Raw genomic sequence first — 144,179 nt, 5'->3', positions numbered from 1 at the left:
ATAGATTTCTCTGAAAGCTTGGATAATTTGACCATGGAATGTACAGTACCAGTTATCTCACTGTGATGTTAACCACTGTCCTTCCATTAGCAACGCCACCTTATTTGAATCAGTTCTGCATCAATTTTCTCATCAGAATGTATCATTATCATTTGGATTTCCTATTTGTAATGTGCTGCTTCAACTTTTTAATACATTTTTATGGTGGGTTGTCTCTTTATATCAGTGGTTTGAGAAGCTGTTTATATATTCTATTTTCAAGTATTTAAATAATTGTAAATTTCTGGTATTGGAGTTCACAGATTTTTCTATGAAAATGGCATAATGGCGTATTTCACCTTTACTTTGAAGGATATTTTCACTGGTTATAGTATTCTATGTGGCAATTTTCTTTCAGAGATTTGAAGAGGGCACTTTATTTTCCTCCTTTGTCTTTTTTGTACTTGAGAGGTCAACTCTTAGATTTTTTTGGAATGATCTCTTCTGCATAGGCTCTTGTTCAGATTTTTGTTCTATTTTTATGATTTTTTTCCCTCATTTTTCCTCCAGTTTGTAAGTTCTCCCTTTGTCTTTGTCCAATATGTTCTTTTTTTATTGAGGTATAATTGACACAAAATTATATTACTTTCAGGTATACAATGTAATGATGTGGTAGTTATACGAGCTGTGGAATGATCAATCACCTTGTCAAATGTATTTTTAATGCCATCCCTTGAGTTATTCCATTGTTGTTACATTTATTAGTCTCAGAATGTTTATTTGATTCTCTTGTAAAGATCCCAGTTATTTACAAAATCTATATAGTCTTTTTTGGTTCTTGAATATACTAAATACGGTGATTTTCAAGTCTGTAAATATCTCCATTATCTGATCTCCTCTTCGTTTGTTATTAGTATCTATTTCTTTTCTTGGATTTATTATACATTGTCTGTGTCTACGTATGCTTTGTTTATTTTTATGTTTGTTTTTCTATTTGCTCTATGACATATGTATGGGGAAAAAAATCTTGAGATGACTTGAAACTAGTAGGACTATGTTACATTTATTTGGAGATAGTATTAGAGTGTTCCCCTAAATGTCTTTAGTTCAATTAGAAACTTAGATATTTTGATTTTATGTCTCAGTCCATGTGAAAGCTGGTCCCTTCATTTGTTTAAAATGATGTTTTCCTACCATTTTCAGAATACCTGAATCTGACCAAACATTTAGAAATTAAACTTTTTATAAAGATGAAAACATTCTCTATATATGTAGTCCAGTGTAGCCCTATAATATAGTGGTATGTGTCTGTTAAACACTTAAAATATGGCTAGTGAAGCTAAGATAAATTTAATTTTATTTGATTACAATTAATTTAAATATACATTTAAATAGCCATATTGTATAGAGCAGCCCCCACTATTATTGGTATGTAAAAAGTGACACGTTGAATTTTATGAGCAGTTTACATATATTTTTGAAAACAAAATGAAGAAGTATATATTATTATTAACTCTAATATAGCATTACTTGGATATATTAAGTCGATATTTTTGGATGATGGGAATTACAATGATTTTCTTTTTGTGTGTGACATCAGAATATATTATTTGCATATATTATAGAAATGCTTAGGGAGGAATGATTAATAGTTTCTTTAAGTGGAATGAAAAGTATGGGAATATTAGGAAAGGTGAACCATCAAGACTTGCAAACTGAATAGAAATATGGTTCAAATGAGTATAATTCAAGTTATAATTCCAAAAGTTTAATTATGGATATGTATCAATGATAGAAATCTTAAGTCTACAGGATGAGCTGGCAGAATAATAACTTGTATATGGATGTTTTGAATTTAAAATACCTAGCCACAAAGAGAGGCACGGTGTTTGTTTATCATTGTTTATCCTTCCAGATTGATATACCACAGCCATGGGTGTACCACGAATTCTGAATAACAATTGCTAATATGTATTGACCACCCACCATTTGTTAGACACTGGTCAAATTCTTTACCTCCAAGGTAGGCATTTTACTGCCCTTCTTTTATAGGTAAAAAACCAAGGGGTTAATAAAGTTGCCTCATGAAAACAGTGAGGAAAGCATGATAATAATGGGATTTAAAAGCAGGGAGTCCAGCCAGCTTTAAGAGCCCACACTTCTTTTTTTTTTGTTTTGTTTTTTTATTATGTTAGTCACCATACAGTACATCCCTGGTTTCTGATGTAAAGTTCGATGATTCATTAGTTGTGTATAACACCCAGTGCACCATGCAATACGTGCCTTCCTTACTACCCATCACCAGTCTATCCCATTCCCCCACCCCCTCCCCTCTGAAGCCCTCAGTTGTTTCTCAGAGTCCATAGTCTCTCATGCTTCATTCCCCCTTCTGATTACCCCCCTTTCTTTATCCCTTTCTTCCCCTACGGATCTTCCTACTTCTTATGTTCCATAGATAAATCATATGATAATTGTCTTTCTCTGCTTGACTTATTTCACTTAGCATTATCTCCTCCGGTGACGTCCAAGTTGCAGCAAATGTAGAGAAATCGTTCTTTTTGATAGCTGAGTAATATTCCATTGTATATATGGACCACAGCTTCTTAATCCAGTCATCTGTTGAAGGGCATCTCGACTCCTTCCACGATTTAGCTATTGTGGACAATGCTGCTATGAACATTGGGGTGCATATGGCTCTTCTCTTTGCTACGTCTGTATCTTTGGGGTAAATACCCAGTAGTGCAATGGCTGGATCATAGGGTAGCTCAATTTTTAACTTTTTAAGGGACCTCCACACTGTTTTCCAGAGTGGCTGTACCAACTTGCATTCCCACCAACAATGTAGGAGGGATCCCCTTTCTCCACATCCTCTCCAGCAATTGTTGTTTCTTGCCTTGTCTATTTTTGTCATTCTAACTGGAGTAAGGTGGTATCTTAGCGTGGTTTTGATTTGAATTTCCCTGATGGCTAATGATTTTGAACACTTTTTCAAGTGTCTGTTAGCCATTTGTATGTCATCATTGGAAAAGTGTCTGTTCATATCTTCTGCCCATTTTATGATTTGTTTATTTGTTTCTTGCATATTGAGTTTGAGAAGTTCTTTGTAGATCTTGGATACCAGTCTTTTATCTGTAGCATCACTTGCAAATAATTCTCCCATTCCGTGGGCTGCCTCTTAGTTTTTTTGACTGTTCACATGGCTGTGCAGAAGCTTTTTATCTTGATGAAGTCCCACAAGTTCATTTTATCTTTTGTTTTCTTGTCTTTGGAGATGTGTCATGAAAAAGGTTGCTTTGGCCGATGTCGTAGAGGTTGCTGCCTATGTTCTCCTCTAGGATTTTGATGGACTCTTATCTCACATCAAGGTCTTTCATCCATTTGGAGTTTATCTTTGTGTATGGTGTGAGAGAGTGGTCAAGTTTCATTCTTTTGCATGTAGCTGTCCAATTTTCCCAGCACCATTTATTGAAGAGACTGTCTTTTTTCCACGGGATGTTTTTCTTGCTTTATCAAAGATTAGTTGCCCAAAGAGCTGAGGGTCCATTTCTGGGTTCTCTATTCTGTTCCATTGGTCTATGTGTCTGTTTTTGTGCCAGTACCATGCCGTCTTTGTGATCACAGCTTTGTAGTACAGCTCGAAATCCGGCATTGTGATGCCCCCAGCTTTGTTTTTCCTTTTCAACAGTTCCTTGGCGATTCAGGGCCTTTGCTGGTTCCATACAAATTTAAAGACTATTTGTTCCAGTTCTTTGAAAAATGTCCTCGGTATTTTGATCGGGATAGCATTGAAATTGTAGATTGCTCTGGGTAGCAAGGACATTTTAACTATTTTAATTCTTCTTATCCATGAGCATGGAATATTTTTCCATCTTTTTGTGTCTTCCTCAATGTCTTTCAAGAGTGATTTATAGTTTCTAGAATATAGGTCCTTTATGTCTCTGGTTAAGTTAATTCCAAGGTAACGTATAGTTTTTGGTGCTATTGTAAATGGGATGGATTCCCTAATTTCTCTTTCTTCAGTCTCATTATTCGTGTATAGAAATGCAACTGATTTCTGAGCATCGATTTTGTATCCCACCACATTACTGAATTGCTCTATAACTTCTAATAGTTTGGGCATGGATTCTTTTGGGTTTTTCATATAGAGTATCATGTCATCTGCGAAGAGAGACATTTTGACTTCTTCTTTGCCGATTTGGATACCTTTTATCCCTTTTTGTTGTCTGATTGCTGTTGCAAGGACTTCTAGTACTATGTTGAATAATAATGGTGAGAGTGGGCATCCCTGTTGTGTTCCTGATCTTAAGGGAAAGGCTTCCAGCTTTTCCCCATTGAGAATGATATTTTCTGTAGGCTTTTCATAGATGATTTTTACGAGATTGAGGAATGTACCCTCTATCCCTACACACTGAAGGGTTTTAATCAGGAAAGGATGCTGTATTTTGTCAAATGTTTTTTCTGCATCAGTTGAGAGGATCATATGGTTCCTGAGTCTTTTCTTGTTGATATGATGTATCATGCTGATCGATTTGCGAATGTTGAACCACGCTTGCATCACAGGTATGAATCCCACTTGGTCATGATGGATAATCCTTTTAATGTACTCTTGGATTCTATTAGCCAGGATCTTGTTGAGGATTTTGGCGTCCATGTTCATTAGGGAAATAGGTCTGTAATTCTCCTTTTTGATGGGGTCTTTGCCTGGTTTGGGGATCAAGGTAATATTGGCCTCATAGGATGAGTTTGGTAGCTTTTCTTCTGTTTCTATTCTTTGAAATAGCTTTAGGAGAATGGTATTATTTCTTCTTTGAATGTTTTGTAGAATTCCCCAGGAAAACCACCCGGGCCTGGAGTTTTGTTGTTTGGAAGGTTGTTTATCACTGACTCAATCTAAGAGCCCACACTTCTAACCACTTTGCCATACAACCTCACATGTGTAGGTTGAATATGATACACACAATATGTTATAAATGAGAATAAGGAAGTCTGAAAATAGGAGCTGTTAAAATTATAAGGCTACATATTGAACTGATACACCTCAGCATGTTAATAGATTTGTGGAAAAAAGACTTTTTTTTTTTAAGATTATTTATTTATTTATTTGACAGAGAGACAGCCAGTGATAAAGGGAACACAAGCAGGGGGAGTGGGAGAGAAAGAAGCAGGCTCCCAGCAGAGGAGTCTGATATGGGGCTCGATCCCAGAATGCCAGGATCACGCCCTGAGCCGAAGGCAGATGCTTAACAACTGATCTACCCAGGCGCCCCAAGACTGTTATATTTATAGGATTAACTAGGATTAGTGTAGCAGTTAAGAAAAATGAGATAGCATACCCAAACATTTGCCTAAGTAGATGAAATTAAATGCAAAAATAATCAGTAAAAATGGCATCTATGCATTGAACACGCACTAAAGGACATGTGTTAAGCTTCATGAAAAAGACAAAACAAAACAAAAGAAAAAACCCAACAAGTCATTTCCATAATGTAGGCATCACAGGAACATTCATTTAATCTATTATGTATTAGTAAATTTTTACACGAGAGGCATCAATAGTCATAAAATTTTCTTTTGTTTTCATTAAATTTATTTTTTATGTGAAAACGGAAAATAAAATACAACACTTAGATTTTTTGTTCAGTGCTAAATTTTAGACCAAAATATTCCAGAAATCATATGTTTAATTTTTTGTGTTTAGTTATTTAACAATAAAAAATGTGACTTTATAATATGTAGTGTTTTAGGCAAACAAATAAGTATTTCAACATATTTTAGTTAAGTAATTAAATAAATATATACAAGAAATTTGAAATGTCTCACTGATATTTTATACAGTATGTTAGTTTTCTAAAACTATTATAAAACCTGACTCTGCTTTAAGAATCCTTGTCAAAAAATGCCAACATCTGATTCATCATGATGTTGGTGTCAAATGATCAATTTTTCTTATTCAAGTTAGGGGTTTTTGTTTGTTTCTTTTTATGACAGATGAGGTGGTTTTTTGTTTGTTTGCCTTAAACATCTGATGTTATTATGTTAGGACACCTTGAGTTCTATTTAAACATTTTATATTAGCAGGCATTCACCTTGTTCAGCTTTAGTATGTTAGTCTTGGTGTACTTTTTGGGCTGTGGTTGCAATGGCAGTTTAATTTTCAGAACGTTGGTAGTTTATTTTGGTCTACTTAGCTTATCTGGTGCCACTGGAGTGCCCACTGGTCCTTGCTGATATTGTCTGAGAGGACAGAAGAGGTTTCCTCTAGTTGAGTGTCTCTAAGTGGGGGATGGTAGTGGTAGAACCTCCTTCCAGGTATTCACCTCACCCACCCCCAAGCAGTGCTAGTGGTTTGTCTTGAGCATCAGAGGAGTGAGTCAGAATGGCTGGAACAAAGAGGCTTCCTAGACCAGGCCATTCACTGTAGCTGGATCTTTCCTGACTTCTGTACACCTGCTTCTGCATCTTTCAATAGAAAAGAAGAGTCTCAGACACAGAAGGGAAGGCAAGTGCTTTCCTTGGCTGCTTATTGTTGGTGGGGTTCCCAACTGATTCCACCTGTTAAGGTATCAGGCAGGCTACACTCACCCAATGTTTTCAGGGTTGATTCTGAAAGGGTATGAATGGAAATGGAATAATTTCCATTATCTAAGTTGCCTTCTGTCAGGAGTCAGAAAACACTGGATCTGGGCAGTCTTCCTGTTTTGAGGATGGGGGTGAGAGCAACATGCTCTACTGTGGTGTAGTTCCTCTGGTCCCAGTGTCTCAAACCAGTGTGCATTCTCCTATCTAACTTTTCAGATTTCTCCTTTAGTTGCTATTGTACATTCAGGGTTTATAGATTTGCTTAATGGGAGGTATAGGGAAAAATAAATCTGTACCACCTTGTACAGACTTGGAGTCCTTGGTAATACATATCATAATTTTATACAACCTTGTAGTAAGTGAAGCTTTCTTTAACAAGATTCAACAAAGAACCAAACTTCAACAAAGAACCAAATTTCGCTTGGTTGATTAACTAAACTGAATTAAAATGAAGAATTTCTTGTTGTTCAAAAACACCATGTAAAGGATAAACAAGGAAAATCACAGAAAAGGGGAGAAACTGTTCATGATGTTTGGTATCGAGTATGTTTCTGACATATAATTCTCACTCAGAATATATAATAAACTTTATAAATAAATGAAGAAAGATCAAAGAAAAAACTAATTGGGGAAAAAATGGCAAAAATCATCAGGCATTTGGCAAAAGAAGTCTATTTTGTCTAACCAAATAGACAAAAAGGACAATAATACTTGCTCTTTATCATCAGATATCTTGGATATGCAGATTGAAATCACAATGAGTAATCTCTAGAAACCTAAAGGAATAAGAAATTAAAAAACTAAAAATTCTCAGCCTTGTTGACAATGGATGAACTTTAAACATTGCCGATGAGCATTAATAATGGTAAAATCACTTTGGAGTTTTGGCTGCATGAAAGAGTTTTTCAGTATTAACAAAACAACACACACTTCTATTCTACAACCCAGCAATTCTATTCCTAGGTGTGTGTGTGTGTGTGTGTGTGTGTGTGTGTGTGTGTACAGCAGAAAGTGTGTATATGCGAAAATAAAAAAAATAAATAAAGCAGGACCAAAGAAAGCAAACTAAATATTCACAATTGATAAAAGCTAGAACTAACCAAAATATTCATGAGCAGTAGAAAGGATAAATTAATTGTAGTATATTAAAACAATGAAATACTTTACAGAAATTTTAAAAATTTATTGATATATACATTCAGATAGATGGATTTCACAGACATAGAAAAGACCAAAGGAAGCCATGTACCAAAAAAAAATGTGATTCAATTTATGTGAAATACAAGAAAAAATAACTATAATCTATGCTGATAGAAGATGGAAGAATAGTTAATTCTAGGTGGCAGATATCTGCTATAAAGTTCAACAATGGAATCTTCTAGTGTCCTAGAAAAATTCAACATTATGTACCTTTATCTGGTAGTCTTTATTCAGATTATAATTATATTAAACTAATTAAATCTTTGGAATTAATTAAAACAGTTCATTTCTTTTTAAGCAATTTAAATTAACTAGATTAAAATTCATTATATGATCAAATACTTAATAGAAATAGCATTTCTGTTTATAGTCATAATTAATAACCAAACTTTTATTTTTGGTAAGCCAGAGGTAATCTCAGAATGGATGACTAACAGACATTGTTATAATTATTACTGCAAAGTAGTAGAAAAAAAACATTTTGAACTCTTAATCAGGTAAGATTAGGAGCATATTTTTTTTAAGGCTTTTTTAATTTATTGGCCAGAAAGAGAGTGAGAGAGAGCTTGTGAGAGCAGAAGCAGGGGGAGTGGAAGGCAGAGGGAGAATCAGGTTCCCTGCTCAGCAAGGAGCCTGATGGGGGCTCAATCCCAGGACTCCAGGATCATGACCTGAGCTGAAGGCAGATGCTCAATTGACTGAGCCACCCAGTGTCCCAGGAACAGAACTTTTAAAAATTATGCATCTTCCATAATAGTTGCTTTACATACATTTGTTATAATTATTAAAATTCAACGTGTCTATAGTTAATATTTTTTGAGATTTCAAACAAGGAAACCTTAGTAATTTGAATTTAATTAAATAAATACTATTGAGTGCTCAAATGTTGTTCAACTACAGAACACTTAATTCCCATTTACTTTTCTGTACTTTGCTGCTCATGCCTTTCTATCAATCATAAAATGTTTCCCAAAACCTCCTGCCCATTAATACATGAAAAGCCTTATGGTAATTAATTTTTTTCTTTGACAGCCTAGCTCAATGATGCATTTCCAATATATTAATTACTGTCATGATGAGGTTTGCAATGAAGGTTGAATACAGTTATTCTCCATTGGCTAAATCAAATCAACTGAGAAATAAATGATCAATCTAGTCTATTACTATTAATATAAAAAATATGATTACCAAACCTAAGAAACTTTGATATTATCTAGCCATATTCTAGGTATAAGAAATTTGTTATAAATGTTGGAAGTATATTCTAATACATTTTTTCTGGTTTAAAACTTATTTTTCTATTTATGTGGTATAAGAAGCTATATAATATAATCAAATTATTTCTCTTTGGGTCTTGGCTTTTTTTCATGTATAAAAATGAATTTCTCTATACATTTACTCCTGTTGTAATTTTGTAGCTTAATTACATTTAAATATTTGACATGGATGGAGCTAGAGAATATAATACTAAGAGAAATAAGTCAGAGAAGGACAAATACCATGTGATTTCACTCATATGTAGAATTTAAGAAACAAAACAAAGGAGCAACGGGAAAAAGAGAGAGAGAGAGAGAGAAAAACAAATCAAGAAACTAACCCTTAACTATAGAGAATAAACCAATGGTTGCCAGAAGGGAGGTGGGTGGATGGTTGGGTTAAACAGGTGATGGAGATTAAGGAAGGCACTTGTGATGAGCACCAGGTGATGGATGGAATTGCTGAATCTATATTGTAAATCTGAAACTAATATAACACAGTGTGTTAACTAACTGAAATTAAAATAAAAATCAAAAAAATATAAATATTTGATCCAGATGGAATGTATTTTAGGATAAGGAATAAGGCTGGATATCGCTTTTCTTTTACTCTCAGTAAAGACATTGGGTAACCTATACCTTGTAGGTTTGAAAATATACTTTATTATGTACTAAATTCCCATGTATTCCTGAGTCTGGTTTGAATTTCTTCTTATTTTGATTTGTCAGTCTATTTCCTCAAATGTACAGCATGCTGGATATTATGTGTAAATATCTGGAAAGAAAATGTCACTCTGTCACATTGAAGTATTTGTCCAATCTCTTATTTTTTCATTGACTAGATGAATTGTGGCCATATTTTCCTCAATTCTCAAAGATCCCATAATAGATTTAATTAAAGTCTTTTTGAATTTATTGGTTAATTTAGACAGATGAAATCTTTACAACACTGAGTTTTCTAATCCTACACAATATTGCTTTCCCTCTATTTAAGTATTTTTAAATCCTGAAGTAGGGTTTTATAATTATTCAAACATAGGTCCTGAACATTTAGTTATTTTATATTTATTCCTAGGTTATTCTCTTTTATTGCCTTCCAAATCTTATTTTCTGACATGTTAGATTTTTCTATTAAGACCTGTAATTAGAAAGCCTTGAAAATTGAGTTAAATTTAGTGTAGATTTGTGAGTGAAATCATTGAATTTTGAAAGCTGATTGTAACTTTTTTTCCTTACATTTCTCCACTGACACTGATATTAACAACTTCTTCAGACCACAGCACTTTCTCTAAGTCCCCAAAATGCTTTCCAAATGGAATTATGACTTTAAATGCTTAAATAATGGGTTTATGGATGCTACTTTTGTAATTACTATTTTAATGAAACTGAATAACACCAATTTTATAACCCATTTATAGGCAAATCCTTCATTCTCTTTGCTATCATCGTGTGTGTGTGTATTTTCTTTTTTAAATTATTTTTGTATTTTGTATTTTTTTAATTTTCTGTTTATTACTTGTGAGCTACTTCTAGCCAGTTTTGAGAAGGGAGCAGATAACCTATGAGCTAGTACCACTGAAGGGAAATTACATTAAAAAATAGTATTTGTCCTTACAAAATTATTCCTGTGTTTACACACAAGCTTTAATGGCATTTGCAGAAATTCCATTAATCTGTTGCAATCAAGATGCTGAAACTTACTGATACTAAGACTAATGTTGGACCAAAAACCAGCATACACACATAAAATAGTTCCTAGTTTTTCATTTGCAATTTCCAGGGTCACAATAGGCAGACTGATTACTTGTGTGGTAGGCTAAATAATGTTCCTTCTCCTATCCCAGTACCCACAAATATGCACATGTCCTAGTCCCCAGTCCTGTGAATGTTACCTTATATGGCAAAAAGGACTTTTTATGTGTGATTATAGTTCTTTAGATGGATTATCTAGAATTATTCTGGATTATCAGGCTGACCAATATAATCACTACAATCTTTATAAAGGGCACATAAGAGGAGTCAAAGCCAAAAGAGATGGTTATGTGATAATGAAAGCAGAGATTAGAGTTAGATACTGTGAAGATGAGGGGGCCACAAGTCAAAGGCTGCATGTGGCCTGTAGAAGGTGGAAAAGGCAAGGAAACATATTTTCCCTTTGGAATTCCAGTAGGAATAATCCTAACACCTTGACTTCAGCTCAGTGAAACTGATTTTAGGCATCTGACTTCTGAAATTGTAAAAAAAAATAAGTTTGTGTTAAGTCATGAATTTTGTAGCTATTTGGTAACAGCAGCAATAAGAAACTAATACAGTCTGATAAAATGAATGAAGTCACTGATCAAGTAAAGATGACATAAACATTGTTGAAGTCATACAGTGCTTTAGTTCCAGAAATTACAAAACCACAATCTGAATTATCAGTATTTATTGCGACCAACCATCCTATATATATTTTCTGCCTTGACCACTAAACTCTCCCTTTTTTAGATGCAAAGAACATTACTATTATATGATACACGTTCTTTTTCTATAAAATTTATTTTTAGGTTTGTTGAATTCCCTTGCAATTTCCTATTCTACCAAATCTTTCCACCAAACTCTACAAACTCTCATTTAATAACTCCCCCAAAAGAGTATATATTAGTAATAGACTATCAAGAAAACTACTCGTGTACATTAAAGCAAAACAAATTGCATTTATAATGATTAGTCAAATATTTAAGAAGTAGAATAATTATCAACTAAAATGTATTTTTTTAAAGATTTTATTTATTTATTTGACAGAGAGAGAGACAGCCAGCAAGAGAGGGAACACAAGCAGGGGGAGTGGGAGAGGAAGAAGCAGGGTCCTAGCAGAGAAACCTGATGTGGGGCTCGATCCCAGGACTCCGGGATCACGCCCTGAGCTGAAGGCAGATGTTTAACGACTGTGCCACCCAGGCGCCCCAACTAAAATGTATTTTAAAATGTACATACCCAAAGACCTTTGGGTCAAGAATTAGAGGTCAAGAATACCACTTTTTTTTGGTATCAAGTTTTTATTTAAATTTTAGTTAGTTTACATATAGTGTAATATTGGTTTCAGGAGTAGAATTTAGTGATTCATCACTTACATATAACACCCAGTGCTCATCACAACAAGTGCCCTCACTCATCACCCATTTAGCCCATCTCTCGCCCACCTCCCCTCCATCAATCTTCAGTTTGTTCATCAAGAATCTCACTTTTAAACATGGCTACCCATTTCACTTAGTAACATTTATTGAAAAAAAAAGATTAATAGCTTAGTATTGCTCAATACTGCATTGTTATATTTAATCACCATACAAACAATAGACTTCTAGGTATCCACTTCTCAGTTTAAGAGAAGGAATACCATCAATTTGGAATCTCTTCAGATCTATCCCTAATTACAACCTTTTATTCCCTCTTCCTTGTGTAAGTAACTCTTATGCTCAATTTTGTGTTTGTTATTTTCTTTATTTATACTAGACTTTATTGAACATGTTTATTTATTTATTATTAATTATTATTAATTATTTATTAATATTTATTATTTATTAATATTTTTATGCTTTGGAGTATATGTAATGTGATAAACTCTGGGAACGGAATCTTATAAATATTTTAAAATTAAAAGTTATATAGGGGTGCCTGGCTGGCTCAGTTGGTTAAATGTCTGCCTTGGGTTCAGGTCGTCATCCCAAGTTCCTGGGATTAAGCCCCACGTTGAGCTCCCTGCTCAGTGAGAGTCTGCTTCTCCCTCTGCGCCCCCCCCCAGCTCGTGCTGTCTTTCTCTTGCTCTCTCTCTGTCTGAAAGAAATAAATAAAATCTTAAAAAAATTAGAAGTTATATAAAAATATGTATCTCTAAGCATTTCCTTAATTAAAATAATACAATGACAATGTTATTCATTTATCTTTATAGAGTTTTAACTAGCTTCAGAAGCCTATATTAATTTTTCAAGATCATTATGTGACTAATACTGTTTTGATGATTAAAAGGAGTGAAATAAATGTCACATAAAGAGGAAAATTATACTTAATAATAAGGAAATTCTTTTTTTGTGGTATATTGCAAATATAGCTACAAATTCTCCCTCTCCCTGTTTTCTGGTACCTTTACAATGCTACACTGAAATTCCTCATAAAAGGGTGGAGTAGTTTTAATTAACCGTTGAATGTTCATTTGACCATATGACTTGCTTTGACAGATGGGGTAACAGTTAATATGAAGGAGGCAACAGCTTGAAAATTTCTTGTTCATTTGAGCTTGCTCTCTCTTGCTAATGTTAGGAGCAACTGATACATCAGAACAACTATTCAGAACTTCCCGGGTGAGCTCAGCTCAAACTACTGACACACAGAATCCTGAGGTATATTAATGGCTATTTTTTAAATTACTAAATTAAACATAGTTCTTTACTCTACAAAATGTAGCTGACAAATTTTCCCCCAAATTCACAGACCATTTACCCTGTAAACGTACTCCATATAAAACACATACTCTTGATAAAATATAGCAATGCATATACTTTAAAATAGGTGAATGAGCTTGCAAGAAAGAAAAAGAAATCATAAGACCAAAAGAGTAGAATGAAGACAAATAAGCAAGCGAGCCAAAGTGAACAGCTACCAGCAGGGGATCTGAAGATCCCCAAAATTCAGACACCTCTCCATTTTTCCAATTGCCCACAGAGGACAATATAAAAGCACTTGAGCACACAATATGGAGAATTGTTGCAATGTAGAGTGACCCCAGGAAAAAAACAAATTACCAAAGACCTAAATCTCCAGCAAAAGGATAAACTATTTAACAGACACCTGAGAATTCATAACTCCAACTGGCTTTCACATAAGATTTGAACTGGATTCCATCTCATGGGCATAAATTTTTACAAGAAATTCAAAACATATTAAAATTTATGATATATCAAAGTGAACAGAGAAAAATAAAATCTCAATAAAAACAGGTAAGAAAATAGCTAATTAATATTGTAGAAAATAATATAAAATAATAATTTGAGAGAAATAAATGCAAACATATCAGTTATCATCAAAAATATGTAAATGATATGATCCAGTAATTCTACTACTGGATATTTACCCAAAGAATATGAAAACACTAATTTGAAAAGATATATGCAGCCCTCTGTTTATTGCCCTATTACTTACAATAGACAAAATACAGAAGAAACTCAAGTGTCCATGGATAGATGGATGGATAAAGAAGATGTGGTATATATATACAATGGAGTATTATTCAGCCATAAAAAAGAATGAAATGTTGCCATTTGCAACAACATGGTTGGATCTAGATGGTATAATGCTAAGTGAAATAAGTCAGTCAGAGAAAGTCAAATACTATATGATTTCACTCATATGAGGAATTTAAGAAACAAAACAAATGAATAAAGAAAACAGAGACAAAAACCAGACTCTTAAATACAAAGAACAAACTGGTGGTTACCAGAAGGGAGGTTGGTGGGGGTATGACTGAAATACGTGAAGGGGATTAAGAGTATACTTATGATAAGCGCTGAATAATGTATAGACTTGTTGAATCAGTATATTGTACACCTGAAGTAATATAGCAATGTACGTTAATTATACTGGAATTTAAAAAATGAGTAAATGGTAAATTATGCCATTCATAGATAAAGAGTGAAGAAAAATAGTGAAATAAAATTGTATACTAACTAAAAGATACACATCTAAAACAGACTGGAAATATGCTTAAAAGTTTGTTAATAAATATAAGTAAAAGGGCTATTATAATCTAAATAAAGTTTCAATTAACCAGGAACATATAAAATTATTAAAATGTGTAAATAATAACTTTTTAAGAACATATAGAGAAAAAAGGAAAGAAAAGGAAAACTGATTAGAAGACATCATGTATTTTCTCAGAAAGTGATAGATAAGGCCATAAAAAATCAAAAAGGTGTAGTTTTAAAAATATTAGTCATGTTTTTAAACATTAGTATGCTTAAAGATTTTAACAATAGGGAGTATCTTAAAACCACAGTTCTAATGAACATATTTACACACAAAACATATCGATTAGAGATGTCACATCCCTCAAATGTCATTCAACGCACCATAAATCAAGTCTTAATACGTTTCTAATTATTTGTATCCCCAAAATTATGTTTTCTGACTATGATACAATTTGATTAGAAACCAACTACAGTTACAAAAACAAAGTTAAATTGAAGTTGTGGATATTTAAAAATATAACTTAAAATAATATGTGGGCCTAAAAAGGTAGATGCCATATGTTCGTTACAAGATATATATAGGTTAGTGTCCGTAAGTATCAAAACATATGATATATAATGAGAAACATACAGCTTTAAGTTATTAGCTAGTAAAGAAGAAATAATAAAATTCAATAAAGTTAACATCTCAGAAAGTGAGGAACTATTCTAAGAAAGTAAAAAAAATTGTGTTTATCAGTATAAACATAATTACTAATTTAATTCCCCCTTAAACTCATTATTTTCCTGGTTAGTGGGAATAGATACATATTTTACTAAATAAAGATGCATTAAAAGGAATTGTTCTCTTTCATAGACACAGTGTTATAAACCTATTTTGGCTTCCTGAATGATGTTTATGTTTGCAAATATTTGCATGAGCATCAAATTCAAATATCCAAGTAGCCATATATAGGAACAAGTAGAAAACTTTTAATGATTTCAGGAATATTCTTCAGGGGATCAATTTCCCAAATAACCCCATCAGAATGCATAATTTATAACTCCTCTGAATCAATGAAATGACAACCTGAATATAACTAAGGTCATTTATCAGAAAAGAAAATCATTCTTCAAAATGTCACCAGCCCCAAATAAAAAAAAATAGTATTAATTTGTTAAATATCTTTCATAAAAATAAAATTATGAAAATAGAAAGCCTAATTTTGATGGCAAACAAGAGATACAATGCCCATACACATGCATGCATGCACGTGTTCAGACACACACAGATGATGACATCTTTTTTTTTTTTTTAAAGATTTTATTTATTTATTTGACAGAGATAGAGACAGCAAGAGAGGGAACACAAGCGGGGGGAGTGGGAGAGGAAGAAGCAGGCTCTCAGCAGAGGAGCCCGATGTGGGGCTCAATCCCACAACGCCAGGATCACCCCCTGAGCCGAAGGCAGACGCTTAACCGCTGTGCCACCCAGGTGCCCCCAGATGATGACATCTTAAGAAAGTAAGCAAGTACGGATGCTACAGTGAATACTTCTTAGTGGCCAGAAAACATTTTAAGAGGATCTAAAGAGTGACTACTCATAGAAAAGGGAGAGAAAATAAAATGAGTATAACACTACATTTATTAAAAAACTGTTTTGAAGATTAGAATACTAAATTTTACTCAAGTCTCACTCTATACTTTAGTATTCATTCATTAGCATGTGTTTAGCATAGTTCAGTATGTTACCATAAATGACTAAGAAATAAACACATCTGGAAGGATAACTCTTTTCTTTTTCTTTCTTAAGGATTTATTTATTCTAGAGAGAGAGTGACAGAGAACAAGTGGGAGGGGCAGAGGAAGAGGGAGAAAGAACCTCAAGCAGACTCCTCACTGAGTGTGGAGCCTGAGGCAGAGCTCGATCTCATGACCCTGAGATCACAACCTGAGCCTAAACAAAGGGTAGGTTGCTTAATCGACTGTGCCACCCAGGAGCCCCAAAATAACCCATTTTTATATGAAGCTGTATTTGAGGATGGAATGAAGCATTATCTTGCAAAGGTGAAACAAATATTTATTTAAAAATCATTAAAATTAGTTCATAAATGATTAGTTTGGGAATAGTGTACTTCTTTTCAGTAGTTGATATGGACAGCATCAAGAGGGCAATGTACCATCCTGACATTACTCCTCTTCAACATTAACTCTCTCTTCGATCTCTGGGACTTTACAGTGACTCAAAACACCTGAGAGATCGAAGCTAAGAATCTTCAATAAAGACATGCTGAAAGACTAGAATCCGAATGTAAGAAATTAATCATTACAGTGAACATTTATCTATTAATTAGAAATTAACCATTAATTCCTTATCACTTAAGTTCCTAAAAGGTACATCTGATATTTGGATATTGTGGCAGCTATGTTCAATTTTGTATTTCAGACAGTATTTGTATTTTCCATTGGCATGGTGAAAGAAAGAGCTTCTGTTTTTGTTTTGTTTTGGTCAACGAAATCAACCTCTGTTATTATTTTAACATGATATTATAAAAATCTATTTATATTTTGAATTCCCCACAATTAAACAAAACCCTTAATACTTGAACTTATTACATTTATATTGGTGTCGGAAGATACCATTAAATATTAGATGCCAATAAATGTTTTTGAATGAACAGACTAATGAACAAATAATCAAATTTCATAATAGGCTTTAAGAGTTAAACTGTTGTGTAAATATTATTTCTTGGAATGCATAAAAGGAACTACCAGAAGAAACAAAACTAAAAATCATTAGAAAACATAACTATCTAAAAAACAAAACAAAACAAAAACCTATTATAAAATAGAGAAAACAAAGAAATCTCAAGAAATAAAAAAATATAAGGCAGTAAACAAAACAAATATTTTGGTTGTGGCAATTTAGGTTAGTTATTTACACTCTACTAAAAAATGGTAACAAAGTATGCACAAAGATTATTTGGGAAACTGAAACCATACCACCATCGAAAACATATCTCCAAATTTGGGGTGGGAAAATTGATGTCAGACGAATTACAGAGCAAAGCGAGTAAATGTAGGAGAAATGTTTTGAGAAACAAGGGGCGAAATGGTTGACACAGTGCAATTAAAGCTGATTACACTAAATTGTTTCATCTCCAGGGTTGACATGGATTTCCAAAAACAAAATAACAGATAGGTTGAAACTATCTTCCTGACTTTATTAATGCACAGTAGAAAATTTTAAACTGGATAATTAACTTAAGTCAGATCATCGCTTGTTAGCTGATCTTCAATTTCCTATTTAGCAACACGGGTATGGATTTAAGTTTAATAATTACAAGGTTAACGAAAGCCTTGCAATTTGCATTATAGACAAGAGAATAATATGGGTTTACAATAAAAGCATGTGTTTTCTTGAATACCAAAATAATGCTAAAATTTCTTTCTGTAAGGCCTGTAAATTTCTACTTTATGTTTGTATATGTTTATTTTTCACATTTTTTACAATTATTATTAAAGAAACAAAACTGGGTGCCTGGGTGGCTCAGTCAGTTAAGCATCTGCCTTTGGCTCAGGTTATGTTCACACGGTCCTGGGATCACGTCCCACATCAGGGTCCTTGCTCAGCGGGGAGCCTGCTTCTCCCTCTGTCTGCTACTCCCCCTGCTTGTGCTCTCTCTCTCTGACAAACAAATAAATAAAATCTTTAAAAAAATAAAGAGAAGCAAAACGATAACAATTTTATATGCATATATACATGTATATTTGCTCACCCATTTAGATATAATTATATACAGTATTATTAAAATAAGATAGACTTTAAAAGGTATTTTTGATAAGTATTTAATGTGTGTACCAAATTGTCACAAATTATTGAAAAAACTAGAGTGACACTTATTTCTATCTTTTAATACATTCCAACAGTCAACTTTGTTTTTCTTCTTCAATGTTTAATTTTCATTTTTGTACCTACTAAAAATTAAACAAACTCATAGATTGAAGGAAAAACTTAAGTGCTTTTGTACTTCATTGTTTTTCTGGACAAAAGATGGTTTAGCAGTATAGTAGTCTCATCAGGGTATTTATTCAAGTTGTCTCAATCCCATTTACTCCATATATTTGTGGGACTTACACACACACACCCTCATATTAATGCACATGTGAGGCTCCGGCATAGGCTAGTGGGATTTACACCAGAAAGTTCCTAGCTTTCATATGCTACTTACTCCACATCAGTGATTTTTTTCCTTTCCTATTCCCAGTGTTCCTCAGAGATACTGTTCATGAGCACCTCATGGCTTCAAAATTACTGGGGAAGGAATTTTAAACCAAATTTATTCTAGAAGATGCCTAGTTTTTCTTCACCCAAGTGCCTAAGTGCAAATCAAGAAAGTTTTTTTTTTTTAAATCCTGTACTTTTTGAAAGAGAAGAATTTATTTTCTTCTTACTCTTCAATATAAAAGATTTGATAAATTCTGTTACCAAAATCTCCAGAGAGCGAACTTTCCAAAGTGTAAAAAATTTAATACAAATCTCCTTTCCCGCCTTTCAAATTTTACATACTAAACACAGGAACCAGTTCCTCACTGTCCAAGAGTTATTTCTAAATTGAATAACAATAAACCCCTGTGGAAATATATATATATATATTATATATATATAATATATATATATATAATATATATATATATATAATTTTAAATTTCATGTCATAGTTCTTAAAACTTACAGACTTCTTTAAGGAATAGAAACGCTAATAAATTTTCCCTGGATTTACTTTAGTTTGGGAATTAACGATTAGGGAGCCTTCAACAATTAAAATAGCTACATGGTTTCTTGAAAAATTTAGCATTTTCCTTAGTTTGTGAAACAGTAATAGTATTTGTAAGAATTCTTTCTGAAGAGAAATATAATCTAATCTCAAAATCCCTTACTAATAACATAGTATATGTGCTCAATCCTTTACTGGTAATGTAGTCTCTATGAGCTCAAAAAAGAGCAAATGCTCTTTTATATCACAATGTATAATATTTATCAAGTGTAATTATTTATAAATTCAGTATTTATATTTAATTTATTATTTATAAATATATCATTGCTTTGTACAGCAATTATTTTTTGAGGACAATACAATTTTTGTATCTATCCCCCCACCCCCAAATGTATTATATTAATGGCATAACTCTTAGGTACAAGCTAGACATGAGCAGTGAAAGGAATGCCAGGAGATAGGGTCCCAAGTCCTGGAAGGAGAATGATAGAGACATGAGCAGGAGGCAAGGACAGTGTTAAATAAGCTACACATTAGAACCCCGGGGCTCAATATCCTGACCTTGAGGCTGACAGACCAAGGGCTGGAGGTGCAGAGCATGCATTCTCCTCTTCCACCTGCCCCAAGGTAACCCCTAGACTCATTATAATGCTTTTGCATTTGGGGTACAGCCCTACCCAATGGAGATAGCCTGCCTTGACCTTTAGGGTACAGACCTTCTAGGGTTAAAAACTGCCCCTGCCAAGGAACTATAGGGCTCTCCCACCTTGGTAGCGAACTTCTGCTTTAACAAACTGCTTTGTGCTTGCTCCTTTCCTTCTGGTTGTCTTTATTCCATTGCGAATCCCCAGTATATCTTCTTGTGGAATCCAAGGACCAAGACTTCCATGCACACAACACAGATCCTCCTACCTGTAACATAATTCTTTAAAGTATTTCTTCTTCTTCTTCTTTTTTTTTTTTTAAAGATTGATTGATTAATTGATTTGTGAGAGTGAAAGAGTGATTGAGACCAGGAACAGGGGAAAGGGCAGAGAGGGAAAGGGAAAAGCAGACCCCTGACTGAGCGGGGAGACCAACAGGGGGCTAATCCTTGGACCCTGAGGTCATGACCTGAGTTGAAATCAAGAGTCCTTAGTTGCTTAACTGACCGAGCCACCCAGACACCCCTAAAGTATTTCTTCTTAACATGGCATTCTAAGATGTCTATGTAACTCCTCCACTTTAGGCGTCCACGAAATTCCAGTATCTGCTTATAATATGATTAATAGTGAGTGGCAGGATTTATACTATGAGAGAAGTAGGAATTAGAGGTTACTAGGTTATTACAAACATTAACTATGGGGAAAAAAACTCTAAATGACATTCATTCTAAATAAAAGTGTTTGACACCAACATTTAGATCTATCTAGCTACCCAAACATGCACACTTGTTTACTTGTGTTCTTTTCTTCTTGCTCCAATACATAAGTAAAAGCAAAAAAAAAAAAAAAATTATGCTCTTAATGAACAAAAATTAATTAAAAATCTACACTTTGATAAATTGGTCATTTTTTTTCAGATGGACAGAATTATTATATTTTATTGGTAACTCTGCTTTGAGGATTAATTTCAACAGACCCACAATTAGCCTGACTTGTTCTAATGAAATAAGAAATGAACCCGTATGTCACAAACTCTTGGTCAAGGCGTAAAACATACTGAGTGACAGTGTTTCTTTGTAACCATAATTCTGAAGAGTTCAGAGGAGGTTTGTTGCAACTTGATAGCATTGTTTATTAATTACAATGAACATAACAATTTGCACCTGAGCTGGGTGGGACTTAACCTTCCCGCTTCTACACAGGGCTTTGCTATTGAGGTGGTTGCAGAGCAAAGATACACTTGCACAGCCAGCAAAATAAAGAAATACCTGGCATAAGCTCCATTTTGGTGTTCCTGGTTCCCAGATGTTCCCTGAGAATGAGTAGATTCTGATCCCAGAGATAAAGTGTGTCAGTCCAAGGGTCTAAAAGGCCGAAAGGAGACATACTTGTTCTGTGAAAGTATTTGTCTGTGATGCATATCCTTATTTTAATGTAATTACTATATTGCATCCTTTTCTTGTGAGAAGCTGAGGTTCATAACTGCCACCGTTAGTGCAGTGACATTTAAACCATAAACATTCCCTCAGAAAAATCATTAAATAAAATGAAATAACAATATTTTGAGATCCAAATACTATTTTTCTAAAAACTCAAGAGTCAATTCTTTTGAAAAAATTTGTCCTACAAATTTGGGCATAGTGGCAATAATGGCTCCAATAAAAATCATAATAAATCACATGTTATAAGTAAATATGACATGAATTGAATAAAAGAATCAATCGACCAAATTTAATTTTATTTTTAAATCGGAAAATTCATGCCAACAAAGTAAGAATTTAAAAACTGCCTTAATGGAGTTTCTTCTAGAAAGGAGTTCTTCAACAAAAACATAGCAATATCATTAAAATTTCACTGGCAATTTTCATATCTGTAACATGGATGTGCCATCTTTGGTGAAGACAGTGAAGTCAATTTGCATATAATTTTGAATATAAAAAATAACGTCACAGCTAGAATAGTTTTATATATTGCAGCAGAATAGATTTTGTTTTTTGTTCTCTTCAAATAATCTTGAACTTTTTTTTAATGCATAGAGTTGTTTTGGTCCATGCCTGTCTGTGGTAGAAAGTAGTATCCTTATAGCAAGATTCTCTTTCTCTCTCTCTTTTTGTTTTTACACAACATACTCATTTCTAAAATTACCCAATGTTTAATTAAGTACAAATCAGTATTATAAATGGTATTTGAATAAAAATATATTGACTTGTGCAAAATATTTGCTGTTATTTACTTATTACTAGGAGAACACTAGTTTTCTAATTACCTGATCTTTTTTTTTCCCCTTTCTATCTATCTCTGTTTTTATTACACTGAATCTGTATTATGGTTCCTTGTGTTCTATGTTCCTTAACATGACAGAGTCATGAGAACGGTGTTATCCTGTCAAGTGCTTGCATGAAACATACCTTCCTAATTGCTTTCTAGGCTAAAAATGGACTAAACCGAAGAAGAAAACATTGGGAAGATTTGATATGAATCTGTGGAACAATACTAATATGAATCAAATCATCTGGATTTTTTGTTATATTCATAAAATTATTTTAATTCATTATTCTTTGTTTTTATTGCTATTCCTACCTACATTTGTCATCCAATGCAGTACTTATTAGCTACTGAGAACTTGAAATATGGCTGGTTCAAATTAAAATGTTCTAGAAGTATAAAATGCACATCAGATCTTGAAGACTTTGTAAAAAAAAAAGTAAGATAAATTGATGGCTTATAAATTAATTGCTAAATGACAATATTTTGGATATAGAAGGCAAAATGAAATATATTATTAAATTACTTTTGCCCACTTCTTTCTGCTTTTTTTAAATAAAAATGACAATTAGAAAATTTAAGTAACATGTTGATTGCATCAAATTGTTACTAAATGGAGCTGCTATAAACATTTTGACTTTGCCTGAAAACAGGTTTATTTTTGAAAGAGAAAATGTTGCCATTATATTTGCATTCATTCTCCATACTTCCCACATATTTATTTGAATGAGAGAACAATTGAAGTGTTTTTGTCTCATAAAGAATAAAATATTTATTTGCACTATCATTTCGAACTTTTCTATTAAAAAAGCTTACTTTTTTGAAGAATGAATATAGAAGTGTTGGATCCTAATCTAGAAATACAAAACCGCTGTGCAATTAGGATTATAAAAGTATTGTCTGTATGAATATTGAGCTATATGCTTGAAAAAGATATGTTCTCATATTTTTAGTAAAGCAAGACATCAATCAACAGAATAGCTCATTCAGTTGTTGAATAAAGAGTAATTGCCAAGGGGGTTGTAGAAAGAATACTTGAGCATGTTGTAAGCATCCAGTGACCTCTTTTAGAGCTCTAAAGAAAAAAAACAAGGTATTTGCTTTAATAAAATCCTGTTAGGACTAAAATATCAATGACAAAAACATAGTAGAAAACAAATGAAAAATAAATTTAGCAAAAAAAAAAAAATCCTTTATAAAAGTGAGAAATCTGAAAACTCATGTGCTTGAATACTTTTATTATTTTTCCTGTTTGATATCAATAAGATGGGAAAATCAACTTTCTTAGTCTATCAAAATGATTTTTAATTTATTATATGTATTAGTTTCCTACTGGTGCTGTAATAAAGTACCACAAACTTAGTGACTTAAAGCTGAATGACATAAAAACACAAGGTATTGGAAGGCTATAGGGAGAGAATCTATTTCCTAGCTTTTCTAGATTCTGAAGGCTATTTCTATTTTATTTACACATTTCTAGGACTAACTCTGATTTTCCTGTCTCTTTTTTTATAAAGAGACTAGTGATTACACTAGGCTCAGGAATAATTCCAAATAATCTCCCCATCTCTAGGTCATTAATTCCTTTGCCATGTCAGTAAACATAGTCACAGGTCAATTCTGCATACCATATCATCTTATCACTGGAACATCATGGAATATTCTAGAAGCTTTGACTATAAAAAAAAAGATATGTCATCACTCTTTTTTTTTCTTTTTTTTTTATTTTAATGATTTTTTTATTATATTATGTTAGTCACCATACAGTACATCCCCGGTTTCCGATGTAAGGCTCGATGATTCATTAGTTGTGTATAACACCCAGTGCACCATGCAATACGTGCCCTCCTTACTACCCATCACCGGTCTATCCCATTCCCCCACCCCCCTCCCCTGTAAAGTCCTCAGTTTGTTTCTCATAGTCCATAGTCTCTCATGTTTCATTCCCCCTTCTGATTACCCCCCCCTTTCTTTATCCCTTTCTTCCCCTACTGATCATCCTAGTTCTTATGTTCCATAGATGAGAGAAATCATATGATAGTTGTCTTTCTCTGCTTGACTTATTTCACTTAGCATTATCTTCTCCAGTGCCGTCCATGTTGTAGCAAATGTTGAGAACTCGTTCTTTCTGATAGCTGAGTAATATTCCATTGTATATATGGACCACAACTTCTTAATCCAGTCATCTGTTGAAGGGCATCTCAGCTCCTTCCACGATTTAGCTATTGTGGACATTGCTGCTATGAACATTGGGGTGCATATGGCTCTTCTCTTCACTACGTCTGTATCTTTGGGGTAAATACCCAATAGTGCAATGGCTGGATCATAGGGTAGCTCAATTTTTAACTTTTTAAGGGACCTCCACACTGTTTTCCAGAGTGGCTGTACCAACTTGCATTCCCACCAACAATGTAGGAGGGATCCCCTTTCTCCACATCCTCTCCAACAATTGTTGTTTCTTGCCTTGTCTATTTTTGCCATTCTAACTGGCGTAAGGTGGTATTTCAGTGTGGTTTTGATTTGAATTTCCTTGATGGCTAATGATTTTGAACATTTTTTCATGTGTCTGTTAGCCATTTGTATGTTTTCATTGGAAAAGTGTCTGTTCATATCTTCTGCCCATTTTTTGATTTGTTTATTTGTTTCTCGTGTATTGAGTTTGAGAAGTTCTTTGTAGATCTTGGATACCAGTCCTTTATCTGTAGTGTCATTTGCAAATATCTTCTCCCATTCCGTGGGCTGCCTCTTAGTTTTTCTGACTGTTTCCTTGGCTGTGCAGAAACTTTTAATCTTGATGAAGTCCCATAAATTCATTTTATCTTTTGTTTCTCTTGCCTTTGGGGATGTGTCATGAAAAAGGTTGCTTTGGCCGATGTCGTAGAGGTTGTTGCCTATGTTCTCCTCTAGAATTTTGATGGATTCCTGTCTCACATCGAGGTCTTTCATCCATTTGGAGTTTATTTTTGTGTATGGTGTGAGATAGTGGTCAAGTTTCATTCTCTTGCATGTAGCTGTCCAATTTTCCCAGCACCATTTATTGAAGAGACTGTCTTTTTTCCACTGCATGTTTTTTCCTGCTTTATCAAATATTGGTTGCCCAAAGAGCCGAGGGTCCATTTCTGGGCTCTCTATTCTGTTCCATTGGTCTAGGTGTCTGTTTTTGTGCCAGTACCATGCTGTCTTTGTGATCACAGCTTTGTAGTACAGCTCGAAATCCGGCATTGTGATGCCCCCAGCTTTGTTTTTCCTTTTCAACAGTTCCTTGGCGATTCAGGGCCTTTTCTGTTTTCATACAAATTTAAGGACTGTTTGTTCCAGTTCTTTGAAAAATGTCCTCGGTATTTTGATCGGGATAGCATTGAAAGTGTAGATTGCTCTGGGTAGCATGGACATTTTAACTATGTTAATTCTTCCAATCCATGAGCATGGAATATCTTTCCATCTTTTTATATCTTCCTCAATGTCTTTCAAGAGTGATTTATAGTTTCTAGAATATAGGTCCTTTACATCTCTGGTTAAGTTAATTCCAAGGTAACGTATGGTTTTTGGTGCTATTGTAAATGGGATGGATTTCCTAATTTCTCTTTCTTTGGTCTCGTTATTCGTGTATAGAAATGCAACAGATTTCTGAGCATTGATTTTATATCCCGCCACGTTACTGAATTGCTCTATAACTTCTAATAGTTTGGGAGTGGCTTCTTTTGGGTTTTCCATATAGAGTATCATGTCATCTGCAAAGAGAGACATTTTGACTTCTTTGCCGATTTGAATACCTTTGATCCCTTTTGTCATCTGATTGCTGTTGCAAGGACTTCTAGTACTATGTTGAATGATAGTGGCGAGAGTGGGCATCCTTGTCGAGTTCCTGATCTTAAGGGAAAGGCTTCCAGCTTTTCCCCATTGAGAATAATATCTGCAGTAGGCTTTTCATAGATGGCTTTTATGAGATTGAGAAATGTACCTTTTATTCCTACACTCTGAATGGTTTTAATCAGGAAAGGATGCTGTATTTTGTCAAATGCTTTTTCGGCATCGATTGAGAGGATCATATGGTTCCTGAGTCTTTTCTTGTTGATATGATGTATCACGCTGATTGATTTGCAAATATTGAACCACGCTTGCATCCCAGGTATGAATCCCACTTGATCGTGATGTATAATCCTTTTAATGTACTGTTGGATTCTATTAGCAAGGATCTTGTTGAGGATTTTGGCGTCCATATTCATTAGGGAAATCAGTCTGTAATTCTCCTTTTTGAGGGGATCTTTGCCTGTTTTGGGGATCAAGGTAATATTGGCCTCATAGAATGAGTTTGGTAGCTTTCCTTCTGTTTCTATTTTTTGAAATAGCTTTAGGAGAATAGGTATTATTTCTTCTTTGAATGTTTGGTAGAATTCCCCAGGAAAACCGTCCGGGCCTGGAGTTTTGTTATTTGGAAGGTTGTTTATCACTGACTCAATTTCTTCATAATTAATTGGCCTGCTTAAGGAATCAATTTCTTCCGGTTTCAATCTTGGTAGTTTATAGGTTTCCAGGAAGGATTCCATCTCTTCCAGATTGCTTAGTTTATTGGCATATAGCTGTTGATAAAAATTTCTAATAATCCTTCCAATTTCAATGGTGCTCGTCGTGAGCTCTCCTTTTTCATTCATAATTTTAATAATCTGGGTCCTTTCTCTTTTCTTTTGGATAAGTCTTGCCAGTGGTCTGTCAATTTTATTGATTCTCTCCAAGAACCAGCTTCTTGTCCTGTTGATCTGCTCTACTGTACTTCTGGTTTCTGCTTGATTGATTTCAGCTCTAATTTTGGTCAACTGCTTCCTCGTGCGTGGGATATGTCATCACTCTTAACTCATAAAAGAACACTATAATATATAACTTAGTCAATTACGTGGCATTTTTGGTTAATGCTCAATTATTTTATATATATATAGAAAAGCTAAATGTCAATAAAAACTAATTGAAATAAAAATGTGTGATGCTTGCCTAATTTTGCTTTTGTTGCTTATTCTCTTGGTGTCATAGATGAGAAATCATTGCCAAGTCCAATGTCATGAAGATTTTTCTTCTGAAGGTTTTACAGTTTTAAGTCTCATGTTTACATATTTAATCCATCTTAATACCCATCACCGGCCTATCCCAATCTTAATTTGATATCAGTGTATGGTGTAAGATAATAGTCTAGTTTCATTCTTTTCCATGTGGATATCCAGTTTTCTCAATACAACTTGCTGAAAAGGCCATACTTTTCCCATTGTGTATTCTTGACAACCTTGTTGCAGATCAGTTAATCATATATGTGTGTGTTTATTTCCTGCACTCTCTATTCTGTTTATTGATCAAAAAATAAAAGCAAAATTAGATGTGCAGGACTTTATCAAACTAAAAAAATCTGAGCAGCAAAGAAAACAGTCAACAGAGTGAAAAGCATTCTACAGAAAGGAAGAAAATATTTGCAAACCATATATTTGATAAGGGATTGATATCTAAAATATGTAAGGAACTCCTATAACTCAGTAGCAAAAACAAACAACAAAAAATCCAATTAAATATGGGAAAAGAAATGAATAGAAATATCTCCAAAGAAGATTAAAAAAGTGACCAAAAGGTATATGAAAAGATGCTCAACAAGCCGAAACATCAGGGAAATAGAAATCAAAACCATAATGAGAGATACCTCATACCTGTTAGAATGGCCATTATAAGACAAATAACACGAAAAGGTACTTGTTGGCAACCTTGCAACTCTTGTGCACTGCTCATGGTATAAAAATGGTGCAGCTGCTATGAAAAGCAGTATGAAAGGCTCCTCAAAAATTTTAAATAGTTACCATATGATATAGCAACTCCATTTCTGGTTATTATATACAAAATAATTAGATATCAGTATCTCAAAGCTCTATATGCAGTTCATGTTCATTGCAGCATTATGCACAATACAAAGATATGAAAGCAACCTAAATATCCATTGATGATGAATGAATTAAAAAAATGTGGTGTTGATATACACACACCACACACACACATACACACACACACACACACACACTGAAGAAAGAGGGTAACTCTACCATATGTGACAACTGGATGAACTGAACTCTTCCCAAGTGATTATGTTAAGTGAAATGTGCCAGTCAGAGAAAAACAAATATTATATTATTCCACTTATATTAAGTATTCAAAGTAGTCAAACTCATAGAAACAGAGAGTAGAATGGTTTTTGGCAGGGTCTGGGGTAAGGAGGATATGAAGATATATTCTTTAGTGGGTATAAAGATTCAGTTATGCAGGACAAATGAGTTCTAGGATCTGCTGCTTACAATATTGTGTCTATTTTTCAATATACCATATAGTACACTAAAAAATTTAAGAGGGTAGATCTCATGTTAAGTATTTTTACTACAATAAAAATAACAAAAATGAAGTGTGCCAAACTTGATTGATTTTTGTAAATACATTTAAGTAGTTCTATTTTTTGCATTCTTTATTAGTATATAAAGTTTATAACTTTTACTGTGTACATGCAGACAGACACACACAATCTTATAACATCTTGAATCCTTCAGAGGGTGCAACTACTTTGTTCTTTATCCTAGTCAATGACACTGTTTATCAGTCTAAAAGAGAAATGAGTTAATATACCAAAAAAAATTTTATCTTATGATGGTCCCAAAGAGGGTGTGATCAACTAACCCCAGCCCAAATTGGTTGAGATTTCAAGACATATAACATTACAAACTCTTCAACCAGATATGGAAAGCCTAATTTCTGACATAATATAATTTCAAAAAGGCTGAGAGAGTATGAAGAGGGCCAGGAGCTTGGGTTTTATTGTGGTTGCACAAGGGTGAAGAGTCCTTTGGATGTATGGTTTGAACATTCTGCCTACATCAAGGAAGGGAGCTCATGAATCTTCTTATCATCTTACCTTGACATAGAGCAAGAGAAGAATAGGAAAAGTGGGACTTGGAAGAAGGTCTGCAATTGTGGTGGGTAGAACTGAGTCCTCCAAAATAATATGTTTCATAAACCCAGATACCTGTAGAGATGACCTTATTTGGAAATAGGGTCATTGCAGATGTAGTCAAGTTATGTGGCAATCATAAGGGTGGGCCATAATCCAATGACTGGTGCCCTTATAAGATGGAAATTTGGACACAGACTGCAGATGCACACATGGAGAGTGCTATGTTAAGAGAAACAGATATTTGAGTTATGCTGCCACAAACCAGGGAATGCCAAGGAGTGCCTGCAAATCCCCAGAAGCTAGGAGAGAGGCATGGACCTGATTCAGAAGGAATCAATCCTCCTGACACCTCAACCTAACTTGGTTTAAGTTGCTAATGGTCTTGGAAGAGATGTGGCTTCCCCCAGCATCATAGTCTAGTGCAAGGGACTGAGGACAAAGAGAAGCCATTTCTCTCTACAAAGGGAATATGCCAGATGGCCCAATTTTGTATTTATCCCAAAGATATAATTTACATGTTAGTAAAGAGGCTTCTGTGTTCATGCTGAGCCAGTATGATACTGCATTCACAACGAACATCATTATTGGGCATTGGGGTGCAGAAAGTCACAAGCTCAAGATGAGGACAGCAGTTTTTCTGATAGGACCAAGAAGGGCAGTTTTTGGAAACAGAAGTCCCTGGGCATTTTATGGCCTTTGTGAGTGGTATAGAGACTTTTAAGAAGAATGAAAGACGACTGCTAAACTTCTAAAGTAAGAGAGTCTCTGTTGGGTCCTAATGGATGTATCTGTTTGTATTACAATTTGGACAGATAGATTCTACAGCCTTTTGTTGGTTGCTGGAAGGACATTCAAAATGGACTGATGTGCAACAGCATAAATTAGCTTGGATAAATTTGTAAATGAGAAATATGTTACATCCAGCAACTAAAAGTCTGAAAACTATTGGACTTGTTTTAGCATCATGCATGCTGAAATGGTCAATTGTTGTTTCTTAACAATGTCAGAGAGAAAGCAGCCCTTGATTGAGTCTATAATGCCCAGAAGTTAATTGAGGTGGCAGGGCCTTGTACTATGTGTTGGGCAATGACCCATCTCTTTGTGGGTGTGCATGTGTGTGTGTGCATGTATGTGTGTGTAAGATCATTTATGAATGATTGGATGTCATGGATGAATGTGTCATATGACTCTTTTCTAAAGAGGATGACACCAATGTAATATTATACTTGTGTTCCTAGACAATGTTGAATGTAGTTAAGACCTTGCCTATAAAGCATGTGTGCAATGATGGAAGTGTTGAGAGTGGGTAGCCTGGTGACAGTATATTGTGCCTATTTGAAAGTGAAGGCTAACTGTTACTGAGAGGCTGTTGATAAGTAAACACTGAATAGGACATATTAGAAAGATCCATAAAACAAACTATTTTCTAGTCACTGATTAGATGGAGTCAATCATTTCAATAATATTGTATATAGGAACCTTAATAAAGGGTGCTGTGAATTTAAGGTTGTAGTAATTCCTTATTAGGAATCATTTTTTAAGTCAGGATTAAATAATGACCAAATTAGGTTCTCTAAGGGAAAGGCAGTAGGGACAACAGCCCCTTCCTTTAGTAGATGCCTATAATGGGTTCCTGTTGGCCTTGTTTTATTCTATATTGTATTGTATTGGTTATTTTTACTAGATGAGAAGGAGTTCCATGTGATCCCATTTTGCTAAGCCAATTCTAAGTGCAAAAGCTTAATTTTATTTAAATTTATTGTTCATCAGGCCAGAACTTCCATGCCTACTATGGGATATTTTAGGGCAACAGCTGTTACCATCATGTGGAATTTAAGCAAGGTGACATTTTCAACCATTAAAGCATACCTGGTGTCTTCTATTTCATGAATAGTAACTCCTCTAAGAGTATAGTGGTAACTTGTTTAAATTTAGTGGGATCTCCCGGTATACCTGCAACCTAAGACCCAGTATTTATTAAGGCCACAAGCTTTGTTAATTGTCACATCTTAATAGATGTTACTTTGTGTTGTTGTTGTTTATCATTCCCGTATGTTTCTTTATTTGTTTCAAGTTTTTACTTAAATTCTAGTTAGTTAACATATAGTGTAATATTAGTTTCAGAAGAATTTAGTAATTCATCACTTACACGTAATACCCAATGCTCATCACAAGTGCCTTCCTTAATCCCCACCACCCATTTAGCTCAAGTTAATTCAGAGCTCACTAGCCAACTGGTGGTCTGAAACTTTTTACTATGTAGTTTTTTTAATTAGCAAAATTTGGGTTTCTGCTTAGGTAAAATTGTAGGCCTCTGATGCATTTTTTGCTTCCTCGTCCCAAATAAAATTTATTTCCCTTTTCCCCCTTGTTTCTGTGTCTTTCTTCCTTTCTCTCTCTCTTTCTCTCTCTCTTTCTTTCTTTTTTTTTTCTTTTTTTGGTGGTTATGGGATATATGTTGGAGAGGAGGGATGTCCTCTCTACCTTCTTATAGTTATAATTTTCTCCTTCCAAAGATTCCCAAATCAGTATCGTCAGAGTTTGAGGTCTCTCTCATTGCAGTTATTGTTTTGTTGGATATAAGGACTCTAAGTTTAGGTCAGGTTTGAATTATGTCCTTGTTATGCTGATAATCCGAGACACTCAATAAAAACCAATTTTTTTGGGATGCCTGTGTGGCTCAGTTGGTTAAGCTTCTGCCTTTGGCTCAGGTCATATCTTAGCAGGGAGCCTGCTTCTCCCTCTGCCTGCCACTCCCCCTGCTTGTGCTCTCTCTGACAAACAAATATATAAAATCTTTTAAAAAAATAGAGTTTTTGTCTGTTTTATACTTATGCAATATGGTGATGGTGTACTCTGGTCATTTAACTGAAGTTGGGATAAGGCATTTTAGGGGACACTTTTTATAAGGGTCTCTGCTATGGGTCTATGATTCTCCTTATAGCCCTAAGGATCAGGATCCTTCTGACTACAGAGGTCTAGGAAGAAGCAGAAACAGAATTAGCTTTTAAGGCATGGGTCCCAGTGAATCATCTGCTTTTCAGAGTGTGAATCTCAGCCTGTTCATGGTGACTACTCTTTCTCATGAGGAAACACCTTGGATACTACCCCGGGCATCAGTCTTTTTCCTGAGCATTTTGTGGAATGGAAAGGGGAGAGGTGCAAAGCCTGGTTGAAACATATAAAAAATGGTCGCATTAAGCATTACATCAGTCAGGCCTATGCTTGAATCTAGACACACAATTCAACATACAAATAGGTCCATGTCAAAACACTTAGGACCAGTGTTAAGGAGGATAAGGAAGGCCTTATCCCATACTCTTCACTCTAAAAGCCAATTATAAAAACTTTCAACACATGTTGGTTAAATCTGCAGCAGGGGAGGCTCAGAGTGCGTGCTCATTGGCAGACAACACGGACAGTTAGCAAGCCTAAAGCAAAACCGAGTCTGGTCAAGATGGAGATTGTCTAAATACCCTGCCTCTCTGTACCAAGGGTCTTCTTGTTTCCCCATGGAAATGAGATTCACACCCCACTAAAAAATGGTTTGGATTTAAGACTGATAACCCGACTCTCTCACCAAGAAGCCATGGAAAAGTACATTCCTTACATAATGGGAAATAAAGCAGCCTCCTGGGTTTTTCTGAAAATGGGGTGGAGAACAAAGGTGAACAAATGGTTGGGAGGTTATTGTGGTTAGGTTCCTGGAATTTTCATGGTTTGAACCTCCTGCCAGCACCAAAACATGCTCCAGCTCCCTTTCCCCCATCCACTCCCCTCCCCTTTCTCTCCCTTCCTTCCTTTTAGAGAGGGCGAGAGAATCTTAAGCAGGCTCCACACTCAGGGTAGAGTCTGACATGGGGTTCAATCTCACAACCCTGAGATCATGACCTGAACTGAAATCAACAGTTGTACGCTTAACCAACTGAGCCACCCAGGTGCCCCAAAGTGCTCCAGCTTTCTTACTGGCTTTGCCAGACATGGGGTGAAAGGGAAAGGGGAAGTGATGGGATTTGAAAGCAGTTAGGAGTAAAATAGCAAAAATGGAGCCAAGCTCTTTATGATAATTTGCTACCAGTACTGATATATTTCTTAATGTAATTTGTCTAAAAGTAAAGGGATACACGGCTTCTACCATTTAAGGAGAAATGTCAAATATGAAACCAAAGTACCACTTAATCATTAGTTTAGTCTGTGTATTCAGGATTGCTTGGCACTCTGGTAAATCTGGGCTGCATCATGAAATGTGAACAAAGTACAACACATACACTCCTTCCTATCAATACTCAATTGGAACGCAATTTAAGAACCAAGAAATAAAACAAGAAAATAATCAAAATCATTGGTCCCTGGTACAGATCACCAAGCTTGCTGCTCCAGAAACAGAGACTGAACAGATTAACATGTAAAAACCTGCAGATTCACAACATAAAACCAAACCTACCAACCAACCAACCAACCAACACAAAACATAGAAAACTGAAAGAACCAGGCGTAGATGTGTAACATTTCCTGGACCTTATTTGTTTTGCACAAAATAAAACAAAATATTCCCAAGCCACATAAACCCAGACATCTTCACAAAAATCTCTCCTTCCTAAGGTTACCACTATCCACGATTGTGTGTGTAGCTTTTTAGCTCCTTTTCAAAATATTATAATATTACTTTTTAATGAAAACTGTAATGCTATATATAGATGAGGTTTTTTTTCTAGACAAATGATTTGTTGCTAGGTTTGACAACATGGTTTCTGTATCAATATGCCTGGACCTGTCTCACAAATTGCTTTTGTAATTAATTTTATTTTCTATAAAGGCAGACTATCATTAAAGTCCTTAACTGATTTTTTAATTAAGCATTTTATTTTGAAATAATTGTAGATTCACAAGCAGTTGTAAGAAATAATAGAGGGGCACCTGGGTGGCACAGTGGTTAAGCATCTGCCTTCGGTTCAGGGCGTGATCCTGGCGTTATGGGATCGAGCCTCGCATCAGGCTCCTCCGCTATGAGCCTGCTTCTTCCTCTCCCACTCCCCCTGCTTGTGTTCCTTCTCTCGCTGGCTGTCTCTATCTCTGTTGAATAAATAAATAAAATCTTTAAAAAAAAAAAAAGAAATAATAGCGATATCCCTACCATTTACATAGTTTCCCCCAAAGTTAACATCGTGCAAAAGTGTAATACGATATCACAAGCAGGACATGGATAGTACTGCAGACAATGCAGGGGACACTTCCATCAGGACGGGATTCTCGGGCTTCTCTTTTATAGTCATACACACACATCTCACTTCCCTCCTGCCCCTAATCCCTCCTTAAGCCCTGGCAACCTATAATTTCTTTCCCCATTCTATCCTTAAGCCCTGGCAACCTGTGATCTCTTCCCCATTCTATAATTTTATCATTTCAAGAACGTTATATATAAATGGAATAATACACCATGTAGCTATTTAGAATTACTATTTTTAAATTTATTTTTAAACTCAGGATAATTCTCTGGAGATTTATCAGAAGTTTTGTATGTATCAAATTGCTAAGCAGTATCCCAAGGTATGTATTTACCACAGTTTGTTTAGCCATTCATTTGTTGAAGGACATTTGAATTAATTCCAGATTTGGTGATTACAAATAAATGTGCTATAAATATTTATGGTATATTTTTGTGAGAATATAAGTTTTCATTTATCTGGGATAAATGTGCAATGGCCAGATCCCAAGGCAGTTACAGGTTCAGTTTTTAAGAAACTGTCAAACTGTTTTCCATTGTGGCTGCACCATTTTACATCGCCATGCGCAATGCAAAAATGATCCAATTTCTCTGCATCCTGGCCAGCATTTTGTGTCACTTCAATTTTTACTTATAGATATTCTGATAAGAAAGGTGCACGGTTATATTTTATTGTGCTTTTAATTTGCATTTCTCTAATGGCTAATACTGAACATCTTTCAAGTTCTTACTTGCCACATGTATACACTTGTGATTGTTAATTTTACGTATCAACTTGGTTAGGCTATATGGTACCCAGATATTTGATCAAACACCAGTCCAGGTGTAGCTGTGAAGGTATTTTTTTTTAGATGAGATTAACATTTAAATTAGTTAACTTTGAAAAAGCAAGTTATCCTTTATAATACGAGTAGACCTCTTCTGTTCAGTTGATGCCCTTAAAAAAATGAAGTCTACTGAAAGAGACAGAATTCTGCCTCCCAAATGCTTTAGAATTTGAGGTGCAACATGAGTTCTTTCCTGGGCCTCCTTTGCTAGCCTGCTGTGCAAATTGATTATGTATTCACATGAGACAACTCCTTAAAATAATGCTCTCTCCTTACATATGTATAGACAGCGTATTGCTTCTGTTTCTCTGGAGAACCCTAATATAATCCTCTTCAGTAAAATATCTGTTCATGTATTCTGTCCATTTCCTAATTGTTCAACTGTTGAGTTTTGGGTTTTTACGTATTCTTATAAAAAATTCCTTTGTGGAATTGCAGTCTGCAAATATTCGTCCTTGTATGTAGCTGGTCTTTTTGATCTTTTTAACAAGATATTTTGTTAGGCAGAAGTTTTAAATTTTGATGAAATCCTATTGAAAAATAAAACAAAAGTACAAAATCTTAACCCAAAATACCATATTTGGCAAAATTACCCTTCCTATGGAGATAAAATAAAGCCTTATGTAGATAAATAAAATATGAGTAAATTTGTAGCCACTAAGCTGAACTGCCAATAACAGTAAAAAGATCATTAAAAAAAAAAAAGACAGACAGAAACTTAGGTATAGAAAAAAAAAAAACGACGTGTAGGTTAATATACCCCTTCATTGTGTGGTTTGTAATATATAGGTGCAATATACAAGAAAACAGTAGCACAAAGGATGATGGTAATTAATATATCTGCAGTAAGGTGCTTACATTTTATTTAATAAGTAAAAGATGACTGTGGTAGGTTAAGGACACATTTTCTTTTTAATCCCTAGGGAAATCACTAAAGACGTAAAAAGTTATAGCTAAAACGTCAACAGAGGAAATAAACTGGAATTGCTGAGAATGGCCACCAATCCCTATACCGACGGATGAAAGTTTAATCCAAACTTTGCTGTGAAAGAGAGGAGAAGGCAAGGGGGTCAATACTCAGAGGCAAAAAGACCCTTTGTTCTTTGCTCCTGCTTTTATTGGTCCTTCAGGATAATCACAAATCCTTATCACTGTTTCTCAAGCACAAGACATGTGATAAGTGGTCTTACTGAAACTGGGAGGATCTGATTCTGGGAAAGATACCATACACTAATTCGAGTGTTCAACAAATTCTGCTAAACATAACCTAAGGGACAATGCCTACGTCTAGTAGAGCACAGGGCAACTGTTTGGCCTAGGTTAGTTTCGGGAAGGCAACTCCCTGTTGCATTCCAACGGCAGAGTGGTCACGTAGGCCTCGGCATTCCAAAGGCCTACGCCCTTCTCTGAAACCTTCCCTACCTTTAGCAGCCTCTGTGTTACATTTTAGCAAGTCAGCTAGTATGGCTGATTTCATGCTCTACATTAACCCCACATGGAATGTTTTTTTTTTTTTAATCCACTAGATTAATACCCCCCACACACAAAGGAGTAATATTCAGTGACACTGCAGTGGTACCAGTCTCCTTCCATCTGCTGATGGACAAAGTCCTGCCTCTCTTTTTGCTCTCCTCTGACTCTGCTCCAGTGGGGAGAGAGAAGGCTGCTTCAACACTGGCAGGCTGGGATGGGAGTCCAGGCTTCCTACGTGGTCTCCAGTGACATCGCGGGAGGAGAAGATGGGGAACTGGTTGTCACCTGGTAGAGATGAAGTCCCAGTTCCCTGTGGACCCCCCTTTAGAGCCTCCTAAGCAAGGGGATTGGGACACCTTGTTCTAGTCTGCCAAGGGTGGACATCTAGGCTATCCACTGCTGGTGGTGTTTGACTGTAATAGAAGTTATTTCCCTAAAGTTCTGTCTTCCTATTCCTTTGTCTCAAGAGATCAGGCTTACTGGGGATTATTTTGTTGTGCCTGATGGCATTTCTGGGTTACAGACTTCACCAGCATCCAGCATGTATGAGGCAAAGAGAAAACCCAGGAAACTTGATTTTTGAGTCCTGAAGACCCTAGCCAGTCTGACTTCTCTCTACCTTTCATTATCTTCTTACTTTTTATATACAATGGTCAGAGATTTTAGTTATACATATCAGGGGGAATAGGGTAAAGCATATCTACATCTACTTAGAAGCAGAATTTTAATTGATTTCACAATATATATTTCAAAAATTCAGACTTGCATGGAGAATAATATGAATGACATCCAAAAACCCACCAATCATCTTTATAACTGTTAATACTAAGCCATATTTACTTCGAATCTAATTCATTTTGTTTTAATAAATAAAATATTAAAGCTATAGTTGAATCTCATTAAGTATGCATTTGTAAAATAATATCTTTCCTCAACTCCCAGGGGTGATATAAATAATGTTTATCATTTCCATAAATAGATACTATGGGTTTCCATGTATTTATGCAGGTATATACATTATACATCATTATTTTGAAATATATTTTTTTAAAGATTTTATTTATTTGAGAGAGCAAGGGAGGGAACATGAGCAGAGGAGTGGCAGAAAGAGAAGCAGACTCCCTACTGAGCAGGGAGCCGGATAGGGGCTCCATCTCAGGACCCTGGGATCATGACCTGAGCCAAAGGCAGACGCTTAACTGACTAAGCCACCCAGGTGCCCCTAGTTTGAAGTATCTTAAACATTTACGAATGATATCATGTCACATATACTTCTATAAGATAAATAAATGCTGTTGATGAATTATATATTGGAGAAATGTATTCATGTTGATAAATGATTACATAGTTGTTTAAAATTATGATTTTTGATTTTCTAAATATCTGCTGTTTTACTTCTGATATTGTGTATGAGTGCCTTTTTTCCCTCTCTCTCTGTTTTTGATTATTCCCAACAGAAGTTTATTATATTATGTATTTCAAGAAAAAATAGTTTTGTAGGTACTTTCCATTATATAAAATTTTCTAGTTTATGCTTTCATCATTTTTATCTGCTTCCTTCTACTTTCTAAGTTTATTTCTTACAGTATTACAATGAACTTCTATTTTTTTCCCACTTTGCTATTGAAGTCTAATACATATTGCTAATGTATTTCTCTGTATTTCTTACCTACCATGTGTTGTTTCAAGATCTGCATAAATTAGTCTATATTTTAGATTTGACTACACTGCACTCTCAAATTCAACATCTCAGATCCATACCCCTTCAGTCACCCAAACATTTATATAGACCTTGGCCTTCTAATTGCTTCATACCACTCAATCCCTGAAATAATAAATTCAAATTTCTAAATTTATGGTAATTCATGGATTTAGGAATCTATGTACACTACACAAGACACTTTCTAGCCCTTTGGGATAGAACAATGAACCAAATGAACATGGTCACTGCCCTTGTAATGTATGGTCTACCATAGTAAGGAAATACTGTGAGAAATTTCAATTCCGAAAAGTGATATGAAAGGGAGAGTGCCAGATGCCAAGTAAACCCTATTAAAAAGAACCTACGAGATAAATGGAAATCATTTCTGAGGGAATTATGTTAATAAAAAAACCTAAACCATTGTCTAAGACAAAGAGAAATTGGGTAGGAGTCTTCTAGGTGCCACAATAGTTGAGAAAACTCCCATGTAAGACATAGGACATTTGTATACAAAAAGCCAGAAACAGTTTTAATGGCATAAAAAGCATCCTGTATTTTAGCGTTCACAAATTCTACAGTAAGAGACATGCAAGGGGAAAAATGCATACAGTATAGTTAGTTAGATTTTTGAGGCCTTGTTTCTTCTTGAAAGTAATGCCAAGGTATTGCAAACTTCTCAAGAGGCCATTTTATAGCAACCATCTCTTGTATTTACCTATAAAAATCCGGTGTCAGATATGTAATCTCTTGTACTGAACATCAGAGAAACTAGATGTGCTGTCAGACAGTATCTGTGGTGGTGAAGATGAATGGATAAATGTCTCTTGGGCCTCTTTTTGTGTCAGTTATTTTCAAGTTTTTCTTAGCTGTATCTGACAGTGTTGTAAGTCCATTCATCTTGTTAAAGCTTTTGTAGAGACTAACTTCTTAAAACTACCATTCAACTTTGATAAGTAAAAGAGTACTTTTATTAATAATGCTTTATAGTAGCCTTTTATTTCAAAACATGATGCGCTGTGTCAATTTTTAAATACTAATGACTTTGTGGTCTTGGATTTATGACTAATTCATCATATTCATTGACAGGCCATTGTATTTTGGAGGTACATAGATGCCTATGATATTCTGAGCTAGTGTAATTGAAGACACTTCTTAAAGGGAAAGAAAAAATTCTTTTGATGAAATACAGCATTAAAAAGTAATGGTGACTGGCCCCTTTTCATATCCCTCCTCCAGTCTCCCCCCTTATCCCTGGGTCACATCAGAAAACCAGACCACAGCATTTCAGAAGGGGTCCCACTGATGCTACTCCCAGCATAACTGTGTGAAAAATGTACAGCCAGTAGTTTGGCTCAAGCAGTAGGAGGTGAAAGGCATATTTTTAATGTGGTGATCACAGCTACAACAGGTTACAGAAGATGACTATATTATGAAATACAGTTAAAAATAAATATATAAGGCGGAAAGATAAAATGAGAGGGAAAACAATATTAAAAGAATGAAATAAAACACAGAGACAATGTGTGTGGCTGAAAAGCTTGACAAGCAATTCAGGAAGAGGAATCTCCATCTCTGGAGGCCTTGGTATAGCTGAGTTCTCTTCTCTTGCTAGTGTGTCAGCAATTATAGGAAACAAGGTTGATGAATATATTTGTGTTTCTTCAAGGCCCAGGCTTTTTGACCTAAGAATACTGGCAAGCTTGATGAAAGGATGATTGCCTCAGAAGATCTAGGTTGTGTATTGCTCTAGAGAGACTAGGAGACTCCGACTTCTCTGACCTGTGGCCATCTGCTCAGATTCCAGGAGCATAAAAATCTAAGCCCCTTCCTCATATCCTCCCCAGAGAAAGAAATTCTTATTCTATTTTTTTATACCCCAAAGTAAAGACTTTTCCTTCAACTAAGGGGAGGTTGGTCCTATGTACTACCTGCCCTCTAAAAGTTTAGAATCATGTAACATCAAGATTCTTGTGATGCAGGAACTCGCGAACATTTGGCTGTCCCTGTGTTACTCCATGGTGGTCAGGACTCCTGGAAATAGCACTGATTCCCTGTGAGGGATCAACTATCTTCTAAATCAGAGATGACATGTTTCCTCACAGCCACCCACGTGCATGCGTGCACGCACGTCATTATATATAAGCCATTATATATAAGCAACTTATCAACCACCTGCAGAGAGAAGTTCTGTACTTGGTTCCTCGCTCTGCATTGCCTGTTTCATTTTTGCCTGGATCTTGGTCCTCTGGGCTTCATCACCCGGACGTTGGATTCACTTTTTGACCCAGGTCCACTGTGACTCTCGGTTTAAATTCCTTATTCTTCACCATGACCAGGCCAACCTTGTCCTTACACATATCAGTACTTTTCATCCTGCTTCTATCACCCAGAGTACCCTCACTCTAACCCCTGACTCTAGTCGAATGCCCAGCTCTGCAACATTCTATTATTAATATCAGATATGTTATTGTTAGCTATATGGCCAAGAAATACACTGAGGTTCTTGAATCTCAGTTATATTAAATGTAAAATGGAAATGTTAAAATCTCCTTATTGAAAGGCACTTGTGAGGATCAAATAAGATTTTCTGTGTAAAAGTATCTTGTAAACTATGAAACACTAAACAAATAAGATTTTCTTATCATGATTACTACCATCAAACCAAGCCTATAAATAGTTGCTCCAAAATTGGCATTCTAATTCACTAATTCACTAATTTTTCTCATGTTTCATCATACAAATAACTCAACTGCGCGTTGAGCAAAATGAAAATCAATAGTGTGAATCAAAAACATGGAAAAGACAAGGTCTAAGATGGTACTAAAGATATTTGAGAAAAATACTAGACCTTCTTATATTTGGTATACATTAATCCCTTTATTTTTCCACATTTTTAAAATTTATACACTATATTTATACAGTAAAAAATATATGTAATTTGTTGAAGACTAATATGTCTAACCCTGCTTTCGTTCTTGAGATTTACATCTATGCACTCGATTTTCACTTAGACATTCACACTTTTACATATTTTCAACCCTCATAGGAAATACAACATACTCAAAATGAAACTTTTATCTCCATTTTATCTCTAAGATGTGTCTGTCCTCGTGAATCTGATAACTCTCCTGTTAAATAAGATGCTACTTTGATTTAAATATGTTCTGTCTTTATCTTGCCTTATGTTTGATGAGTCTCTTGCCTCTATTTGTGCAGGTCACTTAGGGGATATTGAAAAAGATGCTGTTGTTTGTTCTCCATTTCATGAAGAGTGGGCAGTTATAAGATGGGCCACAGGGAGGTAAATTCAGCAAAAAACACACAAAACTAAACTAAAACTAAAACAACAACACCACCACCACACTGGTTTTCAGTGGTCCCTGGACTTCCTTGACACCAGAGCATGCTTATACCTCACTGGCCCACATGAAGATCTATCTATCACTATCCTGAAGAAGATGCAGAGGTTGTGGCTGAGAGAAGAGGACTTCATCGGGATCAAGCTCCATAACTGGACATGAGGAAATACCTCCCCCAACTCATTAGTCTGATGTTTGCCCCATGTACGCATTCTTCTCCCAGCTTTGTATACACCTGTCCTTGGATCTCCTTGATATTTTTCCCATCCTATGGAATAAAAACCTCTTATATATGTAGCTGGTTTCTGTACTTTGTTGTCTACTTTTCAGAAAGTTCTTTCACTTGCCAATTAACAGATGGTTTGCTTAAATGCTTAGGTGTTGCTAGATGTTCTTTTTAATTCATTCTTTAAATTTCCACTATATTTCACATGAAGATATTAGAATATATACCTAATTATAATTAACCAACAATTTAAAACCATAAATCTGCCATATGCCTTATTTAATTTAATGTCCTAACTAGCCAGTCACACAAAGTAGAGGACTAACCAGGTATTCTAAACCAATCCCTCCCTTTATTTTACCATCTCTTAAATTCAAGCCATGTTTATATTTCACAAATATAAATTCTCCACCAGGTGTTGTAGGGAAGTGTTGAATCACTATACAGTATACCCGAAACTAATATTACACTGTATGCTAACTAACTGCAATTTACAGATACACACACACACACACACACACACACACACATATTCTCAGTATCTGTGGAATCAATTTATCCTCTCCATTACTGGTACACTACCATATTCTAATTCATCATGTTTTATCTAAATTTTTGCATTATTTTGTTAACTAGTTTCTCTCCTAAAATTTTGTTCTCACAACCATCCTTTACATTACAATTAGAGTGATCTATTAAATGCCATTTCCCTTTTTAAAATCCTTTCATCACTACTTTTTAACTGTATTCTCCAGACTTAGTCCCCAAACCATATAACTAAGAATCATGTTGCTTATCTGTTAAAAGTATAAATTTCTGGACCCCTCCTTGGACTAAATGTTAAAAGGCATTAAAATCCCTGTGAGTAGATAATGAAAATATATATTTTTAATATATATCTCAGGCAATGCTTATCCACACTAAGGTTTCAGAACCACAATAAATTTCTATACAGTATGTATGACATAAAACCTATCCATAAATTGTTCCTTATTAACAGATTCAGCCTTAGATTTGTTGGTTTGCAAAGGAGTTTCCTGGGTGAAAAATTAGAAGAAATTGTTATCCTGAAAAATATTTTTTGTATTATGTTTTTATAATAAAAATCTATAGTCATCAGATGTAACTTTTTTTGTCTTTTTGAAATTATTTCCAAAGGAGTAGTTAGTGGTGTCTATGATTTCTAGGATGTCACATATAATTTATTTCAATTTTTTTCTTTTTATATCTGTTCAAATTTTATCCTAAATTGTTATGACATTTTGAGAGTCATATTTCTTTATCTAAATGTTAATATGGTTTTTGTTGTTAATAAATTCTCATTACTACTCTCATAATGCTAATAATCTCATGATCGTAATGCAAAAATGTTAATTCAGTAATAATTTTAACAAACTTACTCTACATATTCATTGACATTTTACTTTCAGAATGAATCTTTTATTTCTAGTCACCCTATGTTTGCAAATATAATGCTTAAATTATATATCAAAACTATTGTTATTCATACATGTGCCTTTGAAGTATATCACATATACATGAATAAATCACATTAAAGATAGCAGTGCAATATACTAATGTATTGTCTTGATCAAGTAAGAGCTAACAGTTTAGTAGTACTGTTATAGTTATTTATAATACCCACATGTTTATAAAACATCAAAATAAGCTAGACTATTCTCTAAAAACCCAGTGGAAGAAAAAAAAGCATTTTTGGTTTTTTGCTAGATTCCAATTTTACCAGACTATAATCTATTTTAGAAAAAAAAAAAGGTGCTAATTAAAGGTCTTATATAAGATTGTTCAAGTATTCTTGAAAAACTTGTAATGTTAGTTTCTCAGGTATATTCTTATTTTTTTAGAGCCAAGAACATTTATAATTGAATTCTTACTTAGGAACAAAAGCAAAAACTAGAAAACAAAGCTGTGCAAGAAAATTCTCTTACTGTACGTAGCTATACGTAGTATAAGCAACCATGAAGGATGGAAATTATTCTTCCTATATTCTAGTTGAATTTTAATAAAACTGAATAGTACAATATTTACACTAGCTTCAGCCAGATTCATTACTTTTTTGTTTATGTCACATAAGCATTCTGTGTTTGCTTTGTATATTAAAAGCTGCATATATTGGTGCTTATGACAGAACTTAATTTATGTGTTTAGTTCCTCAGCTGTGTTTTTGCATCATGATTATAAATAAGGTTTAATATTTAGTTTTTAAATTTATTAGTTATTAAAGTTAATATGCTTAAAAAATGTAAGGACCAAAAATACCTAAAGCCACGTTACTGTATAGCAATTAAATTTCTGAATGTTAGCATTTGTTTTGAAAAGTTTGTTTTGAAAATATCTTAAAGGAAGCATTAAAAAAAATACAATTTATTGAACTGCTTGATATATATGTCCTTATTTTGCAGAAGTTTCATATTGGTAACAGAAACATGTGAGATAATTATATAATCATTTATGGAACAGTTTCATCTTGTCTGTTTATATATTTTGTATAGTCTCATGTGGGCAATGAGTGTGAAGGTAAGAGTTAAGTGACTTAATGGAAAGAAAATTTAAAGTTCTACTTATTTTTACTGCAAGGTTTGTCTATTTCAACTTCAAAAAATTCAATTTTTCTTCTATGATATAATTGTTCTTATATGTATGAATATAACACTGTCATTGTAATTCTTAGTCAATAAGTCTTAACACTGATCTAAGGCTTAGATTTCATTCCCTCTCTCTTTCAAATACTCCTCAGGTTTCTATTCAGTGCTCAATGAATTAATTGAGGTAACAGAAATGATTTGCTTATACTGAAGTTTTTTTGTTTTTCCACTTAGAACATCTTTGCACAAATCTCAAAGTGCTGTTAGGAGAAATAAATTAATGTTCTCAATGCCTACTAATTTCTGTATAAATTATCTAGTTTGTAAATTATAAATTTACATAATAGTCTATTTCCATATCTCCTGGTCAATATTCTCCAGTTTCAATGCACTTGATCCTCATCTTATCATCTCATACTGACAAGATCTCTTCTACAACTCCTTGTTACATTCTCATGTCCGTATTCTTCTCCAGTGCCAAATTTGCCAGTAAGATTTTTTTAAGAAAAAAAGTCTTTTATATCTTTTTTAAAATATTTTATTTATTTGAGAGAGAGAGAGAAAGAAAGAGAGCAGAAGAAGGGGGTGGGCCTGAGGGAGAAACAGACTCCCTCCCAATTCAGGGCTCGATTCCAGGACCCTGAGATCCTGACCTGAGCCGAAGTAGATGCTTAAACAACTGAGCCACCCAGGCACCCAATTTTTATCTCTATATTCTCAAAATGGGTTACAAATAATCACATTTTTTCCATTTAATGTGCACAAATTGAATCTTCATTTTATTTGGTGTCCACAAGATCAGCTTCTTTTGACTACTCCTTCCTTTCCCTAGGCTCTTCTCCTGGCATGTGGCACGAGATGCCTCTGGCGATCTTGCTAACTCTGAGACAGAGTATTCCCTACTCCTCAATCCAAACCAAAAACTATTTCTATTCTAATTGCTAGTATCTATTACAAGTCATTATTATCCCACTTTTGAGTTACTGCAAATCTTTCATGACTATTCTTCTCGTACCTAGCTTTTTCCCTTTCTGAAATCATAACCTCTGAACAACTTTTTCTTGTAACCATGTGTATACCTCAGCTTAACACTTATTACACAGTAATATAATTGTCAATTCACTTGTCTTTTATACATCCAGACAACAAAATCATCAAAGGTGAGACTGTCTTATTCATCATTATTTTACTAGCTCATTGTAAAATATATGAAATATAAGAAAGAAGATATGTTTTTCAATGAATACCTTCCTTGATCTATTTAAGTTGCCATTTTGTGTTCTTCAATGCTTTCATTATCATATTTCTCAAACTACCGTAATTACCAATTGTTTCTTCTTACCAACCACACACTTTTAACATCACGTGGCATGAACTGACATCTATCATCATACTTGTTCTCTCAGAAACTGTCAGTGCTGTAATGCTAACTAGCTAACAATTCGCTCTGTGTATTTTATTGTTGATATGCACAAGGCAGAATAAATGGTCATATGCCTAAAACCAAATTCAAAAAACACTAAGTTAGTGCACATATTAGATTGTATTTCCTTCTAGGCTCTTAGGAATAAGGAGATTAACAAGCCATTAATAATTTATTGTTCAGTTCATTCAGTGTATACTTACTGAAATCCGGCTACAAGTTAAAAACTTACATTAAGAGCTAAGGCTAGAGAAGTGGATACAGTGGATCCTGAATTCCCATTATAATTAGATTAAAGTTAGAATAATATATAGACATGGGTAACATAATTGAAGAAAAACACATCTTACAAAGAGGGAAGAACAGGATGTCTTGGGGGCATAAAATAAGGAGACAAACTAGTGCAAAGGTTAGGAAGAAAGTAGAAATTTGTGAAACTGAGGAAATTAGTGAAGAGTGAAGGCAATTATTTAAAGAATCAAAATTGGGAGCTTAGAATCGTGAACGAGGGGCGCCTGGGTGGCTCAGTTGTTAAGCGTCTGCCTTCAGCTCAGGGAGTGATCCCAGCATTCTGGGATCGAGCCCCACATCAGGCTCCTCCGCTGGGAGCCTGCTTCTTCCTCTCCCACTCCCCCTGTTTGTGTTCCCTCTCTTGCTGGCTGTCTCTCGCTCTGTCAAATAAATAAATTAAAAAAAAAATCTTAAAAAAAAAAAAAGAATCCTGAATGAAAGAATGGCTGGGTAAGATATGTCTATTGACTGATGAAAAAAGAGAGAAGCATAATTGAGAGGGGGAGCATTAGAGCAAAGTGTTGCATTTGGGACAGGTTTTGAGGGGTTTGAGGTGCTGGCAAAATACCCAAGTGGTTACTTCTAATAAACAGCTAACTATAAGGAAACATGAGGCTCAGGAATTAGCTCTGAACTATAGAAATGGATTTGTAAGATTTCACATATTGTCATAAGACGACAATAGGCTACATGGGAGTAAATGTCATTGTCTGTGGAAGGTTTAGAGTGTGAAAATTTGGTGGTCTTGATTGCAGCACTGATGTTCCCTCAACATTAACCAGAAAGCAAAGGGAAAGAAACCTGATATGTAGCCAGGGACAGATGGAAAGCCAAGTGGGTATAAAACATTTCATCACTCTAATGAGATTCTTCACACATATTTCTTGTAAAACCACTTGCCCCATCCACTAATCTACATTTTTGTTTTCATAGAGATTCATTTCCTAGACATTTCACAGAAGAAGAATAATACAATGTATGGTTATATTGCCTACTACCATTCCATTCTATAGATACACCATATTTTGTCTATTCATTCACAAACTGAATGTCATTTAGGTTTCTTCCAATTTTTTGTTATTATGAATCATGCTGCAAAGAACATCTATGTATAAGTCTTTGTGTGGATATATACAAGCATTCTCTTGGGTAGATATTGTAGGAGTTGAATTTCAAGGTCATATAAGAAAAATCTATGTTTAACATTTTAAGAAACTATCATAATGTTTTCCAGTGGCTGCATCATTTTACATTACTGTCAACAATGCCTGAGAGTTCCTCTTTCTTCACATCCTCATAAACATTTGTAATTATCTGTCTTTTCATTCTTTTTTATATATCACTAGAGAGAATTTTATAACAGTTTTGTAAAGGATTTTGATTGTATTTTCACAAGCTATACTGTAATTTTCTTTTTGGGGGGGTAAAATTCTTTAATGCTTTTGTATCCATGATTTTCTGGCTTCATAAAATTAGTACAACAGTGATTCTTTTCCCTTTATTTTCTAAAAAAGAGTTTTCTATGAGGATACTTATTATTATTATTATTAATTTCTCTTTACGGGACTATTCAGATTTAAATTATTCCTGAAGAATATTTGGTCATTTTTATCTTTAAGGAAATTTAAGATTTATTGGCATATGTTTGTGAAAGTCTCTGATAATTATCTTGTCACATAATATGTAGGATGTCCTATCTTTCATGCCTGATATTGGTAATTTATATTTCCTGGCTCTTTTCTTTGATTATTTGACCTAGAATTTTATCTTTTTATAACTATTTTTCAAATAATAAAATTCATTTCATTTTTTTTCTGTGACTTTTTTCTTTTCTATTCATTTAATTCCTTCTTTTAGTATGTTTTTTAAAATTTTTTAATTTTTCTTAATATTTTTTTAATTTTTAATTTTTATTTATTTATTTATTTATTTATTTATTTATTTATTTATTTATATTTTTTGATGTAAAGTTCGATGATTCATTAGTTGCATATAACAGCCAGTGCACCATGCAATACGTGCCCTCCTTACTACCCATCACCGGGCTATCCCATTCCCCCACCCCTCTCCCCTCTGAAGCCCTCAGTTTTTTCTCAGAGTCCATAATCTCTCATGCTTCATTCCCCCTTCTGATTACCCCCCCTTCTTTATCCCTTTCTTCTCCTACCGATCTTCCTAGTTCTTATGTTCCATAGATGAGAGAAACCATATGATAATTGTTTTTCTCCGCTTGACTTATTTCACTTAGCATTATCTCCTCCAATGCCGTCCATGTTCTTTTAGTATGTTTTATCTTCTAAATAATCTAGGTTTAATTTGCTCTTTGTTTTCTAGCTTCTTAAGGGGAAAACTTAGGTAATTTAAGAATTTGCCTCATTCTAATATAAGTATTTAAATTTATAAATCTGATTCTAGAATATCTTTAATCTATCTTGTAATCTGTGACACATTGTCTTTGTATTACCAGTCACTTCAAATTAGATATAGATGTAGATAAATTAACTCTTTATTAATAAGAAATATACATCTTTATCTCCATTAGGTTCTTTTTCTCGAAGGTTTATTTTAACTGATCATTACAGTGTCATAATTTGATCTCTGCATCCACTTATTTGTGTTATTGTTGGCAAAATTTTACTTCAACATAAGTTATAAATTCCACAGTACATTTTATTGTTTTCACTCCTTAAATAGTCACTTGTCTACCAAATTTAAAACCTAAATTTAAAAATAAACTCAAATATGAATATAACATTTGCCCACTTAGTTATAATTTATATTGCTCTTCATTTCTTTGTGTAGATCTATGTTTCTATGTGATATAATTTGTCTTTGGTCTACTGAAAAAAAAAAAAAAGAACTAACTTCCTTCCCTCCTTCCTTTCTCTCTTTTCCTTTCTTCTCTTCCTCTCTCCCTCTGTCCCTCCCTTCTTTCCTTTAAGTGCATGCTTGCTAGTAAAAAATTCTCTAATCTTTTATCTAGAAGTCTTTGTTTCATTTTCATTTATTAAGAATAATAGACAGTCTGCCATTTTTTTCTTTATCACTTTAAAGATGTCATCCCATTGACTGTTTACCTTCTGTATTGTTTTGACTTAGAAACCACTGAAATTTTTTTGCTGTTCTTTCTATGTCAATTGTTCTTTTTGCTTGTTTTTTATTCTGATTACCTTTTACATTTTCTGTTTACATTGGTTGTCACCAACTTAACTGTGGTCTGTCTAGGGTTGTTTTTCGTTTGTCTTGCTTTGGAGTTAAGTTTTCTTCACATATGAGGTAATATTACTTAATCAAATTTGGAAAATTTCCACATTATCTTTTCTTTTTCTTCCACTTCTTTTTTGTTTGGTTTTGTTTTTTTGTTTCAGCTTGGGTAGCTTCTCCTGACCTATCTTCAATTTTTAACTATTTTTTTCTTTTTCAGTATCCAGTCTGTTTTGTAATTTGTTAATTATTTCTTACTTAAGATAGATGTTCCAGTTCTAGATTTAGTCTTCATGTCATTTACATTAGCCAGGAGAAAATCTTCATCGGTTCTATTGTTACATTCATACCGTACGTTAAATACTTAAACATGTTTATAATAGCAATTTTCTAAAATTTTACTGCAAAAGTCCAACATAAAGTTGTTTCTGAGTCTGTCTTTATTACCTTTTATTTATTTTTCTACTCCTAGCTTTGGTCCACTTTTCTTTCTTCTTTGCAAGTCTAGTAACCATTTAATTGTATTCCAGATATTATGGATTCTATTTTGTACAGAGTCTGACTTTTCCATTCTTCTCTGAAAGTTAAATTATGGTGTAAATACAATGTAAATATAAATACCAAGAGGAAAAACAGTAAAAAAAAAATGACTAAAGCAGAAAAAAAAATGGAATGGCGAAAAATGTCAAATATACAATGTTTATTATACATGATTATTAGCAATTAAATTATTATGGAAAAAAGTAAAAAACAAAGATAAATTTAAAAATATTGATTTTGAAAGAGTATAAGTTTTAATCAAATATTTAAGCAACATATGAGTAGATATTGTTTATCTTTTTAAGTATTTTGTTTTAACTTGATTTCTAGCACTTTAAAAAGTGTGATATTTTCTTAGCCGCCCTTGTATACCCAAGAATATATTCCCAACAGTAACTCAGTATAAGTTGGTATATGTCATTAAATTATTAGAGGAATATAGTAAGTATGTAAATGAATTCTTGGAGGAAAGCAAATAACAATGGGATTTATTTGAGTTTAAAAACCTCATTGAACAAGAAACACATAATTTTACTATTCTAGAATAAGAGTCTCAGACCTTCATTAAGCTGTTTAGATTTCTTGTGTTTCTTTCCTCAACATTCCATAATCATTTGACAATCACTATGTATACATTGTTGACTAGCAGTATTACGAATGTTTATGAGTTCTTTTTAAGTCAAGGCATAGTGAGATAATTAGATAACTAATGAAGATAATATGAAGCTATATTTTTTACTACATTTTGAATAAGAACTTTGAACTAAAAAGCAGTAGAGCTGTAGTTTGCAGTAAACTGTAGGGTCCAATAAAGGGTTATATATCCAAGGGGTGTGTGTGTATGTGTGCATGTCCTAAATGTATTAGGTCATGTGTTATAAAGTAAAATTTAATTTCAATGATCAAAGAATACTCAATTTAAGAATTCATATTTGATTTAATTGAAAATATTATATAGAAATAATTAAAAAGTCCAAAGAATTACAACTGATACTATCTTTTACATAAATTTGGTAAAAATGAATTCTAATATGAATATTTTAAAATCCGAATATACCTAGCTAAATTTTCTAGTTGTTGTTTAATAGCCAGGATTTGTCCTCATCATGTTCTATTTAGCATTTCAACTTTGGTTACTTAGCTTTCATTAGTAAAGTAAGCCCCCACTTTTATTGCTTTGAAGTTTGTTGTTGGAAAAGTTACAAGTGGGTATTGATTTTTCTTCATGCAAGTTCTAATTGCTTATTTCCTGCACCAGTTGACTTAATTGTTCATTAATGATTTCTTGTTTCTGCTTTGTATTACTGGTGTGTGATTTGTTTCTCAGATAAGTTCAAAATAACATGACTTAAAGACTTGTAAGTCATTCTCAGTTTTGTTATGTCTGTGGTTTTTGCAAAAAAGATTTTGATATAAATAAATGGAAAAAGTGGCAAATTATGAGTACCTTTCTACATGGAAAAAATCTCTTTCTCTCCTCTCCTCTCCTCTCCTCTCCTCTCCTCTCCTCTCCTCTCCTCTCCTCTCCTCTCCTCTTCTCCCCTCCTCCCCTTTATCCTACTTTAGGCCTGACTGTCCTCCACACGGTACAAGCCTACTGTATCCATATAGTGGGCTTATTCTTATAGCACATTGTTACTTATGACACATCCTACTTACAATACATCCTTACTTCACTTCCTCTATGAGTTAGAAAAATTCTATGATCTAAGTTTTCCAAATATGTAGAGAAAGGCTAGAATATGTAAAATTACCTTCTGCATTCATTGCAAAATCTAACTTTCAAAATTGTTATCCCATAAACAAATAATAATTTGACTTTCAAAGTACGACAATGGCTAGTAATTCCAGTCACTAGTATTCCCTTCCTTGAAGATAATTTCTTTTTCTGAATGAAAATATTACATACTGCATGATTCCATTTATATTACATTCTCAAAATGACAAAACTATAGTGATGGAGGTTAGATCAGTTGTTGCCAGTGGATAGGACTGGAGAGAAGTTGTGACTATAAAGGGACAGTACAAGAGAGCGAGTTTTGTGTTGATGGAACTGTTCTGATGCTGATTACAACATTAGTTACACAAATCTGTACATGTGCTAAATTCTATAGAAGTGTATCTAAAAAATACAAATGTATAATGTACAATACTTTAAATAAATAGTATAGTATAAATTCTTTATTATATTTACTTTTATTGTTTTTATGACAATAAATAGAAACATGAACAGAATTTAAAGATCAGTGAAAAAGAATAAAAATTTGAAATAGATGAAATCATAATAGAAAGATTAGTGACACAAATATCATTATTGAAAACTTATGAAGTGTCAGAAAATTGCTAGATATTCAGTATTAAAAGGCTTGTGTGTGTGTGTGTGTTATGTGTTGGTGTACAAAGATAGACAAACCCAATAAATCTGTGGCTTTGGCATTTTTCAATTTAAAAATAATAATTAAGATTAAGATGAAGTAGAGTTATGAGTTTGACAAATTCTTATTTGCTTAAAAGATACATGCAAGATCTAACTATTGGCAACACCACAATGCACAATCTGAACCTGATTTTACTTCTAAACACTACAACTATTCTCTTTGTATTTAACACCAAGTTAGCTATGCTAACTTATTTCAAAACCTCAAAAGAACAACCTCATTATACTAGTACTCTCAAAAATCATATTATGTTTGATCCTCTTATTCTCTCGAATTTTGTTCTTCGTGTCTCAAACTAAATAAAGTGGACATTCCCTGGACGTTCAATCTAAAATATGGCTCCTTTATATATCCTTCATAATTTTTTTTGAAATATATACTTTATAAATTTTTACTTATTTTTTCTTGCTCACTGACATTTGTACTGGAATATAAGTTTCTGGTAGCAAAAACCATGCCTATTTTAATCAATATAATATATTAGCTGAAGTCTGTGGGCTAATATTAGTCCTAATTTTGATTATCATAGTACTATATACCAGGATGAAGAAGCAGATAATCTTTCAGTCTTCCTTATAGTTTCTTAACTCAAATATTTAGCAGCATTCCTGGTGCCCGAGGCTTAAGGATAGCTTTAGAAACATGCCACTCAACACGCAGACCATAGATGAGCAGTGTCTCCATCATTAGGAAGTTTGTTAGAAATGCAGAATCTGAGGGCTCAGTTCAGACCTATTAAATCAGTACCTGTATTTCAGTAAGATAGCCAAGTGGATTGTCTGCATAATAAAATTAGAGAGGATGAATTTAAGTTATCCTGTAGTTCTATAAATTCAACCACCATATAACTACTAAAGTCTGTGGTTCTACCTGCAAAATGGAATTTATAGTCACCCATTTCCCTTCATTACCAAGTCAAAGTTTTCTTTGAGAAATCATCATCGTGTCCTACTTGATTTAATACTGTTAAATGTATTGGGTGATATCATTTCCATTTATCCTCTCTTCAAACATTTCTCTGTGAAGCAGGCAGAATGATCTTTTCTAAAAAGAAGAGGTCACGCTATTCTCTTATTAAAATACTTCAAAAAGTTCCACACATTTCTGTTCTATTTGTCTATGTGTGCAAACAAATTATCCAAGAACATGGTATAAAAGAAACCATTTTATTATGGTCAGAGATACTTGGTTCAGGAACTCCAAAAACATAAATATTTCTTATAGACTTTGTGATATCTGGAGCATCATTTGGGTTGACTGAAATAGGTAAAGGTATTCTTCATGGCTAGAGACAGGAACCACTGGGGCTGTAACACCCATTTTTGCAATCATACACATATTTCATACCTGAGCTACATATGAAATTTAGCACCTGAGCTAGGATGGTGGGAGGATTAGCCAGTAGGATGGTGTCAAGATACTTTGATTTCTGACATGGTAACTCAAAACTCCAAGAGCAAATGTTCCCAGTAACCAAAGCAGACACTGCACGCCTGTTTATACCCTGGCCATGGAAATCTCAGAGTCATTTCCACTATATTGGTAAAAGGAGTCACAAATCTGGCCAGATGTAACAGGAGTGGCCATAAATCCTTCCTGTCCATTAGAGGAGTGTCAAAAGAAAGTCTTGTCAAGTTTTAAAACTATCACAGTACACCTTTTGGCCAAAAATTATTTATAGCCTTCCCAAATGAAAAGTGCACTTGCTATTCTCAAGACCTCAAATTGTCTCATAAAATTATAGTATCAAGTTCAGGCTGACAGTCCAGGATCTCATTATCTAAATCAGACTGAGGTACATTTAGGCTTCTCTGGTTCAGATTTTCAAGTACAGTTTATATCGATCTGCAGATCTAAAAACCAAAGACATGAGTTTTTCTCTCTACAAGTCCAATATACAGCCATGGGGTAGGCATTGATGACTATAATAGACACTCTCAGAAATGGAGAAAAGAGGAGGCACACACCAGCTACCTGTCCAAGAGGTCAAATGCCCAAAGAAATTCTTTTTTTTTTTTTTTTAAGATTTTATGTATTTATTTGAGATAGAGACAGCATGAGCCAGGATGGGGGGAGAGGGACAAGCAGACTCCCTGCTGAGCAGAGAAGGTAGTCTGACATGGTGCTTGATCCCAGGACCCTGAGATCACGACCTGTGCTGAAGGCAGATGCTTAAGTGACTGAACCACCCACGTGCCCCTCCCAAAGAAATTCTTAAATTCAGTCAGGTATACATTGCATATGTCTTAATTAAAGATCATTAATGTTCTTTGGGAATGACTTTTGTTTTCCAAAGTCTATGTCACTGTTTCCTTTCTACAAGAAATAGCCTGTGTTTGCAACATTTGTAGAGACAAAATCACTGAAGTTTTAGATGACTATAAAGCTACCATAAATTCCAACCTTTTAAGCCACAAATATTGTACTCATTTCACTTAAAGAAAAAGTTTTCAAGCCATCTGGGAGACCCTGAATATATGAGTACTGCATAAGTGCTATACTTCCCCTTACTAACGATCTTATCATTAAATGGAACCCAGCATTCCATTTAATGAAGTGTATACACTTGCTTACTGCCGAAAGAAGCATGAAACCTCCGTTAATTTACAAAATGTATTTTTTTTAGTCCGAGATGATAAAATGTTTATAAAAATGGTGTTGGTTTCTTACGTATCAGTTAGATTCCATTAGACAATAGTCGCTCATACAAATCTGTTGAGATAGCTCCTTCTCTATCTTGATCTCCCTTGAAGCTTCTCTGGGACACAACACTGAAGATTTGTAGAAGCTCTTGTTTAGCAGAACTGATTTACGAAGCATGACAAGATTTATAGGAAACCTTTTGTTTGTTTAAAAATATTTTTGACACAACACCTTAAATCTTTACAAGGTCTTACAGAGAGTTTTACACACATATTTTGTATTCATCTTTACCCTGAGAACACATATTCCTGACAATCGCCTGGATATACTATTTAGCTGTGGCCAAGAAATTGCTATGATCTGCTGGTAGTATTTCTTGAATAACCTAAAATGGAATTTCTGATACAAATATATCATGGACAAAATTGTCCACACAGAAAACATAATATGTAAATTTCTGCATGATATCAAAAGGTATTTGAATAAACCTAGGCCTTACAGAATACGATATAAAATGTATATATAAACAACATACAATACATGTGCATGTAGAATTTAAAAGGCAATAAATTTTAGAAACCACATGAGGGCTTATGGTAACTTGGGAAAGGGAGTCACTGCATGTATAATTTGGAGATTAAGGCTGATGGAAAAATATGAAATAATCTGAGCAAAATTTCCTATATTAATACTATGCCAAAAATTCCCTATTTACAGTTTCAATAATTTACTGATTTTTTTTTCTTATTTAGGACACAAATGGGTCCAAACTTTGCATATTCTGGCTTCTCCATTTCAGTGTTCTTAAATGAATGACTTTATCCCTCTTGGCTTCTGTTATCCAAATCAACCCCTCAAACCTCATCCTACTGTTACTGAAACAATCTGGCTCTGTATTCCCTTTATTTTAAGCCATATTATATTTAGAGTTTTTTTTTTTTAAGATTTTATTTATTTATTCAACAGAGATGGAGACAGCCAGCGAGAGAGGGAACACAAGCAGGGAGAGTGGGAGAGGAAGAAGCAGGCTCATAGCAGAGGAGCCTGATGTGGGGCTCAATCCCATAACGCCGGGATCACACCCTGAGCCGAAGGCAGACACTTAACCGCTGTGCCACCCAGGCGCCCCTATATTTAGAGTTTTGATAAAAATTTGAACATTATTTCTTTGCCATACTTTATGTGATATATTTCTATGTTTATTACGACTTGATATAATTATACAACGTGAAAAGCAGTAGGAAAAAGAACCATAATGACAACTATTTTAATGTTAATCTTGATATTGGGATCTGCAAAGAATTTATATGCACTTATTGTTTCAAGATTGAATAATAAATTAGTAAGCATGTTAGTAAATCTAATATGGCATTTGTAAACGAAACCAAACAAAACAATACTTAATACTGTTGCTATTGACAACAATGGGACTTCTTTCTGCATCTCATCATATTATAGACATTGAGAAACCTCCACTCAGTAAGGTAAGTATAGTATCAATCTAATTTTGACCAACTTGGTATTGTTAGGATTCTTATCTCCACTCTGCAAAAACTCTAGAGTCAGTTTTATTACACTTATACCGGATACACTAGAGATTTACATTTTGAGAAAGCAAATAAATAATGAATTGAAGAAGCCCTCTAGCTAAACCATATCAGAAGGGCTTGGCAATACTCCCTCATAAGATGCACCATCTTTCTCCACTAGGTTTCATATTTTCTATTTTTTCTAACTATACCTAAATTTCTACCAGGATGGAACCCATCCTTAAACCCTGGAATGTATGGGCAGGCATTTTTTTTCTCTTAGACCTCTAATTTGACTATTGACAATGTTCCAATCTGGAAGTCTCATAAAGTAATGTTATTATACATTCATTCATAAGAACTAGTTTTGCAAAAGATCTCACACTATGTCACTGTCCCTAGATATCGATGTTAGAACAGATGGCTGTAAGTTCACAGTATTTACTTGGCCTTTTTATTTAGACTATCATACATATTCTTCACAGCTATTCCTACCTTCACAGTTTATTCCTACCTTTCCCAGCTTTGCCTTTCTAGCATGTCTTTTAGACTATACTCTTCAGCAAACTACTATAAATTCAAGAATTATGATTAGTTATTATTGAATAACTCGTTATTCAAACTAAGATGCTTTTGGAAGTTAAAGGAAGCCTTCTTAAGTATTGTGCCAGTACAACTAATTCAAACTTGGACTTAACCTGGAAACAAGATTGTATAAATATTTAGTTAAAACATGCAACATTTTGTGCCTATATCATTACAACTCATCTTACTATAAACTTTTCAGACATTCAGATCTACTTTGCCCAGAGGTTTCAAATCTCCTCAGAGAATTAAAATTTGCAGAATTTTGCATTTCTCTCTTTTCCCAACATACATATATTGCCAAAGTCAATGTCCTGTTTCCAGTAAGTTATTGACATATTTGATGAACAACTTATTAAGAAATGCAATGTCAATGGGGGAAGTGGGAATGGTTAATAACATGCTTGCTTAGTGCTTTCTCCCTCTACTGTAAACATATTGATTACAAAATTAAAAACATGCACTGGATTTTACATTCCTTCTTATATATAATTCTAAGATATTAAAATTTGTTTTTTAATGAACTACAAAGGATTCAAAACTAGTTTACTTGGATAGAAAATGGGGTAGGAAAAAAGAATTTCTGTGGACCACCACACTTCGAATAATGCATTATTTTGCTTATGCTGTGGCTACCTGTAGATCCAAGACTTATGTATTTCATTATTTTGTTAGCAAAATTAACCTATTATGAAAATGTTGAGATATTTAAATTCAGGATGATGAAATAAGAGAGATGATGATCAAACTGTTAAATGTCTTCACTGGTTTTCATAAAAGGAAAGAGTAGGGTACTAAGATCTCCAGCACTGTGGTCAGAGACAGTGTTATTTCCATGAAATATTAACAAAATAATGTCCTCATCTGATTTTTACTCCATGTTTTTTTTTCAGGTATTTTCAAAGACAGATGTATTTTTTTAATTAAAAAAAGAAGTTAATTGAATCTAATTGACATTAGATGGTTAAGTGAATGGAGTGGAGATACAGGGGAGGATGAGCAAAAAGGAGAATGGAAAATGCCGTTATGGTTTATCTGTCTTTTATAAATATTTACAGCTCCAAAGGAACAAAGAAAAAGTAACTAACAATTGTGGGATGACTTTGGCATTTATATTTTCTCAAAAAAATATTTCTATTCAGAATAAAAAACTGAAATAATCTAAACATTTTCCAAGCTTTGCTAAAATTAAGGAAATGATCACATTATAATTTCAGGTAAAATTGAATAATAATTAAAGTTTTATTTGCCTTCAAGCAAATACAACAATCAGAAATCCTTAGAATTGGTGAACTTGGTGATTCTCAAGCAATGTGACTGATCCTAGTCAGGATATCATTCAAGAAATATGACATTCTGTTTTCTACATAACCCATATGCTTTCCAAAATGTTTAATGTCATACAAATATAACTAAAACATGTTTAATATTATACTTTTAACACTTTCTTTTACATAACTATGTAGTATTGAATTTATAATTATAGGAAATGCCATATGAACATACTGAATATTGCAAAACTCAAACATTGCAATGAATAAATTTTAAAACTGAAAGCAACAAAAGAGAGTATTGGCAAAGATAAACTAAATAAAGACATTGTATTTGTATAAGCTTATATGAAATGCCAGTTCTCTCTGCATATGAATTTTAGTAGGTTTGTGAACATTAACATATTTGTTTAAAGACACTACCTATTTAAATATAGCTAGTCTAGTTGCTAATGCAGTTATTATTACTCTGTAAACTTACAATTGTGTGCTTACAAATTTTCATATTAAAATATATAAATTTAAGAAAGAACATGCACATAAATATGTTGCTTTTGAAAAATAGTAAAAGAAACCAACAAAGTTAACATACAGTTAACTATGAGGATGGAAGGAAACAGGAGGAAGTGGACAAGATTAGAAACTAGACTTCTCTGCATGTCCCACATTTTGTAGATTTAATTTCACAAGCAGACACATTTTTATATAATAATTGTCAATATGAAAAATTAAAAAGTAATTCCTAAAAATAAAAAGCTAAATAAAAGGAAGGAACTCAATGTTTTTAAGCCATATTCTACAGCCCATTCTATGCAATTAAGAATTATAAAAATTGACTTAATTTTTTTCTTTAATAATTTCAAATTTCAATTTAAATTTCAGTTAGTTAAGACATAGTGTAATATTAGTTTCAGGGGTAGAATTTAGTGATTCATCACTTACATATAACACCCAGTGTTCATCAAAACAAGCGCCCTTCTTAATACCCATCTCCCACTTAGCCCATCCCCCTGCCCACCTCCCCTCCAGCAACTGTCAGTTTGTTCTATATGGTTAAGCTTCTCTTATGGTTCGCTTCCCTCTCTCTTTTTTATCCCTTTCCCCTATGTTCATCCACGTCATTTCTTAAATGCAACGACATGGATGGAGCTAGAATATATTACGCTAAGTGAAATAAGTCAGTCAGAGAAAGATAGATAATATATGATTTCACTCGTATATGAAATTTAAGAAATAAAATTTGACTTTAAATACAATAATTTGATTTTACTTTCCTAGTCATGTATTTCTATAAGGACCAAAAGAACCTGAGTAAAAACTTGAAATTATTATAAGTAATTATAATAGTGTTATTAACAATGTTTTCTTCTGAAAATACTAACACACATAAATGTATATATCAATAGGATGAAACAAATAATCCATCATGACAATATCATTAAGAACCAAGATTTTTACCTTGAGATAAAATAGATGCTGTTAGAAAGTAAATAATTTAAGTTAAAAACAAACAAAAATCCTGAATTCTTATTTGAATTTCAAATGTTATTTCTGCTCACCAGATAACAGTAACACACACACACACACACACACACTTTCTCATTCTATCCATTAAAAATATGGAGAAACAACAGAATAATAGAATGAACAGCTTATATTGTGCTCTCTAAATAAAATTTACACTAAAAGCATTTTTTTGATGTAATGACTAATTTCAGAACTGAGGCAGAAAAAGTGCAAAATGAGAGTAGAGCATTTGTCATACTAGAGGAAAAGAAATCTATCCAAGAGTGCTATTATTATGGGGGAAAACAGGTTCAGAGTTACAAATAGTTGTTAAAGTTAAGTAAGAGCTAATGTAGGCCAATTTGAAGAAGTTTCCACAGGTCATAACTAGACAATTTGAGCACCGATAAGAAACATATCTGACACCCCAATGTTCATAGCAGCATTGTCCACAATAGCTAAATTGTGGAAGGAGCCAAGATGCACTTCAACAGATGACTGGATTAAGAAGATGTGGTCCATATATACAATGGAATATTACTCAGCCATCAGAAAGAATGATTACACAACATTTGCTGCAACATGGACAGGACTGGAGGAAATTATGCTAAGTGAAATAAGTCAAGCAGAGAAAGACAATTATCATATAGTTTCACTCATTTATGGAACATAAGAAATAGGAAGATCGGTAGGAGAAGGAAGGGAAGAATGAAGGGGGAGTTAACAGAAGGGGGAATGAACCATGAGAGACTGTGGACTCTGGGAAACAAACTGAGGGCTTCTGGGGGGTCGGGTGGGGGATTGGGATAGGCCGGTGATGGTATTAAGGAGGGCACATACTGCATGGTGCACTGGGTGTTATATGCAAATAATGAATCATGGAACATTGCATCAAAAACTGGGGATGTACTGTATGGTGACTAATAGAACAAAATAAAAATTATTAAAAAAAAGAAAAAAGGGGGCACCTGGGTGGCACAACGGTTAAGCGTCTGCCTTCGGCTCAGGGCGTGATCCCGGCGTTATGGGATCGAGCCCCACATCAGGCTCCTCCGCTAGGAGCCTGCTTCTTCCTCTCCCACTCCCCCTGCTTGTGTTCCCTCTCTCGCTGGCTGTCTCTATCTCTGTTGAATAAAAAAAAATAAAAATAAAAAAATATTAAAAAAAAGAGAAATATATCTGACATAGATTTGAAAAATATCAAATATGTTCTTAAGAATATCAAACATAAAAACTGAAAATTAGAACTTAAAATTAAAACAAACAAATCCTTATTGATTTCCACTGGAAAATTCTAAAAAATAAAGTTATTATTTTATAAACTGTTCAGTATATTTTTAAAAAATCAAGTATTTAACATGCACTTCTTATATAAACTGCATTCTAATAAGTTAAATGGTTGATGACATGAAATTTCTCATTCTGAAAGTATTCCAACTAATAAATGAGGAAGAAATCATGGGATAAGAAACATACCATTTGCAACACCAAACGGAATGATGGATCTAGGCAATGGTTATCACTAACTGCTAACATCAAAAAAAGTGACTTTCACCCAAACAACAAGAAACATACATCATCACGTAGAAAGTGGTCTCACTGAAAAACTGAAATAGAATCTGGTTCATTTTCTAAATCTATCTACTTGTTTATAGGAAAAACAAGGAAGAGTAGAACATGTTGGATAACATCTTGGGTATGCATTCAGTGATATCAAGAATATGGATAAATCTACTTGTCATTAATTATGTTCCATCCACAGTTCTTTGGAAAAGGAAAGTCACATGGCCAAATGCAATGACATCACGCAGGCAACTACATTTGACCCATAAGAAGGACACTTATGTTCTGGGAATAATAAATGATTAAAAACAGGCCTTTTCATTTCTGGTCATTGTACCATCTTGACTAGAATTCATTTAGATTTATTTCTAAAAGGTAAATCAAATCTACACATCCATAAAATATCAAATTTGATGGTAGCTATGGAACCAAGGAAAATTATCTTTCAAAATATTCCAATGTTTCTCAAAATGAGTGATAATAAAAATCACCTAGAAGCTGAGATATAATTCTCCGGTGATAGAATATTTCACAAGTTAAGACTATTGTGCAGATAACATTGAGAATCCTAACTTTTTTTAGAAAAGAAAATGAAAATTTATAAATGAGCAAATTTCTCTGAGCTGCGGACTAGCTTAAATGAATTTATAAGAGCATAATGATCTTGGTAAAATTAAAAAAAAAAGAAAGACCTTTAGCCTAAAGTTCCATGAACTTTCTGAGTGTAAGAGTCTGAGTATAAAGATATCTTAAGTATTTAGAAAAAATAAAGCTGTTAAAAAGTATAGAAATCAGAGGAATATGGATTTAACTGCATCATTGAAACATGAAAGACAATGGAATAATATGCACTATTTATTGAAAGAAAAGAGCTGTAATTCAAGGAACCTATATCTAAGGAAAATAGTGTTTAAATGCCAGTACGATGTGAAGATATTTTGGAAATGCAAGAACTCTGAAAGGATATCATACTAAGCAAATGCTCAAGAGATCACTGTTATTTAAATAAGTGAAAATGAAAACAGAAAAAAAAAACCAAAACAACTTTACAGAGCTGTGATACAAGGAATTGGTCTGGATCTAAGTGAGGAAGTAGATACAAGCAGAAATTAATTTCTTGAATTGCAAAGATTCTTTTGTCTTTTCCCAAATTTTCTGTAGTTTCAGTAATGGAATACAAACCCATTTATAGATACACGAGTAAATAGTTTGTTTTCATAGGAGATGCTTTAATATTGAAACCTTACTCAAAGCAATTTGAAATGCTAGCTAATATGAAATTTCTATCATATCTCAGATATATGTTCAGATTAACTCTTTCTACCATAGTAATTAAATTATAAATTGTCATTGGCAGGTGAATATATTTTTTTTAGTGGGTAGTGTTTCTGCAGGTTTCTATTTTATGCTAACGGAGAAAGCTATTGTAGGCAAATCCATCTTTTAGTGTGTATCATAACTCAAATAACTATTACTAGTTTGGCCATTAGTTTAATATGTAATTACTTATGGAACAGATAAAAATTATGCACCTATCTCAGATGAAGACAGAAAGTACTGAATAAATTGTAAAAAGAACCGCTATATACAAGTTGAAGTTCTTCAACATATTTGTTAAGAAATTTTTAAAAAAAGGAAAATAGTCTCTTAAATTTCTCTTGGGGAAAAAAAAAGCATAATGAAGGAGTATATTTGAACTACATATCCTTTAACATGCTATTTTGAAAGAAAACCAAAAGCAAGTATAGACTTTTCTATAATTATGGTCTTTTATTTCATAATGTGAAAATGCTAATTTTAAATTAAGATATAAAAATAATTAGAATCTGTGAGATATTATGTAATATTTTATATCTTTTATGTTTGCTTTTTATTCAATTTGGTATATGTCAAATACTATTTAGGTTCAATATGAAGGAGAAATAAGAAACATGAGGCAAAAAAAATCAGTGATTAAATCCAAATCTTAAAGGCATTAATCTTATATTAAATTATAAATTTAAATAAAATATGATGAAAATAGTATTGCCAATATATATCATAAGATGCAGAAATATATGATGAATACTTACCCATTCCTATCTTTGAGAACTACCAGCAGATTTCTGTGAGGAATTATTACCCTACACTGATGGGTGCAAAAGACCAATGAGTGTCAGAAAGAGAATTCAGATCAGCAAAACTGAAACTCTGCAATGTACCATAGATTCAAGGAAGACATTTCTTTCCATTTATATATCCAAACTGACTTTCTCAATCAAGCTCTTCCATTCTGCCACTCTCATAAGCCCCATTTCTAAGGTTTACTTCTGTTATATATCTCAGGCTAAAATGACAAAAGTATTCACAGAGTAATTTTTCATAACACTACCACTAGAAAATAGTATTATACGCTAAACTCAAATGTGTGTAAAATTTCATGAAGAGATATGTAAAATTTGTAGAACCACATGTCTGTTGCCTTTTTAACATGAAGACATGCTTTTTCCCCCTAAAATGTCACATTACAGCTGATACTATTTTATAATGTATCTATATCATAGCACAATCATGAGTTCTAAGACACCAAGGGCAAGTGTTCTCAGTAAACTTTTCTATATGCCCTAGAAGTTGTCATTTTGAAAATACTATGGAATAAAACATTTCTGTTGAAAAAAAAATGGATGAAAAGAATACTTGTTCAGTTGTCTTAGCACTATTTATTTTAACTCATCCTGATTATTGATAATTTATTATATTTTATTTTTATACCTTCTGATATAGCTACAATTTATTTTTTTAGATTTTTTTTTTATTTACTTGACACAGAGAGAGACAAGCAGAGGGAGAGGCAGGCAGAGGGAGAGGGAGAAGCAGACTCCCAGCTGAGCAAGGAGCCTGATGTGGGGCTTGATCCCAGGACCATGGGATCATGACCTGAGCAAAAGGCAGACACTTAACCGACTGAACCACCCAGGCACCTTGTGACCTAGCTACAATCTTTTTTTTTTTTTTTAAAGATTTTATTTATTTATTTGACAGAGATAGAGACAGCCAGCGAGAGAGGGAACACAAGCAGGGGAGTGGGAGAGGAAGAAGCAGGCTCATAGCGGAGGAGCCTGATGTGGGGCTCGATCCCGGAACGCCGGGATCACGCCCTGAGCCAAAGGCAGACACTTAACCGCTGTGCCACCCAGGCGCCCCAACCTAGCTGCAATCTTAAATAGAGAAGTAGTCAAAGAACCTAACTTGAATTCAATCAAATAATTAAAGTTAAGCACATGAGAAATATAAAAATGTAAGACTTTATAAAAAATGTTTAATGTGTAATAAGTGTATATTTTTCAAAGAGACCTTAAATAAATTCTAATATGGTAGTTCAATTTTACTGTGAAAATTTATTTTTAAAGACTTTTTAAAAAAAAAGTTTAGTTTTTCAGAGTGTTTTTAGGTTCACAGCAAAACTGAGAAGGTATAGAGATGTCTCATAGATCCCCCAACCCCCCCACTCCTGCATAGACTCTCCCATTAACAGCTTCCACCCCCAGAGTGGTACATTTGTTACAAATGATGAACCTATATTGACACATCATAATCACCCACAATCCACAGTTCGCTTTAGGGTTCGTTCTTGGTGTTGTACATTCTATGGGTTTGGCCAAATGTATAATGATATGTATATACCATTAGAGTATCAAACAGAGTATTTTCACTGCCCTAAAAATTCTCTGTGTTCTGTCTATTGATTACCCACCCCACTTCAACTCCTGGCAAACAATGGCTTTTTTGCTATCCAGAGTTTTGTCTTTTTCAGAATATCATATAGTTGGAATCATATGACATGTATGAAGCGTTTTCAAGTTGACTTCTTTCAGTTGGTAGTATGAGTTTAAGGCTCATCCATGCCTTTTTGTGGCATTATAGTTTATTTCTCTTTAGTGCTGAATAATATTCCATTCTCTGGATGAACCACAGTTTATTTCTTTATCCATTTACTTCCGGAGGAGAGCCTCGCAGTCCTGTGGCCGGCACCTTTCTGTCCCAGAAAAGCAATCACAGGGCATTTATACAGTGGCTGGAGTCTCTTGTGGGGCCCAGCAAAAAAGCTGTAGCCAAGTTGTTTGCCCTCTGCAGGGACCTCTGTCTCCGCTGTTGAACGGCAGCTCAGTGGCTCCTGGTGGGCTTTTTATCCTTGGAGAGGCAAAATACCCTCTTCCAACGTTCGCCAGGAAAGAGAATGATCTCTCCCCGTGCAACCCGGGGGATCCCCTCAGCGTGTTATGCGAACCCTACATTCTGCTCTCTCTCCCGCTCTCGCCCTCTCTACCTGACTTTGCTCCCGGAAAGGGTTCTCTCCCCTTTTATTTTTTATTTTTTTTTTTAAAGATTTTATTTATTTATTTGACAGAGAGAGAGACAGCCAGCGAGAGAGGGAACACAAGCAGGGGGAGTGGGAGAGGAAGAAGCAGGCTCATAGCAGAAGAGCCTGACGTGGGGCTCGATCCCATAACGCCGGGATCACGCCCTGAGCCAAAGGCAGACGCTTAACCGCTGTGCCACCCAGGCGCCCCTCTCTCCCCTTTTAGGCACTAGGGCTTTTCTCTCCCCTAGTTCATGGCCTCGAATCTTGCCTCTATCACATTCTCTCCCTCCAATTTGCAAACTGTTTTCTTAATCCTCAGATCATTTCCTAGTTGCTGAAAAGGATCTGATGTTTATCTAGCTGTGTTCAAGGCAGGAGCAAGCTCAGGGTCCCCCTGGTAGTAACTCCGCTCTCTTAACTCCTCCCCCTCTTCGAGAAAGCATTTTAAAAGTGTGTAGATTCAGTTTACTTAGTGAATTAGAAGAGGAAGGATTTATGAAACGAAAGGCAAAAAAGGACATTATATCACTTTAATCATGAATCTTAATACTTTATAGGAAATAGTACATATTCATCAGTGATACCTGTCATGAGAGTTATTTTTTTACTCAGCAATATTTTATCTTAAACTATTTGTTAAAACCTCATAAACTGTTCCTAACAATATTTCCCTTAGTTTCATTCAGAAATATATCAAACCTTTCCAGGAGCAAATTCTTGGCCAGCCAGCCTCTCAGGATATTAGAAAATAAGTTCCTATTTCTTATTTTTAAAAAATGGCATATAAAAGTTTGTGAAAAATGAACATCACTTTATTGAAATTATTACTGTAGTTTGATTAACAGTATTACTTTGCAGCTATAGAAATTCTATGGAATATTAGTAATCCTGTTGATTATTTAAAATCTTATTAGTAATCCATATTTTATTTAATCACTGTGAAATAGAAATCATCTTACTCATTTTTTTTGTTCAAAGGGAGCATATAGCTCAGATCATACTTTTTTAGTCAGCACATGAACTTAAATTTAAATTTCCTGTTCTTTTTGCTACTTATCTCTTATTCCTACATCCTCAGTTCCCTAAAGAGGAAGTTTTGGTTTTTTTCTCTGTTGAAATTACAAAGAAGATGGATTTTACCTCTTAATGGAGTTCATAATTTATAACATTTATTATATTTTGTTTAGGTTCTCATGAGAAGCATATGACAATGTAACAATGAGTCACTGAAATCTACTATAGTTTAAATGGCTTGTGTGTGAAAGAATAAGCACAGAACACATGTAATAGTTGATTTCTCTAAAATTTTATTAACACATTAAACTGTTAATGAAACCGTATACAAGGGAAAATTATTCTGGGTTTATTATTTCCACTTCAGGGGTATTTATGAAATTCCCTGCAGGCTAGGAGGAAAAAAAAAACCCATAATTGTAATGAAAGGTAAAATTGGAAACATAAACTGGTCATGTGATAAAAAACTGTTTTATTTGTTGACTTTCCAGATAAATCAGAGGTCTGTGGCAACAAACCCCAAGAGCAAGATGAGTGCAATATAGTGCTATTTCTTTTGTTAAAGCAGTGGTCTTGGCTTGTTAATAATGGAGAGAATGGTATCTTGCAAGCTGACCAGTCAAGCATTGAAGAAAAATGACTCAATACATTTAAAAAATCTGTGCAGTTTCTCTCCAATTATTTTTTAATGTGTCTTTTGACAAATTGTCAGGAGAGAAAGTTAGCAGACTTTACTTTTATGACCATTACATTTTGCATCCTGTCAAGTGATGAGTAGTATGGCTCTGAATAGGATGAGTGCAGTGAAGAAAAAGTTCTTCCAGGGAGAATTTATGATGACAGGGCATGTATTTTTCTGACAGAAAGCAAATGTGAAAGGCGGTATGAATCAGAATTAAAATGTCTTCACAGTGCATATGAGCAATACGAACTACTGTTGGAAATAGGATTTGAATAGAAAGAAAACACAGTAATTATAAAATTTAGAAGCATAAATGTCTAAAAGCCTATTGACTTTCAGGACAATTTAGTTTACCTTGTGTAGAGAAATCTTTATACTTAATCATAAAAGATTTTACACAAAAACATATAAATATATACACACACAGAAACACACACATATATTTAGATACTGATTTCAGAATATAATTCACTATGATAGCAATTATAGTATCTTGGCTGACAGAAGACAGACATTACATTTCTAGAAAACATATGTACAAAAGTTTACATGAGTTTTGCCCACATGTGTCAGATTGCATTGACTATTATTTGAAAAGATAAATAAAATAGTCATTTAAAAGTGACAGGAATACAATCATAAATACAAGAAACAGAATGTGGCCACTTTTCAAATCAAATCTATTAGATACTGATGGCATGGTTTTTGTTTGCTTCTTTTCAGTTAAGCTTTTCAATTTGCCTCTTCCTTTCTTATTTCTTAATTATCAAATACTCCAGGCCTAACTGCAGTGATAACTTCTATTCATTATTCAAAATGCCAACCTATCATAATAAAATAAATAAATAAATAAGACACCAACCTATCTTACAAAAAGTATTAAAGTACTTTCTCATCAAAATATAACCTTTCTGAAGATGTCATAGTGATTTTTAATGCCTATAATATTACCTAAATTCTTGCAGGACTTAGGAATTTCTTTCTTTTTTTTTAATAATAATTTTTTATTATGTTATGTTAGTCACCATACAGTACATCCTTAGTTTTTGGTGCAATGTTCCATGATTCATTATTTGCTTATAACACCCAGTGCACCATGCAATATGTGCCCTCCTTAATACCCATCACCAGCCTATCCCAATCCCCCACCCCCCTCCCCTCTGAAGCCCTCAGTTTGTTTCCCAGAGTCCATAGTCTCTCATGGTTCATTCCCCCTTCTGTTAGGACTTAGGAATTTCTACAACATGTTTCAATTTTGACCATATTTTATCCATCTCATTCTTTTATTCCTTCATCCTAAATAACTATTATAATCATAACAATTTGATTATATTGCCATATAAAATATAACAATATGTAATATACTATAGATTGTAAACTATCGAAAATGTAGAAAAATTTATATGCTCGGATATTTTTATTATATTATTTTTTATAAGAGAAAAATAAATTAAAGGGCTTATGTTAAATAATTGTTGCATAGTTACACATGTGACATAGGCAGAAACCAAAAAATTAAATAAATAAAAAGAAACTCTGAGAAATATATAAGCAAAAAACAATATTTTTAAAGATTTTATTTATTTATCAGAGAAAGAGAGAGAGACAGAGCACAAGCAGGCTGAACAGCAGCCAGAAGGAGAAGCAGGCTCCTCGCTGAGCAAGGAGCCCCATGCAGGACTCAATTCCAGGACCCTGGGATCATGACCTGAGCCAAAGGCAGCCGCTTAACCGACTGAGCCACCCAGGTATCCCGAAACAAATTTATTTTAAAATATTGATTATATCATGGAATAAAAGATATGTGCATAAAATATTGATTATATCATGGAATAAAAGATATGTGCATAAAATATTGTTTATATCATGGAATAAAAGATAAATGCATCTAATATAATATATATATATTAGAAACACCAAGAACCAGTGAAAATAAGATATCAAAGTACTGATGACTAATGGAAGTCTGCTCCTCAATCAACTACCTTTGTGAAGAAAGTGGCCAGCTAAATTCTAGGAATTTCTTTTTCTTTTTTACTTAAATGTGTTTCATATTCCAAAGAGAGAACATCTAAACGTCTCAGTTAATTCACATGCCTGAGGACAGTGGGAGAAGAGGGAGTGGATTGTCACTTTGATGGACACTTTCATCCAGACTGTAACAAACAGGTTAATACACAAAAGCAAATTTGGGATACTCCTAAAGAAGAAAAGGTTTCTGGGTAGGAGAAAAGAAAGTATGAGGCACATATTAAAATAGAAATAATACAATAATAAATTATACAATGGTAATTTAAGATAGCCTGCTATGTGGAATGAGCTAAAGCTGCAAGCTGGTAACACTAGGATTTCTGGAAACCACTGGAGCTACACAGATTTCCACATCAAATAACTATGTGCATAGTACATTACCATTGTTCACAATTTGGAGAATTCTCTTTAACTGGAAAAGTTCAAACTGGTAGATGGTCATGGAGAACCATTTATAATAGCTAATATTTTAAAAATTCTAAATACATATTCAGCACAACACTAAATCATTTTATAAGCATTTTCTCATGTAGTCTTCACAGACATTCTATGAGATAGGGTTATTACTCTGTCCATTTTGCAAATGATGATCTTAAATTCAAAGCAGTTAATTTTCTTTTGATTATGTAGCTAGGAATTAATGGGATTCATGTTGAAATCCTGTTCATTCTGAATCAAATGACTTGACCTAATTCCTATTTTGCACAAAATGAGAAAATGAAGTCCCTTTTTCAGAGAAGTTCAACATAAAGATACAACTCTCTGGCTCCCTGTCCAGGAATGCAGTTTCACAATTTCACTAATCATTTTCTATTATCATAACCCACAGTGACCTCCGGGCCCCTAAAAAGGAAAATTCAAATATTTTAGAAGTACAAATATAGTTTCTAAAAATAAATGTTATCCTTGAACTTAAATTGAAAAAAATATAGTAGCTAAGCAGAAGAGGATCATCCCAGGCAACCTGTTTTGTTTTTATGACTTTGAGCCCATAATCTTACGAACTTGTACAGTTACAGACAGTACTAGTGACCCAAGATCATTAACTTATTACACCCTCAGCATTTGAACTTTAGAGAACTAAAGCTGCTTGCTTAAAAGACAGAACAAATAGGGGTTCAAAATAATGTTTTATTTCAAAAATCAAAACTAATGTTTTTCCTACTGCATCCATAAAATCCAAATAATTTTATCCAGTTTCAGTATTATTACATCCTATTACAGCTTTTAATATCGCCAATATTTGAAGAATAAGGCCCCTTTGTACATAGGACATTGAAAAAGAGAACTGAAATAGGTCATAAGTCAATGTGGTATATTGAGCAAAGCAAGGACTTTGAAAATGGGCTGAGCTTTTTGTCCTGACAGGAGTTCTTATAAATCCTGTGCTTTGAGAAAGTTAATTTGACTTTCTGGTTCTGGGTGTCCTCATCCCTAATATTGAAATGAAGATTTAGTGAAGACTGAATGATATAATTATGACAAAGCATAGTGGATAGTACATAAACATGTTCAATATATATTAGTCATTACTTTTATCATTGTAATTATTATCATACAAACAGAATAGATTAGAGTTGTCAGAATAAATTCTGGGTATTTCTCTCGTACTTGGCCATGTCCTATATTTTAACAAACTGTGAGGCCTACCCATTTCTTTTAAGAAAGTGGAATTCCATCATATTTTATTATTTTAATTTTCCATTTTGTTGATTTAGTGTATATAATAGAATAGTCATGCTCATTAAGCTGAGATTATCTCAAAACTTTATATTAAGGTTACTTTTATTCCTTTTTATCCATCAGTTTTATTTTAAATAATGTTGAGAAAAAGAGTAAATTATAGATTTAAAAGTTTGAGGGTTTTCCTTGGATATCACAAAGAAGAAAAATTATAGAGACAATTTTGAAGATTTTTTATGTTTTATATATCACATATGTATAAAATCATATGCATATACAATATGTGCTGTACTAGGCTTTGAAACTATGTGTCTAAAATCTCAAAAGCTCAGAAAATATGTTTCAGAATTTCTTAAAACAGTAAAAAAATATATATATTTATGTATATATACATGTATATATAGTCAAAACTTCATGTAGTTTGAAAGTAAACATGGGGTTTATTCTTCATTTTAAAAAATTAATTCAGTCGTATTGAAATTAAAGTGCATTGCAAGTTACAAAAAAACCCTAGAGATTTCTGAGAGTATATGTACATTAAATACATTAATATATCACACAAATATTTCAGTTAAGAATTAATACTTGTTTAGAAACAAAAGAATATTGGATAAATTAATTTTCAAATAATCTAAATATAATAAATAAGAGAGACATACATCTCAATCTTATAAAGAAACATATTTATTCAGTTATTGAATTCACCAAAGACAATAAAAAACATTTTTCTCACTATAATCTCTGGTATTCATAAAAAACACACTTTTTTTTTTTTTTTGGTCATGTCATCACAGTTGTATTGTTAAGAACCCGTCATCTGTGTAAAACATACATCCAATAGCAGATCACCTCAGGATGGAAATCCGGGACCTCACTATCAAAGAGAAAAAAATTATTTTCTGCAGTTCGTATTACCTTAAAAATAGAGCCAATTTCATGGCCATGTGACCTGGGCGGTTCCATAGACCATTTTATCAGAAGGCCCCATGTTTGGCCTAATGCTTTGTTGTTAAAGTCTTGAAATGACAAATGATGTGTCTCATTTCGGTTTTGTGAAAAGCAGAGCAAATCAATATTAAAACAGAGCAAATTATTACACATATCCTTTGGGATAGAGCCATTGGTAAAATTATATACATAAATAAATCATATATATATATATACATATATATACACATAAATCATATATATATATATATATATATATATATATATATATATATATATATATATTTGGCAAACTGCCCAAAACCATATGATTATAAACCTTATAGAAAATATTTTTATAGAAATCTAACATCAAAATATGTATCTGATTTTGTCTGCTTAGAAGGGAAAACAGAAGTACTTTTATGACCTAAGGGAACATATGCGTAACAGGAAAAATTATCTATTGATATTTCAGATTAAGAACTAAATTATTTATTTATGATACAGTTCTACTCTCATAAGAATTAGGATATGGAAATATCTATTTCTTTGTTTAAAAATTATTTATACACGCTTTTAAAAGAGTGATACTGACGATATTTTGTAGCTGTAAAGTCATAGGCTCAAGAGTTATAAACTACCTGAGGACATGTCAAAAGGAAAAAGGATTAGAGCAAGCAAAACATAAATCTTCATTTGCATGTTTTTAAGCTATAAGTATTACTTTATTAAGATTTCTCATTTATCTCCTTTATAAAAACGTAAATACAAGTTTTCTGTAATAGTCCCAAGCTAGCATTTCCAGATAGGTCTATTTCCTATATTCAAACAGACTTAAATCTTTTGAAAGTACTGGCTCTGCCAGAGGGGTTTTTACCTGTTCACCCACTCTGAACATGGTTGTCTTGATAGACTCAGTCAGATATAAGTTAGCCAATGTAGGTAAGTACATAAAAATAATTAGAATACTTCATAAACTCATGATGTTGCCATGATGAAAGGACTTATTGAGAAACACTGAACCCACATTTTAGTATAAAAAGCCTATATTTTACCATAAAACTCTCTTAACCATGCATATACTGATAATAAAAGTATTTTAAATATATTATTATGTGCCCGATAATTTTTGAGTGCTTTATACTGGTTAACTCATGTTTTTAAATAGTTTTAAAATTTTTTTAAAGTAATCTCTACACCCAACTTTAGATAGAAGTACAAGCAAAACCCTGTAATACGTCTTCTTTGGATTGTATTCTGGCCTTCTATTGGTTTCACTACGGCAGAGATGCCACCTGACTGGGCTATGCCTACAGGTTCAAGTTACTTCATTAAACTTATAGAACAGAATAAAAGAAGCAAAAAGAAAAAAAAGAAAGAAAGAAAGAAAGAAAGAAAGAAAGAAAGAAAGAAAGAAAGAAGAAAGAGAGAAAGAGAGAAAGAAAGAAAGAAAGAAAGAAAGAAAGAAAGAAAGAAAGAAAGAAAGAAAGAAAGACTGTCATCTCCAGTTAACTGCTTTATTGTATGGTGACACCACTTTCTCCTTAACGACACCATTTCTTTTTTTCTTGCCTCATATTCTATTTTCTTCTAAGTGAGGTAGTAGAGGCTTAAGGTTTCCAAAGAGGCCAAAGCTTGGGTATATGTTTCTACCCCTCAATTAGAGTGCAGAGAGATAACACACACACGTACATACATACAGGCACATGATTAATTTTTTCTCTAGGATAACACAGAGAAATCTTCATTTTGAAGGGAATTATATTTTGCATAACATTTTCAAATTTCAAAACAAAAAAAGTCTATAATTTTCATTTCTAACTTCAATTGGCTAACATGAGATAAATTAATGAGAATATGCTTTTTTCAAAAATAAAAGTACTATGTTCTATTCAGTATTATTGATTTAATATAATAGGCATATGTGTTCATACATATATATTCACTGAAGTAAACTGGTTAGAAAATAAATATAAGTCTATGTAAATTGTACACCTGTAGTTCTTTAAGATGTATATATTAATATTGACTTCAAAGTACTCATTTTATTATCATATGCTGCGTTTTTTTATGGTGAAATATTAACCATTGCCAGAGTCCGTATATTTCTTTGCGAATATTGCCTTTCCTCTAAACCCACTGGAACTTCACTTTATTTATATGGTTGATACTGAGTAATAAACCTAAAAGTAATATATTTTTCCTTTTAGAATAGGATATAATCTATGGTTTACCTGTGCGAAAAGGAAAGGCCCAGCTTGTACTATTACGCTCATTACCATGCACTCCATGTTACTTCAGTCCTAGGCGGAGTGGGAACTGGAGAATTTCTGAGTCCAGAAAATGAGGGTAGAGGTGGGGCTGGAGCAGACTGTCAACAACGTGACTGAAATACTTTCTCTTCAGAACAATCTGATGAAAATGAGCTGGTACCAGAACCACTAAAATCCGTCTTCAACAAATATGGTTATCTGCCCCCAAATTGAACTATATGACCTGAGCTTGCTTTCAGGCACATACATTATTTACTAAGTACACATATAGGTTGAGTTTTCTACCTGCGACTTTAATGGTGGACCTCTCAATCAGGAAAAGCAGGCTGCTATTTGAATTTAATGAATCAAGGTTTATTTCAATCAATATTAACTTTGCAAGTTTTGCTTAAAATCTTTAAAGGTCCACTATATATTCTCTGCGCATATTTAAAAAACCCTATCTTTTAACTTTCAGTTAGATAAGTACATATTTTAATAGAATTTGAACAGGTACAGGTTTCTATGGAATTTATTTTCCTAGCAGAGCAGAAACAAGGAAAAGTGATTCTATTTCACAAATTTACAATGAAATGAAAAATGGAGCTGGAGACTGTTATGCTCTACCCCAACAGCAGCAGAAGCGGGGTGAATAATTTCCTGTGCATTATGCAGCCTCGGTTCCACAGGGCACAGCAGTCATCAATTCAAAACAGGAAATAACAGAAGATTGCAAAAAGGGCTGAAAACTGTAAGAAGTCAGATATGCAGGTGGAATTTAATTAGCCAAATTAGAACTTAACCAGAACACCATAGTAAGGCTCTGCAGGTTGGAGAAGGTGCTGCTGTGGAAATGAGCTCCTGTGATGTTATCAAGAAATCTTCCAACCGTGGCTCATTTTGTAAAGTGTGGTTAAGACTGAAACCCACCAACAGAAATCAAACTTTATACCGTCCTCATGGTGGTCTCCTTCCTTAAAATATCCCTTGAATGCTAAGTATCGTTTTTCATGAATGAATGCTTTGGATCAAAAAAATGTAGAAATTACATACATATAAATACCTTAATAAACATGAAGATGTTGTTTTAATGGTATTTTTGTGCTTTTAATATATTTTATTCTTTAATAATATGTAAATTGTTTTTATTCCTTCATAGACAAGGAAGGGAAAAATTGCATTGCCCTCGCTATCCTGCAGTCTTCATGGCAATAATCCTCTAATATCATGCTATATTAGTGTTGGAGATGAGGCAAAAACACACTTTAGTTTTTGTACCCTTTAGCCTTCAGAATATAAAACTATGCTATTTTCAATAGGAACTGCACTGGATGCTAATCAATGTGCTGAAACATAAAGAGAATACAAAAGGTAGCTGAGTGACCTTTTCTGCCTGGATATTCGACTGAGATCTATATTTTTCAAAGGGATTTGATTGTAACCCATTTAGGTACTACAACCACTCCACCCATTGTCACTTCTTTTATAGTGCACGCACGCGTGCGCATGCACACAACAATATGCCAATGAACATGCTTTGTACAAAAATAAATCCCTTTTACAATAGAGGCATATGTCATATTTGAACTGCCATATGTGACTTAGTAGCTTATTATTCTAAAGTGTATAGGTCAAGTTATTGTTCATGAAAATAGCAATTACCACACACTTAGACAATTTAAAACAAATGAAATTGAAAACAGATTAGACTCACGTGATAAACTCAGGCAGTAGTGCTGGCTTATGCACTAAAAATAAGATGTCATTCCTGAAAATTTTAGATATTTCAGGTACATACATGGACATATTAAGTGAGAGAGAGGTGCAAAATGGTAAGCAATACATGGCAACACATTATTTTGGTGGTGTCTAAATAAGAACTCTAGTAGACTCTAGTATTGAGGAAATTAAGAATGTACTAGTCTACACATGAATATAAAGTTTAAAAATCTTTTGATAACTTACCTATTAGATTACTAGAATATAAATGAAAGCACTTTATTGCTGATGATGTTACTAAAAAATATATGGTTCAACAAGTGGACCAAATTCTCTTGCTAATGTTTTCTACCTCTGACCACTCATCCCATTTACATACCCACTAAGATTTGGGTTGCATATCCTATGAGGAGATTTGTATCAGGAAAGCCAAAACACCTATTCAAGAAAACTATTCCACACTGGAATAAGTGAAAAGAGAAGAAAGAAAAAAAAATGTTCATGTCTTCACTTTATCTAGTATCACTGAGCATGAGGCTATCCCAGGGATAACTGGGATTGAAACTGTATTGAGTTCTATCCAAACAGCATTAGGTTATATCGAAACACTGCAAGATTAGCTCTATTGGTCCAGCATGTGCTAATAAACTGTTAATATATTAGGTCTATCCAGTTGAGTTCATACGTCCTTTTTATAGCAGATGAAAGTGAGAACAAAAGATGACACCAAGAATTTATCTTTAGTAAAGATTCTTTCATATCAAAAAAGAAAAGTGGGGAAAACATTACTCCTCATGTTCTCTATTTTTTCTTCTTTGCTGCTATTAGAATTAACTGTTAAGTCAAACTGTGATCAGGATGTGGTTACCACTGCCTAACTTCTTAAATCCATAACCCTAACAGCAGTTACTTCTCCTTTATCTATTTTCTTGTTACTGCTGGTGAGCAGAATATTATTTGACACAAAAAAAAGGCCCTTTAGGAAGGGTCAAATTCATATACTAATAAAAATAATTTCAAAGCTAAACAATGCTTAAGGCTAAATTTTTGCTCATTTTGCCCCATATAAATTATGACCAGTGATGATGTCCACTGTATCTCATATGTTCCTCAGTTAAATTAAATGACAATGTTAAGGGGTGCATGGGTGGCTCAGTTGGTTAAGTATCTGCCTTCAGCTCAGGTTATGATCCCAGGGTCCTGTGATCGAGTCCCGCATTGGGCTCCCTGCTCAGTGGGGAGCCTGCTTCTCCCTCTCCCTCTGCCCCTCCCCACCGCTTGTGCTCTCTCTCTCTCTCTCAAATAAACAAATAAATAAATAAATAAATAAATAAAATCTTTAAAAAAATAAAAGACAATGTTAAGAGTCTCCAATGGTATAATACATACAACACAGAGATGCTCTGTGAAATGTTACTCTAATATATGAGGTAAATTTAGAACAATATATTATAAAGAAGAAGATATGAGTCCCAAAATCTAGAGAAAGTAAAATGCCCAAATATCTGGGAAATAAAGAGATTTATACATTTGAGGGTCATAAACAGAAAATGAAGGTAAAGAGCCAGAAGGTAGAAGGAAAAGTTGTTGATAACAGTTTAGAAGCAAGGGAAACTGAAACAAATTAGGCATGGCTCAATGAGGTCACATGTGATTTTTACAAAATGAAAGGTCATACATTTTACCACAAAGCCATGAATTTTGATTAAAAAATGACTCCCCCCCCCCAAGAATTAAATGCTATCAAAGTGAGCTATTCCATTCTCAGGAAAAAGCAGAGGTTATCCAACTAGTTAAGATATACTATAATAGCAGACAGACTCGAATAGCTGGAGAAATTGTATCCCAATTTCTACTTGATGACCGAACAGAGGAAGCAAAATTAGGGACACTCTCTTAGCCAGTGCTAGGACAGCCACTGTATAGTCCAAGGGATGGCTGGCCATCAGACTTTTTGGCATTTTATTATTAATACCAGACAATTAATTAGCATGAATAAGTATATAGTAGACACGAAAACAAATATTGAAGTAATAAAAATTTAGTAGATCACAGCAAATAGACAAACATATCCAGTTTTGAGGCTTTTATGTGAATAGGTGAAGAAGACGGTTGATTGAATCTGTGGGATCCTTTGACCATAAGAGCCATTGAAATTCTAACAGATATAAATGTGGAGCCAATTTAACCAGAAATTGTTAGAGCTAAATACTCAAAACCTGTATGGTCGTTTTATTAAATGTTTGAGAATCTAAGAGAGATTACTGATAAATAGAAAAATATAGTTGTCTGAGCCCAAAAGATCTTATACTGTAAGTTGGTTCCAATGTAGATGGAGCAGCTAGGAGGTCCTCTACCAAATTGTATACTATGCAGTGACAGAAGTAAACAATTTTGCTATAAGAGAAATTTATATGCCCTATACATAAAACTCCAATATGATCTGTTTGAAACATAAATGGGATTTAAGGGGCTTAAAATAATTTTTGAGAGTTAAATGTCTCCATGCCAGTTATTCCTGTGGTGACCCTGAGGTGTTATTAAGGGTGGGGACTTGGGCAAAATTCTTTATACTCTCTGATATTACTCATTCATATGTCATCATTTCAACTCAGAGATAAGTCATTACAGAACTGCATTCAAGTAAGCAGGGAGCCATAAAGACTGCACATAGAGAGAATACTTCATTTTTGTTAATGAGATTCTGTTAATGTCCGTATCAGAGAATGCAAATCAGAAATTAACCTAGACATATTTTCAGGATGTTAAATGAGAGGAAAAAGAGCCCAATAGTATAACATCATGCTGAGAGTTCAACTCTCTCATCCAGGCCAAATTAGTTTGGTCATGGTTTAGACCAAGAAACTTCAAGATTCTATCATTCTTGCTGTTTGAATGTCCTAAGATTATCAATTTTGGTATTTGAACCAGCTCAGTACTTATCGTGTTCACAGCAATTACTGGAATTAGTTTGATAATAATTAGTTCATGAGGAAGATATTATACAATTCAAACAAAGCTTTGGTTTTCCAGAATGGAGAACCTTGTGATCTCTAGTGGAAACTCCTAACAATTGGCTTGAGGCATATGCCTTGTAAGAATTAAAAAATGTAGATATGAGGAATAGGTGGCATGGGTGGAGTTGCTTTTGACCACAGGTACCTAGAATTCGTATAAAGAAGATAGAACATGTAGAACCAGCTACACCACAAAATGCTCTTATTGTAGGACAAAAAGATCTCATAAGCACCAGTCATTTTCAATGGTATTACATAGTAGTTTTTGTACTTGGCACTCCAGAGATGTCTCTAAGACAACCTCAGAGTTCTGAAACTTGAGAAGGAAGACTAATTACCTGAGACAGGCCACATGAATGTGTCATATCCTTCATGTTCTACCTCACAGAGACACCTCATGCTCCACATCAAGTGGGAGAGCCACACTAGCTTTCAAAGCAGATATTATATAGTATACTGAATGCACCTATTTAATAGAAGTATAAAGCTTTCCAAAATTCAGTTAAAAATAGGAATAAATCCAATTGGTGTCAATTCAGATTTATGAGACTGCAGAGAACTCTAGGTTTATGCTTTCCTCTAGCAACCCAGAGCCACCAATTCACTAATGCCTCAAAGAGGTGAATCCAACTGAGGAAGCTGGCTCATGTCACCAGGCTCTCCTCCTTCCAGGATCTTGTACCCTGGAGCCCACATGCCTTGACTGCTCTTTCATACCTTCAAGTAGCTGACTTCTGTTTTTATTTTGTTTTGTTTTCATTTTGTCCAGACTTTAAGATTTTTCTCTGTGGGAGAGCTAATCTCAAGCTGCTGCATTATAGATACGATACCAAATTAGAATTCTTAGTGAATCTCATTTGAAATTATTTTATAAGTGAAGCTAAGCATCTCTTCAGATACTTAAGGAATTTTTTTTTTTAAGATTTATTTACTTATTTTAGAGAGGGAGAGAGAGAGCATGGGCACGCACATGAACACAGGGAGACAGGTGCAGAAGGAGAGGGCTGAAGAATCTTTAAGCAGACTCTGCAATGAATGCAGAGCTCTATGAGGGGCTCCATCCTAGGACCCTGAGATCATGACCTGAGCCAAAACCAAGAGTCAGATCCTTAACTGACTGCACCACCCAGGTGCCCCTTAAGTAGCTTTTAATTGACTTTTCTGTCAACAATGTTTTCATATAAATTGGCTATTTTCTATTAATTGTTTATTTTTTCTTTATTAACTTTCAGAAACTTTACATACTGGGGGATCAAGGCGTTTTCCTGAAACATGAACTGTAAATTTATTTGCCTAAGTGGTCATTTATTATTTTGTCTTTTGAACTGTACTTCTCCCTGCTCCCCTGTGACACCCCTATTGGAAGTGCTTGTTTCCTATCTACACCTTTTTATTTTTAATTTTAATGGCTCCTGGTTCTCAGTGACAGAGATGTGTTCCCCACTCCAGATTTATAATAGAAAACATCACTCTTATATCCTATTTTTTAAAGTTTTTTTTTAAATTTTGTTTTTATTTAAGTGATCTCTATATCCACGTGGGGCTCAGCTCACGACCCAGAGATCCAGAAGTGCATGCTCTTCAGACTGAGTGAACCAGGAGCCCTTCACTCTCACATTCTAAAGTTTTTATGGTTTATTACTGTTTTATATTGTAATTTTGATTAATTGGAAGTTTTCTTGATTATAATAAGAAGTATGGATCCAAATAAATATTTTTTTCTTAATTTCTGCTTTTATCTGGACCATGTTTAAAAACTAAAATTTCTAAAATTTCTAACTGGTTTGCACTGGTACATTTGTGTTATACTACCTCCTCTGATTATTTGTGTCTGCTTAGGGACTTTTCATTCTACAACACTGCTTTTTCTTTTTTTTCTTTTTCTTTTTTTTAAGATTTAATTATTTTTTGAGAGAGAGAGAGATCATGATCAGGAAGGGCAAAGGGAGAGGGAGCAAGAATCTCAAGCAGACTCCACACTGAGTGCAGCGCCTGATGTGGGTTTTGATCTCATGACCCTGAGATCATTACCTGAGCCAAAACCAAGAGTTGGACACTCAACCGACTGTGCCACCCAAGGGTCCCACTGGGTTTCTTTTTTAAATGTATGCTGAAAAAGAACTTTTAGTAACTAAACTTTGTTTATTTATTTTTAAAATCTGGTGGTTTCAATCTCTCTCATTGCACTTATTTTTAATACTATTTAAATTTTTACAGATACAAAATCTAGAGTTTAGTAGTCTTGAAAAGAGCCTGAAAAAACAGTATTAGAGTTGTATTAAATTCATACATTATAGAGAGCCATGTTTATACTATTGAGTCTTCCTCCACATATATAGATTTGTCTTTGCATTTTTTCTTAATTTTTGTGCATCTTTTTTAAAATCTTATAGAATAAAATCAATAGTCATTTCTAAAAAGAAAAGCATGGCTGGAGGCATCACAATTCTGGACTTCAAGTTATATTACAAAATTGAAGTGATCAAAACAATATGGTATTGGCACAAAAATAGACACATAGATCAATAGAACAGAATAAAAAACTCAGAAGTAAATCCATAACTACACAGTCAATTCATCTTTGACAAAGCAGGAAAGAATATCCAATGGGAAAAAGACAGTCTCTTCAACAAACTGTGTTGGAAAATCTGGACAGCAACATATGAAAGAAAGAAACTGGACCACTTTATTACACCATACACAAAAATAAATTCAAAATGGATTAAAGACCTAAATGTGAGACCTGAAACCATAAAAATCCTAGAAGTAATCTCTTTGATATAAGCCATGACAACTTTTTTTCTAGATATTTGTCCAGAGGCAAGGGAAACCAAAGCAAAAATAAGCTGCTAGGACCACATCAAAATTAAAAGCTTCTGAAGAGTGAAGGAAACAATCAATGAAAACTAAAAGGCAACCTACAGAATGGGAGAAGATATTTGCAAATTACATATCTGATAAAGGGTTAATATCCAAAACCTATAAAGAACTTATAAAACTCAACACCCAAAAAACAAATAATCCAATTTAAAAATGGGCAGAAGACATGAACAGATACTTTTCTAAAGAAGACATCGAAGACATCCAGATAGCCAAAAGACACATGAAAAAATGTTTAGCATCACTCATCAGGGAGATGCAAGTCAAAACCACGATGAGGTACCACCTCACACCTATCAGAATGATTAAAATAAAAAACACAAGAAACAGGTGTTGTCAAGGATGTGGAGAAAAAGGAACCCTCATATATATATATATATATATATATATATATATATATATATATATATATATATATATAATGGAATATTATTCAGCCATTAAGAATAATGAAATAGTGCTATTTGAAACGACATGGATAGAACTAGACTGTATTATGTTAAGTGAAATAAGTCAAAGAAAGACAAATACCATATGATTTCACTCAGATGTGAAGTTTAAGAAACAAAACAGATGAACATAGGGGGAGGAAGAAAAAAAAGAGGGAGCAAATCATAAGAGACTCTTAACTATAGAGAACAAACTGAGGGTTGCTGGAGGGGAGGTGGACAGGGGATGGGGTACGTGGGTGATGGGGATTAAGGAGGGCGCATGTGATGGGCACTGGGTGTTATATGTAAGTGATGAATCACTAAATTCTAGTCCCGAAACCAATATTATACTATATGTTAACTAATTAAGATTTAAATAAAAACTTGAAACCCAAACAAAAAAAAAATACTGTTACTATATGATCCAGCAAACACAGTATTTAGTATGAGTTGAAAACTATGTCCATACAAAGACCTACATGCAGATGTTTATAGAAGCTTTATTTGTAACTGCCAAAAGTTAGAAGCAACAAAGATAAGAAGTCTTTCAGTAAGTGAATGAATAAATAAGCTGTAGTAATTCAGACAAGAGAATATTATTCAGTGCTAAAAGACATGAAGAGTCATGAGAATAAATGAGGAAATCTTAGCTGCATCTTACTGAGCAAAAAGCCAACTTGAAAGGTTACATACTACATGATTCCAATGACAAGACATCGTGGAAAAGACAAAATTATGGAGACAATAAAAAGATTTAGTTGCTAGACATTATGAGACAAGGAGGGATGAATAGGTCAAGCACAGATTTTTAGGGCAGTGAAAATATTATGTATGATACTAAAATGGTGGATACATGCCATTATAAATTTGTCCAAGCCCACAGAACATACGACTCTGAGAATCAACCCTAATGTAAATTATGGACTCCAAGTATAAGAATGATGTATCAACGGAGGGTTCATACATTGTAATAGATGTATTACTGTGGTATGAGATGTTGATAGGGAGGGAGGCTGTGTATACATGTGCTGGCAGGGAGTATATGGGAACTCTACTTTCTGCTCAATTTTACTGTGAAACTAAAACTAAGCTCTAAAATTTGAAGTGTATTTTAAAACACATACACACAGATATACACATACTGAAAATGTGCACAAAGTCAACGTACAAAACCCCACAGTGCTTCTGTATACTAGCAATGAACAATTAAATGAAAAATTTTTTAGATTTTTATTTATTTGACAGATCGCATGCACACACACACAAGCAGGAGGAACAGCAGAGGGAGAGGGAGAAGCAGACTCCCCACTGAGCAGGGAGCTCAATGCCAGGCTCAATCCCAGAACCCTGGCATCATGACCTGAGCCAAAGGCAGATACTTAACCTACTGAGCCACCCAGGCGCCCCTAAATGAAAATTTTAAAAAGTGGTGCCATTTGTAATATAACCAAATACATGGAATATTTAGAATGAAATAATTACTAACAGAATACATAAATATGTTAAGATGGTAGAAGCCAGGCTTCTCACAATTGAAGAATAGAATTAGAGATATGGAATGAGCAATGTGGTATTGGATATTGGGTATATTGATATGTTTATGTTTATATGTGTATTTATGAGTTGTGTGTACGCACATCTATCTATATACATAAAACATATAAATATACATAGATATGTCCCCAAACTCTGTCCTTTGAAATGCCCTGATGCTATTAATGAGCAAAGCAGGGGGAAGAGGTGCAGAGATGTGAATTAGTTACATAAAGTAGGTTGATAAAATAAGTTAATATGTCAATATAATGGAAGTCAAGTTTAGAAAGGAGATTTTGTTTATTTGGCTTTAGTTTTTTCTCTCAGCAGTTTCGGAAGGAGTCACTGACACACCAGGATTTGACTGTATCATCTTCCTATCACAGAGATTCCATGTGCCAATCCACTGCACTTACAATCGGTCAGACCCAAGGATGCTTTATTAGGCCACAGACCTAGGGGTTGGTATTTCCTCTGTTCAAAGAAATGCTGTTAGTAGTCAAAATCCACATGAAATAGTTACCTCTTCTTTTGATCATAAAGTCCTGATGCATGATTTAATTTGATCCCTTTCCTCTTTTCTACTACTGAGTTATATAACTGATAAGGAGTCTAAGGACTTTCACATCTTGAAAAAAAGAAAAAAGAAAAAAGGACTTTCACATCTTGAAAATTTAATCCTACACCAAAGATGGGTCCAATGATCAAGGCTCTGCTATCTTTTGACAAAGTAACCATTCCTTTGTCTTGATCTCTTCATTTTGCTTATTATTAGAGTCTGGTTTCTTCCTTCCTAGGAGATCACCTTCCTTGAACTCCTTTTTCAAACTACTTCAACATTCCTCAATACAAGCAACCTGTTAAAAGATTTGTAGCATTTCTAACAAAAAAATGGGTTTAAATGTCAACTCTAGAGTTTATCTGTTAAAGCAAGATGATAATAAGAGTGTTCAGTCTACTTAAGTCACTTTTTTACCAGCTGCAAATGAACTTTATGAATATAGTAAAAGTGCACTGTGAAATTGAAAACTTTTAGTATTATTTAGGACATTAAGACAATATAATTCATAAATGTGTGCACTAGTTGAATGCATCATAACATGCTTTGCTAAAATTCAGAATCAGTTTTTCCATCAGTTAAGGTATCCAAGAATTTAAAGTTCAATCAGGCTTTTAATATGTAAAGTATTTATTGTGTGACTATAAGAAAGTTCTGTGAATGATAATCCTTCTTATGCCAAGTTAGGAAAAGATTCATTATCTCCCTGATCTCTTTGCTCATTATTCTGGGGAAAAATGCATGGACATCTAATGAGCTGGGTTAATTTGTTCCTGAATACAAATTTAGGTATTTTATAACTCTCTGGTTCAAATATTTCTTAAAAGGAAAAGTTACTGAAATATTATCATATTATATACAAACAGTAAATATCACAGGCTAAAATACAATTAGCTTGTAGATGTGCAAGGTTCTTGGCTATATCCTGCACAACATAGATGCAGTCCTTATGCTCTGAGTTTTGTTTTATCACCCGTCTTCCCTAGAGGGAACTTATTAGATTCAAACGAAATTTTCAATTTTAAAATGGCTGTGCTGTGACTAGTTCAAGTTGTTACATAAACATGTAATAAAATATAAAGAAATGTTAGTAGAAGTTAGAGCAGCCATCTTGAAGCAAAATATGAAGCTATATTAACAATGACAGAGAAAAGAGTAGAAACAGTGCTATTCACAGATGATGGAGAACTAATGGATCTAACTTGGTTTGTCCACGCAGATATTTTCATAATAGAAAAAGAGTTTCTATTGTGAAGTCATTGTCATTTCGTTGGATAAAGCATAAGCACAATTGCTTTCTAAATGACTCACTATAATGAAATTTGCAAAAGCTGTTGGCCACACACTTTTGATATAGACCCAAACATATATTCATGTGCCTAAGGAAAATGCCCTGAATAAATGTGGAATATTAACGAAATTGTTTTGATATTATGTAAATAGTACTAGGAGTTTGTCATTTATTATATACTATACTTAGACTTTGTGTCAGAGGATATGATAGGAGCTTAGAGGGGCTAATTCCTGCCAAAAGCGTCAGTTCGAGACTACACCACTGAAAAAGCAGATCTTTCTTGCTAACAGCAAGAAGCTGGAAGAAGCTATCTCTTTTCCTACAAGACTATAGACATTTCCCCTCCACTCAGAGACCCAGGTGAGGTAGGAGGACTGTGTGCCACAACAAATGGCTATGCTCCATATGTTTGTCTCCCATAAGCAGGAGATGTGAATCTTAAAAAAAAAAAAAAATCCTGAGAAAACAACAAAAAACAAACAAACAAAACACCAATTACCAGATGACATTTGTCTTTCTCTGACTTATTTCACTTAGCATAATACTTTTGAGGTCTATCCATAGATAAAGCACAAGAACCATAGCTTTATATATAATGAAATTTGAAAAAAAGCTATTGGTCAGACATTTTTAAATAGACCTAAACATATATACATATGCCTAAAGAAAATGCCCTGAAAAAGGCATATAGATAGATAGATAAATAGAAAGATAGATAGAATATCACTCAGCCATAAAAAAAGAATAAAATCTTGCCCAGCAGACAAGTAGTTTGAGCTAGGGGTGGGATAGTCAGTGTTGAATTCTCAGGAAAGGGCCATGGAGAGAGATGGTAAAGACCAGGAGAAATTCAGCCCACTTATTTTCTGCTGAACATTAATTCTGCCATCACTGGACTTTCCAAGATCTCATGACATGGATTTCTGAAGTCAGCATCCCTTATTGCAATTTTAACTTATTTCTTCCTGGTTATTTTTCAGTGGTTTCTCCAGAGGTTGGAGCATGCTATGGAAGCCAACAACAACAGAAGAAAGAGAGAGAGAGAAGAGAAAGAAAAGAAGAGAAAAAAATCATCATGGGTGAAATTGTGATATAATAGGAAATACATATTTAGGTCTTCTTCCCTGGCTCTTGGCCAGAACTCCCAATTCCCTAATTTTTGTAATTTCTCCAGGCTGTAAGTTGGTAGGTGCATCTTTTCCTCCAATAGTTGATTTCTGATCCCAGTTCCTGACGCAGAGCTCCTAAATCCCTTGGAATTTTCTGGGTAATAGGAACATTTCCTGGGTAATAGGAACATTTTTTGTTCTAAAGAGACAACTCTTGATGGGCTCCACATAGCTTAAAGATGGGGGCTGGTCAACAGAAAAATCAAGTCATGATTAGATGCTGGGAATGGCCAGCAATCTCTGTATGGACAGATGAAAGATTACTTCAAACTTTGCTGTGAAAGAGAGGAGAAGGCAAGGGGGTCAATGCTCTGAGGCAAAGACCCTTTGCTCTCCTCTGCTCCCGCTTTTGTTGGTCCTTCAGGATAACCACAAATCCTTATCACTGTTTCTCAAGCACTTGAAGTTGACAAGCAGTCTTACTGAAAACTGGGAAGATCTGTTTATGGGAAAGATATGATATGCTAATTTGGGTGTGTTCTACGAGGTCTGCTAAACATAGCCTAATGGACAATGCCTACATCTTAGATCACAGGCGACTGCTTGGGCTAGGAAAGTTTGGGGAAGGCAACTGCCCGCGGCATTCCAATGACAGAGTGGTCACATAGGCCTCAGCATTCCAAAGGCCTACGCCTTTCTCTGAAACGTTCCCTGCCTTTAGCAGCCTCTGTGTTGCATTTTAGCAAGTCAGGTATTATGGCTGATTTCATGCTCTACATTAACCCCAACAATTAGAAGCTTAGAACTTTTAGTTCTAGCTCCCATTCTCCAATGAGGAAAGAGGGCCTAGAGATTGAGTTAATAACTGATCTTGCCTGCATGATGAAGCCTCCATTAAAATGCCTAATGTACAGAGTTCAGAGAGCTTTACATCAGTTTAGAGCACCCAGAGGGGCATGGATGTTCCTGCCACATTCTCAATACCTTGTCCTGTGCACATTTTCTATCTGGCTGTTCCTACGTTTTATCTTTTTATAATAAACTGACAATCTAGTAAGTAAATTCTTTTCATGCATCTGTGAGCTATTCTAACAAAGTATTAAGCCCAAGAAGAGGGTTGTGGGAACCTCTGATTTATATCCAGTCTGCCAGAAATACAAGTAACCACCTGGGGCTTGTGTTTGTGTCTGAAATGGGTGAGGGAGAAGGCAGTCTTGAGGTACTGAGCCCTTAACTTGTGGGATCTGATGCTAACTGCAGATAGATAGCTTCAGACCTGAATTAAATTGTAGGACATTCAGTTGATATGAACAAGAACTGGAGAATTGCTTGGTGTGAGAAAATCACCCACACATTCTATGGTCAGAATGGCCAGAAGTATGGAGAATAATGTCAAGGAAACAGAAGTTTTCCTTTCACTAGACCACGAGAGTCTCTTTGTCTCCCAGAGACAAGACAGAGACAAACCCTCTGTCAAGTGGCACCAGAAGGAAACAAGTAGGACCCCAGTGGCATCAGATAATCAAAGCAAAGCAAAATAACACTACAAAAGTTCTTAAAATTAACCTTGAAAACCAAAGTCCAAAAAAGTTGGGCCAGTACTTATTGCTAACATAAACAGTGTGACTTCCTGTTAAAATATTTAAATAGGACAGAGAATTGCCCAATAAGTTACATGAAATATCTAAAATAGAACTGAAATCACCTGTAATACAAGAAACAGACACCTCCCCCAAAATAAAACACAGTTCCAGTAAGAAAAAGGCAATCAACAGATGCTTACTCTGAGATGAATCAGATATTGTAATAAACTGACAAGAATTTTACAGTGGCTATCATAAATTTGTTTCTAAAATACACTATAAACTCTACTGAAATGAAATGAAAGGAAAATAAAAAGAAGCTATAAAAATGAAAAAAATTCAAATTAGAGAACTTGAAAATATAATAAATAATTTTTTAATGGATAAACCAAATAGTGGAGTGGAGATGACAAGAAAATAAACTAAGTAAAATTGGGGACAGATCACTGGAATTTATACCACAGAAACAACACAGACTGATAAAATATAAAAAACCTCAGGGACCAGTGAATAAAAACAAAATTTCCCAAAGTTGTATTATCTGACTTCCAGAAAGAAAAAAAGAGAGTGGAACTGAAAGGTTATTCAAAGAAGTAATGGATAAAATCTCTCCAATTTGGCAAAAGACCCAAACCTACAGATTCATATCACTGATCAAAACTGAAAAAGGATAAACACAAGGATATCCACACCAAGGCACAGCAAAATTACACTTCTGGAAATTAAAGAAACAGTGAAAATTTTAAAGTAATTGGAGAGGAACAAAGCATTCTTTATAAAAAACAAACAAACAAAACACAACACATTTGAATAGCAGCTGATTTCTCATTTGAAATCATGAAAGCCAGACAAAATCAGCCTAATTTTCAAGTTCTGAGAGAACAGGAGTGTCGGCTGTGAGAACTATAACTAGTGAAACTATCTTTAAGGAATTAAGGAGAAATAAAGACGTTCTTGGACAAAAGAAAAGTAAAAGGACTTGGGACTAGGCTAAAGGAAGATCTTCAAACAAATAAAATGGTAAAAGTAATAACTGTTGAAGTGTTAAGAAGGAAGAATGAACAACATAACACCCAATATATGGTACATAAAATATAGTATCTTTCTCCTCACTGTTCTATAAATCATATTTATAAATAGATAATAGTCCTACAGCCACTAAAAAATTGAATTGCAAATTAAGAAGTTGCCCAAAAAAGATATCTCCAAGCACAGGTTATTTTGCTGGAGAACTCTAATACACTTTTAAGGAGATTTAACATTAGTTTTACATAATTCTTCCAAAAACCAAACAAAAGCAGTAAAATAAAAAGGAAGCAAGCAGACAAATAAATAAATAAAAGAAGAAAGGAAGCCACACACTAATATGTCTTATAAACTTAGATGCAAAAATCCCCAAAATAATATTAATAAACTGAATGTAACACTGTTTAAGAAAGAACGACATCATTGATTTTATTTTCAGGATGCAATATGGGTTCGATGTTAGCAAAACAATTAATGTAATCTACCATATTAACTGACTAAGGAAGAAGAAATATATAATTATATCAATTAACACAGAAAAAGTATCTGGGTTAATAAGTCAAATGTTGAGGCAATCTTCTATTTACTGCCCAGATTATTAGTGAGTGTTCACTGAAAATTTCCATCACCAAATTAGTATGTCTCAAACATTAAGTGATATCCTTTAAGAGGTATATAAAATTTTGTGAAGTACTAATTTTGACATAAATTATTTTTATTGTTTATTATAAACAGAGGCATTCACTTTTTATGGTCATATATAACTTTATGACCCCAAAACATGTCTAACTTAAAAAAGATGGTAAAAACATTAAATAAATATTTACAACATGATTTATAATAACAGATTTGTTTTGCATACTGGAATAGAATCACTACTACATAGATAGATTGAGCAGCAGCATTTGTCTTTTGAGTTAATCATTATTACTACCCTCCATGTTCTATGATAATTTCATACTTTCAATACTGTTAAGTTTGAACTAATGTAGAATTTTTTTTAAAGATTTAATTTATTTATTTGACAGACAGAGAGACAGCCAGCGAGACAGGGAACACAAGCAGAGGGAGTGGGAGAGGAAGAAGCAGGCTCCAAGCGGAGGAGCCCGATGTGGGGCTCGATCCCAGAACGCTGGGATCACGCCCTGAGCTGAAGGCAGACGCTTAATGACTGAGCCACCCAGGCGCCCCTAATGTAGAATTTTTTATTATGTAAAAAAACCAAAACATAATTTTGCCTTCACCTGTTACGAATCAGATTTATCATTAGCTCAAGACAAAGTAGTGCATTATTATGCATATGATGTTATCTCTTGATGCTAAAAAAATCTGAAAATGAACTCTTATTTTTTAATTACAATTGAAATTGAAAAATATTTTCTTTATGAATGATTAAAAAGCCAAAGGAAGTTTTTAGTAATTCATGAGTCATTGTAGTATCTGGCACATTAATGTTAGCCAAACATTAACAGACGAAGGTGACTTCTGGTTTCAATTCCAACATGCTAAAAGCTGGAAGTGATCACTCCCACCCTAACAGTAAGTATAAGTCTGAACAAACTGAGAATCATATTACTTGGTTGGGCCCTTCAAAGAATTAGGCATGTATGACAAGCAGTCACCCCCAAATCTCAAAGATAGGTGAATCCAGAGTATCACAGCCAGAATCTGCATGCACGGAACAGAAGCTGCTAGAGTCATACACTTGGAAAAACATTTCAATAGTCATTTTGGTGAGTATAGGAGCTAAGGATAAACTAGGGAGAGGAGTAGAAACAACTGGGAGCTAGAGTTTTAGGTGGGCCCTCACACATTTATGGGTTTTATGTTCAGGAACTCCACTGGGATCCCACAGTGAAGATCCAGGAAAGATACCCTAGTACCTTTCTGGTGTAAGGAAGGTGAAGTGATATTTTAGGTGGTCTTCTATTTAAAAACAAAAACAGCAAAAAACGTATATTGTAAACTCTATTTATATACATATACATATATATACACACATATACATACATATATATATAATGATCTCTTATATATATATATATATATATATATATATATATATATATATAATTGATAGACTAAGAGAGGAAGAGAAAGTTATAAAATGCTCAGTTAAAACCAGAAAACAAATTTAAAAAAGAGGAAGGGGGGAGAAATAAAGAGCAAGTGCAACAAATAGAAAACCATTGTGAACATGGCAGATATTAATTCAAGTATATAAAAAAATCACTTTATGATTTATGAATGCTCCAAATACACAAATTAAAAGACTGAGATTGTTAGAGTAGATTCTTTTTTTAAAAAAGTGATTCCCAAATACATGTTATGTGAAAGATATCCAATTTAAATATGAAGACACAGGGTGAAAGTAAAGGTATGGAGAAAGATACAACATGATGGCATTAATTAAAGAAACCTGGAGTGGCTAAATTAATTTCAGACAAAGCAGATTTCAGGACAGGGAAAATTTGGAATAAAGAAAAGCAGTACTTAATGTTAAAGGGTTCTGTTCTCCAAGAAGACTGAATCCTTAACAAATCAAATTAATTGATATTGAACTAGACTTGTATTCCTGAAATTACACCATTTGGTCATAATATATTACTCTTTTACACGTTGGTGGATTTTATTTGCTAATAATTGCACCTTCTTATGATAAAAAACAATATTTCTTGTCATAAGCATTGTATTTGATATTCTTTTAAAATTCTGCTCAGACATACAGTAAAGAAAAATAACGGGCTTTCACTATGAAAAGAATGTGTGGTGAAAAAAACAGTTTACCAAAATTCTACTCAAGGATTAAGACATGGAATAGCATATTTATTTTTTGTTTTTAAGAACTTTTATTCATACAGCTTACATTATTTGTTTCATTTTTAATATCAACATCATCATCTCTGTTCTGCTAGGACAGGTTATAGAAACAGCATCCCTTAATTCTGAATCAATGAGAAGTAATAATTGCAGCATAGCATAACGTATAGAAATGTTGAATCACTATATTGTACACCTAAAACTAGTGTAACATTGTGTGTTACTTATAATCAAATTACAGAAAATAAAAAGACACAGTACTAATTAAATTATCTTTTTCACTTGATGTGATGTTAATAAAAATGTTTGTAAAGTTTGTAAGGCATTCCAATAAAAGTCTTAGAAGTGATATCATTAATTATTTTTGATAAATACTTTATTATTTTTAAAGGTAAAACTTTCAAACAGCGTTAGTAGTAGTATACCAATAACGCTTTTTTTTTTTTTGTAATTGGCTTTAATGATAAGGTCAGTGAGAATAAGACCCATAAAAAGCTGTCAACCAAAGACCATGAAAAGTAACTGTGAAACTTTGAAACATATAACGAAAGTCCTTCTAAGGATACATTTTCCACATACTTTACCTCTTCTACTGACTTGTGCACATGCACATGCTGAAAAAAAATATTTATTGAATTATTTTAGGAATGCAAGAAATAGAAGAATTCTTGGCTAACATAATCAGATTGGAGTTCACATGATAGCACAAACACAAAGCGCTTTGCGAATTTTCTGATATTTTAAGATCTCTTAATGAAAGTGCCATTCTATTTGGCTTAAAAACTTAAATTCCTCTAAATAAGGAAAAGTTTTTCTTCTCCTTTCCTCACCTCACCTTTTATCTATTCTTACTTATTGTGCCAAAGATGTATTCAAGGTTAATGCTATTTTCTGTGAATTTATAATACCCATTTCTGATAGAGAAGAAACAGGAGAACAAAAATGGAACTTCAGGCAGAAAAGGTGAGTGCCCATAAAAGAAGAGAAGGTCCTTAAAATGATGACTGAGTACTTTGAAACAAATCATAGACTGCTGTAGAGTTTTACTCAGAGCTGACTCTGCATGTGAACTATCTACTCTAAATGGTTGCCACAATCACTTCATTCAGGGTTTTAGAGAAAGAAGGGTATGTGTAGTTGTAATATAATATGGTGATACAATCAAATATACTGCTTAGATTAGAAATCTCAGTAAATTTACCAACCATTACATATGCTTGGTCATAGAGATTTCGAACTGCTAATAAAAGATTCCTGTAAACCTAATTGGAAACTGCTAGTAAAATTAACACTAATTTTTTTAGTTCATTAGTTTTCTATTAATTCCTACAATATTTTTAAGTCTTTCAAAATGGAAAGCACAGCAAATGGCATTTAAATGATTATGCAGACTACAGAGAAAGAAGAATCTCCGATTATTTTTATTATTCTATTAAGGGGAATAGAAACATATCAACTGTTAAATAGCAGTCACATATACTTCAAGTTTTAAAATTTAGCATTCCATACAGATTTTACTGAGAGACATAAATGTTAATAATATATCATGACTAATTCTATAAATAATATAACTAAATCTCTGTGCAATTATTTTATTTTTTTTAATTTTATTTATTTGACAGAGAGAGAGAGAATTAGAGACCACAGCAGGGGGAGCAGGAGAGGGAGAAGCAGGTTCCCCACTGATCAGGGAGCCTGATGTGGGGCTAGGTCCCAGGACCCTGAGAGCATGACCTGAGCCAAAGGCAAACGCTTAACAAACTGAGCCACCCAGGTGCTCCATCTATGCAATTATTTTAATCAACATATTGGCTCCTATAGGTATATATAATACCTACTTAAATAAAGTATTATAAAATGCAATGGACATCTGAATTTCAATGTATCTTTTTGTAAAAATAAATTAATAGTAAAATAACCTTGTAGTTGAACATAGTATTTAGTAATCTTTTAAAGCACTTGTTTTTTTATGTTAAATTTTATTTTGATATTTTTCTAATTTTGTAATGGGTTTGAATTAAATCATATATGAAACAAAGCTGAGGGGCTCCTGGGTGGCTCAGTAGGTTAAGCGTCTGCCTTCAGCTCAGGTCATGATCACAGGGTCCTGGGATAGAGCCCTATATTGGGCTCCCTGCTCAGTGGGGAGTCTGCTTCTCTCTTCCTCTTCCCCTCCCCCAATGCTTGTGCTCTCTCTCATGCTCTCTCTCTGTCAAATAAATAAATAAAATCTTTAAAACATAAAATTGCATAGAAATGTTAATTATATAGAACTATATAAAAAAGAAAGAAAGAAACAAAGCTGATAAACTGAGAAGTGGTCTGCACAGTGAAGGGACACTGGGTTCTTCTGCAAAGGAAAAGACACAAGTGTCTTCACACTTTTTTTCTTAGTTCTCTGAATGTAGAGTGGATTTAAGTCTCTTGGTGTTTGTGTATTCTGCAGGGAAAACATATAGCTCTACACATTGTTCTGATGGCTTATCATTGTGGTGTTGCTCTCTATAGGCTTATATATTTCATTGCAACTTTTAAAACTAAAATATACACAAGAAAATCTCCTATAAAGGGGTTTCAGTATTTGCAGTGTCAGATAAGCTTGCTTCCTAATACTACTTCCTTCCCATACTACTATCTACGTAGGTTTTTTACACTGTAAAGAATTATAATATAATAAAGGGAGATTGTAAGAAAACAAAATAACTCTTCAGTAGTTTTTTTACCCATTATTCCTTTGTGGTATGAGAATTAAGTTTTTAAAAAAGGAAAGATAAATGTAAAGAGAGTTGAGAGTTGACTTAATAGTTTTCATTCACTCTGTTTAAGAAACTCAAGAATAAGACTCCTCCCCAAAAGTAGAAAAGATCATGCGTTAGTTTTCTTTTTCTTTTTTCTTTTTTTAAAGATTTTACGTATTTATTTGACAGAAACAGACAGCCAGCGCCGAGAGAGAACACAAGCAGGGGGAATGGGAGAGAAAGAAGCAGGCTTCCAGGGGAGGAGCCTGATGTGGGGCTCGATTTCACAACGCCGGGATCACGCCCTGAGCTGAAGGCAGACGCTTAATGACTGCGCCACCCAGGCGCCCCTAGTTTTCTTTTTCAAAATGCAGCTTTCCATTTTAAAAACGTTTCTGAATTTTCTTCATAAATACACATGAATTTTCTCAGAAACATACTGAAAACAGATGTTTTTACAACTTAAGAAGATATTAGAGAATATATGAGATACAAAACATGATAACATCTTTTTCTAAAAAATACATTTCTCATTGAATAAATGCATAATATTAAAATGTAATTTAGGAATGAATCAGAGACATCCTGTAGCAAGTTGAACTGGGTTTAGTCCCACTTAAAACAACATAAAATCTCCCAAAAATATATATGAAAGAATAGTTTTCAGACTTTTGACATCAGGAAGCACAAGACAGTGATCTCTCGGTCAGAGGCCACAAATGTGAGCCCTAAAATTGCCCCAATTTACTCACTTGAGTTTCCAGAGAAGGGAAACCCGGATGGAGCCCTGTGTTCATCCTAAATTAAAAAGATGGAGCTGGGAGTCTGAGGAAGCCAAGGAAGATGCTCTGCGCAAGGTCCCCTTCAAATCTCCAGCTGAGTGCTGACGATTGCAGGCAAGAGAGAAAATTACCCAAAGCTAGGAAAAGAACCACACAAAAAAGCAGAGAAGACAATCTCCAGAGCACACTTAGGGGATAGAATAGATCGTATTCCCAGGATCCAAAGTGGAAACCCTCGTAATTTACTGGATATCTAATACAGTAATCAAAAGGTTATTAGCTCAGAAGTGGAGTCAAATTAGCTCTAAAGGCTGCTACAGTGCCACACATGGAGTTTAAAGCAAGCCTTGAAAGGATCAATCTGTTTCCAATTAGCTGAATTGCTGCACAAAAAAAGTTTTATAATATTTATAGGGTGGTAAGGATATCCAGCACTAAACAAAGTAAACTTCACAATCTCTGTCATCTGATAAAATTACGAGACATGAAAAGAAGCAGGAAAATAATGAAGAGAAAATCAATCAATTGAAACTGATCCAAAGTGGAAGAAATAATAGGATTGGTAGACAGGGGCTTTACCATAGCTGCTGAATCTGTGTTCCATATATTAAAGAAGATACAGAAAGGAACATAAAAAGTAGAGTCCTTGAAAATGCAAATTTCTAGAGGCAAAACTATGTGAAATGAAAATTTACTGGATAGGAGTCAGATTATTTTAGAAATTTCAGAGAATGATATCAGCAAGCTTGAAAATATATCTATAAAAAGTATTTAAAATAACAAAGGGAGAAAAAAGACTAGACAAAAACAACAGAGAATCACCACTGCAAAAAATATAAAAGAGATTCCTTCATGTAGAGGAACAATGATGCCAAATTTAACCTAGAGCTAAGCAAAGAAATAAAGAGCACAAGAAGTGTAAATATGTGAGCAAACACAATATTGTTCCTACTTTAAAAATCTCATTTAACTGTAAATGTTTACAGGAAAAAAAATCAACTATGCATTGTGTAGTATAACATATATGAGAGTAACATAAATGAGAGCAACTTCCTAAACACTGAGAGGTGGGAAATGGAAGTACATCATTGTTAAGTTCTTATCTAAACATAAATGTTACAACTAGGGCCCCTGGGTGGCTTAGTTGGTTAAGCATCTGCCTTCTGCTCAGGTCATGATCCCGGGGTTTTGGGATCTAGCCCCACATTGGGCTCCCTGCTTAGTGGGGAGCCTGCTTCTCCCTCTCCTTCTGCTTGTGGTTTCTCTTGCTGTTTCTCCCGTGCACTTTCAAGTAAATAAGTAAAATCTTAAAAAAGAAAAAAAAAGAAATGGTACAATACTAAGTTAATAACTTATTATTAACTTTGTATGTATGACATACAAAGTAACACCAAACCATACAGAGGGTAGCATTTGATGAGCCAGTAAGAATACTAAGTGAAATCATAAAAGTACTCAATTCCAAAGAAGCCTGAAAAAGAAGAAAAGGAAAACGACATATAAACATTGCCAATCTGGATTTAAAAAACTACAAGTAACTGATATTTTGCACAAAACAAAGCAAGAAATTGTAAACTGTCTATATGAAACCACATTAAATATAAACACTTAAGTAGATTAAATGAAAACTGGTAGAAAAATATATACCAAGAGGGTGCCTGGGTGGCTCAGTTGGTTAGGCATCTGACTCTTGATTTCAGCTCAGGTCATTATCTCAGGGTCATGGGATTGAGCCCCACGTTGGGCTCCACAATCAGTGGGGATTCTGTTTGAGATTCTCTCCTTCTCCCTCTGTCCCTCCCCCTGTTCACTCTCTCTCCCTCTCTAAAATGAATAAATAAATCTAAAAAGAAATATATATATATATATATATATATATATATATATATACACACACACACACACACACACACCAACACAGCAGTAATTAAAAGAGTTGTAGTGGCTACTTTAATATAACACAAAGTAGATATTGCAGAAAGGAATATCACCAGGGATAATAAAGTTCATTCATAATAATAATAAAGCTGTCACTTCAAGAAAACAGGACAATTCTAAACATGTATATCCCTAATTTTAAAGATTCAAAATAAGTGAAGAAAAAGCTAATAGAACTGTAAGGAGAAATAGTCAAATCCAAAATTATAGTTGACAAATTGAACACTCTAAATAATTGATAGATCAAGTGGACAGAAATTCAATAAGCATATAAAAGACTGTACAACACTATGAACCAATTTGACCTAACTGACATTTAGAGAACACTACATGCTATGATGGAAGATTTCACATTCTTTTCAGTTACATATGAGACACGTACAAAATATATTCTGTGCCAAATTCTATGCTGTAAAATAAATATCAATCAATTTGTAACGAATCACATCATACAAAGTGGTTCTCTAACTACAATTCTATTTAATTAGATTTTAATGACAGAAAAAAATCTGGAATATCCCCAAATGTTTTGAAAATAAACACCTAAGTAACTTAAATGTCAAACAAGAAAGCAAAAGAAAAATGTGAAAGTATTTTGAACTGAATGAAAAGAAAATGCAATATATCAAAATTTGTGGGATGCACCTTCTTTGGAGGTAGATTTATGATACTACATACCCAAATCACAAAAGATGAAAAGTCTTAAACTATAGGCTTGTCTTCATAAGTGACTAGGAAAGAAAAACATGTTAAAATGAAAGGAAGCAGAAGAAAGGAAATAGTATTGATAAGAACAGAAATCTATTATAGAGAAATGTGGCCAATAGAGGAAAATCAAAGTCCAAACCTTTGAGCAGATCAATAAAATTGATAAACCTGTAGCCAGACTGATCAGGAATGAAGAAAAGGCAACAATTATGAATATTAGCAATCAGAAGAGTGCCATCAGTGACTTCCACAGATATGAAATAGACATTAAGGGATTATTATGAAAACATTTATGTTAATATTTGACATTTTATGTGAAATGACCAAAATCCCTGATAGACACAAATGACCCAAAGCCATTCAAGAAAATATAGGTAATCTGAATAAACTTTTAACTATTAAATAAATTGAACATAAGTTTAATACCTTCTTACAATGAAAACTACAGACTCTGATGCCTTCTCAGGTGAATTTTACCAATAATTTAAGGAAGCAATTAGATACTTCCCCATTCATTACCTGCATCCATCATTACCCTTAAAGAAACTTATACAATGGTATTAGAAAAAAAGAAAATTCAGATCATATCCCTCATGAACATTATTTTATAATTCTTAAGATACAGCAGCAAGTTTAATTAAAAAATAAAGAATTATCACTATTTACAGTTGAAATGATATTACGAAATCTCTAAAGACCCATCAAAAAACTGTTAGAAGTAAAGAAAGAAATGCATTGTAATATATACTGTGTTAATAGAAAACTAAGCCTGTTGAGATATAAATGCTATGCAAATTTTCTAGAGAATTAAATAAGTTTTAGTTAAATTCCAGCAAATTTCTTTGTGGAATATGACAAGTTAATTCCATACTCCATATAAACATGTAAAGGACTTATATAAGCAAACAGAATGAATGGGAGAAAAAACAAAATTAGAATATGTAAATACTTGATATCAAGAGTTTTTAGAGATCTGCAGTAATTAGAACAACATGGTAAGGACCTAAGTTAAATAGACACATCAATGATATAGAATAAAAAGAGTCCAGATACAAAGCCATATACTGATTTTCAACATTAGCACCAGGGCAATTCAATCAGCAATAGATAACATCTTATTCAAATAAGAAATTTGATAATAATATCCAAAAAACCTGATCTCCATCTTTACCTCACATTATTCATCATAAAATTAAAAGTAAGAGCTAAAAGATTTTAGGAGTGCCTTGGTGGCTCAGTTGGTTAAGCATTCAACTCTTAATTTCAGCTCAGGTCATAATCTCAGGGTCCCAGGACTGAGCTCTGCATCAGGCTCTGTGCTGGTTATGGAGCCGGCCTGCTTAAGATGCTCTCTCTCTCTTTCCCTGTGCCGCTCCCCAAACCCATTTGTGCACATGCACTCTCTCAAAAAAAAAGAGCTAAAACATGCTAAGAAAACATAAGATAATCACAGTGAACCGACTTTCAACAATTTTTTCTGACATAAGACACAAAAACAAAATAAGAATAAATTGGACTTCATAAATATTAAAAATGTTGCTCTTCAAAAAATACTGGTAGGAAAATTAAGCACAAGTCACAGACTGGGACAGAATATATGCAAAATGCACAAATTATGTTGAAACAAAGGACTTTTATCTAGATTACAGAATTTTTATGATTTAATGATAATAAGAAGAAAAACAACCACCCCCACAAAAAAAGGGGAAAAAAAAGATTTGAACATACACTTCAGTAAAAAGATATAAAGGTAACCAAAAAAGCACAGAAAAGATGCTCAATATCATTTGTCATTAGTGAAATGCACATTAAAACAACAATGAAATACCAATATACACTTAATAGAATGTCAAAAATTTAAAAAGTTTGACCACTTGAAGTGCTTGTCAACTATGTGGAACATATGGAAGCTATACACACTGCTGTGGGATTGTATGATGGCATATAATTTTTTAAAACAGCCCATTTATGTTAATATTTTAAACACACTCTTCAAGTAGACCCAGCATTCTACTCCTGGTTATTTACCAAAGAGAAATGCAGGTATATGTCTGTTTAAAGACTTGTACATGAACATTCTTAATGAGTTTATTTGTAAAAGCCCCAAAATGAAAAACACGATTGGGAAGTTAATGGATAATCAAATTGCTAGTAAGCAATAAAGAGAAACTACTGATCAACACTATGTATGGATGAATATCACTTATGCTGAGTGAAAGAAATCAAACAAAATGAATAATTTGATTTCATTTATATAAAATTCTTGCAAATGCAGAAGAAATTAAAATGATTGTACATAAACTGCTGCCTGGAGAGATGGGTAACAAGCAGGATGAAAGAATGACAAAGGAGCATGAAGGCCACAATTGGTAGATAGGATCATTGACTTCATTTTTGCAATAGTTCCATAGGTTTGTACATATGTTATAAGGTTTATCAATTTTTACACTTTAAATATGTGAAATACCTTATTATGTCCATTATGCTCCCAGTTAAGCTGGAAAAAAAAGCATGAAAAAAATAGAAAATACAGGAGCTCAGTCGGTGAAGCATCTGACTTGGGCTCATGTCATGATCTCAGTCCTGGGATCAAGCCCCACATAGGGATCCTTGCTCAGCAGGAAGTCTGCTTCTCCTTCTTCCTCTGCCCCTCCCCCACCACTTGTGCGTGCTCTCTCTCTCTCAAATAAATTAAAAAAAATAGAATATAGAAAAAGTGGTCTTGAAGACAGTCTATATAGACATTTTGCTTTAAAATAATATATACCATTTTATACAATTTGAATAACACTAAATTAAACATTAAAAATTTCATACGGTATAATTATCTTTAAATGATTTAGGTAAGAGTACATTTCTCATTTGCTTAGCCATAATAAAATAATAATTGCATTGAAAATAACAGTTATGAGGTGCCTCAGTTGGTAGAGCATGTGACCCTTGATCCTGGGGTCCTGAGTTAAGGCCCATGTTGGGCATAGACCTTACTTGATTAAAAAGAAAGAAAGAAAATAATAGTTATGGTACTAAGGAAATGTAAGAGTCAAGGAATTTTTTTATATATCCAAAGCTTTTCTACTAACACCTTAAAAAGAAAAACAACACCTTTCTGCAAGAGATTTAATTTTCTGGAAACAATACTATTATGTTTCAAACCCCAAGTCTACTCTAAGTGGTTAAAAGATGTCATTGTTAAATGTCTGGTGTTTGGGAAAGAGTCAAATATATTTAGCCGAAAATGAAACGCACATCTAATTTAGTTTAATTTAAGTGCCTTTTTTTTTTTAAGCATCTGGAGTCAGAAAAATGAACCAAGAGCCGTTTCAGTCTGTTAGACAGCTTATTGATGTATTGATGGAATGATTAAGTGGTTCAAATAGTAGATAATCTAAAGTGGCCATTTTTGAAATAATATAAAATTTGATGAAATTAAAGTAAGTTCTCAATTTTCTGATTACAAAATTCTGGTTAATTTTTTTCAGTTTAGGTCATAGATTATTATTTTTCATTGTTGGGTAATGTATCACTGTGTTAGACTACTGGCAAGTGCATTAAGAATCTTCAGTTATGTGGAAGGATTAATTAGATTGGGTAAACTGATACACTTCCAGCAGTCATAAATGGGGGCTAATTCAAGGTAAATTAATAAGGCTAAAGCAGTAACTTCTGGGTTGTTTTCACATGCTCTGAAGACTTTACAATAAGGACGCTTCAGAAATATGATTTATGACCTTATTATGCCAAGATGGGTACAATGCTCAAGATTTCCATATAGGAAATTAAATTCAAGGTTGAAATATATTTCCCCATATGTTTTATGTGAACAACTAGATGTGGTATTTACCAGAAAACAGAAAGCAACAAAAATAAGTTTAACTTACACTACACTTAATGGCCCTCCCAGGATTGGAGTGCTTAAGCAATAATATCCTGCCTTTGCCAAGAGACTATTTTCTTTCCTCATGTGTGTCATAAAAAAATGGACTTTTTAACACATGTAATCCTTCTTAATGTGTTCAGTGAAAAAAAGCACCCTGGGGAAAATGTGTAAGACTGTAAGAACCACCTTTCCTTTAATCAAGAAAATATTTCTTGAGTGTATAAAGATCACAAAATATGAAAAGAAATGAAATCTTAGCAAAATAATTAGTAGACTAGTGTAATTTTCAATCATTATGCTTTTAATAATCTCTATGTAATATTTTATTTGTCCTACAACTATTTTAATTTTTAAATAAAATTTTAAAAGAAATAAATAAATCAGATAAAATAGCTATTTTGAAGTATCTAAGTTGTATGGCTCATGTGAATATTTAATAAATGTATCTTTATTTAATAAATTTTAAATATATACAACATTTACAGGTACTAGATTTAGACGACAGAGTGGAAAGGCAAGCAACAGACTGGGAGAAGATATTTGCAAGACATAAATCTCACAAGGACTCATATTTAGCATTTACATAAATAGCGCTTTCAACTCTGTAAGAAAAAGACAAGCAATTCAATGGAACAATGAGCAAAAGACTTGAATAGCCACTAAACAAAAGAATATAATCAATTGGCCATCACCATAGGAAAAGTGTTCAACCTCATCAGTCCTCAGGAAAATGCAAAGTAAAACCATAATTAAATCATACTACACACCCAGCAGAACATGGGAAGAAAAAAGCTGAACAAATCCAAATTTTGGTGATGATGTAGAACTAGAACACTCATATATTTCTGGTGAGAAATGAAATTGGTACAACCACTTTAGGCAAACTTTTGGCAATATCTATTAGACCTTTTCACACATGCTGTATATGCTATGATTCAGCAGTTTCTCTCCTCGGAATGTACCTGAAAATGATGCACATATCCCTTTACCAAAAAGTTTGTGCAAGAACGTTCATAGCAATATTACTCATAAGAGCTATACCTGATAACAACCCAAATACCAGCAAACATCAAATGAATGAGTAAATTGGAAGGTAATCAGTGAAATTCTACAACAAAAAAGCATACACTAGAGATACAAGTAATAACATGAATGGATCTCACAAACATAATATAAATGCAGGAAAGAAGGTGCTGAAGAGTGCCTGCTGTCTAATTCTATTTATGTAAAAGTGATAAGCTCCTTCGTGGTGATAATAGAAATTATGGCGGTTACCATCACAAGGTAGTAACTGCAAGGCAGTATGAAAAGGACTTCCAAAATGTTCTTAATATTTTTTCTTGACCTGAGGGGAGGTGTCATGAGTGTGTTCACTGTACAAAGATTTGTTGAGCAATATATTCATTTGGATATTTTATTTTGCTAAGTCCCCATTCAAATCTTTTGTACACTTCTTTGCTGAAATGTCTTTTTCTCACAGATTTGAATAAATTATAAAAACACTATATAAGTCCTTGGTCAAATATATATTTTGGGAATAAGATATATATGTGTATTCGCAAAATATATTTGTAATGAATATTTTCTCAATTTGTTGCACTTCTTTCCATGTTCTTTATAGTGCTTTAAATCTAGCCCTTGCAAATATGTACACATTATCATAAATGTTAACATAAGCCAAAAACCTAGAAACACTTCCAAATAGCCTAAAATTTCTAAATTCTTGTGTAGGCGTGTTATATTAAAATTAAACATATATTTATTTATTTAAAAAACATTTCTATAAAAATGTACACTACTGCTAAATGCAAATTTCAAAATAAGCTAACAGGTGTGTGGTATGCTGGCAGGAAAGCTTTATTTTTATTTTTTTAAATTTTTACTTACTTACTTATTTATTTATTTATTTATTTTTGCTCTTATGTTTTAAAACCAGTTTTATTAGATCCATAATTCTAAGTTGACAGTATCAACTTTCAGCATTTTATTTTATTTTTTCAAAGATTTTATTTATTTTTTATTTGACAGAGAGACAGCGAGAGAGGGAACACAAGCAGGGGGAGTGGGAGAGGAAGAAGCAGGCTCCCAACGGAGGAGCCTGATGTGGGGCTCGATCCCAGAATGCCGGGATCACGCCCCAAGCCAAAGGCAGACGCTTAAGGACTGAGCCACACAGGCGCCCCCAACTTTCAGCATTTTAAAGATATTATTTCACAGTCTCCTAGATGCTATAGTGGCTGCAAAGTCAACTGTCATTTTAAATGTTATTCCTTTCTAAGTAACTTTTTTCACTGCCTGCTTTTATTTATTTTTATCATTCGCAAATATTTATTCATTGTCAGCTGCGTATTAAACACCATGCAAGGTTCTGGGAGTACTAAATTGACAGCCATAGTTCTGGTCTCAAGGTGCAGTCTAGTGGCAAAATAATAACAACAAGAGTAACAACACTGCTTGGTTAAAAGTTACCAAAGGCATAAGTTCAAAGTGTGCCTTTGCATCTTGTCTAGTGTCACCTGGGGGGAAAGCTTTAAATTGTTTCAGCATAAATCAATACTCTGATTTTAGGGCAATTAATTGTTTGAGGTTAATTAGTAAACTACATGTAACTGATATGTCAGTCATAACTATTGCTTGCAGTTAATAGTTTATAATTTGAATTGATTTAGAAAAATATTGGATTTAATGGATATGGGTGAGAGTGACTTAATTTAGAAAGAGTTATCTAGCCTAACTATAGAAATGACTTGGCTTTATAAGCATCTTCTAAGGGTTATTTAAATCTGATGTTGCCTCTCTTCACTTCTCTTTTCTGCACCTTTATGATTGTTACTGTTACAAAATTTTTTGCATCATAGAAGATGAGGATGGAGGGAGGCAGCTGCCAACACATGTCCAATATTTAATCAGTAAAAATATCTCTTTTTCCGGCTTCTTTGGGGTAAAAAATAGTAAGAATTCATTTGTCTTTATTTAGGTAGTTATTGCTGGACAAAACGACTAACGCTACAAAGTCAGTATTGTGTTAATAGTAACTCCCACTAAAGGGAGAGCTTTGAAAAGAGGAAGTGTTTACAGTATAGTGTGTGGTATACTGTTTCAGGAATAAAGAAGACATTGTGAAAAATAGTAGATGCTCACTAAAGATGCCAAATAAAAAATATATATATACATAAATATAATTTGGAAATTCTGCATGTTGTCCTCCTATACAGTATCTTTTGTATCATTTAACTTCCTTTTTAGAATCTACACTTACTTAAAATAAATATACAGTGAAATGCGTAATTATGCATTACACTTGCATCAAATTCACATCATAAAAAATTATTTTCCTCATAATTATTAGACCCACAAAAATGAGCCACTAACTGCTTCTTGTCACTAATTGCTGCTAAAAGATGTGAGTGATATCACTATATTGAACTCAAATGAGAGTCAATGTATAAGACACCATCTTTGGGAGATGATAATATAATTAACATATGCTCTAACAGGAACTGAGTTCTTATAGATTAATATATTGGCACTAAATCAAAACTTCAAGGCATGATACTCTATGTCTATATCATCTATATCTATTTTTATCCTAACTCCAAATTATAAATTTCCTTCTACAGGAGAAAATTATATATTATTTTTCTCAATATCAACCCACTAAAATATGTAAACCAGATTTGTTGAGGTATAATTTACATACATTATACATTACCCTTTTTAGTGTAAAATTTTTGACTTTCGAATAAACCTATACTGTAACATAACTACCACCAAAGTCATGATATTGATCAGTTCCATTGCCCCACAAAATGTAATTAGTACTTCGATCATGTTTCCATAAAAGAGAGACATAATGAAGGCAGACCCCGACCCATGAACTGAAGTAAAAATATACTGAATCAAGGGGTGTCTGGGAGATGCAGTCAATTAAGCATCTGACTCTTGGTTTCAGCTCAGGTCATGATCTCAGGGTCGTGAGATCAAGCCCCATGTAAGGCTCCATGCTCATTGTGGAGTCGGCTTGAGATTCTCTCTCCCTTAGCCCCTCCTGCTCATTCTTTCTTTCTCTCTCTACTATAAATATATAAAACTTTAAACAAATATATACTGAGTCAAATCTTACATACAGAACCATGCATGTCCACTGTTTCTTTATATTTTATTGAAGTAAAATACAGAAAAAGCCATCCTTTTAGTGTACAGCTCCAGGAGGTTTGACAATAATAGAATCATGTAATCACCACAGGATATAAGACAGTTCCATCACCTCCCCAAAATCATTTCCCTTTGTAGTCAATGACTGTGGCCAGCCCAAACTTTGGTGATCACTGATATCTTCTCTGCCTCTGTCAGAAAGTCATATAGAGTCAGAGAGGTATATAAGATCTTGTCCATGTTGTTTTCATATATAAGCAGTTTGTTTCTTTTTACTAATGACTAATATTTTATCGTAAAACATATAATGGCATGTGTCTACCATGATAATGTCATACATTCGATATTGTAAGGTTCTGGATTTTGTCTATTTCAAGAAATAGATGTGTAATGATATCTTTTTTAATTTGCATTTTCCTGATGATATATGATATGGAGCATCTTTTCATCAATATTTGCCATCTGTATATGTTTTTTAGTGAGGTATCTGTTAAGTTTTTTGTTTGATTTTTTTAATGAGATTGTTTTCTTATATAGTTGAGTTTTAAGAGTTCCTTGTATATTTTACATAATAATCCTTTATCAGGTATGTCTTTTATAAATATTTTCTCCCAACCTGTGGTTTATCTTTCATTTTCTTGATAGTGACTTTTGCAGAGCAAAAGTTTTTAATTTTAATGAAGTCCAGTTTATCAATTCTTTCATTCTTGGATTGGTGTCTTTGGTGTTGTGTCTAAATAATCACCAAACTCAAGGTCATCTATATTGTCTATATTATCTTCCAGGAATTTTATAGTTTTCATTTTACATTTATATTTGCATTTTTTAAAATTTATATTTGCATTTACATAGGTCTGTATTATTTAAAAATTCGTTCTCTACATTTGTGTGTAAGTCTAATTTATCTGGTATTTATATAACTCATCCTCCCTTCCTATTCTTTCTTATTGGCACAGTGTATTTCTTTCTGTCAATTACATTAAAACAAATTCATATTTAAGGTGTATATTTTAGATCTTTGCAAATAGTTGTGCTGCTTTTTTGTATCTACTCTGACGATCTTTGCTCTTTAATTGAAGTTTAAGGCCATTAATGTTTAGTGTAATTTTGTCCAGTTGTATTTGTCTACAATGTTACTTTTCTATTTTTGTCTTCACTATTTTCTCTTTTGTTCCTCTCTCACTGTCTTTTTTAAAGAATATACACCATACACAAGCATACACATGCATACACACACACATGCACACACACATATATAATACATAGGATTCCATTTTAATCTACTGATATTTTACATTTTTTTCTATTTAAAGTATGAATTATAATAAAAATCTTATCATTTAACATTTTTATTTTGTATAAGTAAAATGAAAATAAAATGAAAGAGCTTTCAACTATATTCTATTAATATCCTCCCCAATCCCTTTGGTAGCTGCTATATACATGGCATATATAAATATATATATATACATATATATATATATATGTATATATATATATATATCACCATACAATGTAACAGATTCACTTTTAAATGGTCTTATGCATATTAAGGAAGTTAAAATGAAATGTAATTCTATACTTAGTCATGTATTTACCATATTTCTTCCTCTTCATTCATCCTTAAAGACTTGAGTTTCCATCCAGAATCATATGCCTACATTCTGAAGAATTTATAACAATGCTTGGAAAGCCACTAGAATATCGCTTATACAAGTTCTCACAGCTTGGTAAAGATTGCAGCTGTGTCCAACTGCTTCAATCACAAGTTTCTGAATTTTAAACTGTACTTAATTTATAAATAATTTCTCACTGATTTAGATCAGTGGGGTTAATATACTTTAAATACAGTGTTTAAATCTCTTAAGAACCAACGTGTGTGAGGAGAACATAGACACAAAATTAGGTATGCATGCTCAAGGATGGACATTTCAGGATATTTCTTTAAGTATTTATGGCTACTAAATATTTTAATCATTTTTTTCAGAACTTATTTCCTTCCCAGTAAAGGTAATAAGGTAGCACAATATGTATTGTTTTTATCTTCTTCTTCATAATTTAGACATCAATCAATTCCTTGCCATTTGTATGAACTGGCAGGAAAAGATGATGACTTCCTTTTTGTCCCTCCACTCTTTTTTTAGCCTTTGCTTCTACTTATGACATTACACTTTAAATCAATATGTGTAAAAGGAAACTTAGATCTGGAAACCAGACATAATATGTGTCTTCTTTAACATTTCAAAAACAAGACAATAAATTACCATAGCTGAGAACTGTAACAAAGGACTTCAACTCAAGAAGGATAATGAAAAGATTATTCAAAGGAGCCACACAAAGAGCCATTTTACAAATATATTAAAATGAAACCAACCTCAAAATTGATGAAATGCAATTCAAAGGCTAAAATCAACTATCACTAGATTTACCGTAGAGAAAAAAAAAATACATTACAAACATGTATTATCTAAATGCAGAGATAGTTATTTAAATAATTTTGTGTATCTTTTAAACTTCTGAATATTAATGATGTTTATGGTCTCAAAATAGCCTATTACTGGAAGTAATACAATATTGTGTCTTTAACTTACTTAGAAAAAATAATCTGTAAGATGAATTCTATGAGACCCAGGGCTGATTTACTAACCAAATATTGTAAGTATCATGCATGACCAAACAGATTTAACACACTTTTAAAAAAAAAGAAAAGACAGAGAGAGAGAATTATTCATGACATGTATGTATGTAAAGATAGATTTTTTTTCTCTAAGCAAATACGAAATTCAGTTACTAAAACCTGCTACTATCATAATAAGTAAGTGAAATTCACTTTGGTAATGCAGGAGAGGAAAAAAGAACTGTAAACAACGTCCATGCTACTAAATTAAAACTTCTTTGGAAAGACCCCAAACAATACTCCATGTTGTCATGTTTACTCTTGCATAATGTTCAGAAGCTTAAACAATCCTTATGACATACACTTTTATTTTTTGAATATGAGCATATTTTGTGTTTTATTGTGTTGTCAAATTGTACGTAATGAAGGAAGAAAAAAAATTTAAATCTTCTTTATGTTGGTGTTGAAAATGTTAATTTGTCATTGCATAAGGCCAGAGGGGGTGGGACATGAGGGGATTAGGCAAAATGGGTGAAGGGGAGTGGGAGATACAGGCTTCCAGTTATGGAATGCATAAGTCACAGAGGTAAAAGGTCAGCATAGGGAATGCAGTCAATGATACAGTGACAGATGGTAGCCACAGTTGTGAGCATAGCAATGCACAGAGTTGTCAAATTATTGCACACCTGAAACTAATGTAACATTGTGTGTCAACTATACTTCAATGAAAAAAAAATGCAATTCATGTTCTATCAGTTTTAGCTTAAAATTCTTCCATGATTTCCCATTGTTTTTAATATACATTTCAAAAATCCTTAATATACTTTACAAAGTCCTATCTCATCTGAACTCTGCCTTTTCCATTCCATTTCTATCCTCCCTCTCTGGACTCTAGCTATAAGAGCATCTTTTCCTTCTTTCTACCTCAACACTCCCCTTCCTGTCCCAGTTCTCTCTGCATGCTTTCTCTATTTATCTGTTTAGCGTCCTCCTTACCTGCTTAAATATCACCTCTTAGGCAAGGCTATTCCCAACATTCCTAAAGCCTACCTTCTGCTCACTCTTTACTAGTCCTGATTGATTGTATCCTGTGTGCCAGGAACAGAGTGAAGAGCCCTGGCATCTTTGTGCTTTCAGATACTCATACCAAATTATTTTTCAGGAGAAAATTAAAAACTGTCATGAAGTAACTTTTTCTGGTGAATATTATTTATGTTTTAGAAAAAAATATATATATACACATATACAAATAAATTTTTTAAAGAGGTATTTTGGGGGAGTTGAAAGAGAGGTAATATAATGTCTTCTGAGATTGAGATAATAATTTTCTTACTCATTAGAGGCAAAAGCCCTCAGAATACCTCAGAATAAGTGTTATTACCATCAGACTATAGGAACCAATTCCCCTAGAGTGGAGAAAGTCATTGCTAGAGTAAGCTTCTTTGAGAAAGTGGGACTATTGTTGATTAATGTGTGGAAGTTAGATTAATTGAGAACAGGAAAGACTCTGCTAGGTTGAAAGACAAAAATAAGCAAAACACAGAGTGAGGCATGAGCAATAATTCCAGGGCCTTTGAGAAAACCCCTGAGGAGGTCCAAGTTTATTGTTTAATATAAAATTTAGATTGAGGGTTGGATAAGTGGTATGGGCTCCTATTGTGATTGTTTAGACAACAAAAAACATTTATAGGGTCCTGGTCAATGGCATGACAGGAAGATAGTGGTCTTCCAGCAGTAACTGTCCATTAATTCTGTAAGCAGAAAAAAGTTAGGGGTCCCAGAAAGAAGTCATTTTAGGCCCCCAGCTCTTTTCCTTGATCTATGCCTTCCTGGCTCTATTTTCCCTAGCACATGTCTTTCAGAACTTCCTAGGGGGTGTCAGAATTACAAAGAAATGTGAAAAACCTCAGTAGTTAAGAATTTTAAGGAAACAAAGGGAATTCAAAAACTGACAGTCTCCACCAGGCCAAGGTATAGTCTCACCACATCAGAGACAATTAATCAGTGGTAAAACTCCCAGTGCTGTTTCAAAAGTAAGCAAGACCCTACTCCTAACCTGAAATAAGGAGCCCAAGACCTCATCCAGTTTATACCAGCTCTTGGAGCATGCCCCTTGCCCTTTACCCTAGTCTGACCCTTACCTCTGCTTCATTATAATGTTAAAGTCTCCACCCTGGGAGGAGCACAAGTTTCATTACCATAATACAGGATGCACACATAAACATGGCTTCTAACTATGTCTGCAAAATCTTAGGTCCACTTTTACATGATGACGACAAAGCTCCCCTTTCTGAATATTCATCCTAACTCTAAATAAAAGAAACCAGGGCACCTTGGCTGCTCAGTTGGTTAAGCATCTGACTCTTAATTTCATTTCAGGTCATGATCTCGGGGTCCCTGGATGAGCCCTGTGTGGGCTCCGAGCTCAGCAGAGTCTGCTTGGGGTTCTCTCTCTCTCTCTCTCTCTCTCTCTCGCCCTTCCCCCTTGCCCCCACTTGTGCTCTCTCTCTTCTCTCAAATAAATAAATAAATAAATCTTAAAAAAAAGAGAGAGAGAGAGAGAAACCCACTCGCTCCCACTTAGGGAGTCACAACTTTGGAATTTATTCCCCATGATTTCCCTATTTAATGCAAATAGTTTCCTTGTGTGACAGCACACGGTATAGTCTCTATCTGTAACTCACCAAGGAGTGAACTCACATTGGTTCAGTTACAACACCACCTCCTTTGAACCAAAGGAGACCAAAGAAAATGGGAGCAGAAATTAAACAACTTGAATAACTCAGTAATTAGCTGATGAACTGCCTCAACCAGGATAGCGATACTAACAATAAAAAGGAACATACAATCTGTGAGGCAATTTAAAGCAAAATTTGATATAATTTAGATGTAGAAAGTAGAAATGTAGATAAAGATAATGATTGTTGTATTTTTCTATATAAGGGTCCAGAACAATAACTAAGAGAGATGAAGAGTATATGATAATAATGATAATAAGGGTTTTCTAGAATGCCAGTTATATTGGAATATAAGAATGGCAGTAGGCATTTTGGTACTTGACAGAATGTTTTGGTGGGGGAAAAATACAAGCTGGTTCAAGACATCTAATTTAGCTTCATAAATTTGCTTCTTCCTATCTCTATGACCTTAAAAAAAACACACACAATTTCTCAATTTTTCAAGACTTCAAGCTAAAATAGTAGCTTCCATAAGTATTATTTTAATTTTTGGTCTTATTTTGTTCTGTGTTTTACAGAACAAATAATTTGGTATCTTAAGAATTGGTATTGTAAACCTTTCACTTGTTCAGTTTGAAGTTGCTATTATTACAATTGTTATGTTTTGATACTCCCTAAAATTTATTCTAGTTTGAAATAAACTAAAATACACAGGGAGGATAAAATTGTGGTTTATTTGTGAAACCCCTTCCACATAATAAAGAACTGATTAATATTTAAGAAGCTGGAAATGGAGACTAACAAAAGGACACTTTTATTTGTAAACAAATGCAACATTTTTGGTTGACAATACATTTTTTTTTATACAGGAGATGTATCAATTCTAAAATGTACCTGGTTTAAAAAATAAACAAATAAAATGTACATGGCTGGAAATAATTTTAAAAAATATAAGCCACATGTTAAAATAAATAAAGTATCATTTGTTGAAATAATTTAAATTCTTGTAATTAACCAGGAGTAAAGTTGGAAAATTAAAGGGTATCCATTGTAGAATGAAATGCAAAGAACACTGAAAAGACTATACCTTTCAGTACTGTCTCCTCCTAATGTCCTTGTAGAATATAAAAAATAATTTAACATAACATTAGGTTTTATGGTATTATAAAAATTATATGAGAGGCTTGTTCCAGCTTTATAAAAATTAGCTCATGTTGTGCATTTCTACAAGGGGCACTGATTATGCACACCTAAGACTCCAAAAGACAAAATGTGGGTCCCTTCAGCCTGCTTGCTGCTTTCAGCATTTGAACCTGGCTGAGTCTCTAATTAGAAAAATAAATAAAACATGAAGCATAAATAAGGATGGTAAATGAAAGCTACATACTGGGATTAATCTAAAAGGCTATTTTCGGGAATAGTTTTCACAGGTTAAAAAGCAAAATATGGAGGGAAAAAGGAGGATCTATTCTTTGAGGACAAGAGTAAAATTTCTGTTATGTAAAGGAATAGGTAAATTATAATACAGAAAAAATCTGAGAATAACATATTTTACATCATATTTTATTTAAAACTATTATTTAAAAAGCATAGATATGAAAAAGAGGCAGTGGATGCTTAGCTAGATTTCTAGTTAAGAGTTAAGAGTAATAGTTAAGATTAACTATGTGCTATGAGATAATATGCCACACAACAATTTCAAGTAATCACCTATGAATCATGAGGTACTTTTTTTATACATATGACACTAGGTTGAGATCCAGGATTCAAAAGAATGAAAAGTAGTATATTTAGAATATGTGGTTATGAGCAACAAAAACAAATACAACAATTTTTTTTGTAAGTTCAGAAATCTCTAAGTTAATGGGTAAACCATTAACTGAAGTAAGTTCCTAGTGTACTCTGAAAGATCTCTAGTTTCTTATAGGAATATCTCTGTTTCAGCATAGTACTCTTGTTTCTTTTTGGTAATTACACACAACACCACCTTAGAGTGGGTTTAATTCGTAGGATGGTATTTTTGCAGAAAGATAGAGGGCTTGTTTAAAAATCTATGTTAACATTAAAACTGGAAGCATTATAGCTTGAAAAGGAGAAAGAAAGGAAAGAAAGAGGCAAAAAGAAAAAGGAAAAGGGAGAAGTAATAAACAGCAAGCAAAATTACATGCTTACTTAAAATTACATGCCCACACTGTTTTTGATCATTTGAATACCACTTTTACTTTGAAAAATGTGTCAAATAAGATATTTGCATTAACTAAGCTATTTAAAAATATATCAAAATAATTATCTAGTTCAGGTTATCTTTATTATGTGAGGAATACATTTTTTTAAAGCTCACATAATTATATTTCCAAGTAATTAAAAACTAATTTGTTGTATATGCTCTTACCAGTCATGATGATTTTAAAAACATAAAGTTACATGTTTAAATTTATGTCAGTTTAGCATGGTTCTTTTTTCCCAACTTTCTATGTAATATCTCTCATATTTTATTCCTAAATTAATCTCATAGAGTAGCATCTCAGTTGTCTGACCTTCTCCTGGGCATTTCACTTCTAAATTCTGGAGCAAACATACTGAGTTTTAGCACATTTCCAGCATGAGAACCAATACCTCTTCTTAATGCCTCAAATGTAACAAGTTAATCAACTGATTATGGAAGCAGTGAAGATTAAAATGATAATAAACTTGTTACCACAATTCTGAGAGATGTTCTTATACACATAAACATAGGTTTAAAAAATATTCTGATAAATAATGGCAGCTATTTCTCTTTACCAGTTGAATTTTCACTGCCATGGGATAAATGTGTAAACATGATTTACATCTCATTTGGCCTCCCATCTTTGAAATGTACAATAATTCATAATTCTCAAGATCATCACATTATTTCTAAACTGCAAATAAAGTGAGTGTTTATTAGTGCTTGTTCAACATGATTTAAATTTTTCATAATTCAAATTTGCATAAAATGCAACTCATTTTACGTAGATTTTATACCACTGGTATGGAGGCCTTTAGAAAACCTTTGTAAGACATCAAAAAATCACATAAAAGGTAAGAACTTTAAAAACACAGCCTTACTGTAAAATATTTTAACTAGAGAGTGTAAACAGAAATAAAAGAGCCCCAAACACTAACTTTGAACCACAGTGTTCTGTTGCATACATAAAACCCCTCCTCCCTTAGCTAACATAATCCTTAATACAAGTATAGTCTATAAATCAGTACTAAGATAAAGACAAGAACAGAAAAAATAACACACATGGGAAAGCTGCAAAGGTTACAGTAGTTTGCAAAGTTCTCTTAACTTTTATCCCCGGACGATAATTTCTAATTTTCTTTTAGTTCTGTGCTGGGAAATCCTGCTATCCTTTTACCTTTTGCATTTATTGCTCACAGTGGGGCTTACCAAAATTCACCCCTCTAACGCCTTTCATTTAGGACAGAAATCTTGCTCTTCAGTGCTGTCTCAATCATTTATCATGTAGACCTAAAAATATAGTCTTCTCAAATCTGTGCTTTTTTCTAAAGTAAGTAATCAACCAAGTTTTGGAGCTTTATAATTGGTGCCATCAATGTCTTCATTTCAACTGCTTCAGTCTACAACCATAATTCCATTATATATAGTTCTTTGTTTTTATTTTTTTGAGAGAAAGAAAGAGAACAATGCATGGGAGGGGGGTGAGGGTTAGAGGGAGAGGGAAAGTATCTTAAGCAGGCTCCATGCTCAGTGCAGAGCCCAACACAGGGTTGGATCACAGGACCCTGAGATCATGACCTGAGCCGAAATCAAGACTCAGACATTTAACCAACTAAGGCACCCAGGTGTCCCAGAAAATAGATATGCAAAGTTTGGAAGTTTTCTGGCCAGTCCCCTTGAACAGCTCACGTGATAGAGTTCATACTTAACCACAGCACTTTTTTCATCCTCTCCATGTACTTGAGGATGGAAAGACACAAATACCAACTTCTAGAGCTGTTTGGTAAATCTCTGGACCTGAAACTTCAGTGATTAGCAAGATTCCCCCCCACCCCCCCATCCCCCCACCAAAGTGTAATCCAAAATGCAATGTTCAGTCACCAAATTTTTGACAAAATTCTCAGAAAAAATGAAAAGGCAGAGGCTTCATAGAATTTTCCAGTTATCTATGCAGAAGTTTGAATTCTAGTCCAGGGTACATGTTGTAAGAACTACAAAGGTTTGCAAAGTACCATAACCACTGAGTGTTAACAGAACTTTAGAGTTTGCTTCCTTCTCCCCCAAACACACTGAGAAATGTTAAAGATTTCCTGAAAAGGATAAATCTTTCAGGAAGATGATAATTGGAATATCTGCATACATAGGTAAATTAGTAGACCATTATGAAAAGCCAAAGTCAGATGAGGAACAAAAAAGTTGTGCTGGGGGCGCCTGGGTAGCGCAGTCTTTAAGCTTCTGCCTTCGGCTCAGGGCGTGATCCCAGCGTTCTGGGATCTAGTCCCACATCGGGCTCCTCCGTTGGGAGCCTTCTTCTTCTTCTCCCACTCCCCTGCTGTGTTCCCTCTCATGCTGGCTGTCTCTCTCTCTGTCAAATAAATAAATAAAATCTTTAAAAAAAAAGTTGTGCTGTTTTATTGATAAATATTTATAATTATGAAAATAATTGCCTGGAGAAACAAGAAATCATAAAGTTTTGTAATCTGAGAAACTGGACTTGACTCTAAATCACAGGTGAGGCAGTAAATGGGGGACACTTATTTTCCACTTTGTATCTTCCTATTCTACTTAAAATTCATTTCTAATATGTTTAGAATGTATATAATATATATAATTGCCTTTAAGTCATGTTATTTAAGAGAAAAGAAAGTTATTTCTAGTGCAAACATACATAAAATAAAAGTCTGTATCTGCCAAATAATTGAAAATTATCAATTACATTTCAGATACTTTGAACAAACAGGAATAACATCTCAGCCTATTTGAACACCAGATGCCATCCCACCTCTCCTTTCCTGGAGATACCTACAAGTAATTCTGTAGTAGATGTGTATTCTTGATGTCCACATTTCTATAATATCAACATCTATATGTAGTTTCATAAACAGTACACGCCATTTTCATAAATGTAAAACCTTTACTTGAATCCTTTCATTGGCATTTTTCCATTAAAAATCACAAATATTTGGGGCGCCTGGATGGCACAGAGGTTGAGCGTCTGCCTTCGGCTCAGGGTGTGATCCCAGCGTTATGGGATCGAGCCCCACATCAGGCTCCTCCGCTATGAGCCTGCTTCTTCCTCTCCCACTCCCCCTGCTTGTGTTCCCTCTCTAGCTGGCTGTCTCTATCCTGTCGAATAAATAAATAAAATCTTTAAAAAAAAATAAATAAAAATCACAAATATTCCCTTAAAGTTATTGACAGTTCAGATTTCCTCTATTGTGAATAGCCTTTTATGTCCTTTGACAACTTTTTTTTTCCTTTTACTTATGGATCTGTAGGAGGTCCTAATACAGTCTTGATAATGGCTAAAAGTTTGCTAACTGCTTAGAAAAAAATCCCACTCCAGTCTGAAGTTTGCTTTTATGTCTATTAGTCCTTTGCCCTACACAAGATGTCAAATTTTCTTCTGTTTGTGTTATTCATGCTTTTCTTGACTTCCTTAACATCATATAAAATTATTCTCCAACATTTCGAAAAATATGTTAAAGCTTTGCTTCTCATGGAAAGATCTCTAGGCCATTTAGAGTTTCTTTTTCCTGTACAGTATAAGTAATGACCTGTTTGCTCGTGCCATATGAAATTCTTGTATAGTATAAGTAATGACCTGCTTCCTCGTGCCGTATGAAAGACATTTGTCTTGAGGTCTATTTTGTGCAGCATCCACAGTTTCCGCACTACTTTAGTGCTTTTTCAGTCATTTACTGAAAACATGTTTTCCCATACATGTTTTTTTCTACGAGTCTATAGATATAATGACTTAATATCATTGTATTCGGAATATTGCACCTTCTATGTTCAAAATAGATTCAGCTATTTATGACTCTATGTATTAATATATTAATATTTTTTCTCGTTCTATGATAATACATGTACAATTGGGTTTAAAAATATATTGATTGTTAGGTACTAGTATTACAAATAATGGCATTTTGATTTTGAGACTTCAAAATCCAGCATATTTTGTCATGTGTTTTTAAAATATTTATTTATTATTTATTTTTATTTATTTTGAGAGGAAGAGAGAGCACGTGAGTTGGGGGGGGCAGAGAGAGAAAGAGATAATCTCAAGCTGACTCCCCACAGAGGGCAAAGCTTGATGGGGGGGCTCTATTTTATGATCCTGAGATCATGACCTAAGTCAAACCTAGAGTTGGACACTTAACTGACTGAGCCACCTGGGTGCCCCATGCCATGTGTTTTGTATTGATTTTATGTCCTTTAAAAAGTTATCTAAAATTATTCCAATGAGCAGGTACATCTTTCATCAGTTATGGATTTTTTTTTATTATTATTTTACTTATTTATTCGACAGAGATAGAGACAGCCAGCGAGAGAGGGCAGGTGGAGTGGGAGAGGAAGAAGCAGGCTCATAGCGGAGGAGCCTGATGTGGGGCTCGATCCCAGAACGCCGGGATCACTCCCTGAGCCGAAGGCAGACGCTTAACCGCTGTGCCACCCAGGCACCCCCAGTTATGGATTTTTTAATATAAATGTTCTTTCTCTATATATATATGCATGTAAACATACATATACACACACATACATATGTTCTTTTTCCTTATTGACTATGCAATAGTATATAAGTTATTTAACTTTTTATATATTTATTTTGATCATAGCAGCATTTCTATATGATTTTCTAATAGTTTATAGTTGCGAGGTTCAAGTAAGCTTTTCTGGCCACCCTTTTTTTAAATGGCCACAACAAGATTCCCTAGATCTCTTCTTTGCATTTTTTTCTCCATAGCACTAAACATATTATAAAAAAAATTATTAACTTCGCTTATTTATTTGCTTTTTTATATTTTCTTTCACACAATAGTACAATCTCCATTAAGAGGAGAACATTTTGGCAATTTTGCTATTATATTCTCAGAAAAATACCACGTTCACTTTTGGAGCTCAAAATATATTCGTTAAATTTATAATCCAAAATCTGAAAATATAAGTTTAATTTTTGTCATCTTGTATCAAGTTTATTTTGTTGGACTAATATTACTATAAACATATTTTATCACTCAAAATATATGTAAAGCAGAGCTCCCTGAAATAGTAGAAAATTCCAGGGGAAGCAATGATCTTGGAATAAAGATTTTTTTTTTAAGATTTTATTTATTTATTTGACAGAGAGAGAGACAGCCAGCGAGAGAGGGAGCACAAGCAGGGGGAGTGGGAGAGGAAGAAACAGGCTCATAGCAGAGGAGCCTGGTGTGGGGCTCGATCCCAGAACGCCAGGATCATGCCCTGAGCCGAAGGCAGACGCTTAACTGCTGTGCCACCTAGGCGCCCCTGGAATAAAGAATTTTAACTCAAAATAAAACTTGAAGGATAATGGGAAGGAAAGTCCAGTTTAAAAAAAAAAATATATATATATATATGTGTGTGTGTGTGTGTGTGTGTGTGCACGTGCACGTGTGTATGTATGTGTATGTGTGTACACATATATATTTTTTCTATTTATATAAATACTTTTTTTCTTAAGACTTTTCTTCTGTCTGTTTTGTTAGATATTGACAATGTGAACATGGTCAATTTGGACATTAGTCCAGCAAAGTCTGATCTACCTTTAAATTTTGTAACCAATATTACTGGTAAAGTAATTAATCAAGTATGTAACATAAATAGATATATATTCTAAAGTTTTATATCTTAACATAAGGATCAGTTTTGTTTTTATGTGAATTGCAGAAATCTCTGAATCCTGAAAGAACACAGCTCTAACTGTACCGTACCTTATTTTCATGAAATATCTTCAGAAAACATGAGGCTTCTTCTAAAAAGCACGCAATTCTAACAATGTAGAGGAGTTGCATATCTTCAGTTCTATTGTTGTAACCTAATACTTTTCAGAGAGGATTTTATGCCATTCATTGCCTTAGTATGTGGGAACTTCTTTGGAACAATTCTACTCCCTGTCCCCTGCTCCAAACACACACAACACACACTCTCCAGTTGCATGATACTCTTTGGAAACAATAATTTGGTGATGATCACAATCTTCGTGTGCATAGTTCCTTCACCAGTAGAACTCATTATGAAAATAGATAATTAATATTACACAGAATCATTGAATTAATTCTTTTTTGTCTTTTTTTTCTTTTAATATAGCAAGCTTGCCCTGTTTACTCATTGCATACCAGGCCTTATACAAGGCAATGGGCAGAGAGAAATATCTTTCTTCAAGAGACTTCATAGCAGGTATGGAAGAAATGGTTAATAAAATAATTGTAAAAAAAGATTGTAAACATAACAATACCTCCATGGGTGGCTATCCACTTTTTGAAATTTGATTCATTAGTGATGTTTTAGAAACTAAGCCGGAGCTAGAAACTCAAATGTGTAAGATAACATATTGGCATAGATATAACCACTCAGAACGTCAGGAAAAAGAAGAAAAAGACAGCACCAAGAGGGAGGTTAGCTGAATAGGTAAATGGAGAGCACATACTAAGCAAAACTGAAAAAGGTGATTCTAAAGATTCTTTCACTCATTGTATAAGAAATTCATCAGGCCGAGGTACCTTGACCCAATCCTGTATTATTTTTCACTAGAAGGTGAATAATTAAATAGTTTAATGCCACATGACAGAATATGTTATGACTAAAACTCTTTCTCTCTGATACTTGTTAATGTCCTACATTTATAACATAATCCCTTTATTTGTGGATGTCAGAGACAAACGTCCTGGGGCTCTGGTTCCAAATACACAATTTACTAGATCTGCAGTCCTTGAGAAAAATCACTTAATCTCTCTAAGCCTCTGTTATTCTTCTATAAACTAGGGATAATAATCCCTACAGTAAAGGATTATTGAACAGATTAAAGATAATGCATGCAAAGAGCACTTGGCATGCTGCCTGATCCACAGGAGGTAGCCAGTGATTAAATGCTGTTTTATTCTTGCCCTTATTATTATTTGACTCCCCACACAGTATGCTGGTGTGAATCTCCATCTTTTCAGCAATGAGTGGCATATCTGAACTGACAGATGAAGGCTCTGGAGTGTGTCATTCCTGTTTTTCTTATTCTGGGGAACAACTGATCTCTAGTGTCTACCCTGATTTGAAGCTAGTCATTTCAGGAACATATAATGATACATCCTAAATGAAATGACCTCCATGAATACTAATTTGCATAATCAGGAAGAAACCATTGGGAGTCTTAAAAATGTCCACTGAGTGCAAAACAATCACTGATACTCTCCTAAATTACAGCACTGAAATCAAAGACGGTTCTACAAAATAAGCAGCATGGCTTTCATTCAGTGAATCATTCTTTCTATAAAGTTACAACTTTAAAAACTTTTTATTTATTTATTTGAGAGAGAGAGAGTGCGCACACGCACCAACTAGGGGGGAGGGGCAGAGGGACTTCCTGCTGGGGGCGGCTCCATCCCAGGACCTGAGATCATGACCTGAGCCAAAGGCAGGCAATTAACGGACTAAGCCATGCAGATGTCCCTATAAAGTTGTAATTTTAATGTATGCCTGATAAATTTATATCTCAGTAATTTCATATATTTATAAATTTCTCACTGCTGGGTAAATGAAGGCCGTCAGAGGTACTGGGGCATCACAAACAACAGTTCACTTAAGAGACCACCACTGGCATTAAAGATAGAATCCAAGACAGACGAAAGCCTTTCAGCAGAAAATTACAATTGCTAACATCAAATATTTATCTTGGTTCAACATAGTGGCTTTTGAAAAGTCAGTTTAGTAAAGTGATTAAGAATCATCTCTGAAGATTCAGCCAGAGTTTGAATGTCAAGTATGTTACTCATAAGGCATGTTAAATAAAAATCTCCGAGTCTCAATTTCCTTATCTATGAAATAGAAACAATAAAACTTAGCTTAATGATTCATGGGAAAACCTAAAACTAGTCCAGCCATTGGCATATAGAAGTTACTTCATAAGGAGATCCTGTTTTTAACCATTTTTCAAGATATTTCTTTGCTGAGGCAAACTGGCATCCCTTTGTGGGTTGCTTATAAGGAATTCTGCTTGAAAACATTAAATAAAGTGGAGGAATGGAGGATTTAATGGGAAAAAATATCAAAATAAGGGAACAAAAGGAAGTATTATTAATACCAATGCTATATTGAAGAGTTAAGTGTTAATAATTTCTACGTTTTTCTACTACTTATGAGAAAATATGCTAAGTCTACACAGCAGCAATTTGTTTTTCTACACAGATTACTCATTTAAATATATTTCATGCAATCATTTAAAGATATCACTATTAAAATGTCTAAAGAAGTTTCAATTGGCAAGTAGTTTAGGATTGGTTCTTTGGAAAAATGTGTATGTATAACATCAATCTTTCAAAATATCCAAAACATAACTTTTTTACTTATAATATTTAGGCAAAATTAAAAAAAACATATAAAATATATTTTTTTAAAGAAAAATACATCGATTTCACAGTTTTAATATTGAGCAGTTTCTCCTGTGGTCAAACTATTGTGTTAAAATTGTATTTGTTTTCAAATGACAAGGAGTACTATTAATACTGATTTTTAAAAGAAGAAAGGAAAAGAAAATTCTTAAACTAATACAATTGTACTTTTGAACAGATAATTATATAGTTTAGCTATTCCATACTCATTACAAGGTTTACCCCTGATACCATGGTGAAATACATTTTTTTTTTGCTGGAATTTATAGTAATAATGAGAAGGGTTCAAGAGAGAGAAAGTATAAGAATTAAAATTCTTTTTTTGAACTTTCCTGTGGATATTTTTCAGAGCTTTTATTAAAACTGGCACTTTTCACAGTAGGTTAACAATCACTTTCAGACATCTAAATTAATTTCTACATGTAATTAAAAGGAAGATTATGCACTGGACATAGATACTTATCTATTGCAGTCCAGTTCTGGTCCGTTCAACAGGGAAGTGAGATATTGCACATGAAATTCTAGGATTTGTGTCTAATAGAAAATATACCTAAAGAACTACATTTTTTCCTAGCATACACTTAGTTATATGAATTCTATATAAATAAAATGTTCCTAAACAATTATAATAAGTATTTACTATTAATGGCCCCATTATTGTATTTCTGTCACCACTGCTATACAGGATATCTATTTTGTTAGTAATAACATTTTTCTACTATTTTAAGAAACATTGCTGATGTACTCTAGTCAATTAAATTATATTCGAATAGATGCCTCATTAAAATATGTAACATGGTAGTTTAAAATATAACACATTGGGAATAATGGTTTCTACTACATGGAAAATGTATTCAAAACCTCATGTAAGAAAACATCATTACAAAGAAAATAAATTCCAAAAGGGCAAACTGTACCTTTTCAGAAACATCATTTAAAAAAAAAAAATTTTGTGTAGGGGCACCTCAGTGGCGCAGTCATTAAGTGGCTGCCTTCGGCTCAGGGCCTGATCCCAGCGTTCTAGGATCGAGTCCCACATCAGGCTCCTCCTCTAGGAGCCTGCTTCTTCCTCTCCCACTCCCCTTGCTTGTGTTCCCTCTCTCACTGGCAGTCTCTCTCTGTCAAATAAATAAATAAATAAAATCTTTAAAAAAAATATTTTGTGTAGAGTATGCAAATAACAGGAGATTGCTAACTGTGTTCACACTACTGGATAACGATTGACCTGTCCTGAATTTCTTTGGTGTGTTTTGCTATATTTTAAGAGAGAGCTAGTTGAATGCTGCTCAGTAAGTATGACTTAATAATAGCCTATTTTTGTAAGTTCAAAATATTGTTTTTTTTTCACTCTATTTTACTTTGTACCTTTAAGGTTTTTGTTTTTTTTTGTTGTTGTTGTTTTTTTTTTTTTGGTTATTTCACTTTATTTGTCCTTTCTTCCTAGTATACATGTGGCTATATTTTTATTCCTTTGGGCTTGTTGCAATTTTGTGAGTTGTTAACATTATTTTATATTTTCCTTCTAAGAGTTTTCTGAGTTTGATTCTAAGTTTGAGATTGTTGAGTTCGAGTTTGTTTTACACATCCCCATTGTTGGTATTATGCTTTTATACTGGTTTTTGAATTTCTGATTCATACTACCTTTTTTTCATACCTGTAATTTTTTGAAAGAATAGTTAATGAAGAGTTGTGCTGACAATTTCCTCTGATTTAGGGTTCTTTTTGGGGGGGGAGAGTTAATTTAGTGAATTTTTTAAGATTTGCAATCTGTATTAAATTTATATAATGTTTTACCTTTTTTTGCTTTATGAATATTTTGAACTGGAGTTTTTAAAAAATAATAGCAGATGATCATAGAAGTTGAATGTGACAGCATCCACGTAGCTTAATATGTATCTTCACTGAAAGAAACACTTTAAGTTCCTCATTCTAGTGCAGTTTCTTTACAAGTTTTAATTTGTTTTGTTTCACAGTAGTTGTTCCTCAAAAATAGAGAAAAAGAAAACATAGTAAAGTTATACACAAAAACCAGGAGCCAACTCATTTTTATCTGAGCACAACCATTAACCAAACCATTTTTTTTTTTTACTCAATCATGATATAAGTTCCTAAGTATATTAAATAATTTTCTGGTATGAAAAGCATGTTCTTTATTGTATCAAAAGAATTATACACCATCACCAAGCGGGATTTATCCCAGGTATGCAAGCCTGGTTCAACACTTATATATCAGTTAATGTAATTCATCATATCAACAGGTAAAAAAAGAAGAAAAAAATTACAGATTATTTCAATAAATGCAGAAAAAACATTAAGCAAAGTCCAATACTTCATTCATAATGAAACTCCTAGTAAACTAGGAATAACGAACTTCCACAGATGAATAAAGAATATCTACAAAAAAGCCACAACTAACATCATACTTAATGGTGAGAAACTCAAAGTTTTTCTACTAAGATCAAGAACAGGGCAAGGATGTCTCTTTTCACCACTCCTTTCCAAAATCATGCTGGAAATTCCAACTAATGCAATAAGACAAGACAAAGAAATAAAAAAAAAAAAAGTGTATAAACAGATTGAAGGAAAGACACAAAAATATCTTTATTCATAGATGACATGATTATCGGCAAAAAATCCAAAAGAATAGACAAAAAATGGAGAAATAAATTATTATAACAAGGTTGCAAGATACAAGGTTAATATATGAGTTAATGCTTCTGAATATACCAGTTTTGAACAAATGGAATTTGGAAATAAAAACACAATACTATTTACATTAGCTCCCACAAAAATTGAATATTTAGGTATAAATCTACAAAAATGTATAAGACCTATATGAGGAAAATGCTAACTAACAAAATCAAAGAAGACCTAAACAAATAGAGAGATATTCCATGTTCATGGATAGAAAGACTCACTATTGTCCAGATGTTATTTCTTCCAGCTTGATCTATAGGACTCATATAGCATTTTTATAATTTATTCAAATCTGTAAGAAAAGACATTTCAGCAAAAAAAAGTGTACAAAAGTTTTGTTAAACAAGGATACAGAAAAAGCTCTCAGGAGTGAGAGGGTCCCAACTGGGTTTCCAATGATGGCTTTTCATCTCTGGCCTTTTATTAGGACTTTATCAGAAACTTGCCAATGGTTAGTCAGTGGCCTGGAGCTAGACCTGATGCATGATGCTTACACACCATGTGAGAGTTTCTGTGACATTTATGATCTATAGATATGTATTGCTAGGTCTGGTTAATCTTTACACTGAACTTTTCCTTTGAGGCCTGATTCGTTTTTGTGGTTATTTTTATTTTCTGTGGTTACAATGTAATTATTAGAAAAACATTTTAACCATAGTAACTGGAATAGAGTGGTCTAAATTTTCCTGATCTCTGTCTTTGTTCTGTCTCAGCATCTGCATACCTGAAATACCCTCAGAGACTAGTTGGTGTCCCTGTTCTTTCCCTACCTAAAGTCCCATCCTTTCCCTGTTCACTATGACCTGGGTTAGGTGATGATTCTGCAGATACAAAACTAAAGGCACAAGCCATTGAAAAATAATTGATAAGCTGAACTTCATCACAACCATTTCTTCTCTGCAAAAGACACAGTCAAGAGAACAAGAAGACAAGCCACAGATGAAGAGAAAATATTTGCAAAAGACAGACCTGATAAAATATATATAGCAGCTTTATTCACAACTGCCAAAATATAGAAGCAAACAAGATCTCCTTCAGTAAGTGAATGGATAAATAAATGTGGTGCTTCTACACTGTGGAATATTATTCAGTGCAGTGCTAAAAGGAAATAAGCTTTTAAGCCATAAAAAAAAAATCAAAACAAAACAAAAAACATGGAAGAAAACCGAAATGCTTATTATTAAGTGAAAGAAGCCAGTATGAGAAGGCTACATTCCTTATGATTCCAATTCTATCACATTTTAGAAAAGGCAAAACTATGGATACAAAAAAAAGATCAGTGGCTGCCAGAGGTTGTGAGAGCAGAGGTAAGGGATGAATAGGCAGAATACAGAAGATTTTTAGAGCAGTGAAACAATTCTGTGTGATATTATAATGATGGACACATTTCATGTACAAATCCATAGAATATGCACACCAAGGGTGATCCCTAATGTAAACTATCAACTCTGGATGATAATACCTTGTCAATATAGGTTCATTAATTGTAACAAATGTACCACTCTGGTGGGGACTGTTGATTATGTGGGAGACTATGCATGTGTGGGAGCAGGGGGTATATGGAAAATCTTTGTGTATTCTCTCAATTTTGCAGAACCTAAAAAAAAAAAAAAAAGAGAGAGAGAGAGAGAAACAAATACCTACAAATACCAGGGTGGAGTGGAGGGGGAAGCTTGTGAAACATGTAAACACCAATGTTTGTAAAAAAGTCCTAACTTCAAAAAAAATATAAACTTTGGCTTTGGTTATCTTATTTTTTTTCTTTTTCTGAAAAACCAGATGAATTGTCTTACATTTGCTTAATCTTTCAGAGAATAACAACAATGATGGCAAAGAACAACAAGAGCAGTAGTGTAATAAAAAGAAATAGTAACAATTAGTGAACACCCTTTTATATAAAGGGCCATCTCTTAGGTACCATACACATTTTTTTTTAAAGATTTTATTTATTTGAGAGAGAGAGAGAGAGTGAGAGAGAGAAAGAGAGCATGAGCAGGGGGAGGGGCAGAGGAAGAGGGAGAGGGAGAGAGAATCCCGAGCAGAATCCCCACAGAGTGGGGACTGCAATGTGGGGCTCTATCCCAGGACCCTGAGATCATGACCTGAGCGGAGGGCAGATGCTTAACCTACTGAGCCACCCAGGCACCCCAGCACCATACACACTTTTTAAAACAATTAAAACCTCCCAGAAAATTTTATGGGTTTAATTATATTACCATCGCCAACTACAGATGAGAAAACAGAAACCCACAGATTTAACCCTTTCCAAGTTATGACAGCTAACATGTGGTAGAGGCTAAATCAATCCACTAGTGTCTCCATTTCCTCTTCTCTAAAATGGAAGTATTATAAATGCATATGTGAGGAAGATGACTGCAAGGATTGCCTGAGGTGATATCTGTGAAAACATTTATCACATAAACTGTGCTTTAGGTTAATTTATATATTCTGTCTCTGCATCTTTTAATGTCAAATATTCAGGGACATCATGATAAACTTGGGTTATTGAACTTGGTTTTAACATAGTTTTATCATCAGAACCTAATGAGCTGGGTGGCTGGTTCCAGCTAGAGTAGATGGTCTGAGGATTCAGCCATTTTCTAGTGCATTGCTTGTTTCTTTATTAACAATTCTTTCAGAGCTACTTGCCTATGATGTACATAGTTTTATGTATATTATCTGATAGATTCTGTACAAAAATTATTGTATCTCTGTCCTAGGGTGCTGAATTGAGACTTCTGTGCATAGTTAATATGTCCACTGACAAAATCCCTGCTGGATATTGGATTATAAAGTAATTGTGATTCTTGCTAGAAAAGGCTCTGAGCCCATAGATATGTCCTAAAAGTCAACTAGATGAATTTTAGAATGGAAATTTTGATGAATCTATTTTGGGTACAGAGCTCTTTTTTCCTGTACTTCTGGATCTTGAAATATTGTACTTGTAAATATTGTTGTTTAAATGGAATTAGAAAGGAATAAAGTCATGTTAAATGTGCTGTAAGACAATGATGAATGTAATTAAAATGGGTCTTAAATATGAATTTCCTCTCTTTACTCCGTTGGATTAATTCCAAATCCTTATCATGTGGTGATGGTTTGCATATACAAAAAGAAAACAAGAAATTATGCTACCATCTGAGAAACTGGAAATTCTAATTTCAGTCATCTTAATGTATTACAGAGAGTTTTAATTTTGTGTGTTAATGTGATCGTTGCTGTTGTATTTTACCAGAATATTTTATTAGTTGTCATAAATGGATAACTCATGTATATCAGTGTAGGGGCTATAGGCTGGCTGTCCCAAAATGTGCCACTTTGGCATAAAGATTATTTTGAGTTAAAAGTAATAAAAACCCAGTAGATGCAGGAAACGCTCTCTGTTTCACACTCAAGTGTCTAAATTTACATTGGAAAGGAGAGCCTGCAACAGGAAGAGAAGTATTAACAGAAATCACCCTTTACTTAAGGAACTTACCTGTATAATAGAGCAACCTTGTTTTCCCCAAACATCCCTTTTCACCTTCTTGCTAATAAGTTTTCTCCCCTTTGTATCCTCAGGTCCCTAACCCTCTTCATGTTGCCTTGTTATCTTTGGATTTTCATATCTGTGTGGATTCCCCATACATATACCCATTAAATTTTATTTTTCTCCTGTTAATCTGTCTCACGTCAGTTTGATTCGAAGTCCAGCTAGAAAGTCCATAAGGCAGAGGAAGATCTTCCTCTCCAACATCAGGAATCAAGAATTTTAATTTACAAGACAAAACATCTCAGAGGAATTTTTTGAACTTTATTTTTTACTGATAATATTCCTTTTCCACCCAAAATGTTAATAAAACCCTGTGAAATTCCTCATGAAGACAATAAAGATACTCTCTCAAGATGAGATTTGAGTACAATCCAAATCATTCTGTTTATGATTATGTAAAAGATGGGATAAATCAAAGTACAACAAACCCTTTAGAACAGTAAATACAGATTATAAAGCAGAATTCAAATATAAGGCATAACACTAAGCAATGATGAGTTTTAATTACTTGGAAGAACATTTTAAGTTGTGTAAATGTACTGCTTCAAGTGTATTAAGCTACGGAGAAATATTTTTCTAAAGATGTAGAAATGTTATATGGCTCAGTAAAATCACTTATTAATCAACAATAAATCTCACATTAGTTTTTTGACTCACCAAAAATGGTTTTAGGGAACTGTTCTGTGCTGTGATGCTCTTGGGTTCGTGATGGAAAAACACAGAAAACACATGCATGTGTGGTATTGTTTCATTTTATTAATATAAATTAAATAAGTAAGTCACTTGCCTATTTTTTCATTACACAGTACTCCTTATAACACAATACTTTCATAGCTCAAGGTCAGGAAATTTTTTTTCTTCTGATGAATGGTTGGACTTCCCTTTATTAGAAATAGAAATGAGTGAGATCCTGATTTATAAATATGTGGAATTCAGAGGAATATTCTGTACTCTTATGTTGATTTGCTGGGAGACAATTCTGCATGGTGTCAATACATGTTTTGTGACAGTTTTTTTCAAGCTACCTTTTAAAATATTTATGTGGGAAACAAAGGCAGAAGAAAAAAATATTAAATTTCCTGTCTGTAGAGCAAAGAGCCTAGAAAAAGAAAGTATCTCACTCATGGTCAAAGGATAGATATACCCACCCCCACACACACACCCCAACCAGAGTAATGACAAGAATGTCTTTCTCCAGAGCAAAGGTTGTACAGGTTTTCTAGCATACTCTGTACAAGACTGGGGTTTTCTAAGCTCAAGATTCTTCACCTAAGACATAATCCACTACTGGGAAAACAAACCCCTGGACTACTATTCATCAGCCCCATGGAAATTTGGGGACAAAGGCAATTGATGTGAGCATGAAGTTCTCATTGTGTGGAGTAACAAAGTCCTTTGTCCCCCAATCAGGAGTCTTGTTCATTCCACCAGTGTTTATGAAACTATGGCAAGTAAAGAAATCTCACGATTTTCACAATTTGTGATGAACTCCCCTCTTTAAGAACCTGTTTTTGGTCTTGACTACATTTTTTAAAAATAATTTTACATCTTAAGTCTTTTTTGGAAGTAGGTCCCTTATAAATAAATGCAATCTCAATGCCAACTATAGTATCATATCCCCAAATCCTCACAGTTTATCTGAATCTCATGGCTTATTATCTCATGAACTTCAAATTCCTGCCCTTTAGGGGAAAAACAAGCAAACAAACAAACAAAAACTACATGGTCTGTTCTCCTCTCCCAACTCTGCAAATATAATGTGATACCTTACGCTAAAGAAGGGGTATAACAATCTTTAAATTAAAAGACTCAGAAGCAAGAAATTCGGGGCTCAAATCCCAGATTTGCAACTTGTTTTATTTAGGGAAATTAACTAATTTTCACTGCACATCAATATAATTATCAGTAATTGCATAATAATAAATCTCTTCATTCTTTGTATCAATGATATGGGAAACAAAGGCAGAAGAAGAATTATTACATTTCCTTACTACTTATAGCCCACTGACAAGTCCTTGAAACAGGCAGAGTGACAGTCCCCTAGGGATTCAACTGCCTGGACGTTGACACTTGGCTAAGGGCAAAAGGCACTCATCATCTGACCCCCAAGATCCTGTGAGTCTACTTTAACATATAAAAATTCCTTTGGAAGCTTCCTTTATCTCTACCTGCTCCCCCCCCCCCACAAGATACATGTTGGCAGTCATCCCCGCCCTGCTTCATTACTATATTTTACTCAAAAGGTTACTTTATTTACTATGCATATTTTAAAATGGGTATTGAAAATAAATCACAATACAAAAGAATGTGAACAATGTAAATGCAGACTCTAAAGTTGTGCTGTTCAATTCAGTGGTCAGCAGGAAACGTTATTTAAATGTGAATTAATTGATGGTATATGTAATTAAAAATCAGTTCCTAGTAGTTAGTTGCTACTAGCTAATGGCTACTACTGCATAGGACAACCCAGAATATGAACATTACAATCATCAAAGAAATCTCTACTACAAAACACTGATCTAAAGCATACAGTTTTAATTTTAAATTGTTTTTCTTCTACCAAAATATTAATGGCAAGACAATAATAAATTATTGAAATATTAATGGATATTTTAAATACCATGTGAGAGTCACTGTTTCACATGAGAACTTTATGTGTTAGTTTATAAAGTCAGAATAACACAATGAAGTGGATATTGATGAAGCAGGAGATAGAGGTTGTTGTCTCACAGAGTCAAAGAATGAATCTCATGGAAAAAGGAGAGTGAGTAAAGCCATAGAGTTTTATTAAGCAAGGATACAGCGAAAGCTCTCAGGAATGAGAGGGGTCCCAACAGGGTTGCCAACTTGGGCTTCCACTGACAGTCTTTTTTTTTTAAGATTTTATTTATTTATTTGACAGAGAGAAAGACAGGGGGACTGCGAGAGGAAAAAGGAGGCTCCCAGCAGAGGAGCCTGATATGGGGCTCGATCCCAGGTCTCCAGGATCACAACCTGAGCTGAAGGCAGACACTTAATGACTGAGCCACCCAGGAACCCGTCCACTGACAGTCTTTTATTTAGAACTGACCAGGGAGCTTATGTCCCTAGCATTCTTGTGACATCTTGGTTTGAGTAACAACCGGTGATAACATCTTTAATGGCTTACTTTTTCTTTGGGGTCTGGTATATTCTTTGTTGGTCACAATGTGATTGTCATAAAAAGATCCCACTTCTGATGCCAAAGGCAGGGTGGTCTGGTTTGTTCCCTTACCTCTATTTTCATTATACTTCTGCATTTCTGGGATTTCTCTGAGCCTGATCACATAACCCCCCCCCAACCTATCTTTCCCTACCTAGCCTTGCCTGTTCTTTACTCAATGAGACCCTTCACAGGTGTATCGGTGGGTCATATATTTGGGGGATGATTGTCAGCATGTATCTTGGTGGGGGGGTAGAGATGAAGTTTCCAAAGGAATTTTTATATATTAAAGTAGACTCACAGGACCATGGGGATCAGGCTAAGATTGGCTTTTACCCTTAGCAAAGTGTCAACATCCAGGCCGTTGAGTCTCTAGGGGAATGACACTCTGCCTGTTACAAGGACTTGTCAGTGGGCTGTAAGTAGTAAGGAAATGTAATAATTCTTCTTCTGCCTTTGTTTCCCACATCAATAAGATGTTAAAAACTGATGTACTATGCACTGGGCTAGAAATTCCACGTATTGTTTTCTATACTATTCTGTAATTTTGTAGCTTTTTAAAAAAATTGTTACTCTATGCTCTTCAATGTTGTAAGGTATTTGACATAATTCATATACCTACTAAAATAAAAATCTGTACTTCTGTCTTTCCTTAACAGTAATCTTGAGGAGAAAGGGTTAAAATACAGAGGAAGAATCTGCATGGTTATTAGTAGAATGCAATTGTGAGTCTTTGAATAAATAAGGAGAGCCATTAAGCTCCTTTTCTGGGACTAGAGATTTCTGCTACAGGTCAAGGATTGGTGGTGGTATGATGATGTAATTTTTATTGTTGTTTTTAAGGACTGTTGGGGGAAGCAAGATGATGAAAAAAATGGGGCAAAATAAGTTGAGAGGAAGTTGACAACCAGAGGCAATAAAACATTTGGAGTCAAATTTTAGAAAGATGAATGTTTCATATCAGTCGTATGTTAAATGTTTTATTGAACAGCCATATATAATGGCCCATCACTGTTATTTTTGAACATTTAGTGAAAGTCCACTCCACCTACAATGTATAAATGTTGGGAGGGGAGCTTAAGAACAGACTTATGGAACTGATTAAAATACTGTTATAAAAGCAAAATAAAAACTGATCAGCTATAATGAAATACTTAAATAATCTCATTTGGTGATTTAGTTGTTTGGTCAAATGTTTTAATAACAATGAGATTCGGCAAATTCATCTTCAGTAAATTGAGAGTTTTTAGTTAAAAATGGATATGGACAGAATTCCAGTGGCTGATTCTTTAGAGAAAGAAAGCACCTGGGATGTAAAATTTTTACCTAAGAGAGACATAATGCCTTTATTCTTAATATACCTATTTGTTCTATTCAACATGAATATACTGCTATGTGTTCAAGATGTAGATTCAAATGATGGTTTATATAGTAATACATAATTTGGTAGTAAGGGAACTAACAAAAATGAATGGTGGTATAATCCAAAAGGTCCAGGGAAGGGGTACTTACAATTAGAGAAAATAGTTTACTATAGAATAGAAAATACTTAACAAAAGTCGTTATATATGTGTGTCAAAACTTCTTTCTTCTTTTTTATTCTTATTTATAAAATATCCTACAATATGGTATTTTTCTCTTTATGCTTTTAAGGGGCATATTGTTAAGTGATGGAGACCATGAAATAAATGCAAATAGTGTCATGTGTAATCAAAAGTGACAGATAACTTTCTGTTGAGTTATTCATGGAAGTCCAGGTGTAAGTAGTAGCCTTTGAGCTGGCAGTAAAGCTCAGGTAGTGTCTTGGCACAAATAATTCACAAGAAAGAGAAGGGATTGCAGAAAAATAAAATGAGACTAAGAATTTGAAAGTACAGATTATTATACAGAAAATTTATCCATAACCAGATAGAGCTAGTCTTTTTCCCCCTTTACTTCGATGGTTTGAGTTAATAAGCAGGAGCACAATAAAATATTTAAACAAAAAATGCAAACAAAATAAAACCCACTTTTAATCAAGAGTGAATTGTTATATGTGAGAATATACAATTTTCTACTTGAATTAAGCACCTTGTATGGGAAAGTCTTCTTTATGAGTGCTGCACAACACAAAGGACTTTATAGTTGCAATTTTGTTGTAAAATGTTGGACATGGAAATAAGCCATATCCACAAATCTCACTGAATTATGGTAAATAAGCTTTAATTAGTAATACTTTGGGGCAATGTTTATGAACACTTAAAAATTCAATGGTATAATTACATATGTTGCTCTGTGATTGTTTAGGAAACAAATGATACAATGGCAGAATCATTTTCATGATAAATGCTCCTCAAATGGTGAAGCTGTTCAGAAAAACTTACACATATTTTCCTTTATGAATATAATAAAAATTAGCAGAAATATGGAAAATTCTCAGTACTGATATATGGTGAGTTTGCTTAAAATACTAAAAGCCCATACATAATTTATGAATAGTATTCAAAAGAATTACTCCAAGCAAGAAAACACATTTGCAAAACTTTCCAAGATTAACAAGAATGCATGTAGAGTATATAAATATGCATAATTTTTTACTGCAAAAATATATGAAGGGGAAGGAGAGGTAAATAAGAAAAAGATGTCTCAGTGCATAAACAATAATAAATAAGTCAGTTTGGAATGTTGTTCCATCATGTTATCTACACATGTTTTTTAAACAATAACATAGCACTTCTGACTAGCAGTAAAGACTGAGCAGAGCGATTGTTCCTGTTCTTCTTTCAAACGCTGGTAAAATGAATGTAAAAGGAATTGTTAAGTTTGAAATCTCACAGAGACCAAGAAAGGGGGAGAGAGTGTGACAGAAACAAAATTTTCAAATCAGAAAGGCAGATGGATATATGGTAACTGCAAATATCAAACCCAAAGTGCTGCAAACGGAATCACTGCTGGAAGCGTCGGAAATATGCACAGCTAAAGGATGGATATCAGGGGTTTCTGAAATGATATTGATGTGGGGCTAGAAAGAGAAGAGGCTAAAAGTCTGTTGTAGTAACAGTTAAATCTCAAGGCCTCAAAGTCCCTCCTACGTATGACAGAAGCTTGGAGGTCTGTTTTCTGGAGGAGGGAGAAAGCATCTATAAGTTCATGTATGTACATATACATATATACACACATGTATATACATATATACATATATACACATACATATATACACATGCATATATACATATACATATACACACACATGTATATACATATATACACACACGCACATACATATATACATTCATATATATATATACATTCATATATATATATACATTCATATATATATATATATATACTGAGACACATATCCCATGCCCTCACTGGGTGCTATGACAGTGACAACCAGTCATATTCTAGATTTAGGAAAATAGAATGTTTTTGTCAGACTGACCTGAGCAAAAAGACAAGACAAAGATATTTAAAAGTTTAGAGTCAACCAAAGAAATAATTCAACCAATTGTCCTATGGTCAAGAGGTAAAGCCTGTTAGCCACCACTCCAAAGCAACACACACACACACACACACACACACACACACAAACACAAACACTCACAGGAATTCTGAATCATTTGGTGGATACCATAAACAATAGATCACCAAGCATTTGAGAAGAATCCGCATCAGAAGAAATTGAGACCAATTAACAGAATCTGAAGGAAACAGTATCTTTAGGAGAGGAAGGACAATTAATATTGCATCCATGAAAGAAGGAATGTATGGCACACAAAGTGAACAAATTCAAAATATGAGGATCAGAAATCAAACACACACACACACAAACACACAGAGATGAGATAGGATAAAGGGATTGCTGATGATTGGTTCATGAAGTCCATTATGCAACCATGATTTCAGAAAAGGAGGCCAGGCAAATAAAGGAAAGGAAAGTTTACAATAAACAGATATTAGAAATGAAGGATGAGTGTTTCCAGATTGAAAAAGACTCCTAAGAGCCACATATTTCATTTAAAAAATATGTACACGAAGGCAAAATACTATAAAACTGAAGATTACAAGAGACAAAGGAAAGAGGCCAAAAGCTTCCAGAAAGAAAGAAAAAAGGCCACATATCAAGAATAGAAATTAGCACAATATCAAGTTTCTTTTTAACATTGCTAATACCCAGCAGACAGACAAATGTCTTCAAAACTATGGCAAATAATTTTCTTCTTAAATTTGACATTCAATAATTCACTTATGAACTGTAAATTTAAACAACTAATATAGCCAAAAATCAATATGCTTCTATTTATTTATTTATTTATTTTTATAATAATATTTTTATTATATTATGTTAGTCACCTTACAGTACATCCCTGGTTTTTTATGTAAAGTTCCATGATTCATTAGTTGCATATAATACCCAGTGCACCATGCAATACGTGCCCTCCTTACTACCCATCACCAGCCTATCCCATTCCCCCATCCCCCTCCCCTCTGAAGTCCTCAGTTTGTTTCTCAGAGTCCATAGTCTCTCATGCTTCATTCCCCCTTCTGATTACCCCCCTTTCTTTATCCCTTTCTTCCCCTACGGATCTTCCTAGTTCTTATGTTCCATAGATGAGAGAAACCATATAATTGTCTTTCTCTGCTTGATTTATTTCACTTAGCATTATCTCCTCCAGTACGGTCCATGTTGCAGCAAATGTTGAGAAATCATTCTTTTTGATAGCTGAGTAATATTCCATTGTATATATGGATCACAACTTCTTAATCCAGTCATCTGTTGAAGGGCATCTCAGCTCCTTCCACGATTTAGCTATTGTGGACAATGCTGCTATGAACATTGGGGTGCATATGGCTCTTCTCTTCGCTATGTCTGTACCTTTGGGGTAAATACCCAGTAGTGCAATGGCTGGATCATAGGGTAGCTCAATTTTTAACTTTTTAAGGGACCTCCACACTGTTTTCCAGAGTGGCTGTACCAACTTGCATTCCCACCAACAATGTAGGAGGGATCCCCTTTCTCCACATCCTCTCCAACAATTGTTGTTTCTTGCCTTGTCAATTTTTGCCATTCTAACGCGTAAGGTGGTATCTCAGTGTGGTTTTGATTTGAATTTCCCTCATGGCTAATGATTTTGAACATTTTTTCATGTGTCTGTTAGCCATTTGGATGTCTTCATTGGAAGAGTGTCCATATCTTCTGCCCGTTTTATGATTTGTTTATTTGTTTCTTGTGTATTGAGTTTGAGAAGTTCTTTGTAGATCTTGGATACCAGTCAATATGCTTCTTTTCAGGAATTTACTGAAGAAGTGTTGCACTAAAATATTAATCCAAATAAAGAAGGAAGATGTAAATTCTTTTTAAAAAACCTTTAAAATTTTTTTTTATTTGAAAGAGAGAGAGAATGAGTGGAGGGAGGTGTAGAGGAAGAGGGAGAGGGAGTATCCCAAGCAGACTCTGCGCTGAGGACAGAGCCCAATGTGAGCTCAATCCCAGGACCCTGAGATCATGACCTGAGCTGAAATCAAGAGTCAGATCCTTATGTGACTGAGACACCCAGGTGCCCTGTAAGACGTAAATTCTATATGATAGGGAACTCCATACAGAAAGAGAATTCCCAGGGTCATGACAGAGATCCCAGAAAGCTGTGCATCAGACTTAGACAGCATCCCATCTAGCTACCCAGCAATGCCAAGGGAGCCAGGCTATTTATATTTTCACAGATTGGGAGCATGTATGTTTTTGATGGCAATTCAGGGTCCAATCGGCAAGAGATACATGGAGAACAAAGCAATGAAAATGAAGTAATTATCAATATTATAAAACTTAAAAAAAGAGCAGTCATGAATACTACATGGCTTGGTTATAAGTAAAATATTATACACCCACAATGAAGTAAACACTAATACATAGTATAACAAAAAATAATTATATAAATCTGTTGAAGAATGTCTTGTGTGTGTGTTTACATATGGGGGTGTATGAATTGGATATTCTTCTTCCATAATAATATTCCATAATAACTCATAATAAAAAAATGAGAGATATATTGTCTTATTTATGGTTCTATAATTATACCAGTGACTATCATTTTTTTCAATATTCCATAACTTGCTAATAAATTTTAAAATCCTAAGACATTTTTATAGATTTTTTCATTACTCAAAATTATTACTTATAAAAAGGCCCACAATGACGTTAATATGAAGATAAAAATGTTGGTGATAGTTTCTAAGATTTAAGGCTTGACCACCCATTAATAAATTACCTAAAAACTGTACAATAATGAAACATGGTAGTTTTCTTAGCTTGGGTCAAAAAAATAAGAGAGAGAGCTTATAACAAAGGATAATGATGTCCCAAGAGATTCTTAAGCAAGAGCAATAAAAGAGAAAGTGGAAGAAGTGGGAATATTAAGGACCTGTTATCAATTATGTATTAGTGATAGAAATATAACATGTTTTAAATTCTTTCCATGGTAGAGAGAAGGAAACTTACTCTAGTTTGTACATCATTTAAACTCAGAAAATATTATATTTCTTTAGGATATTTTCTTGGTCATTACTCTCATGTCTATCCCTTTTCTCAGAGTTAAGGCTCATGCTTTTACTATCCTCCATGACTCCCACTGGCAACAAATAACAGGTAGAGGGGGGACACTTGAACCATATCAGGCTTCTTTCCCCAACAGGGTTTTTTACTCTTCTCTAATAGTAATTTTTAACTTTGGGGTGCCTGGGTGGCTCAGTCAGTTAAGTGTCTGACTCTTGATTTCAGCCTCACATTGGGCTCTGTGCTCAGTGGGGAGTCTGCCTGAGGTTCTCTTCCTCACCTACTCCTTCTGTGCCTTCCCCCACTTGCACTCACTCTTTCTCAAATGAACAAATGAATCATTTGTTAATCATTATTAAAAAAAAATAATTTTAACTTTGCAGGTTTACCCAGTCAGAATCTCCTAAAATTCATAGAACAGTAGAAAATTCCATTTAAATAATATGATAATTCTAGTTCCTTATACAGGCATCCATTTTGAAAATTATATTTAGATTTTGTAACATAGGAACATGCTTTCTAGCATGCCGAAAATACAGCACTTAGAAAATGTTTTCTGCAAAATTTGGTCCCTTCTGGACAATGACTTAATCAAAATGATAGTTAATCACTCAGAAAATGTTTCAGTTTTACAGAAAAATTGAGAATATAGCATGAGAGTTCCCATACAACTTAAACCCAGTTTCCTCTGTTATTAACAGTTTACATTAGTGAGGTACATTTGTTATAATTTATGAACCAATATTTTATTCATATTTCCTTAGTTTTTATTTTAACTCAATGTTCTTTTTCTGCTCCAAAAACCTGTTCAAATACAATCACTTCGTTGTCCCATGTCCTCAGCATCCTCTGATCTGTGACCGTTTCTCAGACTTATCTTCTTTTTGATGACCCTGACAATTTTGAGGCATACTATGCAGGCATTTTATAGAATGCCCCTCAGGTGAGATTTGTCTGATATTTATTTCACAGTTAGACTGGACTTATGTGTTTCAGGGAGGAAGACTACAGAGGTAAGGTGATACTTTCATCATGTCATATGAAGGATAAAAGCTGTCAGCATGACTTATTACAGATGATGCAGTGGTGAGATTTAGATAGTTTATAAAACCTCTCCTAGAAACTTAATTATTCACCCTTTTTTTTGGTTGACTATCAATGAATTCAGATAAAATTATTATTACTATTTTTTTAAGATTTTATTTATTTATTTGACAGACAGAGAGACAGCCAACAAGAGAGGGAACACAGGCAGGGGGAGTGGGAGAGGAAGAAGCAGGCTCCCAGTGGAGGAGCCTGATGTGGGGCTCGATCCCAGGGATCCAGGATCATGCCCTGAGCCGAAGGCAGAGGCTTAACGACTGAGCCACCCAGGTGCCCCAGATAAAATTATTTTTAACCAGATAACAAGACATATTTTCATTTTGTATCCAGGAAAACAAGGATTTTCTACATATGCTTTGTCCTATAAACACTTTTACAAAAAAATAAGCCTTTGAAATGATCTGCTTAAAACTCTTCGCTTAAGATAAGCTCGATGTAAGAATGTAACACAAACATTTAGACACAGGTAAAAGGCTCATTTTCTAACTGACGGCATATATGAAACCCTTGGAGAAACTGAACTTTCTTTATCACATTCCATTTTCTCTTCTGGCATTCAGGAAAGGAAGAAAAAATAAAATTTGGAAGTAACTAAGACATAGTCAGTAGAAGATTCAGGAAAGTAAATTCAAGCTCTCAGTGAAATGTGAGCCACTAACAGACCTACTCAAATACTGAGGTCAGGAAGAACATTTGCCTCCCATGTGATCTGGCAGAGTGCCCTCAGCATCACTTGAAGACAGTGAGAGCCCCCGATTTAAAATACCTAGAAGTAAACAAGCAATTCCTAGGAAGTACTTCTCCTGTTTCTCCCCCACTGTGGGGGCTGTGATAAGCAGGAGTAAGGAGAGAAGAAATTATGAGAAATATATATATATAAAGGACGCTAGCTATAAGCCTACATTTTATCTAAAACCACTGCTACAAAGAGTAGACCTATCCAAAGCAAGGAAACAATAAAGAAGCATGTGATACGGGACACAACTAAGCAGAACTATTGACATTTGTACCCAGATAAGTGTTTATTATGGGGGCTGTCAAATGCACTGCAGGCAGTAGCTAAATCCTGCCTCCACCCCCACCCCTGGAGCTGTTAAACCAAAAATGTTCCCATACATTGTGCAATGTGCCATGTGGGACAAAACTGTCACTCCTTCCTCTTTTGAAAGCCGTGGACATAAACAGAAGGACATTAAAGTCCATGCAGTTTGAAGTTTTAGTCTTTAAAAAGCATAGCTTCTGTGGCAGAGTCCTCTAACAACTGGTTGGCGAAAGAGAAAATGATTAAAAAGGGAAAACATGGAAACTTTCATGACAAAAGAGAGCCATAAATCAGAGAACACACAATCTCTTTCCGTTACCTCTGAAAAAAATCATACCCACTAAAGAATGTGGACTTTCCTACCCTGCTGCCATTAAACTTGAAACCCTGTATACTACCCAAATTCGACCAAATGAATATGATGTGGGAAGCAAAGGCAAAAGAAAAATTAAATTTCTTTACTACTTACATACTTACAGCGAATTGACCAGTCCTTGAAACAGGCAGAGTGGCATACTTTGCTAACAGCAAAAGGCAATTTTAGCTTAACATTATCCTGACCCCCCAGGATCCAGTAAGTCCACCGTAACAGATAAAAATTCCTTTGGAAACTTCCTTTATCCCTACCCCACAAGATACATGTTAGCAATCATTGCGCAAGCATAGGGCCCACTGATACACACGTGAAGGGTCTCAGAACTAAGGTTTTATCAGACAGTAACAAATGACATTTTCCTAACAATAACTAGCCCCTCAAGGTTCTGGAAACCTTGCTTCCAAAATTCCTTAGAGACTTAGGCTATGCCTAACACCTGCCCAACTTGAAAAGTATATAATCAGCCACTCCTCACAACGCCAGTGCAGCTCTTTCTGTCCATGAGTTCTTTCCCCGTGCTCTAATAAAACCACCTTTTTTTGGGTTTTTTTGCACTGAAGATGTCTCAAGAATTCTTTCTTGGCCGTTGGCTCTGAACTCCAACATTTTCCTACAACAGGTAGGGAAAAAATAAACCCATGAAGAATGATTTTTTAAATATCAGGAAACGAGATCTAATATGCCTCAAGGAACGAAATAATGTCCCTGAATGAAATCACCATAAAGCAAAAGACAACCGTAAGATGGCTCTCAAATAATTAATCATATTCAGTGTATTTATATATAATTACATGTAATTATATATACATATATTCAGGGATAGGAGAATGGGAAAAAATCATGTGGAGTCAGAAATAAAAAGTAAAATCAAAAAGAAGTTAAAACGAAAAGATTGTTAATTAAACTCAAGAAAGAAATGAAAGGGAAAGAGAATGTGATTTTTTTTCACTCTTTTTTACCTCGCCAGGCACTAAAGAAAGGAACTATAAAACTCTCAGTAATGAAAACTAAATTGGAAGAGAGACTATATTAATCAAGATTTCATAAAGGGCACTGAAGGAAAGCAAAACAACAACTAAGAGAATAAAAAGGAGATAAAGACAGAAGTAAAAATATGTATACTGAATCCTACTGCCACACATGGAACATGTAATTCTCTTTTTAAAAAGACATCCAAGTGTGTCTTCTGTTTGGGTGAGGATTTCACAACCTCAGCAATACTGACATTTTGTACCATATAAATCTTTGTTGGGATACAAGAGGTAATCCTGTTCAAGGTGGGATAATGATGATCTGCACTCCTGGCCTCTAATCATTAGATGCTGGTAGCATCCCCACCCCAAGTATCCCTGGATATTTTCAAATGTCCTCAGGGTTGGGGGAGGGTGATCATTCCTAGCTGATGACCGTAGACTTAGTGCTCACATGATGAAATAACTTGCTTGACTAGACGTCAAAGATTAGAAATTAAACAATGTTATACAGTCAATAGGGCAATGAATGATATAAATAGGACAGAAACAGGACTAAACAATATGGAAAATTGTTTTATGACAAACTCACACTACAGAGCAGGGAAAATGTTTCTTAATGAATGGTTTTATGTCAATTACTTATACCTATTTGAAAAAAAAATGAAATTGGACTCCTTTATTTCCCTAGTCATAAAATTTTAATCCAAAATAACTAAATCATAAATGTGAAAGAATGGAAGTACAATAATTTTGTAAGCAGTAATATAGAATAATAATATCATAAATCAAGATTAGCAATGTTTCTTACAGAAGATATAAAAAATATCTACTATAAATGATAAGATTGGTACATTTGACCACAGCTAATTAAAAACCTCTATTTATATACAGATACAATAAAGAAAATTAAAAATCAGGCCACAGAATATAAGTTAACATTATAAAGATAGACTAGAGAAACAGACATGGATAGATAGATAGATAGATGGATAGATAGATAGATAGATTAGATACACAGACAGACAGACAACAGATAATATCTGTAGATATAGACAGGTGTCCTGACAGAAGATACAGGGAACACATCAGAATATACAAAGTTCTTTTTTAAAGAAACAAGAAAGACAAAATCAAAACAGTATCAAGTATTGGTAGGATATGGAAATAGAAACACATATGTTTTTATTGGACTTTAAGTGGCATAATCAGTTTTGGAAATTATTTGGGATTTTCCAGAAACATTGAGGTAAAGCTATATGAGGAATGATGAAGGACTTTTTCTTCACTGATCTCAGTAAAACATTGTTCCACATTGTTGCTCCTAACCCCTCTTGCCAATCTTAGAAACTAACACCTGATCAGCCTTAATTCCAACTCTGAAGGCCCTTCATCCTATCCCATGATAAATATAAGCTCAGTTTCCCATATTTTCGAAGATTTTGAAGAGGGATCAAGGTATGGAATAAAACTGACTTTGACCTTCCTTTATCTAACTATAAATTCTTCAGGACACTTGCTAATATTCTGACACAACAATAATCTGAAGCTGTTTTTACCTTGCACTGTTCTTAATAGAGGGGTAAGCTAACTACTTTTGCTTGGATTTTCTCCCTCAATATTTATGATCCAGAAATACTACTATTTATGTACCCCCCCAAAACTTCTAGTGTGTTAAAGAAAAAAGAAATCTTCAAATAATATTTATTGTGGTTCTGTTTCTCACAGTCTCAAGTGGAAAAAACGCAAGTGTTATTCAATAGGAAATGGATGAAAAAACGATGCCATGTGAAATTAAATACTACCCAGAAGTTAAAGAAAAAAAAAAAGCAAAAGAGAGGATAGTTCTATTTAGTTATGCTAAATTGGGACAAAACACTGAGTGCAGGGGCGCCTGGGTGGCACAGTCATTAAGTGTCTACCTTAGGCTCAGGGTGTGATCTCAGCGTTCTGGGATCGAGCCC

This window comes from Ursus americanus, chromosome 2 (genome assembly GCF_024610735.1).
Source record: "Ursus americanus isolate L20-20 chromosome 2, mUrsAme1.1.p, whole genome shotgun sequence".
Taxonomy (NCBI): Eukaryota; Metazoa; Chordata; class Mammalia; order Carnivora; family Ursidae; genus Ursus; species Ursus americanus.
Note: the sequence above shows the minus strand (reverse complement) of the source record.